General features: G+C 40.8%; 3 protein-coding genes across 3 annotated transcripts in view; 1 reads left to right on the top strand and 2 right to left on the bottom strand.

Moving 5' to 3' along the window:
• Window positions 1-34,003: 34,003 nt before the first annotated feature.
• On the bottom strand, window positions 34,004-70,853 carry LOC126356158 (odorant receptor Or2-like). Its single transcript, XM_050006903.1, has 5 exons — window positions 70,794-70,853; window positions 54,222-54,321; window positions 40,892-40,993; window positions 35,962-36,117; window positions 34,004-34,218 (listed from the first exon to the last, which is right to left on the bottom strand). Exons 2-5 carry the CDS (start codon window positions 54,294-54,296, stop codon window positions 34,162-34,164), a joined length of 390 nt encoding a protein of 129 aa, XP_049862860.1. The 5' UTR covers window positions 54,297-54,321; window positions 70,794-70,853; the 3' UTR covers window positions 34,004-34,161.
• LOC126356157 (uncharacterized) lies at window positions 70,836-102,389 on the bottom strand. Its single transcript, XM_050006902.1, has 3 exons — window positions 102,131-102,389; window positions 71,460-72,319; window positions 70,836-70,902 (listed from the first exon to the last, which is right to left on the bottom strand). Exons 2-3 carry the CDS (start codon window positions 72,122-72,124, stop codon window positions 70,875-70,877), a joined length of 693 nt encoding a protein of 230 aa, XP_049862859.1. The 5' UTR covers window positions 72,125-72,319; window positions 102,131-102,389; the 3' UTR covers window positions 70,836-70,874.
• Window positions 102,390-121,667: 19,278 nt separating this feature from the next.
• Window positions 121,668-138,283, top strand: part of LOC126356156 (vacuolar ATPase assembly integral membrane protein VMA21 homolog) — a 38,219-nt gene continuing 21,603 nt past the window's right edge. The window contains exons 1-4 of the mRNA XM_050006901.1: window positions 121,668-121,909; window positions 122,332-122,437; window positions 126,695-126,839; window positions 132,867-133,186. Of these exons, the coding sequence (XP_049862858.1) occupies window positions 121,889-121,909; window positions 122,332-122,437; window positions 126,695-126,837 (270 nt within the window). The 5' untranslated portion in view covers window positions 121,668-121,888 and the 3' untranslated portion in view covers window positions 126,838-126,839; window positions 132,867-133,186. The remainder of the gene's footprint in view (window positions 121,910-122,331; window positions 122,438-126,694; window positions 126,840-132,866; window positions 133,187-138,283) is intronic.

Below are 138,283 nucleotides of genomic sequence, written 5' to 3'. Positions count from 1 at the left end.
GATTCCCTGCACGAGGGGTTGTTGTGTAGCAATAGTATCAATCAGCCTTGTTGATCTGATTTGCAAAGCAACCTATGTATCAAGAGCAAAAAATTGTTTTGAAGCCCCAGGCATGTAGGCTGCCCTGCATGACAGAAGTGTTGTGAGAATACTATTGGCCTGCTTTATCAACCAATTTTGCTGGGACCACACAACTGGATGTGCTCAGTTGGGGGAAGATTGAGACAGATAGAGCCATGGATGGACAGAGAGAGTGATTAGGAGGGGTTGAATAGGGAGAGAGGGGTCACAAGAGGATGGATAAGGAGAGGGGAAAAGGGGGTGGTGGTAAAGAGAAGGGCATGAGGGGACAGATATGGAGTGGAGGGAGGAGGAGACATATAAGGAGAGGGGGAAGGTGGTGTTGGTAGAGAGAAGGACATGAGTGGACAGATAGGGAGTGGAGGGAGGGGGAGACATGTAAGGAGAGGAGGGAGTGCAGTATGTTGACATTGGAGAATCGAATTTGGAACACCACCAACAACAACAGTAACAATTACAAGAATCAGAGATAAGTTTGAAGGTGAAGGAATGGTGCACGATATGAAGAAGGGACACAGCAGATGAAAGAGAAGTTCAACAGACAAGGAGAGTGTTGATGTAGTAATCCAGGCACACACAATCCCCGAAGAAATGATCTGCAAAAGCAGTGTTCATAGAATTTTGCGCTCTCACAACTTTAAGCCTTACATTCCAAGACTTCTCCATGCTCTTAATGAGGATGATACTGAAAGGCAAAGTGAATTCTGTGAGTGCTTCATTAACAGACGTGGAAAAAAGCAACGTTTCCAAGATCGAATTCATTGGTCAGAAGATGCGACGTTTAAACTTGATGGAACAATTAACCACTATAATTGCGTGTACTGGGCCAGGGAGAATCCATAAATAATTGAGCAAAGGCATGTTAATCTACCAGGAGTAACAGTCTGGTGTGGTCTGTCTTCTAGAGGGTTAATGATGCCTTACTTCTTTGACAACACTGTCATCCGTGACTCATACTTGGAAATGTTGGAAATGATAACTCCTGGTCTTAGTGTTGTGTTTGGAAATGAAGATCATTACTTTCAACAGGATGGGCCACCACGTCACTTTCACCTGGGTGTGAGGGCATTTCTCAATCGTGCATTCCCTGTCAGATGGATAGGATGAAGAGGGAGTGTGGAGTATCCCACTCAGTCTCCAGATTTAACTCCTTTAGACTTCTTTCTGTGGGGTACTCTCAAGAACACAGTTTATACTGTGAGATCACACACACTGGATGATCTTAGAGAGAAAATTGAGCAAGCCTGTGATGCTATTCCATTGGAATCAATAACATTGGCATGCCACTCAGTTGTAAGTTGTTACTGATGGTGTATTGCACTGGACAGACACCGGTTTGAACATTTACCACCTTAAGTTGAACCATGAGGCACCTAACACCACTAAAATTGTATTTCTAACCCCTTTCATTAAAGAGATGTTCACTTTCAAAAAGTTTATACACTAGTTTTGGACACCCTATATGATGTCAATAAAATAGAAAGAAACTTCCACATGGGAAAAATATATTAAAAAGAAAGTTTCCAAGACTTACCAAGCGGGAAAGCGCCGGCAGACAGGTACAATGAACAAAACACACAAACACACACACAGAATTACTAGCTTTCGCAACCGATGATTGCTTCTTCAGGAAGGAGAGGGAAAGACGAAAGGATGTGGGTTTTAAGGGAGAGGGTAAGGAGTCATTCCAATCCCGGGAGCGGAAAGACTTCCATTAGGGGGGAAAAAAGGACAGGTGTACACTCGCACACACACACACACACACACACACACACGCACACATATCCATCCGCAATTGTGAATTTTTAATATATATATATATATATATATATATATATATATATATATATATATATATATATATAAATATATATATAAAATAGAAAGAAACTTCCACGTGGGAAAAATATATTAAAAACAAAGATTCCAAGACTTACCAAGCGCGAAAGTGCCGGCAGACAGGCACAATGTACAAAACACACAAACACACACACAGAATTACTAGCTTTCGCAACCGATGGTTGCTTCTTCAGGAAGGAGAGGGAAAGACGAAAGGATGTGGGTTTTAAGGGAGAGGGTAAGGAGTCAAGGAGTCATTTCAATCCCGGGAGCGGAAAGACTTCCCTTGGGGGGAAAAAAAAGGACAGGTGTACACTCGTACACACACACACATATCCATCCGCACATACACAGACACAAGAAGAAGCATGTCATGCAGCATGCCTAGCTACACATAGCAATGGGCACAGCTGAGCAGGGAGCGGAGAGAGTGATGGATAGTAAGAAAGGAAATGTATGAGGTGGACAGAGAAAGGAGGGACTGAGAGATGGGCACAGAGAGAGAGAAGGCAGAGGAAATAGACAGGGAGATGGGCACAGCAAGGACAGACAGAGAGAGGAGAGGTACAAATAGAGGGGAGAAGAGGAGATTTTCAGACAGAGGAGGAGACTGACAGTGAGTTGGAGAACAGGGACATGCAGGAGTCAGGCAGAAATGTAGAGGGAGAGTGGCAGGTGGAAAAGGAAGAGGGAGAGGAAGATATGAACAGAGAGGGGCAGAAGGGGATATGAGAGGGGAGGAATATACTGTATAGAGGTGTAATGGTAATTGTGAAAACATGGAGTACATGGAGAATTGCCTGAATGTTTGATGCCTGTGAGTAAGGAAGTTCTTGTGATAATTTGCAAAGAGAATAATCTACAGTTTAAAGCTAATATGTTGCAGAGTAATTTTAATGTGAAGATACAAAAAGAAGTTAAAGAACATGTTATATACAACAATTTAGGGCTGGGCAATTTACACACCCTTTTAATAAAAAATCAGGCTTATACTCATTTATTTTTGGATCTAAAATGACAATAGCTATGGATTTTACAGATTGGGTAGTGGAGGAAGTATTGTCTTCAATTCAAAAGCATGGTTAATACAAACTACAAGCAACAATTGAAAAGTTGCAAGAACAAATGGGAGATTTACAAATTGATAAAGAAATGGCTATGTGTGTACTGAAGAAAATAAGAGAAGGAATTCAAAACTTTAAAAGATGAGAAGAATTGCTTGTAGAACAAATTATCGAAATGCAAACACGTGTCATTGTACCTACTGAGAATAGTGTTTTGAGAAATGTGTTTGTTCTTCTACAATTATTTGATAATGACGCTGAGTGTGATTACTACATGATTAGATGCCAAAGATGAAAGCTTCAGACATGGTTATATGTACTTATAGATACACATCCAAATTGTAATGAAATAATAACAATTAACTATTCCCAGTTCAGCCAACTTGTATAATAAAATGAAAGAAAAACTGAATAAGAAGATTAATTTTTACAGAAACTACTATTCATTACGTGATGGATACACTGAGCAGCAACATTTACAAGATGTAAGAAATCTTTTATAGTTAAAAATATAAACCCCATCTTGTAGACAGGGTATAATTTATAATTATAAAAAGAATAATTTTTTACACATCCCGGTAATGGATACACTGTATGACATCTTTTGTAAAACAATTGTTGTACTTGTGTGACTCATCAAGGGAGGAGCGAATTGTTGCCCCCTTTAAATATGCAAAAATATTTTATAGTCATTGAACAAAAGTAACTAAGAACAGGATAAAAAAACTGACAACTACAATATTAACAAATCAGTTTTAGATACATTAGTTTTTGAAGATATAGGTGGTAAAAGACCACCCCCAAAGTTTTGTTGACAAATATGAAAATATATTAGAGATCCAACAATTTGGCACTTCTAACTTGTAATTATAGAAGATCCATAATACAGAAAAAATCGTAAAATATATAGTGATATCTGGGTGAAAAAACTGTTCACCCAACCAATTATAAAACATAACATAATATTTCGCCTTACAAGGTATAAATATATTGATTTTGTTTTTAAATATTGTTGTTATGGTCTTCAGTCCAGAGACTGGTCTAATGCAGCTCTCCACACTACTCTACCCTGTGCAAGCTTCTTCATCTCCAATAACTACTGCAACCTACATCCTTCTGAATCTGCTTAGTGTATTCATCTCTTGGTCTCCCTCTACGATTTTTACCCTCCACACTGCCCTCCAACTCTAAATTGGTGATCCCTTGATGCCTCAGAACATGTCCTACCAACCGATCCCTTCTTCTAGTCAAGTTGTGACACAAATTCCTCTTCTCCCCAATTCTGTTCAGTACCTCCTCATTAATAACGTGCTCTATCCATCTAATACTCAGCATTCCTCTGTAGCACCACATTTTGAAAGCTTCTATTCTCTTCTTGTTTAAACTATTTATCATCCATGTTTCACTCCATACATGGCTACATTCAATACAAATACTTTCAGAAATGACTTCCTGACAGTTAAATCTATACTTGATGTTCAAATTTCTCTTCCTAAGAAATGCTTTCCTTGCTGTGGCCAGTCTATGAAGACCAGATGGAAAGAGGGGGTTAAGTCCATGTTATAGATTTTTCAGAAGAGCAACTTTAAAGTTTAAAACATTACGGTTTCATTGGTTATTGAAATATGCTTTTGTAATTTATACAGTACATTCAATAACCTTTTCTTTAGAATTCCTTAAAAGTGGAAAAATTATTATTAAAATTCGACCCTGGATGTCCTTTTACCTGAATTTCTATTTTTTAATTTCTTTGCATAATGCACTAATTAGATTGTAAAAGTCAGTCTGTAATGTGATATTGGGATGACACTTCTCTACAAAACTTCCCTGCAACTCTCTTGACAAAGATCTATTCATCTTTGAGTCTAGTTGTTATTGCACAGAATGTTCGTGACAAATCAGGTTTTAGGAACAATACTGTTTATCAATATTCTGTTTTTATTTTCATTGAACTCATGTAAATTATAATGATTAACAAGCCCACATCTCAACTTTTGTATCTTTAAATCACCTGGTATACAACTACTAACAATTATTCAATAAATGGTTACAACACATACTTTGAAAATACAGTTAATAGGACATAATTTCAGTTATCAGCATAAATCATTGTCTTTATAATCCACAGTCTTCCATCTCTCACTTTTTACTTATTGCAAACAAATAACACAAACCGTGTTTGTAATTCACTGCCAGAGAGGAATGTTTTTATAGTACTCTAGGACCCCTGTGTCACAGAAAACCTTCATTTCTTGCAGATCATGACACTTTTCCTTTGTGATGGGTCGCAGACATGTGACCACTTATTAGCATGGTATCTCAATACGTCTGTTATAATAAAGTAGGTCCTACTATTCACACACTGATTTGATCTAGTTTCATTTCATTACTGTGACCAAAGTCTTTATCAGCCTACATTCATAACACGATTAAGGGAACAAAAACTCTCCTTCTGCAAGTTCAACGTCTTCTTCCATTCATCCAGCAGGAGCAGTAACAACTGATGTGATTCAAGATCCATTGTGTCACATTGTATGATAAGCCTTGGATGGTGATGTTCTCTCTTAATCTCCTTAATAATTTTCAATGGGAATGGACATTTTGGTCAGAACTTGAGTGCAAGAAATCAGTCTTGTCATGTATCACTGAGCCATTAACTTCAACAACCTGAAAAGCAGTGGGTTTCGCATGCACATCTTTAATTACAACTGCCCAGTCCTTAAGGGATCTCAGCTTTTGTTTTACATCTGATGAGGCCCATGTCTTTGTCACTTTCCAGATATGAATGTCCTCTTACTGGGTGAATATCCTTTTACTGGGAATGTCACTCAAATTGATTCAAATCGCTTTGCCTCATGGAAAAGATAATGGATGAACCTGAAAAGGGTGTAGTTTCTGTTTTGACCACCAGATGAGTCACAGAAGATTTCCAAATTTTTAACTCAGGATCCAGAAACGAAGTAACATAATGATGCAGGAAAGGAACTACTTCATTTGAAACTTTCTTCCGTATAAAACACTGTATTACAGATTGACAGTCAATGTATGTTAAACTGCTATAGAGAAAGCTGTCACTTACAATAGGCAGTGTTGGTGCTTGTGTTCTGATATGGAAGGTTTCATTGGAAATCCATATATATATATATCAATTCTGTGTTTGATAAATTTCTGCTTCTCTGTCAAGATTGTCTTTTACGCTGATAGAATACATCAGATTTATGGCAGTGCAGTTCATATTCAGTCTTCTCTTTCTTAAAATTACTGATCTTTACTTTTCATCTATTGCATGTGGTAGTTGCCCCTCTAGGGCTTTGAAAGTTTCAGAAAACTAATCACAAGTACTGCATCATCTATCACTTAGAGAGAAACAGAATGAGATGTTAAATTTTATATGAAATATTTTACAAGTTTCATGTGATATGTAACGAATAGAATGTGTCTCTTGAAACATTTTCTTGATTGTGAGTTCTTCAGGCAACCACAGATTCTGTGTTTTATTTATGCTCTAATGACTGAACCGTCCTTTAAATGACTTGATGTGAGTGCGGATGTTTTGCTCTGTTTCTGTTCAAAGTGTACAAATTTGGTTTTCCCTCGTTTATCAACTGGCAACTTCATTTTTTAAGGAATTCCTGGTAGTTTCTAATCATTTCTTTGAAATACCATGAAGTGATATAAAGACGTTTTGACAAACAGACAATTCTCTCATAGTATTGTCTCTCATTATTCTGACCTTATAATGAAAGTAGCTACTGTCTCAGCTCGTGAGACCTTCGACATTGTACATTGTCAACAGAAATCAGTGCTGTCAGGTAACAACGTTGCTCATTCCAGTCCTTCAGCATATTGAAATTAGATATTAATCTATACTTCTCCGCATCAGTTAGCAAATCAGTACCATTCTTCTTGCAGTTACGATGCTCTCCTATTTCATGTGACAATGTTTTCAGCTTTTTAGATACTTCAGATTGTCTACCATAGCTGTACCTTTTTCTAGACTTACCACTGCAGCTTGGCTCTGGATATTCCATCACCAGTTGAAACACCAACCTCAGTTGGATTTTAAATGAAATTCAATTCTATCTACCCCACCACAAAGCACTGAAGCAATTGTAAATGCTGCTCTGTGATAGCACAAATCATGGCACGAAATTCAGTTCCACCACAGAACAAACCAAAGAAGTTAATGTCAAATCTGCTCCATGTTAGCTTCAACAATACAGAAGAAAGATCAACAATGACATTGCATTTAACAATGTCAACAATGAGACTTCCATAAAAGCAGACAAATAATCAATACATCTTATATATCCGCACCTGCTGGACTTCACCCTTTCTGTCCATGTATTGGACGGACTTGACCCACTTTCTTCGTATATACCATCTGACTTTAACTTGTAATGTTCCCTGGCAGCACACACACACACACAAACACACACACACACACACACTATTAATAAAATGAAATGACATTTAATTGTACTATGTACGCCGCTATGAAGCAATTCGTATGTACTGTAATTATTTACCAAAAAATGTTATTTAATTTTGTGTAAAGGACATTGGTTATTATTAATATTTTCTGTAAAAATATTCTCGATGTATTTATGATTGTAATATTTCTATACTCATAATGTAATTACGAAATATGTAAATATCTGCGATGAAAAAATGTAAAATATAGCCACAGAGGAAAATAATGTTGTAAGATTACAAAGAGACATTCACAATCAGCAATAATATAAATAGCGCTACATAATGTGTATTCTTTGTCGTCTTCCTCGAAAGCTGAGAGAGAGAGAGAGAGAGAGAGAGAGAGAGAGGAACCTGAGACGTAGCATTATATGAATAAGTAGACTTCGTTTGTCTGTATCTATCTTTAGCCGCTATTAGAGGAGAAATTGTACAGGTGTGTAATTTAAATTATTGTTGTGGTCTAAATACATTATAATTTATCAAAATTGTGTATTAATAATGTAAATTAGGTTGCCCATGTCATCTATAATATTTCTTTAAAGAATTTTCAGCACATTTAGCGATTATCGTTGGTGTTGCTGGGCTGTGCCGCGACCGAAAGAGTTGCAGCTACGGCACATTTAAAAAATTGTTCCGCTGTAAAATTAACCAAACCCGTAAATCGGGAGCAGGTAAAATTAGCAGTGAATTACGAAATATTTTTCTTTTACAGCGATCCTGAGGCTGACTGGATTTATTACTGGTTTTACATTTGTGCATTCATAGGCGGATAATTAACGTTGAAGTTGTTAATCTGTTGGTTCTTTCAGTTTCTAAAGCAAATAACTTAAACGTGTAGTGAAGTGTGTTTTGTCAATGATAATTAAACGTTCAGGTCGGCTTGGTAATATTTAACCATTTTAAGCTAACAGAGACAGTCTTGTGTTCCATAGCTAACGCCAGGAAAGAATTCAGTAAATATTTAAAAACCCACTGCATCTAGAAAATGTGTGCCAAGGCCGAACTACGTAAAAAAATAATTAATTTAAATAAGTTTCAAATAAATGTTATTAATCAGTTAGTTTGAATTTATTAGCATGAGAGGGTTGCTAAGGTTCACGTAATTTTAATTATGCTTAATTCTGTCTAAATAAATTTTTATTACCACACGTAAATAAGTGGTTCTACAACAAAGTTCGTACTGAAAGAGAAAATAACGTAAATATTTAAAGCCATTTCTTCTCCCCATTTTTTCATCCATCCATTCATTGTTACATAATAAATATTTATTTATTTTTTCTCTCGTTAAACTGGCGCCCAACGTGGGGCCCGAATAAGCAGTGGCCACAAAATACCCATGAGATAATTAGGGAATTATTGTAGTCGAACTTTGTTGGAGAACAATAAATAATTTTTTCATGTATTGTATGTATTGCCTAACCAATATTGTGTGGTAATACCTATATATGATTTTTTGCATGAGAACACTATATACCCAGAGTCAAACTGAAGAAGAGAGCTCATTATATCAAAAAATTAATTACCTACCACAATACCAGGGGCAGCTGCACCCAAGATAAATCACCAAAAGGTAAAGCTACAGTGTAGTTGTCCTGTGGGTAGTAAAGTAGCCTCAGTGCGGTGTTCTCAGATCATTAGAGGTGTGCTTGTTATAGTGTTTTTTGAAATAACAGGACATTTGAGTAGTTAGTCATCGTAGTATATAATAAGTGTGTTTCAACAAATGACCATTTCTTGTGTGATTATGTCAGCAAAACCTGAGTGTTAGGATATTTAGTTCAGATTTTGTTTCTTTTGTTGACTATGGTTAGATTGTGCAGTCAGAAAAATATAAACATGGATAATGAACAACAGTTAGCAAGCAGTGATACCGAGTTAGAGAGTGAGGCACAAGTTAATGTTAGTGGCGTAGTTCAGGAAGTACAATGTGAGAATCTGGGGGCAGAAGGGCAAGAAATGTTGCCACTGCCCGCCAGTGATTCAGTCGAAAGTAGAAACACTGTGCCACCCACACGCACTAGACACGGACCAGAGAGTGGTGAGGTGTCAGAAGTGCAATCATTAAAAGTTATGTTCGAGCGCATGCTCAATTTCCAAGCTACGTTTATGCATGAACAAGCAGAGCGTGAGCGACACCAGTATGAGAGAGACTTGCAGTTAATGCAATCTTTGGAAGCTATGCAAAGTGAGATTGTTAGTTTGAGACAAAACTATGGAACAATACTCAAGCGGTGCAAGAACTGAGCGAAAGAGTAGATAATATCCAGGTGGCTAACGCCAGTATCGTAGATGAAATCAGTGTACTGGCTAACAGGATGGAAAAATTAGAAATTGACACAAGTCAAGCAATAGAGCAGAAAATATCCGAACAGGCGAACAAAATTGAAACGGAATTTACGAACTGGTTAGAGGCAAAAGACACCGACCTCAATCAAACAAATAGACGTGAAGATGCATGACGCGATTGAGGCCAAAGACTTGGACTCGAGTGCGGAAGTGCAGGACCTAAAAAGGGCGGTGCACACTGACATTCCGCGGTGGCAGCGGAATGTCAACCGTCGTCTTGCGCAGCTGGAAAACAGCCTGTTGAACGGCGACGCACAGGCGTGTGTGACGCCAGCCAGGTCCAACAATGATAGGCGTATAAATACAGCAGCGAAAAATTGCGACTGCGAGACGGAACAGACAACCAATGTTAGTGAAACAAATAAATGTCACTCCAAAATAGTGATTGAAGAAAGCCTGATTAGAAACCGACAGTTTCAGATCTTTACAACGGAGAACAAATCTGTTCACTTTGTAGTATTTACAGTTCGTTATGTCTTACGTACAATGAGATGCTGCATTATGGGCAACCGAAGCAGCTGACAGTTGGGACATATATGAGCAATTTGAAAAGGCATTCTTGGCCAAATATTGGTCAACATGTATTCAGGAGAGATTACGGAAAGAGGTATATAATCCAGAGCTGTATTCTCCACGATTAGGCAATTTGCGAAAATATTTTGAGAAATACATTAATAAGACCCGTTACTGGGACGAGCAGATTTCATCCTGGGATTTGATCAGACTATTGAAATCACACTTGCCGATACTCGTAAAGGAAAAACTTATACACGTACCAGAGAACGACATGGAACATTTCTTGTCTGTTCAGGACTCGATTGACCTGATTCAGGAGGATGTTAAGGCAGCCACTGAACAGGCTAGAGGCAACGGAAACGATTACAGAAATGGTCGAAATAACACGCCTCCACCAAATAATGGAAACGGCGGAGGTAACAATAGGAGACAAGATTATGTACAAAACGGGAGTAGAGGTAGAGACCGGAACGGCAATGGTCCGCCGGTGAACAATGACCGGTAAAGGAGGTTCGATGACCGATATGAAACGAGCCCACCAAGCAGTAGTAGATGGAAAAATGCCAGGAGGCCGTGGAACACCAATACCTATAACGATGCAAACCGAACTTGGCCACAGAACTTGGCCCAGTCCGGACCGGCAAAACAGTGAAAGATATGACAATAACCGACCGCTACCACAAAAAGCGCTAATCGCGCAACCGTGGCGGCCGACGCTACACAACTTACATATAGTGGAGGTCAGCGACACAGAGCAGCCACACCCATCCACCAGTAATAATCTAACAAACTAGATTCAGCCGAGATACGCTCTCCATCGTCGGCTGAGGTTTGGAGCGAGAGGAGCCCGACACAGAACAAAACATTGGAAATCTGTATCCTCTGGTATAATGACGGGGTACAGATGGGACATGAATTAATAACTGAACCACCTACGTGCATAAAGGAGCACAATGACAAAGTACAAGCGATAATAGAGATCAAAATTAACAATATTGATGTGCAAGCAATAGTAGATACAGGTGCTACTGTCAGTGTCTTGAGTATGGACTTATTCATAGTACTGGGGAAAGAAAAGCGTATGCTGACTTTCCCTGTGAACAATTGCAAAGTCACTGGAGCCATCAGTGCACAGCGATAAATAATTAAACTCCAAGTGCGGGTAGAGATGTATATAGGGGAAGAACCCATAGCGTGCTCGTTCCTGGTAGTAAAGGGTTTAAAGGTAGCCTGCATTTTGGGGGTAGGGACGCAGTACTCGACCTTCCTCGGGGAAAATTAAGTTTGATGAACACGGGTAGGAGGGTAGAATTGTCCATGCTGAGATCTGAAGAGGTACCTGTGCCTAATTGTAATGCTATTAACCTAAAATGTAGGAATCAGTGAATACTACATTTAGACAGTCATTCTCTAGGACAAAATCTCTATTATCCAGACGTACAATGTGATCAATTGAAAGCAAATGTGGACGCACTTGTGAACAAAGTATCACAGTCCGAAAATTTGAACTCAATGCAACAGCAGGATTTGGTACAGTTATTATCTGTCTATGCAGATGTATTTTCAGAACGACCAGGGATATCAATACAATATCGACGTGAAGCCTCACAAACCCTACTGTCGAGCCTCACACTCCACTCCTTGGTCCAAGAAGGAAATAGTAGCCATCTCTTAGCAGATCCCCAATCAGGGAGAGTACGGGGACTGTATCCGTATAAGAATGTGAATGTAAAAAGGTACACCATTCTTTTGGAAATGAATGAACGTTAATGATGTGATCTGTAGAGATAATGTACTAGTGTAGAAGTATTTAGTTATAAGAATGTGATTGACTTTCTCTTTTGTTTATGATTATTTGTGTTATGTCTTCTTTTTAATTAGCCTTACCTTAAACAAGCTCTAAATGTATGCACAGATAACCTGATTAGTGCAATTATTTGTAGTTTTAAATTGTGACGGAGATCAGTCAGGAGGAACATTTTAGTAGTGATTAGTTTGTGTACTGCATAATATTCTATATGTGTGTCAAACTTGAAATATTTCTTGGTACAGTCTTTTCTATTACATGTATATACACATATATATGTGTGTGTAGCTGTCAGATTGACAGGTCCGAACCCGGAATAACATTAATAATATGAGACCCTGAGAACTTTATTTTTAAACCAGTATTATCAAAGAGAGTAATGCACCCAGTAGTGACCCGAGGGCACCATGGGAGGCAAACTTATTGCAAATTAAAGTAACGCAAAGTTATGCACAAAAAAAGCTTCAATTGAAGCATGTGCAGATCGAATCAGTAAAAAAAAGAGCTAGCCTGATACAGTCCAAGTCATTTTTAACCTACAGAGACTACACTGTAGTTACGTAGCACCTTGCAAGTAAAGTGAGACATAATTTCAAAGGAGTTATTGAACAATATGCCTGAATCCGGCTGGAATGCACAAATGAAATCTACTCGAACATAAATATAGATGGTTTTTGGGCAAACTAATACGAAATTTTAATATTTGTTACCATGTACGCAATTATCACACACCTTGGTAAAGAGCGAACGAAGTTACGAATGTGCTGTTACAAAAAATTGCACAACGGACATTGTAACTGAAAAAAACTTAAACAAAAGTGCAGTATTGTGTGTCAGAGACAGACAGTGACTGTTAAACTGCAGCAATACGTCACGAGGTTGTTTTGAACGAACAATAAGAAACTGTGTCATCGCCGTGTGTGCAAGGGCACAAGGAACTAACACGACACGAACAGTGAGCCGATAATAGACGGTGGACCAAGCTAGTGTCAAACTATAGCTTGTACTGTACGTGTGTGCAAAAAAAAATTCTTTGTGTGTCAAGGGACGCCAGGAAAGCGCATTGACTACAAAGATACATTTTTTCTAAGGTGAAAACTTGCGTGTGACTAATGACAAGTCATGACATGGTGAAAAATATTGTGTGCCCATAAAACGCGTTACTGTGACAACGAAACATTGTGCAAACCAGACTAGTGGAGGCCTACTGAATTATAACTGCCAATAACTGTGTGCGTTCTTTCCCACAGCAGGAAAAATGCCCATAAAGATAGTACATTGTTTGTAAACTTGTTCCATGTTTGCTGGAGCACTGCAAGAAGATGTCACACGAGCAAGCTGATATACAACGCGCATCTGGCTACTTCAGCCATGCAGCGGCCGCAGCAACCCGTAGCAGACCAGACAGCCACACGCCTCACCGCGCTGTAGCTGTCAACACCGAGGGCGGTGACCTACACGGAGCAGACGCGCTGCGCCGAGCGCCGCTCAACAATCACTCCGCACCGCTCACCAACTACAGCATTATTGACATATTCCAAAATATTTACACAAACTGCATAACATGTCAATGAACTCGATTTTTCACAAACATTGAACACTTATTATGTATACCCGTAAATTGACGGGAGAAAATGAACACTAACAAGTGTAGGAGATGGATTTGTAACACGTAGGTCGTGAGAACATTATGAAAGTGACGTTGTACTAAATGATTTCAAAAAACTAAGTGATATATGCTAGGACAAGTGATCTTGCTGTATATCGCAAAACGATAATTACGAGTTGTTAAACTCACACAACAAACTTTCGTTGCACTGTATGTGACTGTTATATTATGCCACCGTTGATGACAAACTGCTAAATTATTTCAAAAGAATGACTGTTAAAGAGAAAAGATTAATCATGAACCAACTGGGGTGGCTGGCTCTGGCACAGTCTTGCCCAAGTTTCCTGTCTGCCTTCGCGCAAATGGGGGAGTCATAAACATATATAACCCTGGGACTAATTAAGAGAGCCATTCCATATAAAAAAAACTGAATTTTAAAGAACGTTACTGGCACCATTGTGTCAAAGTATAGAAAACCTTTGCCAAATGCTGCTAGGGGGCAATGTAACGTTCCCTGGCAGCACACACACACACTGTTAATAAAGTGAAATGACATTTAATTGTACTATGTACGCCGCTATGAAGCAATACGTATCTACTGTAATTATTTACCAAAAATGTTATTTAATTTTGTGTAACGGACATTGGTTATTATTGTAATATTTTCTGTAATAATATTCTCGATGTATTTATGATTGTAATATTTCTATACTCATAATGTAATTACGAAATATATTAATATCTGCGATGAAAAAATGTAAAATATAGCCACAGAGGAAAATAATGTTGTAAGATCACAAAGAGACATTCACAATCAGCAATAATATAAATAGCGCTACATAATGTGTATTCTTTGTCGTCTTCCTCGAAAGCTGAGAGAGAGAGAGAGAGAGAGGAACCTGAGACGTAGCATTATATGAATGAGTAGACTTCGTTTGTCAGTATCTATCTTTAGCCGCCAATAGAGGAGAAATTGTACTGGTGTGTAATTTAAATTATTGTTATGGTCTAAATACATTATAATTTATCAAAATTGTGTATTACTAATGTAAATTAGGTTGCCCATGTCATCTATAATATTTCTTAAAGAATTTTCAGCACTTTTAGCTATTATCGTTGGTGTTACTGGGCTGTGCCGCGACCGAAAGATTTGCAGCTGCGGCACATTTAAAAAATTGTTCCGCTATAAAATTAATCAAACCCGTAAATCGGGAGCAGGTAAAATTAGCAGTGAATTACGAAATATTTTTCTTTTACAGCGATCCTGAGGCTGACTGGATTTATTACTGGTTTTACATTTGTGCATTCATAGGCGGATAATTAACGTTGAAGTTGTTAATCTGTTGGTTCTTTCAATTTCTAAAGCATATAACTTAAACGTATAGTGAAGTGTGTTTTGTTAATGATAATTATACGTTCAGGACGGCTTGGCAATATTTAACCATTTTATGCTAACAGAGACAGTCTTTGTGTTCCATAGCCAACGCCAGGAAAGAATTCAGTAAATATTTAAAAACTCACTGCATCTAGAAAATGTATGCCAAGGCCGAATTACGTGAAAAAATTTAATTTAAATAAGTTTCAAATAAATGTTATTAATCAGTTAGTTTGAATTTATCAGCATGAGAGGGTTGCTAAGGTTCACATAATTTTAAATGTTCTTAATTCTGTCTAAATGAATTTTTATTACCACACGTAAATAAGTGGTTCTACAAAAAAGTTCGTGCTGAAGGAGTAAATAACATAAATATTGAAAGCCATTTCTTCTCCCCATTTTTTCATCCATCCATTCATTGTTAAATAATAAATATTTTTTTCTTTTTTCGCTCGTTAAAAGCTCCATCACATTCATTTAAGTTCACCAACTGAAAGTACATCAGAAGAACTTCTTTATGATACCATTAACTCATTTTCATGAGATTTGAGCTTAACCCTTTCATTCCGTGTAGTCTTCATATCCTCTCTACTTTGACCATCATAAGTTATTTTACTGCTCAAATAGCAAAACTCATCTACTATTCATAAATGTCTCATTTTCTGTTCCAATTCCTTCTTCAGCCTCACTTGATTTAATTTGACTACATTCCATTATCCACATTTTGCTTTTGATGATTTTCATCTTATATCCTCCCTTCAAGACACTGTACATTCCGTTCAACTGTTCTTCCAGGTCCTTTGCTGTCTCTGACAGAATTACAATGTCATCAGCAAACCTCAAATTTTTATCTCTTCTCTGTGGATTTTAATTCCTACTCCAAATTTTTCTTTTGTTTGCTTTACTGCTTGCTCAATATAAAGCTTGAACAACATCGGGGCTAGGCTACAACCATGCCTCACTCCCTTCTCAATCACTACTTCCCTTTCATGCCACTTGGCTCTTATAACTGCCATCTGATTTCTATACAAATCGTAAATAGCCTTTTGCTCCAAGTATTTAACCCTGCTCCCTTCAGAATTTCAAAGAGAGTATTCCATTCAACATTGTCAAAAGCTTTCTCTGAGTCTACAAATTCCATAAACATAGGTTTTGCCTTTCCTTAACATATCTTCTAATATAATACACAGGGTCGGTATAGCCTTACGTGTTCCAAAATTTCTAGGGAATGCAAACTGAGCTTCCCTGAGGTCGGCTTCTACCAGTATTTCCATTCCTCTGTAAAGAATTTGTGTTAGTATTTTGCAACAGTGACTTATTAAACTGATAGTTTGGTAATTTTCACACCTGTCAACACCTGAATTCTTTGGGATTGGAATTACTATATTCTTCTTAGTCTGAGGATATGTCATCTGTCTCATACATCTTGCTCACTAGATGGAAGAGTTTTGTCATGGCTGGCTCTCCCAAAGCTGTCAGTGGTTCTTACAGAATGTTGTCTACTCCCAGGGCCTTGTTTCGACTTAGGAGTTTCAGTTATCTATCAAATTCGTCATGCAACATCATATCTCCCATTTCATCTTCATCTATGTCCTTGTCCATTTCCATAACATTGCCCTCAACTACATATCCCTTTTATAGACCCTCTATATGCTCCTTCCACCTTTCTGATTTTCCATCTTTACTTAGGACTGGTTTTCCATCTGAGGTCCTGATATTCATACAGCTGTTCTCTTTACATTAAAGATCTTGCCAATTTTCCTGTAGGCAGTTTCTATCTTACCCCTTGTGATATATGCTTCTACATCCTTTTATTTGTCCTCTAGCCATCCCTGCTTAGCCATTTTGCACTTCCTGTCAATCTAATTTTTGAGACATTTGTATTTCTTTTCACCTGCTTCATTTACTACGTTTTTATATTTTCTCCTTTCATCAGTTAAATTCAATATCTCTTCTGTTACCCAAAGATTTCTATTAGTCCTCATCTTTTTACCCTCTCGATCCTCTGCTGCCTTCACCATTTCATCTCTCAAAGCTAACCATTCTTCTTCTATTGTATTTCTTTCCCCTGTTCTTGGCAGTCGTTCCCTAATGCTTTTTCTGAAACTGTCTGCAATCTCTGGTTCTTTCAGTTATCCAGGACCCTTCTCCTTAAATTCCTAGTCGTGGGAATTTGAAAAATTAAAAAAATAAAATGAGAAATGTGGAAACACTTTTCTTGCTATTCAAAATAATAAATTAATATTAACAATAAAGGAATTTGTATGCCAATTGATAATGAAAATAACCTTTGGTTTAAAGGAAAAGGTGGTGCTGAAATTATAGAATACAAAAATCCACAAAGAGCCATAAGAAACAATGTATAAGAGAAACATAGAAAAGTACATAATAACATAGTGGTGGACAAATTGGTCCCCGTTTAAAATAACAACAACGAACTGTGTTCATTAATGAATCTGGTATATATATTCACTAACTCTCAAATCTAAAAAGTAAAAGCCTAACAGTTTACAAAATATGTAATCTTTACTAGCCCAACAATTATGTAAATTATCAAATCCCAACCATTTAACATATACTTCATCTCCCATCTTTCTTAAAATTTTTTCAGCAAGATATGTATCTGGATATTTTGTCTTCAGTAGTTCACACTCGCAAAAATTTCGTTTTATTTTTTATCCATCCAATGCCTTTAATTTAATTGTGGTTGCTTTAGAATGAATAACATCTTCAGTTTCAAATAATTATGTTGACCAATTAGTGGTACAACCTTTTTCAAAAATTCCTTTAACTTTACTGATTCTAACTTTATTGCCTATTTTATGTTTAGCATACAATGACATCTGACTCATGATTTTTATCATATACTTCTATTGGATTCAGTTTTATTGCTGAATGTTTTGTATTATTATATTCATCAACAAAGTTTTCGATTGATTTATAAATTCCTTGTAAGTCAAACTTTTTCCACATCTTTTCTTTAAGTGAGCTGCTTTTAATTCAGGAAGCGTTGAATAATGAGTAATATTAATTTTTTCATAAATTCTTGAAAATCTTTGTTATGGAATTCTTTAACATATTCTGTTTGTAATTTTCTTGGGGTTCTCTCTCTAAATATCAACTATATTATTCCTACCTTTATCTTCATCTGAACTACTTCAAGAATATTTTGAAAAAAATGTCAGCTATAGTTAAAAAATTATACATCCTTTATTTATTTATGATATTTCTTTTAAATTACCTGAATCCATTTCTAGTTAATCCACTAACCATAAATCATTTAAACTCCAAAGAAATCTAAATTTTTTTCTTGTTTGTTAATGTAATTTATTAATAATTTCTTCATGAAAATTTGAATCACCCACATCTATATCTACAAAAAAAAATTGACAAATTTACTTCTTTTAGTTTTACATTCTGCACAAATTCCTTCCATTTATAGTTGTTACTGTTTGAGCATTATGTGCTTAAGTAAATTTTCTTCACTGAAGTTCCCTATGTGATCACCCATTTAAGCAGATTAAAAATTTATTGAGAATTATATTTATTGAGGCATTCTATTTATCATCATTTGATTCTAATTACAATTCATGCAACCAGAGCAATGCAGCTGTAACAGGTACAGTTATAACAGATTGATTTAGAGATACAAATTTTTATCTTTCATATTAATTTCAAGTGATTGATTGTTGAATTGTATTGGATACAAAATTCACAGTTCATTGAAATTTTATCCTTTTATCTCTATTTTAAAATCTCTAGGTGCCACATCACCATTCACATTTGCTCCAAATAAAATAATTATCTGGATTTTCATATCATACCCAAATGTATATTTTAATGCTTCATCACCAGTAACAAAACCAAATTTCAGTTTATGTTTGTGACACAGTTTAGCTTGAAGCTTATTTAACTGGGTTAAGTATGGTGTTAAATATAACTTTCAGAAATAATCTGGAAAAGCTTCTTCTGCTTCCTGTTTTGTAAACTGTGTGTTATAGTGTGATAGTTATTGCTATGAACTTGAGTAATTTCTTCATATATTGTATGACATACTTATCAAGTTATGTTAGAATACTTGTATATTCAAATTTTCTAAGTATTGCTTCGTAACTGAACCATAACAACTTACTTGCTCTTTCAAATCCACTAACCTTCAACCTTTGAAATTAATATAGTTACTTTAAAGATGAAACATAATTCTTTATGAAACAATTTAATTAAATTTTATATTTTTAGATCTATTTCATAATTAATTTTTTCTAATACTCCAGTTTTTATATTTCCTGTGTGTTGCTTATTTATCTTATCAACCAAAATGACCATTTACTATATTCAAAATTTCATTAAACTTATAATTATCTGTCATCAGCTTTAAAACAAATATACACAAATGTGCACAAAATTACTTCATTAAAATTATGTATTCGTTGTCTGTACAACTCATTCAACCCAAGATATTGAACTACTTCTATAGGAATATTTACTCAAATGAATCAAACACATTTTTTTATCTTTATTCATATAATAACAGATCACTGTGAGCCAGTGTGATCAGCTGTATCTAAATTAACTATCCCAGATTCATATTCTCTACCATGATTAAATAATACATTAATCATAAAAACTCCATGAATGTATTTCATTTCTAATTGTTTAGCAAGTATTTCTGTATCCGAATTACTTAACGCATTAGGGTACATTTGGATTATTTTTTTATTCCAGCTCCAGCTTTCGTCTCCATTACTAAATTATGTCTTTTTTTCTTCTCATTCTTTATCACCTTTTTTACTGTCCATTACTGTTTTTACAATAACCCCCACCTATCACCTATTGAATCAATAGTTGCTAGATACGGTAATACTGCCAACAATAAAGGGGTAAATCCCTAAATTCTTTCTCTCTTTATTAGGTATTTGGTAACTTTTTTCATAACAAGTGTACCTAATGTTAAGAGTAAATTATGACCAGCTTATTATATATTTTTCTTTTTTGTGCATTAGTTAGAAAATTACCAGGTCTATTTAACTTTCATTATTGAGTTTCATTGTAATTGATTTTAGTTCAGTGTTGTCACTAGGTAGCAAAGTATAGTCAATGCTGAAGTTATTCACTTCTATAGACAATATTTTTAAAAAAGTATTTATGTTTTTATAGTCCCCAAACATTATCAGCAAGATGCAAGGCCATACATAACTTTAACTTTCCATACCTTATTCCTCTAACTCCTGTAGCAGCTAATTTTTCTCCAATTAATGCATCAGAAGCACACATTCTTTCTTTTTCAGTTAACTTACATTTATTATTGCTTCATATCTTTTCCCTAAATCTTTATCATCTCTATATATATAACTTTATCTTTTTTGCAAGTTTCATGTAGTGGATTTATTCCTTGATCTGCTCTAGCTAATCTTTCACCGAATTTGGTCCCCAGACCACAAAATATATAACCACATAGATCTATAACAAAAGATAATTTACGAGTATTAATTAATGTATTAACTAATCCTTTTCCTTAATTTTCACTTTCACAGAATATGTGTGGTGAGTTATTCAAAAATCTAATCAAGTATGGAATTCCTTTTGGATTGTTGATAATAAAAGTCACTACATTTATTTGTTAGCATTTGAGTTACTCCTGGTAATCTGTCATTAAATCTCTAACATCATTTGTCCAAATCATTCAGCTGGGTTTCCTATATGTATCTTTATTAATCGTTCATCTTTTATGCATCTGAAAAAAATGAATTTGAAAGTGGTTGTCTAAGTTTGGGAAAATAATCTTCCAAAACTTCATTTGTCAGACATTTACATTTCTCATCTCTACTTTTCTTATTTTATTTGGATTATTATCGTAATATAATGATCCTGCATTGAATAACATATCTGCATGATTTGGTAAATCAACAGTACCGAATTTTTCACCTATATCACTTATATTAATCTGTTTTTTATTTAATAGATTCATTAATCCATCCTTACCTTCATATTTGTTTCCTGCAATACTTAATTTATTTAACTCAAATTTTATTGGTAAACTGTCAACATATTTATACATACCATTATGCTTCAATACAAAAACTTTATCTTTACTCTGATTAATATCTTTTAATATTCTTTCATTTATATTTATTTACATATCCTGGTACATCTCCATATTCCTCTATATGTCTATGATGATATGAAACCATTTGTTTTTCAACCTCTATAGCTTTCAGTACATTATCAACTAAATCTTCGATTCCTTCTCTAACTTTTTCCATTGCATCCATGAAAGGTTGGCCTTTTTAATATTTTTCTTGTTCTGTTCCTCACTGTTTTTTTCCAAACATTGAATCCTTCTTTCAGTTCTTTATTTTTCTTACTATTTCGAAATACTACAAGTGGTATTTCGAAAACATTTACTAAGAATAAAAAGAAGTTAAAGAAATATGTTTTAATACGTGGATTTATACAAATTGCTAAGATAATGCATTCCACTTTTAAACATATTAAAAAGATAGGAACTATAAGTATCTGTCCCACATTTTGCTTCTTCACTAACTCATGAACAATTAGTACAATTTTGACCAATTTTCCTAATTTTTTGTATTGCATTATATACTCAGGTGCTTATTTAAATCATTTAAATATTCATGTAAAACACGATCACCGTGGTACTCTAGTAGATGTGCAATATCATCTTTTAATGTACTCATTTAATAAGGAAATCTTTTGTACTATATCTGTGTTTCGCTTCATGACTCTTTCTATTCATATCTATTGTGAAAATGCTTATTGATGATTCCAACATTTACTACACATTTAACTGAAATCATGAAATTTTTATCACCATCAACAGACTCATGATAAATGGGATTTAAATTTGTATCATCTTGTCCAAAAATATTTTAAAAAATTATATTAACTCTACTAATTATTTTCATATTTTTCAACATGTCTGAGCTGAATAAAAAAATCTATTCCTTTATAGCTTCCTCTAGTAAAATATTCTCTAACTATATCTTGATTCCCAAGAATGGAATCATCGAATCTACAAGTGAATTATCTTGGCATCTAGTGGTATAATTTCATCATTTTTTCAATAAATGTAGCAATCTTCTCATTACTGTTGTCTTTTTTTTCACGTTTTTATTAATTCTTGATATTTCGTTTGAACATTTTGAATAAACATGCACTCATTTATCTTATTCAGATTTAACCACCCTGGAGCAATAATATACTTGTCAATCATTAATGTTGTTTTTCCACATTCACTTGGCTCTATTATAGCACTGAAGGAAAGACTTTCCCTTTCATCCTGTTTGGTAAGTCTCCCCTGTCCCGACTTCTAGTGACTTTTCTGATCTGTAACCCTTTTCCTAAACGTCTCCAGTTCTTTTCCTTCACCCCTCTTCCTTCCTCTTCAACCATTCTGCTAGAAGATGGAGCCACTGTCTCTGAAAGCTTGTAAAAGTTAAACCATTTTATGGTTGTTTTTCCCTCCCAACGCTTGGTGAGTAGAATTTTTATCTATCCATTTACATTATATTATCAATAATTGAATGTTCATGTAGATGGGCCACAGACTAAAGTGGTAAATTTTTCTTTGAACTGTGCTGCTAGGATTCTGACAGAGGTACTTAATGTGCACTGATGTTTCCATTTGTTCTTCTTTAGCTTTAAGTCATTCCATATCTTTCGTAAGTTTTAAGGAACATCGAATCAGATTTGATGTATTGCACTAATGTTCTTTTAATCTATTATAGATGGGTTTAAACCTTGAAGGTCTACAACCGCGCTCTATCTAAAAATGCTAATCCTAAAGTTTGTGCCAGGCAGGTGCAAGCTTATATATGTTATTCTGTAGTTTGAAAGGAGCATTCGAAGTCTGTTGGTAAATGAGCTATTGGTTATTACAAGTGTCTTCTCCTTTAATACTGGCAGCTTTAGTACAGTAATTGGAATTTCTACTTATAATTAAAAGGTGTATGCCTTATTCACTTAAATTAGAGTCAAGTAATTGCTTAGCAACCATTACGCTACTTTAAGAGCTTTATTAAGTCTTGAAAGACCTGAAGACCTTACTGCCAGATCTCTTGACTTTAGCGTCATAATGTGTATGCTGTTTGTTGACAGCCTTTGCTTCTGAGCCATGACATTTTAATTGCTATAGCACTTACCCGCATCTACATACTTGTGTATTTCGACCTGTGCATGTACGCGGGCGGTGTCTCTGGTGACCATTTGTTTCTTCTTTTTCCATCCATACTCCGCAAGCCAACTGACGGTGTGTGGCGGAGGGTACCCTGAGTACCTCTATCGGTTCTCCCTTCTATTCCAGTCTCGTATTGTACGTGGAAATAAGGATTGTCAGTATGCTTCTGTGTGGGTTCTAATCTCTCTGGTTTTATCCTCATGGTCTCTTCGTGAGATATACGTAGGAGGGAGCAATATACTGCTTGACTCTTCGGTGAAGGTGTGTTCTCGGAACTTCAACAAAAGCCCGTTCTGAGCTACTGAGCTGCTGTCCTGCAGAGTCTTCCACTGGAGTTTATCTATCATCTCCGTAACACTTTCGCGATTACTAAATGATCCTGTAACAAAGTGTGCTGCTCTCCGTTGGATCTTCTCTATCTCTTCTATCAACCCTATCTGGTGCGGATCCCACACTGCTGAGCAGTATTCAAGCAGTGGGCGAACAAGCGTACTGTAACTTACTTCCTTTGTTGTCGGATTGCATTTCCTTAGGATTCTTCCAATGAATCTCAGTCTGGCATCTGCTTTACCGACGATCAACTTTATATGAACATTCCATTTTAAATCACTCCTAATGCGTACTTCCAGATAATTTATGGAATTAACTGCTTCCACTTGCTGACCTGCTATTTTGTAGCTAAATGATAAGGGACCTATCTTTCTATGTATTCGCATCACATTACACTTGTCTAAATTGAGATTCAATTGCCATTCCGTGCACCATGCGTCAATTCGCTGCAGATTCTCCTGCATTTCAGTACAATTTTCCATTGTTGCAACCTCTCGATACACCACAGCATCATCTGCAAAAAGCCTCAGTAAACTTCCGATGTCATCCACCAGGTCATTTATGTATATTGTGAATAGCAACGGTCCTATGACACTCTCCTGCGGCACACCTGAAATCACTCTTACTTCGGAAGACTTCTCTCCATTGAGAATGACATGCTGTGTTCTGTTATCTAGGAACTCCTCAATCCAATCTCACAATTGATCTGATAGTCCGTATGCTCTTACGTTGTTCATTAAACGACTGTGGGGAACTGTGTCAAACGCCTTGCGGAAGTCAAGAAACACGGCATCTACCTGTGAACCCGTGTCTAAGGCCCTCTGAGTCTCGTGGACGAATAGCGCGAGCTGGGTTTCACACGACCGTCTTTTTAGAAACCCATGCTGATTCCTACAGAGTAGATTTCTAGTCTCCAGAAAAGACATTATACTCGAACATAATACGTGTTCCAAAATTTTACGACTGATCGACGTTAGAGATATAGGTCTATAGTTCTGCACATCTGTTCTACGTCCCTTCTTGAAAACGGGGATGACCTGTGCCCTTTTCCAATCCTTTGGAACGCTTCGCTCTTCTAGAGACGTACGGTACACCGCTGCAAGAAGGGGGGCAAGTTCCTTCGCGTACTCTGTGTAAAATCGAACTGGTATCCCATCAGGACCAGCGGCCTTTCCTCTTTTGAGCGATTTTAATTGTTCCTCTATCCCTCTGTCGTCTATTTCGATATCTACCATTTTGTCAACTGTCCGACAATCTAGAGAAGGAAGCACAGTGCAGTCTTCCTCTGTAAAACAGCTTTGGAAGAAGACATTTAGTATTTCGGCCTTTAGTCTGTCATCCTCTGTTTCAGTACCATTTTGGTCACACAGTGTCTGGACATTTTGTTTTGATCCACCTACAGCTTTGACATAGGACCAAAATTTCTTAGGATTTTCTGCCAAGTCAGTACATAGAACTTTACTTTCGTATTCATTGAAAGCCTCTCGCATAGCCCTCCTCACACTACATTTCGCTTCACGTAATTTTTGTTTGTCTGCAAGGCTTTGGCTATGTTTATGTTTGCTGTGAAGTTCCCTTTGCTTCCGCAGCAGTTTTCTAACTCGGTTGTTGTACCACGGTGGCTCTTTCCCATCTCTTACGATCTTGCTTGGCACATACTCATCTAACGCATATTGTACGATGGTTTTGAACTTTGTCCACTGATCCTCAACACTATCTGTACTTGAGACAAAACTTTTGTGTTGAGCCGTCAGGTACTCTGTAATCTGCTTTTTGTCACTTTTGCTAAACAGAAAAATCTTCCTACCTTTTTTAATATTTCTATTTACAGCTGAAATCATCGATGCAGTAACCGCTTTATGATCGCTGATTCCCTGTTCTGCATTAACTGATTCAAATAGTTCAGGTCTGTTTGTCACCAGAAGGTCTAATATGTTATCGCCACGAGTCGGTTCTCTGTTTAACTGCTCAAGGTAGTTTTCAGATAAAGCACTTAAAAATATTTCACTGGATTTCTTGCTGGAGTTTTGATTCCAACTGCAACTGCAAAACAAGTTCATTATCTGGATATTCGAATTGATGAGTGGTTTTATGTAACTGCCTTTTCGAACTTGCCCTGTCCTGTGGTCTACCATGACGAACGTAAGAATCTATTTTCCGTACTTGAGTTTATGAACATGTCTGTATGAACATGTCTGTATCAACATCTCACAAAAACGTATGGATAACAGCAGGTATTAAGAAGTCCTTCCAAACATGTAAACACCTCAGTTCCATGAAAAAGATTCGTAATGATACAGAACTCTTAAATTTCTATCATAGATACAAAAAGATCTATAGGAGGATGCTGATTGCTGCAAAAAAGTCAATTAATAACAAAATAATATAGATATATAATGCAGAGAATAAAAGGAAAGCTGCCTGGGATGACATAAAAAAGGAATTGGTGAGAGGCAAACAAATGCACACTAACTGCTAATGGAGGGGGATAAGGTAATAAATGATCCACAACACTTAGCCAATTATGTAAACGAGCATTTTTCGAGTATTGCAGAGAAGGTACAGCAATAATTCCCCAAAACAAATATAACACCTGTAAATAATGTTGTACTAAATACAATAATGTTTGTGACTATTCAAGCTCTCCTGGCGGATGTGTTGTAAATAGTCTTTGCAGCCGGATCACGTGCAAATTCCACAATATTTCCTTGGAGCAGCTGTCCGACGTCTTCAGGTACTTCAACCTTGCTAGTGGCTAGGTACTACTGACGGTAAACGCACGCCGACGCTACGTTTCTAGAACACGCGCGCGAAGTATGCGCAGCTGTGGAAATCGCGCATGTGCGATTTGCCATATTCAAGCTCCCTCTGCCGAAAATCGCAGAGCGGCTCTCCCGCGTGTGCTCTGTGTGTTGCGTCTGTCAACATTGTGGCGAGACGTTACCCACCACCGGTCATACTAGGCCAGTGTTATTTTATTTTATTTTATTTTGCGTATGGCAATACAGCGACAATATATAAGTTCAACAATATGTAAACGAAATGTATAAAACAAAACAATGTGTAAATATTACATGTATAAAAAACAAGCAATAGCACAAAAGGATAACCAAAATAACTACACATTTAAAGCATGGCATGCCTGACTAGAAACTCATTCATATATTTAAAGCTCAATATCTAGACTGCACATCCAATCCAAAGCAGAGGGTCTCACATATATAACCTCAGAGACAGGTCCGGCGTATCTTCTTAAGGGGCATTCCTCAATAATATGGCGAACGTTCTGTTCTGGTGCTCCACAGTCACAGGCTGGTGAAGCGCATAGACTCCACTTGTACTTATATGCATTGCATCTTGCATGACCCATTCTGATACGGTTTAATTTAGTCCAGGTACATCTCTCCAGGTCAAATCCCGGTAATTCCAGAGTAGGACCTTGGATACCTTGTTTATTAATTCCAGAATCATTCCAAACGTGCCGCCATTGCTCCTTGATGCCAGTTTGATGTTCTTCGGTATTAACCCATATAGGCTTTTGTGACTTCAAGCGGGTCGATGGTATTTCGTTCAAAACATCATGGATTGGTAGATTCTGTGGGTAACCTGAGTCATGAATTTCTGATCACTCTCTTTCTGCTGCTTCTTGCCTTCTCAATTGTGGAAGTGGGATATTGCTTAGAGCATGCAGCCAAGGGACTGGGGTAGATTTAATAGTACCCATTAATATCCTCATACACTTGTTAAACTGGACTTCGATTATCTCAGTATGAGTGCTCGAATGCCAGACAGAAGAGAAATATACCAGCGCTATTGGGGCAGTACGTCAGGTGGATGCTTGAGCTCCCCAAGTCAAGCCAGCTAATTTTCTCAGGATGTTGTTGCGACTCTTTAGCTTTTGGCTTACGTTTTCTAGATGTAAGTCAGAGATCGGTCTAGTGCTTTTTCCACTTCCATTGTGAACTATATATTCAGATGGAGTGAATTCAGATGCTGAAGGAAAGTATAGAGAGTGTCAAGTCCATGTGGCCACGCCACAAATGTATCATCCACATATCGCAGAAAATAAGAGTGTTTGAGAGTGGCTGCTGTTGTGCTTTTTCTTCAAAGTCCTCCATAAAATAATTGGTCACCACAGGAGACAGAGGGATTCCCATGGCAAAACCCTCCACTTGTTCAAAATATTGGTCTTGAAACAAGAAGTATGTTGAAGTAAGCACGTGTTTCGTTAATGCTACTATATCCTGCAAGGACAACTTTGTAAATAAAGATATAACATTGAAACTTACTAATTATCCGATGATTGCAAGTAACATAGGAACATATACTTATTATGTTACCAAATACCTAACAGCATTATTGGGACCTCTCCTAGGCAAGTGCGACCATCACATTCGGAACTCTGAATATTTCATAGGTCGCCTGAAAACCTGCGGCAAATCCGTGAAGACTATTTACTACAATTACGTGACTTCTAACCACAGAGAATGAAGTCAATAAAACTGTTCAGTAACTAAAAAATAAAAAGTCAGTAGGCTTAGATGAATTACCAATGTGTGTACTGAAACAGTGCATAGGGATTATCCAAGGGCCCTTAACAAACATAATAAATTAATGCTTCAGGTCAGGGACATTTACAGAGCAGTTAAAACAGGCAGGAGTTGTACATTTGCTTAAGAAAGGTAAGGCAGAAGACACAGAAAATTATAGGCCCAAGGCCCTGCTGTCAGTATTCTCAAAAATAATAGAAGCAATTACGAAAGACAGGTTAAAGAATTACCTGAATAAATAGAATCTTTTAAGCGAATCGCAGTTTGGTTTCCAAAGGGGCAAAAACACTGAGTTAGCCATAGTAGAATTCACAAAAGTTGTACTTGAGGCTCTTGATATAGATGAGTATGTCACAGGTATATTTTTGGATCTTTCTAAGGCTTTTGATACAGTCGACCACAAGTACCTATTAAATAAATTATAAGCAATAGGAATAAGAGGGGTAGCTAATAACTGGTTTCGATCATGCCTAGCAGAGTTGGTACAAAGAGTAGAGATAACACATACATCAAATAGATCTAAACATTTAGTAAAACACTTACCAGAACCAAAATACAATAATATAAGGATTCAACAAGGTAGCATATTAGGACCAATACTATTCCTGATATACATCAATGACTTTCCCAGTAGTGTTACTCATGCTGAAAAAGTTCTCTTCACTGATGACAGCAATATTTTAGTCGCTGAAAAAACAAGAGAACTCCTTGCTGAGAAACTAAATGAAACTCTCAAGGAAGTTTATGATTGGTCAATAAGCAATAAAGTGACATTGAACATAAAGAAAACTAATGTCATGAATTTCAGTTTGAAGAGGAAAAATGACAATGTTAAATTAAATGTAGATGGCACATCTATAGACTGTGTAACAAATACCAAATTTGTAGGAATGAATATTGATTCTCAGTTGAAGTGGTGTGAACACACAAAGGTACTTGCAAACAGAAGGTCATCAGCATGTTATGCCCTTAGAATTCTGTCATCAGTGTGTAACACGCAGTGTCTTTTAGTCACATATTATTCATATGTACACTCAATTCTGAGCTACGGCATTCTTTTTTGGGGAACAAACGCACAAAATATGAACACAATTTTCATTCTCCAGAAAAGAATCATAAAAAAATAAACATAAAACTCAAAACATCATCTCCTTCCAACGAATAAAACTGTACAACAAATCACCAAAAGAGATTAAAGAAATTGCAAAGATACATTCAAAGGCAATAAAAAAGTACCTGTTATGCATTACATTTTAAACATTATTGATTTCTTAGATAAAACAGAGTAGGGATTTGATAAAAAATGTTACACAAATAAATAATAATAGTAATGATTATAGAACACCCAATTTTCATTGTAACACCTACATTTTTTGTTTTCTTCCTTTCTAGAAATACACCCAAGCGATGCGTAGCACAATACTAACACTTGTTCCTCGTTCTGATCTCAAAATCTCACTCATTATGGAGGGATGCTGACTCAGTTTTTCAGGATAGCAAATGTGAATTTGTGCTACAGAAAATGGACCAGAGTTCACCAGTGTGTGTGTGTGTGTGTGTGTGTGTGTGTGTGTGTGTGTGTGTGTGTGTGTGTAGTGTTATGAAACAATGTGCATGTAGTGTGTGTAATGACTGATATGAGTGAACAGTGTGGCATTACATTATTTAATTAGTTATTTGTAAAAAAAAGTATTGTATGCCAGGAGTAAATCTAATGATTGTTTCTACCCAGAAGTCTGTAAATATATGTGTGCATGAATTACCTTATTTTAAATTGTTCTAAACTTGTAAATACTTTGACACATCCTATATCCTTCTGAAAAGAGATCTACGGATGAATAAAGCTACTACTACTACTACTACTACTACTACTACTACTACTACTACAAAAAGGACACCATCTTCCCTCCAGGAATTCCCATTTTAGTCCATGAAGCATTAATATAATGGTCATGTATTGATTAAACCTGTTGGTGACGACTCTAGCATTCCACCTATGAATTGCTTCAGTTGCTTCTTTTAATCTGAATTTGTGGGGATGCCAAACATAGTAGCACTTCTCAAGAATGGATTGCAGTAGTGTTATATATGCCGTTTCCTTTACAAATGAACAACACTTTCCTAAAATTCTCCCAATAAACTGAAGTCTTCTAATCGCCATCCGTACTACTGTCCTTACATGTTTGTTTCATTTATATTGCTTTGGAACATTATGCCTAGATATTTAATTGATGTGATTGCGTCAAGCAGAAAATTACTAATGGTGAATACAAACATTATGGGATTGTTTCTCCTACTCATCTGCATTGACTTAATTTTCTTTTTTTCTACATGTAGTGCAGGCTGCAATTCATTGCACCAACTAGAAATTTTTGTAAGTCAGGTTGTATCCTCTACAGTCAGACAATGATGACTCATTCCCATTCACTACAGCCTACAGATTGCTGCTCGCCAGCTCTGTCACATCATTTATGTCCATCACCTCTTACCCCATATCTCTGTCCCTCCCTCTTCCCCTCTCTTCCACTACTCATCATCTCCTGCTCCCTACCTCTGTCCATACCCTCCTTCGCACCTACTTCTCATAGTTCAGGGGATATGGAATTATAAACAGTGAGATACTTGAAAAACTGCCATATTGTACATGATGATTAAATTTATTGCTTCTTCGCTACTAACTCTATTGGCAACACATTTGCAGACACTATCCCTCCTCCTCCCTCTTTGTCCAATTCCTCATTCCTCTCCCTCTGTCCATCACCTCCTCCCCCTCACTGTGTCCATTTCTTTCTCCCCATTTTTCCCTGTCGACCTCATCCTCCATTTCTACCTCTATATCTCCTTCCCTCCCTGTCCGTCTCTCTCTCTCTCTCTCTCTCTCTCTCTCTCTCTCTCTCTCTCTCTCTCCCTCTCTCTCTCCGACTCCATCTCCCACCTTTCTTTGCCCACCTCCATCGCAACCTCTCCTGACCAGATTGTATAACTCTCCCTGTCTCTGTCCATATCCTGGTCCCCTCTCTCTACGTATCACTTCCTCACCCCTCTCTGTCCATCACCTATGTCCCCCTCTCTCTGTCCATTACCTCCACCCCTCTCTCTGTCTAACCCCTCCTCCTCTTCTTTCTAACCACTACCTTCCTCCACAGTTTTGGCTGTCCAACTCCTCCTGCCCCCTTGCTCTGTCAGTTTCATCCTATCCACTCTCTCACTATCCATCCCCTTCTCCCCCTCTCTTGCAGGGTATGCTGATGCAGCCCATACAACATGCCTCCTCCCTCTTCTCTCTGTCCATCATCTTCTCCTCAGCTTTCTATGTCCAAGCCCTCCTCCCCATCTATATGCCCATACCCTCCTCTCATATCTCTAGCCATCCTCCTACCCCCCACCTATTCATCTCCACTTCCGTATCTCTCTGTCCATCACCTCTTTCCCCATTTTCTCTGTCCATCTCCATATCTCCACTCACCTTCTTCTTCCCTCACCCTGTTTATTTTTTCCTCCCTTCTCTCTGTCCATTGTTCAACTCCTCTTTTTCCCTCTCTCTGTTCACCTCCTCTCTCTCTCTCTCTCTCTCTCTCTCTCTCTGTCCATCTCCCCTCACTCTCTCTTTCCATCTTCTCCTCAGTCTCTTCCTACCCCCTCTCTACCTGTCCTCCTCCCCTTCCTACTCTGTCCCTCTCTGTCCATCACCCCCTACCTCTGCTCTGTCTGTCCATTTCCTCTTACCCCTCTTCTCTCTCAATTCAGCTTGTCTTCCTCCCTCTCCCCTGTCCAGCTCTCTCTCTCTGTCCATCTCCCCTCACTCTCTCTTTCCATCTTCTCCTCAGTCTCTTCCTACCCCCTCTCTACCTGTCCTCCTCCCCTTCCTACTCTGTCCCTCTCTGTCCATCACCCCCTACCTCTGCTCTGTCTGTCCATTTCCTCTTACCCCTCTTCTCTCTCCATTCAGCTTGTCTTCCTCCCTCTCCACCTGTCCAGCTCTCTCTCTCTCTCTCCCTCTCTCTCTCTCTCTCTCTCTCTCTCTCTCTCTCTCTCTCTGCCTGTCTCCTCTCCCTTTCTCTGCCTACCTCATCCTCCTCCCACTCTTACTGTCCACTGAGGTTACTGAAACACTACTTATATTTATTTTGTTTACTTTTAACAATGTGTGACATGATGAATCAGAGTGTATGGAAGAGTGAAGTGCTGCAAGAGAACAGAATGAATGCTTGAAGATAATATATGCCTTTCAAACTGTTTATATTGATGAAAATTTATATCAGCAAAAACATAGCTCATATATACTTTCATATGGTATGAAGCCAATTTTACACTTCTTGTCACAATCACTCTTCACATTCAAGTAAAAGAGCAAAAAGTTAACAAGCATCTTTTTATTTTTGTGCATTAATTTTAGGTAGATTTACATTCTGGGATAGCTCACATCTGCAAAAGAATATTTTCAGTATATAAATGTGAGATCTATGTATCACAAATTGCTTTACCTGTGATCTACAAGCAGGCATTTGTTTAAAGGGGTAGGTATTATATATTCAATCACAGTTTACATATTCTCTAATACAATTGGCTGTGCACAATTCATTTAAGTTCAAATGACATAAATACAGTACTTTGACAGAGTACTAGATGTAAAGTGATCACTCTTGATCTAAAGAGCGAATTTAGCATAGAAAAGGCTGAATCAAGTGGCTACTAAAGTCTTTTATCATTCTTCTATTTATATGAACTATCTGAAAGATGGAAAATTTCAAATTTAAACAGCAAGAAAAAGTGTCTTCTGTGGTATCTGCCTATTCTATGGACGAATTTTTATTTAGAATCTTAGTTTTTCGAAAATATATCTTACTTTTACTATCATACTAAAATTCCTGTTGTTATAATTATATGAAATCAACTGTTAATTGCAACAGTGCAACTTATTTAATAATCTGTAAATTTAATTATTCTAAAACATAACAGTAAACTGCACAGGTGAAGATGCATGTAAAAAAAAAGTAATGAAAAACACTCTTTTAGGAGACTCATAACGGCAACCAAAAAGCACACAAAAGGGAAGGAACAGTACTAATTGATGTATGGAAAGATTAGATCTGCATTAATTTTTAGATGACTATTAAGATCGCAGGTCAAACTGAGACAGACAAAGGTTGTATTTGGCACTCAGTTCGTAGAAATGGTAGATTTTGGTGGAATGCTGCTGTTCAGAATCACCTTTACTGAATGAGTAAATCTCTGACTGAGAAAATCTCTGTGAACTTGCAGAAATTTCTTTTCATTACAGCACTGAAGAATTACAAAACTAATTGACATTCATATGAGATTTTTAAATTCGATTGTATTGATAATTGAAAGAAATGACAGAAATATCCATGAATATTTGTTTATTGTGTTGCTCCTTACGTCACATATTTCTTTATTACACATTCAAAGGTAAATTCTGCCACTGGCAGTTAAACATATTGAGTTTTTTTATTGGGTGAGAAGAATAAAATTCTACAGGTTATCAGTATGGAATAGCAGTAGACTAGGTCAGGGACAATAATCAAAGTCCTTATGAATAACTAATTGTAGTTTTGTGATTCCTTGTGCATGGTACAGTATATGAGAAACTACTTGTAATGGCTAAAACACATTCTACACATGTAAGATGACTGCACACAACACGCCACTGAGTAAACTGTTGCTGTAAGTCTTCACGACATAGAATACATAAATAAAAATACCTAAAAGAATATAAATGGGTGACAATAAATAAACAAAAAAGTTCATGCTGAGGTCCATTAAAATTTATTTTTAATAAGATGGCCTGTCACCTACATGAAAACAATGATGGTAATTATAAAAGCATTGTTTTGGATTTTATATTAATATAATCAGTGTTGAGTTTTCTTTCTGCTTTGTTTGCCATTCCTTACGTGTGAATGATAATTCAGGAAACAACTCTTCAACCTTGTTGACCTTATGATTGAATTCATTTGTCTTCAAACTGTCGCAGCAATGTGTAGTATGAATATGATGCCTTCAGCAGCTGAAACAGGCAGAAATATCTAATAAGGTTCCTCATATTTGATTAAGTATTATGAATTTTATAGAAGCTGCTTATGCATGATTTATCTGGTTTCGTGATACAGTATCTTCAAATCATTCCCCACACAAGATATAAAAATTGACAGCTTTCTTGTGGCCCATATAAACAGAAAATAAAATAAAGTACAGAACACTTTTGTGCTTTAGCATTGTGAGAAATTTAAAGGTTATTGTAATGATCTATCGAAAATAATATTGGAAATAACTGTAAGATCACTTAAACATTAAAGTACAGAGGATCAGATACATCTAACGAAACAGTAATGGATTAATACAGAATGTTGTCCACACAGGCCACAAAAATTATGCCTGCTTTGTAACTGACTTGGTTAACCCTACAGCATGTGAGCAAGGCCACATGCACTGTGGAGCAGGAGAGGTTATGTGCAGCTTCATGTGTAATCATGACATATCGTTAGTTGGGAAGATCTACTGTGTGCATGTAATGCCCACTGAAGAACAAATGGACATGTAAGGCGAACATAAAACTGATTATACCTGATGATGTCTTATTTGAAGATAATGATTAGTGATACACACATGAAATATAGTTATGAATGTGAACAAAAAGTAGTTATAAAAATGCTTACTATGTCATAAATTTAATGTATTTTGTGATAAGACATGCACTGATGTCATGAGTTGGTAAGAGTAATGTGTTTTGTTTCCTTCAATCTGTTATAAGGTATGGACTAAACCTCTGGGGAAAAAGTAACAAAGTTAATAAAATTCTTGTAATTCATAAGAAGGAATAAGAGTAATGGCAAGTGTAGATAGTAGAACACATTGTAAAACTTTGTTCATTAAGTATAAGACTTAAACAATAATTACTTAATATATTCTTTACAGTGTTAATTACATGTGCGCCACCCCCTATTTAAATGTGACAAATCAAAGAATGATGATAACACGAGAATATCCACCCTACCAGAAAATCAATTAGCAAAAAATAATAAGATGGCATTTGAAACACATAGCAAGTTCTCTAGACATGCTCCAGGAACCCCAATCAAATTACTTAAGGAAAAGTTGTACAGATTCTAGTCAGAGAACCCACTTTATTCATTAGAATAAATTTTAGAAATGCCCAATATGATCATAACAATGTAAAAATGTACTTCTGTAAAATAAATAAATTAAGTCTACTGATGATATGTATTGCCTGTAATTATGGTGAACGTCTAATAATCATATTGTGCAACATAATCAGACAAGTATCACATGTTCAACAACAGCATTCTTTCATGAAAATTCAAGTGTACAATAAAAGCAATCTGGTACTGTATAAATTATTTCTAGGAACCTATAAATAAACTAAACACACACACACACACACACACACACACACACACACACACACACACATATATATATATATATATATATATATATATATATATATATATATATCATGACACCTTATCTGCTATTTTCGTCATGTATGACTGTGTACATATTCTATCTCAAAGAAGATATAATCTGTCACAAAAGATACTTTAACTGTTGTGTATGGATGAATGCAGACTCTCACTGGCACAAAGACATATGGTTGTTTTATGGGCCAGTAAAATAAAGTACAGAAGTATAGTTTCTGATTCGCTCCTTCACTACTGGTTGGGATCTGTATCTTGCAGATTTCTACATTTATGTTTAAGCCACCTTTATATCTATTTAAAATGCTCACCGAGACAAATGCATTCTTATTGATTGGATAGATCTGCCCCGCAGTCAGGAGCAACGGTCTCTGCGCTCTGCACATAGTAATTGCCAAGTTCTTCCTAAAATCCTTATTATTATCAGGCCAAGCACATCTATAGGCAGCCCAAGAGACCTCCTCACCCTGTGGGAGATAACAAGTCTATTAGTAGATAACAACGCCATATTCTTTTGTAACATACTGTAAAACTAATGACAGAATTAGGGATTAGTGTATTTTCGGTATGTGACTTCTGTTTTAGTATTGTTCTTCTATTAGCATCATAATAGGAAGATTTCAAAAATTTGCCATCACTGGGATAGTCACAAACTATAGTAGTCATTATTATTTTGGAATCATATAGTTGCTGTTGATGACGAGATCTTCTATTCAGATATACTTATTTATCCTTAGGAGAAACCAGTTAACCATATTACTATTTCATGTCCAACTGGTCAGTATCTAAATGCAGATCCTTTTTCAGGAAAAGCAACTTGGGATGACAACTTACATTGGAGCATAATGTGACGCTTTCTGATGCATGAATAGAATCAGTTTTTGAAATTGCAAAGAAAATGTGAAGATACTGAGAATGCTGGTGTTTGTAATTGTTATTTACATATCTAAAATACATAACAAGTTTGAGAGTACTGGTGTAACCGACAGTATTTCCATTTCTGTATCATTTATCAAATATACATAAGTCCACACAAAATTGTGATGCTAATGTTATTCTTATGTCTAAAAAGTAATTAAAGAATATGTAAAAATAATCACAGTGCCAGTGTAACTTACAGTATTTACACATTTAAAATCTTATCAAAATACATGTGACACTACTGATTTAACTTACAGCTTAAGCTTCAATCGACAATGAGCAACATTAAATCATTGTACAACATTTGGAGTAAAGAACAAAGAAACCATAAATTAAATACAGGGTGTCAATAATTAAAGCTTCACTCCCAAAACGCTGTGGACAGCTCAGAATGGCATCAAATTTTAACAGCATATTATTGACCCAGGGGATACGTCAAAGAACAAAATAACAATTAATGAACATTTGATTTATAGATTGCCCTGTAAGCATGAGGATACACTCACCAACAGACGAGCAGCACGTGACTGTTCCTCAGTTTGTGTCCGAAATATCCAACATGGCTGTCTCCGCCAACCATTGCGCACTACTGGTAAAATTTTACAAGAACAATGATTGTGCACCAGTAGCCCTGCAGAAGTTCCAGACACTCAAGGGTAGGAATAAAGACAATGGTCTGATATCTGCTATGGGTATGGACAAAAGATCACAAAGTTTGAAAAGACAGGTTTTTTGAAGTGCAATGTGGCAGAGAGACGATAGTAGTTGATCCAATATCTGTTGAAGATGTGGCCACAGTATTGCAGGAGGGGTCAAATGGTGATGTGCAAACATGCAGTGCAGGGGGAATTAGAAGAACGCTGGACAGACCTGTGAGCACGGTGCATCAAATTCTATGAAACATCCTGCATTGCTATCTATACAAAAGTACCCATGTTCAGGAGATGATTCCTAATGACCTGCCAGCAAGACAAACATTCACTCTGCGATGTCTTGCTTACATGGAAGTGGACAATGAATGGCCATGGAACATTCTGGGAAAAGATGAAGATTTTCATTCGAAATCACAGATATATAATAAATGCAAATTATGAGGAGCAGCGAGTGTGTGTGTGTGTGTGTGTGTGTGTGTGTGTGTGTGTGTGTGTGTGTGTGTGTGTGTGTGTGTGTGTGTGTGTGTCTGTTTACTCTAAATTGTTACTTATTTTTACAAATAATTTTAATTTTGTGTCGAAGATTGTATTTTTGAGATAGCGACCTTTCATCTCTGTCTTGTTGCACCATTGTCTTTGACCATATTTCATCTGTGACTTGTTCCACGTAATTTTGTCCAGGTTCTATGTGAACATATTATATTATGAAATTCTCTTTGTGAATTACTAATACATCCAGTTTATGTGTTATGCTGCAGTAAAGAGCTCGTCAAGACACATTGTTTCTTCCATTTTGAAACTGATGTTCACAGTTGCTGCTTAGCCAGTAAGTTCATGGCATAAACATTTTGTGTGTGTGTGTGTGTGTGTGTGTGTGTGTGTGTATGTGTGTGTGTGTGTGTGTGTGTGTGTGTGTTTATGACTTATTTAAAATGTGGAAATACTGAAAGTTCCAAACTTTACGAATTTTTTGGATTAATATTTTGAATATGACGTAGAAATTCACATAATACAAATATCTTTGAGCACAGCCAAGGTTGCTGCTCTGGACTACATTGTTACTGGGTGTTTCATTTCAATGGTCACTAAAATATAACGCTTTTTTGGCTGCTTTGTGGAAATCTACTGCACTGTGATTGGAAGAGAGTTGGGCGGCTTGTTGGTATCTTGATTTGTGACTTCATCGAAATAGGGACCAGACTTGAGGGTCCCAGTTGGTAATGTTTACAGTGCAATACTTGTGCCAAAAAGTTGCTAGCCCTACTCCTGTGTACTTTGAGCCACATCAAAGTATGATACGCGTGTCTACTGATGTACTATCATGTGAAATTGGAGCTGTATTGTCTCACAGGTGTTGATATGGCTCTGAAAAGCCCTTCGCCTTTGTTTCCAAGAAATTAATAGTGCACCCTGCAAGTACCAGCCACAGTGAAAAGGAAGAGCGATCCATAATTTATTGGATGAAGAAATTACACCAATACCTGTAGGGATGAAGATTTGAAGTAGTAAAGTAGTAAAAGATCAGAAGCTCTGGTTTCAATATTCCATCTAACAGCTGCCAGCAGTGACAGTATAAAGGCTACAAATATGTGCAACCACATACTTGGGACACAGTTATGAAATTTAATATAGACCCAAAGAATAACATGAAACTGCTGATGCCTTATAAGGCTTCCAGCTGGTCAAATTGCAAAATTCGACATGTCTAAAGAATTTTTGAATGTTGGGCTCCATAAGGTTCCCTTTCTGTGCAGCAACCGTGGTATATAAAATTATAAAGAATGTAGCAAACAGTTGTGGAAACGTTGTTTATCTTGTTGCAAATCGATTTCGAATGATATCAGGACAAGGACTACTTATGGCATGTATCGGTTAGAAAAACGCACCAATTATGACTGATGTCTGTCGAAATCGATTTGCAACAAGATAAATAATGTATCCATGACTGGTTGCTACATTCTTTATAATTTTATATCTGAAAAATATGTGGCCAAAATCCAAGCCCCATAACACATCACAGTGCTATCTTAGGCAGCTGCCGGATGATGTCACGAACAGGCTTCTGCAGACATGTGTAATCAATTTGGCTTGATGATCTTGTTTGGGACTAAGTGCTTATTGAGTCGTTATGGCATCTGATGATTTCTCTGGCACTGGAAGACGAAAAGTTAGGCAGAAAAATATGCCTCAGACTACAGTCTAATGCCCATAAAACAAAATTTTTGCAGTCATATTTTAACAAAAAAAACTGCCATCAACACCAGCCCTTGTTTCTCACTTCTTCAAGTAGGGTTCACAAGCGTTGTTATACCGAAAATGAGTCAAAAGAAAATTTTGAAGACACTCCATTGAGGACACTCAGGCATCGACAGAATGAAGCAAGTGGCTAGAAGATATTGCTAGTGGTCATAAATGCACAAAGGAATCGAAAAATTGGTTTTACAATGTGAGACAGCTCAAATGGCAAAACCAAATCCCAAAAATGATTTCCAAACCAGGTTCCAAGCAACAGAACCATGGGAAAGGACTGACATTGATAATGCTATCATTTTGGAAAGTATCCTGCTTCATAGTCATATTTCCAATATACATTTGACATGACAACAACTACAGAAGCCACAATAAAGACACTCCAAAAAATCTTTGTTGTGGAAGGATTTACCAAGACCATAGTTTCTAACAATAGGACACTATTTGTATCAATGGAATTCGAAGATTTCTGTGGCAGGAATGACATGGAACAACTAACTGCAGCTCCATTTGATACTGCTTCAAATGGTGAAGCAAGAATATTTGTCAGAACATTCAAAGAATCTATGAAAAAGGCTAACTGGGTGGCGACAAACAAGCAACATTCTCTCCAGAAAATAGTGATATCTTATCCCACAACTCCAAATCTCGTACCTGGAAAATCAGATGCTGATCTACTTTATCCAATGTCAGGCAAGGATCACAAATCCATCAGAAGAGGGTGCAAATCCAAAGATTAGTTCAGTTTGAAACTGGTGATAAAGTATCCAAATTAGTGATCAAATGTATACCAAAATTTTTTCAAACAGCTTGTCAATCGGATCACCATGGATCATAGGCAGTGAAATGAAACAACTGGGAATATATACTACACGCTGTGAAAATGCCTTATGGAATTGTCAAAAGACATCAAATCCAATTGAGAAAATACAGCGTCTTGGAGAATAGTGGGCAACACAGAACTGAAGAACAGTATTTAATTGACTGACTCTTGGGACAGCTTTAGCACAGGATGAAAATCAACACCAGGATAATACTTCAGGAACTGAACCAAAAACTACACGTACTGCAGGAGACATAACCGAACTTACGATATCAATGTGGATTTGTTAAAATGTGGTGTGCTACAGCCTATTGTCGAATTAACTCAGGAGCAGATGTTATATTGCACAATTTTCTACACCTCAATAGAATTTCTGTACAGATACAGAAGTGACCTGATTGTTGATTTGTATTCAGTTTTTATTTAATTACATTCACATATGTTATAATATGATTGTACAGACTTACTGTTTGGTGTTCTGTGATAAATAGAGATGTGTATTATTACACTAACTGTATTAAGAATTACCACTAATGTGGCCGCTAAACCAAAAAAGATGTCAAATTACAAAAATTTAAAGTTATTTGGGCTTACCTGTTCCTTTACATTGTGAGCGGCCCAACAGTAGAAAAAGATTTTCATTGTAGGGAACGGTAGATAAAGTATGTATTTTAGTGCTGAAGACAAATCCGGAATCTGTTAAACAAGCAAAATGACTTTCTTAGTAAACAAAAATGAACAATTATAAAATTCGTGGTCTGTCTAATCATTATCACTAAAACTACTGTACTAGAGGCCTCTTGGTTATCACAGAAACCTCAAACTTGTGTGTTTTTAGCTTTCATAAATGTCTCAGAACCTAACATAGTACCTGAAACTACATACAACATGCCACCTTCATTCTTTTGACTTTTTGTTGGTTGACAAAACTAGTTGCTAAAGGTTTCGAGAATCATCTTGAAATATAATCCTCGCTTTATTAATTGATAGACTGGTACTCGACAGCAACGTCTGCACTTTGCCATATCTTTTATTTTACTCTGAATTTAAAAAAATTGAAATATTCATCAGTCTCAGTTTCTACAAATTATCTAAGTATTTCGATTAGACAATTGGTAAGTTCTATTGGTTACAGGGCAAGTAGCATACTCATTGTTAAGGTGCATTACAAATATCCTGTAAACAGGATGTATTTACAAATCTGCTTTCTTTGAAAGATACCAACTTAACCACGTGAATATTAAGCTAAAACAACGGCAGTTTGGTGTAACCGAGAAAGCAGCGACATTTCTGAAAGTAGCAGCTTTCTTTCTACACAGTCCAGTCACATTAATGAGACCACTGCCTGTGTTCCACGTCAGTGTGCAACAACCACTCACAGATGGCATGTGACAGAACTAGCAGTGTTAAAGCTTATTGAGGGGATCAGTAGAGTTCTTGTTGTAATGTGTAAATGGAGTGATTTATCTGACGTCCTAAAGGGCTTTTGAACCAAGGGTGGAAGCATTTCCGAAACAGCTAAGTTCGTAAACTGTTCGCATGCCGCCGTGGCTGAAGTATAGCGTGCATGGCAAAATGGTGGAATGAAATAAGACTGGGTTTAACGTCAACAACAACGTCATTAGAGACGAAGCCCAAGCTCGGATTGTGTTAAGGATGGGGAAGAAAATCGGCCATGTCCTTGTCACAAAGGTGCTACCCAAAAATGGTACCGAGCAACTGTGGTGCACAATGGACCATAAATGACAGGGCTGAACAATGGCTATGGAGAGGTGACAGGCGAATAGTCGTGCAGCTGTTAAGCAACGGACTGTCCAAATGAACCAAAGGACTACCAACTGTATCTCCCGAATGCCCGTATGGGCCTACGCAGCAGGCACCTGGTTCATGCACCCATGCTGACTACCATTTATCAGCGACAAAAACTGAATGTTCACTGAGTGGCGACAGGTGGTCTTTTCAGATGAACCATGTTTTATGCTCCATGAGACAGATGGCCATTGGCGTCTATGGCGTGAAACGTCTGAAAGCAAACACCCTTCAACAATCGAGGGACCATTCTAATGTGGGGAATGTTTTCGTTGCATTTCCTGGGTGATCTCGTCATTCTCGAAGGTATGAAGGATGAACACATCTATGCATCTGTCCTTGGGGACCATATCCGCCGCTACATACAGTTTGTTTTTCCTCAGCATGGTGGCATGCACCAACAGAAGAAGCAATGTGTCACACAGCTTGCAGTGTTAAGTGCATGGTTCGAAGAGCACTGGGATGAGTTTAACGTGTTCCCATGGCTGATTTAGACCCAATCGAGAGTTGTGGGACAACTTTCATCGGGCTTTTGGCGCCATGGATCCTCAACTGAGAAACCTAACACTGCTGTCCATGGTATTAGAGTCATTATGGCTCCAATTTCTTATTGGTACCTTCCCAGAACCTCACTTGACTCTCTTCCTGCACATCTCGCAGCAGTCCGGGCTCCAAAAGGTGATTATCCAGGCTTTTGACTGGTTGTCCCAGTAATGTGAGTGGACAGTGTAATTTACTTGGTTAAATTTAGCTGACGTATGAAACAGCAGAGGATAAAAAAATACAAAAATAAGGCCTAGTAGAAATCCTTGAACATCACAGGAGATATCGAATTTAATCGACAAAAGACGAAAATTTTTAAAAAAAATGAAAATGTAGCAAATGAAGCAAGCGAAAGGGAATACAACCATCTGAAAAAGGAAATTGACAGAAAGTTCAAAATGGCTAGAAGACAAATATGTCTATAGAATAATGTTTAGCTGGCCAGAGTGGCTGAGCAGTTCTAGGCACTTCAGTCTGGAACCGCGGGACCTCTAAGGTCGCAGGTTCGAATCCTGCCTCGGGCATGGATGTGAGTGATGTCCTTAGGTTAGTTAGGTTTAAGTAGTTCTAAGTTCTAGGGGACTGATGACCTCAGATGTTAAGTCCCATAGTGCCTAGAGATATTTGAACCATTTTTGAACAATGTTTAACAAGGGGAGGCCTACAGGAAAATTAAAGATGTCTTTGGAGGAAAGGGAAGCAGATATATGAATATCAAGAGCTCAGGTGGAAAACCAGTACTAAGCAAGGTCCAAAGTTGGAAGGAATACATAGAGTCGCTATACAAGGGACATGAACCTAAAGGCAATATTATAGAAAACGAAAGAAGCAGATGGTAATGGAATGGGGGATATGACACAATGAGATTTTGACAAAGCACTGAAGGACCTAAGCTGAAACAAAGCCCTGGAGATTACATTTTCTCATAAATGCTGATACTCTTAGGAGGGCCAGGCACTACAAAACTATCCTATTTGGTGTGCAAGATACACTGTCCAGTCATGTTAATGTGAGCACCTATCAAAAGCCTCAATATGGTCCCCAGTGATAGGTGTATATTTGTGTTAATCCAATGCGCCTTCCAGAATGACGGGATTACTTAGGGAATGCCAAGAAAACATTTCCCAGGCCATAATACTCCCTCCCCCATTTTGGAGCCTTCTGACAATTGTTGCAGGGTGTTTGCTTTCAGTTGTTTCACGTCAGATATGCCAACAGCCATCTGACAGATGGAGCACAAAACGCGATTCATTTAAAAAGGCCACCTGTCACCACTCAGTGGACATCCAGTAGCCCCACTGACGTGCAAATTCCAGCCTTTCTCGCCACTGAACAACAGTCAGCATGGGTGCATGTAGGAGGTGCCTGCTGCAAAGGACCACACACAGAAACGTTTGCTGAACTGTCTTTGATGAAACACTGTTGGTAACCACCTGGGAGGTCAATTTCTCAACAGCTGCAAGTCTATTTGGCCATACACGTCTCCACAGCCTTCATCCACCCCAGTCATGTGTGGTCTGTAATGTCTTGATAGTGTCATTTTGCCATTAATGGTATACTGTAACCAAAGTGGCCCAGAATCAGTTTAAAAATTTAGCCATTTCGGAAATGCTTCGACCCATGGCTCAAAAGCCAATGATGAAAGCCTTTTGGACGTCAGACAAATCACTCCGTTTTGGCATTATGAGAACGACTGTACTGTCTTTCGCATCCCCTCATATGCTTCATACACCCTCCATTGCTAGTGCTGCACACTGACATCGAACATGGTTGTTGGTCGCATTAATGTGAGTGGACGGTGTATTTGAGAATTGGGAAATACCCTCAGACTTCAACAGGAGCATAATAATTCCAGTTCCAAAGAAAACGAGTACTGACAAGTACGAATATGTCCGAACTATTAGTTTAATAAGTGCCAGTTGCAAAATGATGACACGAATTAGTTACAGAAGAATGGAAAAACTTATAAAAGCCAATCTCAGGGATGATCAGTTTCTTCCATCAACTCCCACTCCCGGATGATGCCCACTCTCCTTCCATTTATCCCTCCTATCATCTCTCATGCTCACCTCCCCTCCCTGCCTCTATCATTTTACCGGGCTCGCCCTCCCCACCCCTTTACATGCTGCTTCCTGCTTTTTTCTCCGCCTACCCTTTCTTTGACTCCATTTTCTCCACTGAGTCCTTTTGCTTTCCCCTCCAACGCCTTCCCCACTCCTGCTCAAGTCTGCCCTGCCCCCCTTATCTGTGTCCTCTTCCACCATCGACCCCCTTTTTGCTTTACTCTCCTCCCCCCTTTTCTCTCCCTCATCTGTCTGGGTCCACCCCCCCCCCCCCCCCCGCCCCCATCTGCCTTCGGGTCAACTCTATAATACAGTGTTTATGTGTTAAGCATCTCCTTTTTACGTGTTGCGAACAGACACCATAGTCTCGTTACATGTGTTTTTTAACTCTAACAAACAGAAAGCAGACTGTCGCCATGTTTTTAAATTGTGCCTATGTAATTACTATGTGTTTTAATCAGCATCACCAACCCTTTGTTTTTATATTTTCACTTCACAACTTTTCGCCATGTTACAGCTTTAAACAGTCATCGTTTTATGACCTGTTTTATTGTTTTGTTATCGCCTCATTATGTTTTTAACTTTTCTGTAGACTGCAGAACGCCATATTACGCTGCTGCCAGCCACCCCCCCCCCCCCCCCCCCCCCCGGCTGAGGAGAATCGAAATTCAATAAAGAAAAAAATGATAAATTTGGGTTCTGGAGAAATGCTGGAACACAGGAGTCAATACTGACCCTACATATTTTCTTGGATGATAGGTTAAAGAGGGCCAAAATAACGTTTTATTTATTTATTTAGTGGAACAGGAAAGGGAATGCCTAATAGTGGTACAGGGTACCTTCTGCCACACACCGTACTACGGCTTCTAAAGTAAGCATATATATGTAAATGTAAATTTAGTCTACCTATTAATAACATATTTATAACCACACATAACTTATGGAAGATTGATGTTTCTTATTTATCAAGAAAACAAAAGACAGAACTCCTGCTGTTGATTTTCTCTCAGTAAAATTCTTCATATTAGCTCCTAATTTTTTCATTGCTGTCACTTAAAGAGATGACTGTAATAGTAGAACAAGGGCGGCATTCTCTCACTCTTCATTGTTGCCAAATAATTGAAGATGGGGGATCCAAGATGGCGGCGATAGATATGACAATGTCACAATGACATCATGGCGGGAAGTTCAAATTTTGGCAGGAAGATAGTCCAATTGGGCTACCTCCACTAACCTAGCCCCCTCCCATCCCCTCCCTTCCCCTCCCCCCAGAAAATGGTGAGAACTTCAAATTCCAGCAAGACAATGCAAGATACCACAGCTACCTCCACTAACCTAAGAAAATGGTGGGAAAATAGGTCACTTGGGCTACTTCCACTGATCTTAGTTATCCAACCGCCACCTCTGCCTAGGAATTAGCTGGAAAAGGACTCAGCCTGTGCTGGGCTGCTGGATAGGATGGACATAAGTCTTTATTTTGCATGCAGCGTTTATTTAAACAATTTCAGGCAGTAGCTCCATCCAGTGTGTTCACCATAAGGTCTGGAGTGCAACTGACGTAGTACACAATACTGCCTCCAGAGGGCACTGTTGTCCCTCCCATAACATAATCCAAGTTGGCGGTCTGGAGTGGGGGGGGGAAGTGGGGGGGGGGGGGTAATGGCGGGTAGATGACTCAACCTGTACTGGGCTGCTGGAGATAGGAACAATTTATTTAGGGACGCATTTCACACTCATACAAAACACTCACCCTAGGGTCCTTGGGGTCTCAGTAAATAGTCTACAGACCTGCACACTACTCGTAAATCACAAAAATAATGAAGTACACTGATGTACAGACATCCAAACAACTCGTAAATTACCGAAATAAAGCATAGCACAGGCTACAGACCTGCAAACTATTCGTAAATCGCCAAAATAATGCATCTAAAACGCTCAGCAGACACGCTTGCTAATTGTAAACTGTCGAAATAATGATTCCCACAGCCTACAGACCGAAATAATGCAGTACACTGATGTACAGACCCGAAAACAACTCGTAAACTGTCGAAATAATGCATTGCACAGTCTGCACACCTGCTCACAAAATAATGAACAGACACGAAAACAACTCATAAATTGTCAAAAAATAATCCATGTTTAATGCTATGCAAACACTGTCACAACACTTAAACAGCCGAAAATAATGCAGTGCACATAGACTAATTGCATGTAAAATCACTTTAGAACTATCGTCAACCACGACCTGCCAGCGAACTGCCCCCCTACAGAACTCCAAGGTGTGCACACCAAGTAGTGTGCTCATGCCAGTCGTATATGTGAGACGCCTCTAGCCCACTCGCACATGTTGACCTTTGCTGGCGTAATACCTCTCTATATGTAGATACTGATGTCACAGGTCGCGTTATAGAAATCAGTTCCAATGCTTCCCAGAATAGCACAGGGTGCATTGTTCCTAGCGATCCTAATGGGACATGCAAGCTGCATCTAGCCTTGCATGCATGCTTACCTGCTCAGTGTGGCTGACACATTGAAACAGAGCATGAAGGCCTAGCGATACCGACTGGCCGCCATGTCATCCTTTGCCCACAGGCATCACTGGATGCATATATGGAGGGACATGTGGTCAGCACACCGCTCTCCCAGCCAAATGTCAGTTTCCGAGACCGCAGCTGCTACTTCTACTTCTCAATCAAGTAGCTCCTCAGTTTTGCCTCACAAGGGCTGAGTGCATCCCGCTTGCCAACAGGATTCAGCAGAAAGGTTGGCCACCTATCCCAGGCCAACAGCGCTTAACTTCGGTGATCTGATGGAAACTGGTGTTACCACTGCAGTAAGTCCGTTGGCTATGTATCAGACTGTTTATGGAAAAAAACACAAAAAGCCTCTCTTGTGAGTGATAGTCTGTGGGATATGGTCCTCCTACAGTACAGGGACAAAACTCCAAAGATCTGTCTAAGCAGCTTTGATCACAGGCCACCTGCTCGAATGGACCAATATGTGTATATTTAATGGGATCACCACATATTCTCGATGTCAACACACAGACGGTATTGTTGTCGATATAGTGGAAGAGAGAGAAGCAATAAAATCTTATCAATTTCTCTATCGCATGACATTAGTTAAGTTTTTATAGTTCATAGTTTTACTCTGTCGGATGTTATATAGATAATGAGGAGAGAGAGAGGAAGAGATACTGTGCAGTCAACGAAGACAATGACACCATTACATTGTCGTATTTCTAGCGTAGTAATCATTGGAATACGATAAAGGAGATTAGGGCACATACAGGGAGCAAATTTATTAGACAGCCATTCGATATCAGTGAACTGTAGTCGTTATACTTCTGAATTTCGTTGTGCAGTCCACATATACTCTTCATGGTTGTAAATTTCCTCCTGTATGATAGTGTATTATTTTTCTCATTGTGTTAGCTCTATACTTAGTCAGTGACAGGAAGACGACTTGACAGCCTTCTAACTAATGGAACACTGTTGGGAGAAACTGATGGAATTTTGAGAGAATTTGCTGGTGTCTGTCACTTGGTGAGGGATATCTCTTACTCATCGAAGTCAGGTGGATTCTAATGCTACATGTCGAAGACTGGAAGATACGTGAGCATAACGCAGGTAAGTAATACTCTGACAAAAGGTGGCTTCTTCTAAGTGTTGCGGCAAACATATTACACCTCCTCACATACGTCTCGCGAAGAGGCTGCAAAAACAAAATTAGGTGCTACTATGAAGATTTTTACTGAGAGACAATCAGCAGCTGAAGTTCCGTCTTTTCTTTCTCGATAATAAGAGACAGCATTATTCAGTGAGTTTTGTGTGCCTATAAATGGATAGAGCGACATACTAGTAAGTAGACTAAATTTACATTTACATCTATATCCTTACTTCACAAGCCATCATACAGTGTATTTCCTATTCCACTCGCTAATATAGCAAGGGAAAAAGAGTGCCTGTATGCCTCCCTATGAGTGCTAATATCTCGTATATCTTACCTCCCTGGTGCTTATGCGAAATGTATGTGGGTGGGGATCGGATCCTTCTGTGGTCAGCATTAAATATCTGTTCTCTTAATTTTATCCATAGTGTTCCTGGAAAAGAACATCGTTTTCCCTCCAAAGATTCGCATTTGGACTACCTGGCGAGTGTAGTCCGAATGCTGGAAAAAAATTACACACCATGCAAAGAGACTCTCATGATAAATCTAATTAATTAGTCTATCAGATTGATATGAATGACCTGCCGCCGAGTGGGTGGAAGTATGGGCTATAGTATCACAGGTACCTATAATTCAGGAGTTGGAGTGGTAACCAGACGTTTTCTTTGCAACAAGCTCTTTTAACGAAGCTTTTGTCTCCCACCTACACAGGGAGAAATGACCATCGTAACAAAATCACCTATATTACCGAATTTATAATGTGACATGTAGTATAAAACCGATATTTACAAATTCTCTGTCTTGTTACTTTCAGAGACTTTATATGTGATGAAGCACTTGGTTACTTTAAGAGATTTCGAAAGTGAGGGAACGTCCTGTGAGAGAGATAGAGCATGCTCTTAGCACTCCGCCATGAGACAAAAATGAGTTAAATATTCTATACCTGTAAAAGGGGGAAATCTACATATCGCGTGGGAAATTCGAGGTATATGGACGACAAAATCCCTACCTCAGAATGGGTAATGTGGGGGGGAGTCTATGTTGGGGTGAGAGTGCAATTAGAATTATATATTCGAGCCGTGTCTGCTGGTCTCGCGTTGCACTACGACCGGTGGCATGAATGGACGTGTGCATTCGGTCAACCGGAAGCCAGTGATAGCCATTTAATTACAAAAAATGCTCAGACCTGTCGACTCTTGCCTGCAGCTGCGGGGACAAGTACAGGCGGCGGTGCCGTTTAGGTAGCTGAATAGCAGACTAGTGAGTATGCTGGGTGAGCGGCGACAGAAGTACACGCGTGTGCTGTATGAGAAGATTCAATATGACGAGTGTTTGCGCTGTATGATTATTCTCCCCATGTAAATTGATTGGTTCACTGGATGCTGGTCGTGGTGATAATCTGAGCGTTCAGTATGGTGGGTGTGTGTATGCCAAGAGACAGGTGTCCAGCAGCTAGCGTGGCCAGCATAGATGCAGGTTTCTCCTGGCCAACGTGGGGGTGGCTACCCAGCTCTTGGCAGATGGCACATACCTCATGATGTTGAGTATGTGCGATCACAAGGATTTTTTCACCAGTGTAAGGTAGAAACATTGTGATGGAGGAGGGTGCTTGTGTTGTCAATTGTCGGTGCATGCACGACCTAGGATATATTTAGCGCTATGTTCTATTTAATTTAATTACTTAATTTGCAAGATGTTTGCATGTGATTCTCAAACGTTGAAAACATGTTTTATTACGAAAAAGAATCATCGTAATGTGGTGGTGAGCATTTTAAGTGAGCTGTTTGACTCCTGTAAGTTCTTAAACAATTAAATTGATAGGGTAGTGCAAATGGACTATTCCCTGCTATTTTTGATATCGAAATTGCGTCAGCACTCCCTTTGTCCCCACATTAGCCAATAAGAACACAGTATTCTGAGGAGAAATAGAAATATTTACCTTTGTGTTGGGAGACGTTGGTTCACACGCAAACAGGAATTAGCCACTTGAGAGACACAGAGACAGGAAACGAGTCTGGAATTACCCGATCAACAGTATGCCGTAACCTGATGCTTTATTCGGTGCTGTGAGCTAAAAGGAGGCCAAAATCCAGTCTGTAGTCTGTGGTATTTAGTATCGTGATCTGTAATTAGGATAGTGGGCTGTTTTTGACCTCTGTGGCCATTAATCTACTGCACTTCATTGCATTCCTCAATGCTTATGGTTATTATATCATGGGAAATTGAGGCAGGCGTGAGCTCTAACAGAGGGGGGGAGCCCTGTCTCCCATAAAATAATTAACTAAAGTGTATTCATGAACGTATTATTATAGTTGAAATTGATTTGAATTTTGTGTCATGAGATCCTTCCTTTCCAGCACAGATTGGCTTTTTCCTGCCAATTTCCATATGGGCGAAGGGAGGGGGAAGTGGTGGAGTAGAGGGGAGGAATGGGGGATTTCCAATAGGGGGAAGGGGTAATAAATTGATCGATTTAATTAACTGCATATCAGTTTGATATCAAAACTGTGCTCGTATCGGCGAGAGGAGGTCGGGAGGATTGGAGAACTCCCAGAGGGGATGAAGGAGGAGGAGGGGCAGGGGATGGGGTAGGGGGTTTTGCAGGAGGATATATTATCCCCAGGGGGTCATAAATCAAGTAGCATGACGATAGGATAAGGGGAGGGGAAGTGGTACATGCAAAATTTCTTAGCAGAACAATAGGTTAAGGTCATAAACCAATCAGCTATCACAATTCAATTAATTTGCATGTCAATTTGACATAAAAAGTGAGCCAGAACAGACATTACCTTACCAGTAATTGTGTGATAGTTCTATTTATTTGTCCTTGCTATCTCCAGGATTGCGTGAATGCTTTTCTTCCAAAATTCCAATGGTATGCCTCCAGACTCACAGAACTAATGCATGGACTTGAACTACTGTTGGGTTGCTATTTCCCCAATTATTATACAAATTTTCCAGGCATCTTACCTATCCTTTATGCGTCGCTTAGTGATAAATCATCTAAATAAAACTTTGTCAAACTCTGACTCTAATACTGGATCCATTATGTCTTCCAGATCGACACCCATTTCTTTCTTTTTTTATGTCAGCAGACAGTTCCTCCCCCTCATAGAGGCCCTCAATGTACTCTACTCTGTCCAACCATCTGTTCTCTGCCCTGCATTTAACAGCGTAATTACTTCTACTCTCTTAATGTTGGCGTTTTTCTTTTAAATTCTTCTAATGTTATTTTGACTGTATGCTAAAAATGTCTCGCCAAGGATCTCCAGCTATTTCGCTTTTTTTTACACAGCCTACTGATTTCATCACCTAGTGACATTTATTGCTCTGTTTATTTTTGTCCTAAATGTTTTTACATTTCCGGCTTTCGATATTCTTGCCTTACCTACAGTTTCACCACAGTTCCCTTTCTTGTGCCTACAGTTTTTTGTCCTACTTATATTTTAACGCTTTTTAAGGATGCCTATTCCCTCTCAGTTGCATTATCTAATGTGATATTCATTTTTCCCAGTATCTACAGTCACAGAGAACTTCGATTACACGCGACAGTTTCTCAATAAGTCAGTACCGGTATGCCTCTTTCTTATACGTTGATTATACCTGGCGATTTCGTTAAAATTGAGCCTACTCATCATAATTACAGTTGGGATGATGCAAAAGTTCGTAGCGCTATTCCGTAATATTAATAAACACAACAAATACACATAGGAGGGAATTTGGCCGTCAACAATATATTCTCCTTCACTATTTACAAGTCTGCCATCGCTAGGGTAACTTTTGGACTCCACGACTGCAGAAATCAATTGGTTTTGAGGCAAAGAACTCGTCAAGTCATATTCGGAGCGCATTTTCATCTGGAAAGAAAGTTCCTTGAAGGTGTTTCAATGGAGCGTGGAAAAGGTGAAAATCTGAGGGAGAAAGATGAGGTGAATAAAGTCGGTGCGGAATGACTTCCCAACCCAACTCCTGTATAGTGTTTTTTGTCAGTTTATCAGAATGTGGCGGTGCGTTATTATGGAGTAGCACCACTATACGCAGTCTTTCTGATCGTTGTTCTTGGATTGCATCTGCAAGACGTCTCAGTTGCTCACAATAAATGTCAGCAGTGAACGTTACACCTTGGGGAAGCAATTCGTAGTACACCACACCGTCGCTGTCCCACCACATCCACAACATTATCTTTTGTGGACGCGCACGGAGCTTTGTACGGGGAGTTGCTCCTTTTTTTTTTTTTGAGCTCAACCATCCCTTTTTTACCTGATATTAGCATAAAAACACCATTTTTAGGCACCAGTAATGATACAGAATAGGAATGATTGGTGTTGTTCATTGGCCAATTTATGATGACGAAACAGAGATGGACATATGGCCATCCGCCGATTTTTGTGATTTTGGCTTACGTTAGAGTTTGCGGCACTCATACACCCGATTATTCATCCTTTCCCACTGCATGCAAATGGACCACGACGGTGGAATAATCACAGTCCATCACATTTGAAAGTTATTGCGTACAGTGACGTGGTTCATTGTGGATTAATGCGTTTCAAAAAATGGCTCTGAGCACTATGGGACTTAACATACGAGGTCATCAGTCCCCCTAGAACTACTTAAATCTAACTAACCTAAGGACATCACACACATTCATACCCGAGGCAGGATTCGGACCTGCGTCCGGAACGGTCGCGCGGTTCCAGGCTGTAGCGCCAAGAACCGCTCGGCCCGCTTAATGCGTTTAAACGATCTTTATCAAACACCAAAAGTCTTGCTGAAAGTGAGCGTCACTAATGTCTAAACGATCCTGCTTAAAACGGAAAACCATTTTATTACCACGCTCTGTTCAATAAGATTATCCTCATACATGGCGCAAATGTTTCTGGCTGCCACCGCTGCTCGGCCCTCTATTGAACTCAAACAGAAGAATATACCGGAAATGTCCCCATGTCTCCACTTGGCACTCCATTTTCTTGTGTCCACAGCTCCACTCGCTGTCTCCAAATGACAAAATGATCATAAGTAAACTCAAATATCAACAGTGAACTACAAATAAGAAAAGACAATCGAGAAAAAAAAGCACAGCAACCGGAATACCAACATGCAAAACAGAAACGCTACGACCTCATGCACCAACCTAACAAAATGTGATCTGAGTCCATGTCTGTTTCTGGGAATGTCGGAATGCTTTTCTCGTGGTGACATGCCCATAGCTGACCTCTCCTGTAGATCTGGATGGTGACTAATCCAGGGTCTTTTACCAATGGAGAGATTATCATAACACTGTCTCAGTTATAGACCACAGCATCTATGGATACACATTAAGTGTCTTAAATGCGGTAGTTTTCTTTACGTCCTACGTGCTCAAGTTCTTGATCGTTGCTGATTCTTCTGCCTTCGGGGACAGTTTACAACCTGAAGAGTAAGAACCTTCACCCGATCCTGCACCCACTTTTGGCAAGCTTATTGAAGGAATGATGATGACACGATATGCCGGAAATCTTCGGTCTCCACTGCTGATGATATTGTTATTCAAAATCGAAACAATATGTGTGGTCGAAAACTGGTGACAGCATCTTTTCGATTAGTAGTTAAAGATTCTAGCCCTCGACCATCGTACCTATACTATTTGAAAAATACTCGAAAATCTGTTAATCTAAATTTGTTTGAATTTTCCCCAGTTCCTCCTGCAGATAGATTTTCTTCCACTTTCAGAAATGTCGCTGGTCTCTAAACTTCAGTAAAGTTTCTTTGATGGCTTCGTAGAAAGTAATTATGCATTATTTTATACCTGTTGTGTTTCCTTTTTAATGTTACAGGGTTATAGCTAAAAGAATTGCGCTTACTTTAGTCTGCTGGTACAATGCCATACAAAGATTGAGCATTGAGAAGGAAAGCTGTATAAGCACCATGATGTTCATAGCCTTCTCCAGTCTTTGTAGAAACCTGAAATCAAAGATCATTGGTTAGTTTTCCAATTCACCAAAGTATGGAGCAATGATATCGGAATTTAAAAAATTGTAAACTTATTAAAATGCCGAGCAGATACTTTTGGAAAAGGAGAACTTTAGGAAAATAGTTAAATGAATGAATGAATGAGTGTTCCATTACAAAATACTGTAATAAATAATACTTAAGATAAGCTTCGCTCACAATAATTAGACTTTGCGCTAACGTACTTGTGGTCTCCAGGGACAGAGACAATGACGTGCGAGAGGGTACCGAACTGTTTTTTTTTTTAACTTATTTATTCACGTTTTAAACACAAACTCCATCAATGTTCTTCAAAGTTCTTTCCATTTGCTCTAACACACTTGTCCAATCTTTTATTCCATTTTTCAAAACATTGTTTGAATTCATCTTTCGTATGCATGGCAGCGTCTCCGACGTTTTTTTCTTCACCTCATCAACGTCAACAAAATGCTTTCCTTTCATGCTCCTTTTCGTTCTATGACACAACAAAAAGTTTCGCGGTGCAAGGTCTGGTAAGTATAGTGGGTGACAAACGGAGGTAGTAGCATTTTTGGTCAAGAAATGTCGTGCAGATAAGACTGTGTGAGCAGGGGCATCGTCATGATGAAAAAATCAATCACCCAATTGCCACAAATCATGTCGCTTCCACCGTACACGGTTGCGTAATCTTTTCAAAACTTCCAAGTAGAAAGCCTGGTTAACTGTCTCACCTGCGCAACAAACTCTGAACGGGCTCCTACTCTCACATCGAAAAAACAAATCAACATTGTTTTAATGTTTGATATCGCCTGATGAGCTTTCTTGGGGTGAGGCGAACTTGAAGTCTTCCACTGGCTTGGTTGCTGAATTGATTCAGCATCGTAAGCATAGCACCAGGTTAGTGCTGACAACTCCAGAGTTGCTTGAAAGGTCCGTCGTCGATCTCCGTTGATAACTGCACTAAAGTTTGCAACATTTGCATTTGTTTGGACCATGGTAGGACAACCAGAAAGAGGTGTGTGAGCAACTAACATTTCACCATTTCTGAAGTGAGTAAGCCACTCAACCACAGCATCGTCCTTGTACGCCGGTTTGAACTTTTATAGGAGTTTCTGTTCCACTTTTTCGGAGCAAAAAGCAGAATTTCACCGTCACACATTTTTCCTGAAAAGCAGTCATTGCAAAAACGACAATCACACAAAACAGTTGTCACTATGAAATGGGCCAAAAACCGTCCTGACATTCACCAGTGGCACTCGGCTTACTGATTCTGGAAGGTTTGTTCTATTCACTCTTAGTGACATCCAAAAGCTCTGTCCTCAAAAAATTAGTTCCGTTACTTTTCGCTACCCCCTCGAATGTATGGTGCTGCTATGTTTCACCAAACCTCATCCAGTGACCATTTTCACTTTCAAAGTAAAATAATTTTGCACTGATGTGTTAGTGTGCATGTTATCATCAAACTCTTCTTTGTACTGTCAATCCACTACCTGGGACAGTCTTAGTATCAGTTACTCCTCTTTTGTTTTACCTAATTATATACTTAATTTATTTTATACAGATACAAACACTTTGTCAAACTGTTAAGCGTACTGCGCTCTTTAAAATATGTGCTTGCCCGTATCTGGTACGGTTGTTGTGGGACTATCTACGCAAACCAAGTTGGCACTCGGCGTGGTGGCTGAAGGGAGAGACCGTAACTGTGTCAGTTTGGTTTGCGCAGATATACATGGTTTTTCAAAAAGGTGCATCCAATTTTGCAATACTATATCTGCCACTACTGTGACAACAGAACCTTGGGGTACATTCTAACTTATGTAGAGGGCTACAAAATTTTTATTCCCAATACAATCATCGGATTTTAGAATAGTATATTGTTTGTGTGCGTCACATACAACCTGGGGGTACTTTTTACAGTTACGTTTAGGATCATAGTTTTCATTTACCTTTGCCAAATGCTGACTCTACCCTCCACAGGATTTACGACAAACATCAAATCGATGGTCAAACTCATGAGCATGACTGAAGTTAACCGCGTTCGTTACTGTTGTTATAGTTCGTTGCATTTCACCATACTTTGGCTACGGAGGCACGTAGGTGGAGCTTTTCAAACACCCTCTCCCTTTCCCCTCCAAGTCTCCTACCTTCATAAAATGTTGAGTCGATAACTATTAACGTTTGAGATAAAATAAGTTTTGTGTTTTTGTGTACATCCTTTCAAATTCTTGAAGCACTATATATTTTTTCAAACTTAACGTATCAGTTACGTAAAAAATGACAGTTTTAGAATCTTCCCTTATCTCTGACAAACTTGTGCGTATTCTCATGGACACTGTACACTTCGAAACACCGCTTGTTCCACAGGACTTCAATAGCTACTAAGAGAAGTGCCTTGCAACTTCAATGTCACAACTGTCTGTGGTGGGTCAGGGATTTTCTCTGCCTCGTGATGACTGTGTGTTGTGTGATGTCCTTAGGTTAGTTAGGTTTAAGTAGTTCTAAGTTCTAGGGGACTGATGACCATAGCTGTTAAGTCCCATAGTTCTAAGAGCCAGCCCAACTGTCTGTGGTAGAGCGATGTTTCTTTGCATGTGACAGAACAGTACAGTCATCTCTCATGCTAGTCACTTGTGGACGCTATACATGCACTTTTTGCAGGCCATATAAGTTACAAGTAAGTGAGGAAAACACATTAACATGCTACACGAAGAAGCATCTCGACTTACACAATAATGTATTATGTCAACATCGCCTAATTACTGCAACACAGTTTATTGCCACCATCAGACCTGCCGAAATCGGTAATCCCATACATGCACTTTTTGTAGGGTATGTAAGTTACAAGTATGTGAGTAAAACACATTAACATGCTACACGAAGAAGCATCTCGTCTTACACAATAATGTATTATGTCAACATCACCTAATTACTGCAAAACAGTTTATTGCCACCTTCAGACCTGCCGAAATCGGTAATCCGGATATTTGAAGTAATGAGGCAATCTTGACATGATAAATTATTATTTACACATTTATAAGGTCGCCTACTTTCGTCTGTCATTATGTTAGTTTTTGACAAAAACGTCTCGGCATTCACGAATACGTATTTACATCGCTTTGAGACATTAAAGCAATTCACTCAGCCCAAAGCTGGTGCACAGACGTCTCCACCCGAACAGACCCAACGGGTACCGACCGACCGCCGAGTCATCCTCAGGGACAGGTGTCACTGGATGCGGATACGAGGGGCATGTGGTCAGCACACCGCTCTCCTGGCCGTTTTCAGCTTTCGTGACCGCAGCTATTCAAGCAGATCCTCAATTGGCCTCACAACAGCTGAATGCACCCGCTTACCCACAGCACTCGGCAGACCCGAATAGTCACCAAACCAAGTGCTAGCCAAGCCCGCCAGGGTTTAACTTCGGTGATCTGACGGGAACCGCTGTTACTACTGCGCCAAGACCATTGCTTGGTGCACAGGCGACAAAGCTTTACTCCGAAATACGCATTACCCCTAAAAAATAAAATAAAATAAAGTAAAATACGAAGTATTAACTTCATCCGGTGCCAAAAAAGAGCCGCTCTAGCTACTGTGAAAACAAGAAAAATTATGTAAACTATAGGTATCATAAGATTTAGTATTATGGCATTTACAGATACCTAAGGTGCATTGCATAATGGAACGAAATAGCTAGTACATGTATTAATGCGTCTTAATTCTTACAAGGACTGAATATTAGTAAACGAAAAAGATATGTAGACGAATTAACAGAAACTCATAAAAAGTAGAACCATAGCAGAGACTATTTCTCATAGTTAATGAACGAAACTATCACGTTCACGTTTGTTAAAGGGAAAGTAAGAACAGCCTCTGAACTAGGCGAAGAGTCGCAGTTCTGAAGAAGATCCATTATTTGGATGCATGGAGGCCAATCCCCGTTCCCATTTTTTTTCCCTCAGGTATTAGTCCCCACTGGTTTGTGAGCGTCCTCTCCCTCTTTCAGGCTAATGTTAATCTTCTCTATGCTATATAGCTACGTATTGTACTTAAAATCTAAGACAATAAGTCTGCCCTTATAATCAACATCCTTAACAATCCTTCTTAGATATAGCACAGGTTGAATATACCGCTTTAGTTGTAAATTATTTAATTTTCACACGACCGATTTCGGACTGTTATAAGCCCATCCTCAAGTGTCGTAGCTGTGCTGTGGTCCTCCAGCGCCGAGTGTACCAGGCACGATGTGCTGCCCATGAGCGCAGATAGGCAGCACACCGCGCTGGGGGACCACAGCACAGCTACGACACCTGAGGATGGGCGGTGTGCTGCCTATCTGCGCTCATGGGCAGCACATCGTGCCTGGTACACTCGGCGCTGGGGGACCACAGCACAGCTACGACACCTGAGGATGGGCTTATAACAGCCCGAAACCGGTCGTGTGAAAATAAAGAAATTTATAACTGAAGCGGTATTTTCAACCTTTGCTGTAATGCTCAGTTGCTGATGTTCAGCCAACAGGATTGCTTCTTAGATCTCGCAAATTTTCTTTGTCTCTAGAACTTTTTTTCGTCTGTTGGTCCTTTCAGTTTTAAGTTGACTGTTGTTGAATTTCTTAAGAGATCCCATTCATCTATTGTAACGTTACAGAGCGAGTGATCAGCACAATGGACTCACGTTAGGGAGGATGACGGGTCCGTCGTGATTTAGGTTTTCCATGATTTCCCTAAGTTGCTTAAGGCGACTGCCAGGTTTGTTCCTTTGAAAAGGGTACGGCCAATTTCCTTCCGAATCCTTTGGTCATCTGAGCTTGTGTTCCGTCTCTAATGACCGCACTGTCGACGGGACGTTAAACTCTAATTATCATTTTTGCTCTGTTTGCTCTGTTGATAAGGGTTTTTCCCTCTCATATTCTTTCTATAATCTCTTTATTTCATACTTTAACTAATCACTAAACTGTCAACATTGCTTGGCCGGACCACATTTCACATACATCTCAATTATTCTCCTCTGTTTTTCACACAGTCCGTGTCTATTTCGCGTACGTCGCTGCGATGCAAATGCTTAGTTCCGGAACTCCTTTTTCATTTGCATTTCAGTAATTGCATTTCAATACTGACAACAGTAGAACATTTTCATCGAAGGAAACTTTCTTCACTTGTGTCAGTATTCTTCTGATGTCTCCCTAGCTTCGATCGATATAATGCCTTTTCTTTATTCCTCCCTCTACTACTAAATGTGCATTCAGAATTGTTTCCGTGGTACTTTAATGGCCTCTGAAACCTACTGATTATCATAAAAAGGCTGTTCACATTGACTGAGGAAAACACCCTCCAATTATGCCACCTTTTCTTTAGATACATTTCAGGCCGCCATTGTTTTTTCTGGAGAATATTTGATTTATTTGTGCAATAAATAATAATTTTGCCGTGTGATGCAATAACAATGTGCTTTTAGAAGGTGCAAATTCAATTTTTTGTCAGGTCTCAACAAAAAGTAAATCTTCTTCTTAAGAATTTTAAAATATTATTGTTCCCTTCTTTCTTTACATGTGCAGAACCAAAAACTGTTGCCAATTTTTAAGGTGCTTTAGTATTGGCAATCTGCTCTCGAAATAAGAAATAAATTATGCTACTTCAATTTATTAGTTTGACTGTCTCCAGATACGAAATACACAGCTGTCTTTTATTTTAATCAGAGACTCATATGTATAATTTTCAACAGGTAACGATTACTGTGAATATTACCGAATTATCAATTGAATGACTCATGATTGCAAAATACTGACACAAATTACTTACAGAAGACGGAAAAATCTGGCAAAAGCCGACCTCAGGAAAGGTCAAGATGTTTTCCAGAGAAATGTAGGACCAGCGAGGCAGTACTAACCCTACGACTTATCTTCGAAGAAAGGTCGAAGAAAGGTAATCTGCGTTTATAACATTTGTAGATTTGGAGAAAGCGTTTGATAATATTGCGAGGAGTACTTTATTGCCGGCCGCGGTGGTCTCTCGGTTCTAGGCGCGCAATCCGAAACTGTGCGATTGCTACGGTCGCAGGTTCGAATCCTGCCTCGGGCATGGATGTGTGTGATGTCCTTAGGTTAGTTAGGTTTAAGTTCTAGGGGACTGATGACCACAGCAGTTAAGTCCCATAGTGCTCAGAGCCATTTGAACCATTTGAGTTCTTTATTTCAAATTCTGAAGGAAGCAACCATAAAATACAGGGAGCCAAATGTAATCTGCAAAACTTGTATAGAAACTGGGCTGCAGATATAAGGGTCGAAGAACATGAAAAGACAACAGTAGCTGCGAAGAGAGTAAGACAGAGTTTTAGACTGTCTCCTGTTATATTCAGTCTTCCACGGTTATATTCATTCCGTACGTTGCGCAACAAGTAAAGGAAAAAAAGGAGAAACTTGGAAAGGAAATTATAGTTTGAGGTTTGCCGACGACATTCTAATTTGTCGGAAATGGAAAAAGGACTTGGTACGGCACTTGAATAGGATGAATAGGGGTTTTAAAAAAGACTATGATTAATAATAATAAAAGTCAAACAACGCTAATAGAATATAATCGAATCATATAAATGGATTCTGGGAGTATCAGATTAGGAAATAAGTAACAAAAAATGGTTGAAATGGCTCTGAGGACTATGGGACTCAACATCTGAGGTCATCAGTCCCTTAGAACTTAGAACTACTTAAACCTAACTAACCTAACGCCATCACACACATCCATGCCCAAGGCAGGATTCGAACCTGCGACCGTAGCGGTCGCCCGGTTCCAGACTGAAGAGCCTAGAACCGCTCGGCCACAGCGGCCGGCACTAAAAGTAACAGACAAGTTTTACTATTTGGGTAGCTAAATAAGATTCTATCAGAAGTAGAGGGGACATAAAATTCAGACTGGCAGCAGCAAGAAAAACGTTTCTGAAAAAGAGGAAATTATTAACATCGAATATAAACTGAAATGTTAGGAAGTATTTTCGGTATATTTTTTTGTCTGTGGCACAGCGGAAGCGAAACGTGATCAATAAAAGTTCAGAAAAAGAGAAAATAGAAGCTTCTGAAGTGTGCTGATTCAGGAGAATGTTGAGGATTACATGGGTAAATCTAATAACTAAGGAGGAGCCTCTGAGACGAACTGGGGAAGGAATAAATTAACAGCGCACCTCGTACAAAAGAAGAGATTGGTTGATTTTCTTAATTTTTATTTTGTGCACTATACGTTATAATATATACACCGTAATTATGATATCTGATTATGATGACGTAATCATCAAAGAGCGTAGTGGATGAAATAGAAAGAAATATACAGGGTGTTTGTTTTCTGGGTGAGATGTTAATATAAAAAAAGGGGACATCTGTCTGTACTACAACCAGCCACCTCCTAATCACCGTTCTTGCGTGGGTGGAGTCATCTTTGTATTTTCAAATGGGAACCCCCGTTGTTATTGCATATTCGGATCCTGTGCCAAAAAGTGCACACCGGTTACTCAAACAATTGTTTCCCATTCGCCGTAGATAGCGCTGTAATCGACAAATATCAAGCATGCCTGTTTTTGCAATTAAAAATAAACGAATTTTATTTTACATTTAATTTACGATGTAAATGTAAACCTTTGTGTCCGGCCCATTACTCCACAAGACCCAGGGAAGGAATGAATAGCGATTTCAATGGTCGCTGGATCGGTAGAGACGGTCCGCTAACGTGGCATTCAGATCACCTGACCCGATGTCGCCTGAAGTAATCTGAATGACATAGTATATGTGGAAGTGCCAGGCAGGCTTGCTTGTGTGCATGCATTCTACACACAAGTTAACTGTATCGAAATGGAAGGTCGTGAGTCTGAACATTTATTGTGAATCACAATTATGGCGAGGGGCAGTGAGATCACCGATGTCAAGCACTCCAGTGGTGAGACGCACCAATGGTGGGAACACGTTGAAGATGAACCTCGCTGAGGGAGACCTTCGACTTCAAAACACGACAAGCGTGTGCATGCTCTTGTGAGATCGGACCGATGTTTAACAACAAGGATAATGGTCGACCTGTTAAACTTAAACGCTTTCACCGTACATCAAATTGTGACAGAAATTCTGCACATGCGAAAGGTTTGTGCCAAATGGTGCCGAAAAACATCACAACTGACCAAGACGCTCCAATAAACGTGTGCGTTGATTTTCTTGAGAGGACTAACAATGACCCACGAATGGTTCAGTCGTGTGATCACAGGTGAAGAATCCTGGGTTATTTAGGACTATCCAGAGACAAAGAGACAAAGTGAGGAGTAGCACACTAGACCGAAAAAAGTTCGAATGAGCAAATCAAATATCAAAACAATAGTTATTTGCTTTTTTGACACTAGGAATATCGCGCATGAGGAACTTGATCCTCCAGGCAACCAAAGTGCTTTACAAAGATGTCCTTGAAAGTCTCAGGAAAAGGATTAATTGAGTGAGACTGGGCTTGACAGACAAGTGGATGCTGCATCATGACAACGCCCCATGTCACACGGCCACACCCATCAAGGATTTTTTTTTTTTACCTCAAAAGGCATTCCTGTCGTTCCACAGCCCCTCTCCCCCTATTCATCTAATATGAGTCCTTGTGACCTTTTTCTTTTCCCAAAACTGAAATATATCTTAAAAGAACGTCATTTTAGGACTCTGAAGTACACTCAAAAGAATGTGGCCGAGTTCAAGCCTTGCAGCGCTGCTACCATACGGGGAACAACTACTCCGCCGGAGTTTAGCTGCCGAAGGGAACTGCTTTGAAGGGGACAATATTGTTATTTGAAGAAAATAAAAACTGTGGTGATTGTTGTCTGCCAGAGTCTCAGTTCTTTTCTCACACACTTCGTAATTTGTTCAACATCCGATACGTGGCAATCGCTGTAGGGTGCAAGGGCAGCTGCATTGGAACGAGCCCAGCGAAATTCATTTGTCTGTTCCACTCTCACGGCTCCCTGAATCCACAAGCGTCAAGAGATACCGTGCTGTCAAACACACAAAAAAATGCCGGAAATACCAGAAAATTTTATACTTAGCATTCATCACCCATTTTGCTTTCTCACAGAATCTGTAAGTTAGCTCTCGTAATTTTGTTTTGTGTCATACGCAAGCCTGCCTTGCATGCTCACTGTGCGAGCTAAATTGTGACACATAAATGACTACGATCCGTATCTCAATCCATATTACGGATTTTGATCAGATTTCAACAACATACTTTATTTGATTCAATCAGAGTAAACTGCACAAATTAGTTTTCAAGCATCAGTATGTGATGATACATTGAACTGTAAACTAAATGAAAAGGTAATTTTGTACGCTAACGGCACAACTCTAGTAGCGTGTAGCGACTCGATATGGGACCGGGAAAGGAGTGCCAGTGACGAAACGCTAATAGCTGAAGGACATTTCATAGAAAATAACCCATAGCCAAACAGGAAAACAACATGCACAAAATTTCGAAAAAACAGCACTAACAACGCAAATAATTTTATTCTCAGTGTTATGGATGCAGATCTAGAAGAAGTGAACTGAAATAAGTTCTCAAGAACAGTTGTTGACAAGAGTAGTGACGATATTGGTTCAAAGATAAATTCAAAGATATTTTTGATGAAGAAAATTTCCTATACAGTGGACGTAGCAACCCTGTTCAAATGTACGTGAGCTTATCCTCCTACATACACTGAGGTGACAAAAGTCATGGGACAGCGATACTAACGTATAAGATGGCGGTAGTATCGCGTACACAAGGTATAAAAGGGTAGTTCATTGCTTGAGCTCTCATCTGTACTCAGGTGATTCATGTGAAAATATTTCCGATGTGGTTGTGGCCACAGACTTTAAAAGCGGAATGGTAATTGGAGCTATACGCATGGGACATTCCATTTCGGAAATCGTTCGGAAATTCATTATTCCGAGATCCACAGTGTCAAGAGTGTGCCGAGAATAACAAATGTCAGACATTACCTCACACCAAGGACAACGCAACGTCCGACGGCCTTTTCTTAATAACCGAGAGCAGCGGAGTTTGCGTAGAGTTGTCAGTGCTAACAGACACTGCGCGAAATAACGTACGACGAACTTATCCCTTAGGACAGTACGGCGAAATTTGGCATTAATGGGCCATGGTAGTTGACGACCGAGGCCAGTACCTTTGGTAACAGTACGACATAGCCGGAAACCCTTTTCATGGGCCGTTGGCCATATCCGTTGGACCCCAGACGACTGGAAAACCGTTGCCTGGTCAGATTAGTTCTCATTTCAGTTGGTGCGAACTGATGGTAGGGTTCGAGTGTGACGCAGACCCTACGAAGTCATGGGGCAAAGTTGTCAACAATCGTGTGATAGCTCTCGTAGCAGCAGCAGATCATCAGAGGACTATGAGTTGACAAAGTTTCTCAGTTTTCTTTAGCTTCAACTCATATATTCTGTGTGTTCCTGTGTATTTATCAGGCCTTCTTTAGTATGGACAGGAACTGTCATCGCTGTGTTCAGAGGCGAGCGAAGTTGGTGAGCCTTCGTTCACAATTCCGGGCAGCTTCGGGTTGGGTCTTGCAGCTTGAGGCTGTTACCAATGGGCGTCACTGTGGGAGAGCCTGACAAGGCGATCTGAGGGATGTCCAGCATGACCCACGTGTCCCCCAATCAGTCCACTATTACGACTGCCGTGGGTACTTCCCACACTGAGGTTGATCTCTCACTCTTGCTCGAGTAGGAGGTTATTCCAAGGTATGGCCAGCAACAAAAGATTTCCCAAGAAGCCGATTGGAGGATCTCCCTGGTTCGTCTGACGAACAGATTTTCGATGCTATCTGAGGCTAACAAAGTCTTTGAGCCAGATGAAGTCGTTCGCCTTGTGCCAGAGGAATCCTCTCAGCCTTCAAGAGTTGAGCATTCACAGAAGGTGAGCTTACTGCAGTAGGAAGCCCCAACATTAGGAGCATTATGGGGCCCCTTAGGGACATGGCTGCAAAGGTGGGGAAGTAATCCAGTGTGCACTCTGTGTGCTTACCAGGAGGAATGAGATACAGCACAGGTGCCCCTGACTACCATGAAGAGCACAAGATATAGCCAGCTGCAGGTGTTGGCTCATGTTGGTACTGTCAATGTGTGTTGCTTTAGAATGAGATTTTCACTCTGAAGTGGAGTGTGCGCTGATATGAAACTTCCTGGCAGATTAAAACTGTGTGCCCGACCGAGACTCGAACTCGGGACCTTTGCCTTTCGCGGGCAAGTGCTCTACCATCTGAGCTACCGAAGCACGACTCACGCCCGGTACTCACAGCTTTACTTCTGGTAGAGCACTTGTGTTGCTTTAGATTGGAAGAGATTCTCGCTGTTTTCGGGTGGCTAAGTGAATTAGTGAAGACTGCCAGTCTTGCTTGATGAAGGCAGAGCTCACAGCCTGTAGCATCGGCGACATAGCCGAGTGGAGGGTCTGAATCGGTCACTCAGACGGTTCTGCAATCGTGTAGGTTGCTGATTCGTCAACTTCCGCCATAGGGTGGATGCTTTCGGAATCCGCTAAATAGGTGAAGAGTCCACTAGACGCAGGAAGCGGTTGCAGGTTAGTGGGGGCTGCGTGGGGAGACTGGGCGGTTTTATTTCAGTTTAGAAGGCCTCTGGAAAGTGCAGAGAGAGCCTCAGTTTCAGAGGGTACAGGACAAACACAGGGAGAGGGTAGATATAGGAATAATCAATGTTGTACAAAGGGCGTTCAAAAAGTTTTGCACAGTCGTCTCTAATTTTTTTTATTTTTTGCAGGAGGAGAATAAAATTGTTTGTGAACATATTTGGAACATTTAGCTGTAAGTTGGTATATAAAAGTATTTTCTTTTACTTACAGGTGAGCCATAATGGACCGTGAAGTAGGTGTCAGGTTGCGACAACGGTCTGTGATGGAGTTCCTCTTCAAGACCGGCGATGACATCGATTCACAGGAAGTTGCTCCCTGTTTATGGGGAGGACACAGTGGATCGCAGCAGTATCCAGCGGTGGTTGCAGAGGTTTAGAGAAGGTGATTTCTCTCTGCTGGACAATCCACGATACGGTACACCACCGACGGCAGTGGGTGATGTGAGTAAGGAGACCATTAATCAAAACATCCAAAATGACAGATGAGTGACGAGACGACAGCTTGCTCAAATGACTCGTTTGTCATTGGGTAGTGTGGTATCACTGGTACAGTTACTAGGGTACAGACTTTCACGAACAGCAGGCCGAAAGGTGATGGCCTCCTTCTTCTTGGATCAGTGTGGTGTCATTTTCATTGATGTTTTGGAACCTGGCTCCATAATCAACAGGGACCGTTACTGCTTGTCATTGGACAAGCTGCTACGTGCTATCAAGACCCACAGACCACAACTTCAGGGTCAGCTCATCAGACTACACCATGACAATTCCAAACCCCATACAGCCCTTACGACGCAGGAGAAAATCTGGAAAATGGGTTGGAAAACTGTTCCTCATCCTCCTTATAGTCTGGACTTGGCTCCGTCTGATTTTTACCTCTTTGGTCGTCTGAAGCCCCACTTGCTCGGTAAAGCATTTGATAATGAGAAAGACGTTATTTCCTGCGTCAAACGATGGTGTAAAAAGCAATCGCCAGAAATTTACCAAACTGCATTTATATCATGGAAAGAGCTTTGGGCCAGATGTGTCACAGCTGATGGAGGCTACAATGAATAGGCTCAATGTATATCTAAAAGTTCCAAGTATGTTCACAAAAAAAATTCATTCCTAAACAAAAAAATAAAAAAAAATAGAGACGACTATGCAAAACTTTTTGAACACACTTTGTAGTTGTCAACTGCCGTAGATGTGTTGAAAAGAGCCAGGGCTCGAAGCACTAGTAGAAAGCACTGCATCTCAAATCGTTATAGGTACAGAAAGCTGGCTAAGACTAGAAATAAGTTGAGACGAAATTCTTGCAGACGATCTAACCATGTTCAGAAAGAGTAGCTTAAATGCAGTTGGTGGTGGAGTTTTTGATGTCAGAAGCAGTTTACCTTGTAGTGAAATTGAAGTAGATTGTTTCTGTGAGGTTGTATGGGCAGATGTTATACTTGACAACCGACATAAATTAATGACTGCTTCCTTTTACCGACGCCGGCCCCTACTCCGATGGTATAGTTGCTGAACAGTTCAAAGAAAACTTGAGTGTCATTTCAGATTGGCACCCTACTCATACAATTATAACTAGCGGTGAGTTCAATCTACTCTTGATACGTTGGCGAGGAGTCAAGTTTAAATTCAGTGGTAAGCATAAAACGTCGTCCAAAATGGTACTGCATGGCTTCTCAAAAAATTATTTTGAACAACTAGTTCAGGAGCCCACTCGAAGTATAAATGATTTCGAAAACATGCTTGATTTCTTAGCAACAAATAATCCTAACCGAATAGGGAGCACTGTGACAACTACAGGGATTAGTGACCTCCACGTTGCTGTAGCTAGACTAAATACCGTAACATCCAAATCCTCCAAAAACGTAAACTACATCTATTCAAAAAATCAGACAAAACTTCGCTTGACACCTTTCTAAGAGACAACCTGCACTCCTTCCAATATGACTACGTAAGCGTTGTCCAGATGTTTAAATTCAAAGAAATGATGGGAAACAGATGGCAGTTGAGAGATATATACCAAATAACAAGGGCATACCCAGGATCTGAACTGGGGGGGGGGGGGGCAGGTCATACTAGTCCCAGGAAACAAGGACTCGAGACAACATACAGCACTTCTTATTAAATAAAACAGTAAACCAGTGAAAAACTGATAACATTTTAAATACAAGAAAGAATTTGTACAATCCGAGAAAACATGCAGCATTTCTTATTAAATAAAACAATAAACTAGTGAAAAACTGCGAATATCTTCTGAGGGGGGGGGGGGGGCAGCTGCCCCTCCCCCCTGCCCCTCGCTGGGTACGCCCATGCCAAATAAATTAATAATAAATGGTACTGACTTCCCGCGGCAGACAAAACAGGTCAGGATACTATTGCAGAAGCAATGAACAAAGCGTGCCAAATTTAAGAGAACGCAGAACCTCCAACAATGGCGAAATTTTACAGAAGCTCGAAATTTACCGCGAACTTCAGTGCGACATGCTTTTAATAGTCTCCACAACGAAACTCTGCCTTGGAATCTGGCAGAAAAATGAGAGTTCTAGTCGTATGTAAAGTACCCCCAATGGCAAGACATAGCCTGTACCTTCACTGCGGGACAACAACAGTGATGTTATTGATGACAGTGTCACTAAAGCAGAGTTACTAAACACGGTTTTCCTAAACTCCTTCACAAAGAAGACAACGTAAAATATAAGGGGAGGTTTTTATGGTCCAACGCCTGGGAACGAGTACCTCGAAATGGCGAAGGAATTGGATGTCCGTGTGCTACTTTCGTGACATCGTCTATGGAAAGTGATTGAAAGGCGGTGCAACCGAGAATAGGAGACAGGGTATTGGACGTCCGTGGCTAATCATATATTGTCGTGCGCGGGGGCTTGCCTGATATGAAAAGCAGGATAGGCGGCGATCTATGACAGATCTGACGATAGAGTACAATGCTGGTGCAGACACAAGCGATTCGGAGCACTCCGTTCAGCACACATTATTGAACATGATGACCCCTACTTACGTTCTCATTTTGACTCAGCGACGTCACCAATTACAGTTTCAGTGGATATGATAGTGAGATAACAGCTTTCATTGAAAAAGTGACATTAATTTTTATTAAATTAATGAAAGGCATTTCACCGTCAAGACCAAATTATAAAAGAATATTACTATAATCAATACAATAATGTAGCTACGTAGGTGATTGTACCGTCTCTCTCCGTAGCTTTATTTATACTGGGCAATATTTATGCATTACCTTTCGATAAGCTATGTATATGTTACATGCTGGGAGCGTATTTAAATAAGAAGCGAACTTTCGCAAAGCATTAATTCAATCTGTTTTTACTTACGTAGAGCATTTCATTGCAAATGGCATATAAAACTAGCCGTTCATAAGAGAGTGCGAAACCCCATACGAAAAATAATCGACACGCTAAATTAAGGAGAGAGGGACGACATAATATCTAATACAATTCTGCATATAATGTACTTCCTGTACATTTGTTATACGTACCATATGATTATTATGTCCAAATAGAGAAATATGTTCTTGTTTTTACGGAATGTTCAAAAAGTCTCTCCGCAGTGCCGTATGATTGTTAGCCGCTCGTGCCGTATGATTGTTGCTTGTCTGGGTTACTTCACTTCAAGAGGACTCTCCCAACATTCCACTGTTTCGTTTATCTCAGCCAGCGTCAGTAGTATCGTTGGTGTGTGTAGTTACGTGTTGCGTGACGTTTATGTTTAGTTCCTTTGTTTTGTTTCGTTTTTGTCACTGTTATAATGTTAACCATTGAAGAACGTGTGTTTTTTGTCGAACAAGTGTTCAAAGCTGGCAGTAAATACACACTTTCAGTTCGTCAAACATTTAATTCTGTTTTTCCGTAGACAACACTCCCACATCGCGATACTGTGCGAGATTTGATTAACAAATTTCGAAGTACGGGTTCAGTGACAGATGCACCGAGAAGTGGTCGTCTTAGCATTTTGTCTGAGGATAAACTACTCGATATTTCCGATAAAATGTCCATGAGTCCGCACAAGTCAGTAAGAAAACTCGCCCAGGAAATCGATGTTAGTGTCGAAACGGCCCACACAGCTGTAAGGAAAAAAAATAGAATTTTTCCCATACAAAGCGACAGTCGTGCAAGAACTAAAAAATACTGATCATGGCAACAGACTGCATTATTGCCAATGGTTCAAAAATTTCGTTCAACAAAACGGAAGGGATATTCTTAATGAAACGTTTTCCAATGATGAGGTGTGGTTTAATTTATCTGGGTACATGAACTCGCAAAATTCTCGTATGTGGAGTACTGCAAATTCATTGTGTATTCATGAGGAGCCACTTCATTCTGTGAAAATAGGAGTTCGGATTGCAATTTCTAGACTTATTTTTCAACGAAACAATAAATGTACAACGATACTGCAGTGATATTCTGTACCCATTCATAGGAGAACTTGTGTTAAGTGAAATACTAAACGGTTATTTTCAACAAGACGGTGCAACAGCGCATACAGCTCGCGTTTCAGTGTCAATGCTTGCTGATGTTTTTGGTGATCGCATAATTTCACAGGGACTTTGGCCTCCATGATCGCCTGACCTAACACCACCAGACTTTTTCTTCTGGGGCGCAGCGGAAGCAACTGTCTATAAAAACCGTCCAAAATCCATCGATAAATTGAAAACTGCAATATACACTTTCATTGCTTCTGTTATAGAAGGAACGTTCAAGTGTTTAAATGTATGTGAAATCTTATGGGACTTAACTGCTAAGGTCATCAGCCCCTAAGCTTACACACTATTAACCTAAATTATCCTGAGGAGAAACACACTCACCCACGCCCGAGGGGGGACTCGAACCTCTGCCGGGATCAGCCGCACAGTCCATGACTGCAGCACCTGAGATCGCTGGGTTAATCACTCGCGGCCGAAGAAATGATACAGCCTGTGTTTGGAAACATAATTAGACGAATTGAATTGTGTACTCAACAACAGAGGGGACACTTTCAAAATTTAATATGAAAATTTGTAAGTAAAAATGAATATTCAATAAATTAATAACTAGTATTTCACTGAGTTTCATTTCAGTATATTCACTGCGGCATACGGCATGCGCGGCTAACAATCATACGGCTCTGTGGAGAGACTTTTAGAACAAATGGCTCAAATGGCTCTGAGCACTATGGGACTTAACATATGAGGTCATCAGTCCCCTAGAACTTAGAACTACTTAAACCTAACTAATATAAGGACATCACACACATTCGGTCGCGCGGTTCCAGACTGAAGCGCCTAGAACCGCTCAGCTACACCGGCCGGCGACTTTTAGAACACCCCGTACCTCTGTACATCATGAAAAATGTAGCTCTTATATATACAATGGAAGACATTCATACAATCTAAATTGTGCACGAATGAATAAATGAAACGAATTAAATAAACAGAAAAATTTGAGGGGAAAACTGAGGGAAGAAAGCAAAATCAAAGAGACTTGGTACTTACTCTATGATTTTTTGATAGCACACAATGCACAAACGCAACTCTCCTGTCCAATCTGAGTTGTTTACAATATCCATTTTGCGTGTTTCCTGCTCCAGACCAGAAAATCGCTGCATCCTGAAGTCTGTATAGGGAAGGTGCCCAAGAGATGCGATGCGCTCCGACACAACTTTGAGGAGAGCTTCGGTGTGTACCATCGAAGACACAAAGAAGCAGTCGAGACCGTCCACGACCATAATCAGTGAAAGCGGAACGAAACTCTGAATGGCGTACACGGTGATGTAGAGCAAGAGAGGCTCCTTGTAATATTTTCCTGGTAGCGGTATCAAGGGCAGTAACCTTTCGGAAGGGCAGAGTATCAAAGGGAATGGCAACCACACGAAAACTAGCCCATAAATGTACCCTGTAAGCACGAGCGTCAAGAAATTGGCTTTCTTGTGTGCTGCTTCCAGCATCATCAACAGATCTTCGTCTTTTCTTTCAGTTAAGTACTGACGTTGGGCGGACATGAGTTCGTCCAAGTTGCGAACGATCTCGTAATATTCGTGCCGTTTCAGGTAGAAGATGGCCGCTTTGAGAACGCCACAGACCACCTCGAAGGTGTGCAGCAAGGTGAGCGTAACGTCGTTGATGTCGCCCTCCGCGGAGAATATGCTGACCATGCACATGGCGATGTAGGCGAAGCTGCACAGCTGGATGAATGCGCTGTAAGCCAGGTAGAGTGGACCCCTGGACTTGGACCAGAGGCCCCCCAGGAACAGGCAGCGCACATTCAGCTTGAGAGCGCTGCTCGTTGTCTCCGGGTCCTTCCACAGCGTCAGCCAACCACCTTCAGGCTCTCGAGCGACGCCTTCATAGCGTTTCTGGAACACCAGATACGTACTGTGCATACCACATATTATCTCAGGGGCGGATTCAAAGGAGGGTGCGGGTGTCATGATCATTCCCAAACTTTTCTAAAAGCGTTATACACTGCCTCACAAAAGAAGTAAAGCACCAATCAAACATGGTCAGATGTCAAATTGATTTCATACATCTATATATAACTGTCAAGTATGTAAATAATTGGAGTCTCAGTGCACTGCAACAGACAGAATTTCCACGAGAGTGGAGTACTTGTTGCTACTGTTGTTATGAGGCCTGGTGGGGTATACAAGTGGTGTGAATAGCGTAAGATGATGAGTGATCACTGTGAAGGACACAGAGATGCCATATATAAAAGAAGGGTTATTAGTACCAGACGGAGTTTGAGAAGGGCTTCATTATGAGTCTCCTTTTGATCAGCTGGTTGATCGTGTAACACCCAGATCTGTGGGGGACTCAAATGCGACAGTGCCCCGATGTTGGACCGCAAAGGAAAGAGAGGATACACATACTCCTCACGGCTCTGGTCGACCGTGTCTGAATACCACAAAGGAGCATCACCATATTAGGCATCAAATACACCATAAACTCTTCACATCTGCATCTGCCATCCAGGAACAAGTAATGGACTACTCGGAACATTCTCTGCCATCATGAATCATAGGTTGGAGGCTACCAGCAAGCAGAATGGGGAATCACCCTGCTTGTGTAGGCTGCCGTTAACGCCGCAAACACAAACGGCTGCAATTGGAGTTGTGTCGTGACTCGGAAACATGGACTGCTGATGAATGGCATTTCATTGTTTTCAACGACGAATTGCTTTTCAGCTCTAACCCAGATAACCGAGTATGGTGGCAACATGGGGAGAGGTCCTACTCTTCCAATGTTTTGGCACAGCAAAGCAGTTTACTCCAGACCCCATGATACACAGAGCCATCAGATATGATTTCAAGTCACGGTTTGTAATGACTGATGGTTCAAATGGCTCTAAGCACTATCGGACTTAACATCTGAGGTCATCGTCCCCTAGACTTAGAACTACTTAAACCTAAGTAACCTAAGGACATCACACACATCCATGCCCGAGGCAGGCTTCGAACCTGCGACCGTAGCAGCAGCGCGCTTCCGGACTGAAAAGCCTAGAATCGCTCGGCCACAGCAGCCGGCTTGTAGTGACTGAGGGAACGCTAAGGGCGCAATTGTACATCACGGACATCCTACAACCTAATGTGTTATTTCTCATGCAAGGGTATCGTAATGCCATTTTTCAACAGGACAATGCTTGTCCACACACGAAACGTGTTTCTGTGAACTGTCTGTGTGATGTTGAGGTACTCCTGTGTGCAGCAAGATCATCATCAGATCTGTCACTGATAGAACATGTCGGACCAGCTGGGACGTCATCTCCAGTGTTAGTATCCCGGATATCTAGGACCAGTTACAACAGTTGTGGGCCAGCTTGCCTCAGCAGAGGATACAAAGGCTTGATGACACCATTCCAACCGAATCAGGGCGTGCACCCATGCCGAGTAGGTGCAAAGTCATGCTAACAATTAGGCTCATACTGCCAAGTACTTGGTAAATTTGACTCGATTGTGTAATTACCGAAATAACATAACATACCCTCTCACCCCGTTGAAGTTTCATTTATTTTCCTCCTCTCCTCCTGGCTGCTTAACATCTTTTGTCAGGTAGAATATTTGTAGATATATTAATTTTCAAATTTTCCTAGCTTTATGAGAATAAAGTACCATGAAGAGTTTCGAAATCGGCAAGAAATTCTATAAAAAATTACAGTTTTCTGTCGCATTCGCTACTTTTTAGTTGCGTGAACTGGTCTGCGGCCTGACTGGCTGCGGAAAACATTCCAGCTAAGGAAATGGGCACCTTCACAAAAAAAAGTGTGTGAAATCTTATGGGACTTAACTGCTAAGGTCGTAAGTCCCTAAGCGTACACACCACTTAACCTAAATTATCCTAAGGACAAACACACACACCCATGCCCGAAAGTGGACTCGAACCTCCGCCGGGATCAGTCGCACAGTCCATGACTGCAGCGTCCAAGACCGCTCGGCTAATCCCGCGCGGTTCGCACCCTCACAGGCTGGCCATAGGTGCTGTTAACAATAAATCTGACACGGTTCACGAGTCCATAGGTTTTACCAGCAATCCAAAGGAACTTGAAGGAAGGCAAGACAGGAGGACAGGGATGTTCCACAGAGAAAACAAATCAAAGGAAGCACGCCTTTTCTGAACGAGGGTGCAGACGGCAGAAAGATATGGCATTCACCCCGTTTATATGTTCGCATAGCGGCAGTCTGTAGAGCTGGTTCACAATAAGTGAAGAACTGATAATGGTGAGTGTACATTTCGATTTTATACCGTATACGTTATAAAATTGTAAAAGTGGGACATTTTGTTCTTATTATCGTTCTTAAAAAAATTCTATGACACAGGTTTTTCTCAAATGTTTGGATGATTCGTTTCATCTGATGTATTTATCGGAATCGAAATTTCTTGTAAGTTACATTGAAGCAATGTACTTAGCACTGATGTAAACAAATTACACTGACAGCATATAAAAGATTGCAACACCAAGAATGGGTTCTACCAGATAAACGAAAGTTGGTAGGCTTGTCTCTACATCTGAAAGATGACGACCATTTAGGTTTCGCTCCACTGGTATAAGGGTGGTGTTAATAGCGCCACGATGAGGATCCAAATCAGGTATGCTTTGAATAAGTGCTGTAAAGGTCGTGAGCGTTAATTACCTTTGAGACTGGACGTAGTGAGAACATGTTGGTCAGGAATGCCTTTAAGACGACGGATACATCCCATCCAACAGCTCACTTAGTTCGAACTAGGTCATGTAATAAGACTACGAGAAGTTGAATGTTCCTTCCGCGATACCGCAGAAAGACTTGGCTGGAATGTAGGCACTATACAGAATTGCCGACAGCTGCGGTCACAGAAAGGTACAGTCGCAAGAATACGCGGCTCCAGAACGGACACCATCTTGTTCGACGTATGTCTGTGGCGCGTCGTCCTGCGTCTGTAGCAGCAATTCGAGCGGCAGTTGGCACCTCAGTGACACAACGAACTGTTAGAAATCAGTTTCTTCGAGAATAAATCCGAGCAAGATGCCCCGTTAGGTGCGTTCCACCGACTCCAAACCACCTCCGTTTGTGACTTATTGGAGAGCAGAGTGGAGGTCTGCTGTGTTTTCTGATAAAGCCGGTTCGGCGTTGGTATCAATGATGGCCGTGTGTCGGTTATAAGGAGGCCAGGTGAGCGCCTGCAAACAACCTGTCTGGCGCTTAGACGCACTGGACAAACACCTGCAGTTACGGTCTAGGGTGCGATTTTGTATAATTCCTGGAGCACTTTCGTGGTTATACCACGCACCTTGACTGCGGATCTGTACATTATTCTGGTGATTCGACGTGTGTGCTTCCATTCAAGAACAGCACTGCAGGGGATGTACACTCCTGGAAATGGAAAAAAGAACACATTGACACCGTTGTGTCAGACCCACCATACTTGCTCCGGACACTGCGAGACGGCTGTACAAGCAATGATCACACGCACGGCACAGCGGACACGCCAGGAACCGCGGTGTTGGCCGTCGAATGGCGCTAGCTGCGCAGCATTTGTGCACCGCCGCCGTCAGTGTCAGCCAGTTTGCCGTGGCATACGGAGCTCCATCGCAGTCTTTAACACTGGTAGCATGCCGCGACAGCGTGGACGTGGACCGTATGTGCAGTTGACGGACTTTGAGCGAGGGCGTACAGTGGGCATGCGGGAGGCCGGGTGGACGTATCGCCGAATTGCTCAACACGTGGGGCGTGAGGTCTCCACAGTACATCGATGTTGTCGCCGGTGGTCGGCGGAAGGTGCACGTACCCGTCGACCTGGGACCGGACCGCAGCGACGCACGGATGCACGCCAAGACCGTAGGATCCTACGCAGTGCCGTAGGGGACCGCACCGCCACTTCCCAGCAAATTAGGGACACTGTTGCTCCTGGGGTATCGGCGAGGACCATTCGCAACCGTCTCCATGAAGCTGGGCTACGGTCCCTCACACCGTTGGGCCGTCTTCCGCTCACGCCCCAACATCGTGCAGCCCGCCTCCAGTGGTGTCGCGACAGGCGTGAATGGAGGGACGAATGGAGACGTGTCGTCTTCAGCGATGAGAGTCGCTTCTGCCTTGGTGCCAATGATGGTCGTATGCGTGTTTGGCGCCGTGCAGGTGAGCGCCACAATCAGGACTGCATACGACCAAGGCACACAGGGCCAACACCCGGCATCATGGTGTGGGGAGCGATCTCCTACACTGGCCGTACACCTCTGGTGTTCGTCGAGGGGACACTGAATAGTGCACGGTACATCCAAACCGTCATCGAACCCATCGTTCTACCATTCCTAGACCGGCAAGGGAACTTGCTGTTCCAACAGGACAATGCACGTCCACATGTATCCCATGCCAACCAACGTGCTCTAGAAGGTGTAAGTCAACTACCCTGGCCAGCAAGATTTCCGGATCTGTCCCCCATTGAGCATGTTTGGGACTGGATGAAGCGTCGTCTCACGCGGTCTGCACGTCCAGCACGAACGCTGGTCCAACTCAGGCGCCAGGTGGAAATGGCATGGCAACCGTTCTACAGGACTACATCCAGCATCTCTACGATCGTCTCCATGGGAGAATAGCAGCCTGCATTGCTGTGAAAGGTGGATATACACTGTAGTAGTGCCGACATTGTGCATGCTCTGTTGCCTGTGTCTATGTGCCTGTGGTTCTGTCAGTGTGATCATGTGATGTATCTGACCCCAGGAATGTGTCAATAAAGTTTCCCCTTCCTGGGACAATGAATTCACGGTGTTCTTATTTCAATTTCCAGGAGTGTATTACAACAGGATAACGCTTACGCAAATACCGTTGCCGTTGTCATGACTGGACTTCAGTCCATGTATTCTGCAGGGCCGGTGGACTTCGCCTAATGCCTTCTGTCTGACTTTTGGGTTTGTTAACACGATGGGTTTGTTTGTGCATGTATAGTTGTAAGTGTGTTGTGTGAGGGGATCATGATTTATACCCTAAAGTGTCGGGATATTGTGTTTTTAGGATGTTTGTAGTTGATGTGGAATGGGTCTGAGCCCAGTGATGATATCAGTTGGTACAGTGATATTTCGGAATTTTCGTAAAATGTTTGAGTTCTCAACTGTATTATGGACGATACAGTGGGCATGTTAGACAAATACCCTGTTGTAATCCAACGTGCTCTACAGGGTGACGGCACGTTTACTTGGCCTGTTCGGTCACAAGCTCTGTCCCCAAACTAGAACACGTGGGACATCGTCGGACGGCGACTCCAGCGTCATCCACAACCAACATTAACCGTCCCTGTATTGACCGACCAAGTGCAACAGGCATGGAACTCCATCACACAGACCGATATCCGACACCAATACGATGTGATCATGCAAGTTTGCATGCTTGCATTCAACATTCTGGCAGTTACCCCAGATGTTAATGTACCAGCATTTGACGTTTGCAATGGATTTTCTCGCGTTGACATTTACTTGTGAACTTGCAACGTTAACCACTAGTATATGTTACCTAGACAGATGTATTCCTGAAATTTCATTACTCTACATTAATTATTTCTTGGTGTTGGGATCTTTTCCATCAGGGCATATAAGAACTTTTAATTCAATAATTGTAATATGCTGTTGTTATATATAAAATCACAGGTTCATGGAGCTCATTTAATGTGAGGATAACGGTAAGTAACAGTGGAGGGTGGAGATGTAACGAACTGTAATCTCTCTGCATACCCACACACACACACACACACGCACGCACGCACGCACACACACACACACACACACACACACACACACACACACACACACACACTTGAGTCGGACCCTAGTTCTACGCCTTACTTCTGCTTCCTTATTTGGACAACATTGGCAAAACACATCAAACTCAAAATTTAGAGTGAAGTTCTCAAAGTTCTACTGAATACACTGCCTGACAAACGGAGTGCGAAGCACCCACAAGACATAGTCGGATGTTAATGTAATTTCGTACACGTCCACATCAGCGGTTATCTAGTTGCAATACTCGGTGACAGATGAGACTGCTACCAGAGTGCTTTAGTGTTGTTCGTGTTTAGTGCTGTTACCTGGCCTGTTAAGCTATATAAGTGGCGTAATCAGCGTCAGATGTTGAGTGATCACTGTGAAAATACAGAGATGCTGCGTACTCGTAGGAGACTGTGTTATCACCACCTGATAGAGTCTGAAAGAGGCCTTATTGTGGAACTTTATTTCGCCAGTTGATCGAATCGGGCAGTATTCAGATTTGTGAGGCTTTCGAACGTGACGGCGGCCCGATGAGAGAGTATGTAAGAACGTGAGGGGAGGCATATTCGTCGTCACGGTACCAGTGGATCGCTTCTGAACACCACAAGGGAGGATCACCATACTGTGCATCAAGCACACCGTAACGTCTTCACATCTGTTTAATGAATTTCCTGCAACATTCTTTCATCCCACACCAATTGCTGGAGACTAGCAACAGCTGGAGTAGAGAATTACCGTCCCATACCTAGGCTTCTGTTTACACCACAACACAAATGGCAGCGTTTGGAGTTGTTTCGCGTCCGAGAAGCATGACGTTGCATTGTGTCCAGCAATGAATCGCAGTGCAGCACTAACCCGGAAAACAGCCTCGGTAGCTGTGCGGTCAGCGCGGGGGATTGCTAAGTGAAGGTGCCTGGATTAAATTCGCTGCTGGGTCCGCTCCGGGACTGGGTGAAGTGTTGTACTTACGTTTGTATCGTTATAATTGACATTACACTATTGAGATGGCTGGATGTGCACTGCCCGAGAGCCAAAAAATTGAAAAACAAAAACTACACTACTCCGGGTTGTCGTTGGCGAGTATCTCTGCGACATGGAGAGAGGTCTCATTCTTCCCATGTTTTGAAGACGAGACACAGAAATCTTACTCTTGGCATCACGGAGTGGGGAGCCATCGAGTATAATTTCAGGTTACAGCTGGTAGTGATTGAGGAACAGGATGGTAGGCCACGGACTTCCTGATGCCTCGTGGGTCACTTCTCATGTGAACAATATCGTAATGCCATTTTTCAACAGGATAATGTTCGTCCACACATGAAACGAATCTCTAAGATCTATCTGTATGATATGGAGATATTCCTGTATCCACAGAACGTATGTGGGGACAGCACAGACGTCAACTCCGTGCCAGTATCAACATCCATGATATCAAGGACCAGTTACAATATTTGTGGGCCTGTTCGCCTCAGGAGAGGTTACAACCACTTCATAATGCCTTTCCTACCCGAATATCCCTGTATTTAGGCCAAAGGGGTATAAATGGCTCTGAGCACTATGGAACTTAACATCTATGGTCATCAGTCCGCTAGAACTTAGAACTACATAAACCTAACTAACCTAAGGACATCACACAACACCCAGCCATCATGAGGCAGAGAAAATCCCTGACCCCGCCGGGAATCGAACCCAGGAACCCGGGCGTGGGAAGCGAGAACGTTACCGCACGACCACGAGATGCGGGCTAGGCCAAAGGGGGTGCAACGCCATACTAATAAGCGGATTCACACAGCCAAGTTCTCTGTACATTTGACTCGATTTTGTAATCACTGAAATAATAACCCACACATTCTCGACCCATCATATTTCATTTCAGTTCCTCCTCTCCTTGTGGTTGCCTTTTTTTTTCAGGCAGTGTGCATTATGATAGTGTACCTTGAACCAAGGTAAATTTATTTCTAACTAGGCGTTAGCTGTTGTTATACACACTGATACACCACTACCTATCTACAAATTTGTCGTTTAATAGTGTCACTCAAATGGCTCCAAGATGACCATACTCATCGTCTTGCAGGATCACAATGGCTCCACGCGACTACCGCACAAGAATACAGACATACTGATCACTCGGCCAAGTAGGATAATACAACCGCACCACATACCTTGTGACAGAAAACAGGCTTGCTCTTAACAAGTATCGAGACGGACAGTGGGATGACGTCAGGAGCATCACGAACTGTCAGTATGGCAACCATTGTTGCGGCGTCCCTTCAGCAGGATGAGGCGGCGCGCCAGTGGTGCGTAAGATAGTACGAAACTACACATAACTGCTCCATATATTTACATTATGCGAACTGACATAGGGGCTACCAGTACAGAAAAGGCTGTTAAATTCTGGCTGGTTATACTTAAAGTGCAGCTACTCACAAAGTTCCACCGAGAGAGGTGGCGCAGTGGTTAGCACACTGGGCTCGTATTCGGCAGCATTATGTTACAAACTCGTGTTGTCCCTAAATCGCTTTGGCAAATGCCGGGATGGTTCCTTTGAATGGGCACGGCCGACTTCCTTCCCCGTTCTTCCCTAGCCCAATGGGACCGATTACCTCGCTATTTGGTCCCCTTCCACAAATCAACCAACCAACCACAGAGGTCCAGTGTGGGTTGTAATTATGGCATGTCAAAGAAGCTTGGTAGGTATGCTAATGCGTTAATAAGGAGCGGATTTAAGCTGAAAAAGAAAGTGGTTACAATGTTGGCCACCAGGTGGAAATTTGGCGCTGTACACTGTTTGTATAACGGTATGACACCCATGCTGCCATTTGGCAAGCCATAACGTGAGTGAAGAGCATGGCTGTCGAGAAGAGAGAGACAGCGCGCTGTTAGAGAAACTGTTTTATGTGGACGGCAGCAGTTACAGCGATGTATCGAGAGATAATCGCCTACCGAAAGGTCTGACGAGATGCCCGATCTCATTAAATGGTTTAAAGAAGGTGATAATGAAATTCGAATACATTTGTAAGCCTGATGTTGGAACAGGGTGGAAGCTATTAACGAGGTAACTGATCATGCAGCACTTGCCCAGGTCCTCATTCAGTGTCGCGAGAATTGTCCATCCCATGATCAACACAACGGAAAGTTTAGCGGTCTATATTACACTGTTACCCGTACAAGACCCGGAAGTGTAGCAACCGAAAACTCATGCTGTGCAGCAGCGTTCTGTGTTTGCTCTTCGGTTTCTGGCACGGATCGAAGTTGATGACATGTGGCCAGGCAATATTAGAAATGCCGAATCGGGGGTAATGTTAAACCACTTGTTGTACACAAAGAGCCAGGGTGACTTGTTTGACTTTTTCTGCTCATGTCCCGTTCCTAATCCGTTACATATGGAAACATTTCTATACACCTTTTTTGCATTCACAGCGCCAGATTTGTGATTGGTGACCAAAACTGACACTAATTTTTTCCCGCATAAATTGATTCCGCATTAATGGATTAGCATATCTACTAAGTCTGACTGCCATAGGATAATTACAGCCCACACAAACACCCGGCACGTTGTCAACAATAAGAAACGGTACACGAATTACCGTCCTTGTTAAGCATAAGGTAAGTGTCTCGGAAGAGAGACTAGGGTTTGACGTCCCATCAATAACGACGTGATTAAGAGTCGAAGCATAAGCTTTCAGCAGACAACGACAGGAAGGGAAAACGGTTGTGTCGTTTACAAAGGAATCATTGGTTTTGAGAAAACCGTGGAGAACCTAAATCTGGATGACTGGACTGGACGGGTATTTGAAACCCGGCGCTCCTAATTAAATGAAGCATCTTTGAAGTCTTAGCTTTTTTTACAAGAATGCTAAATTTATAGGGTGGCAGCAATTAAACCTCTGTTACTTGACCCAGTTTAGAAGGAAAACTATTTGCTGTTTAGTTACCCAGCTTTATAGGAATCATGTCCAGGCTATGCACTATAGGATTTGTGTCTTTAGTAGTGTTACTGCCCTGCCTTCCCGTTAGGCGCCGGTACTGGTGCGGCGGCGTAGGATCGAAACACAAGCATCAGCGTGCATTTTCCTACTTGTAAAGACGTTTTATAATAACAGCAGCAACAGTGTTGCTCTTCGCTAGTATCGACGCATTAGAGGCGTACAGATATGCCTTCTTCCTGTGCCGGAGTAGAAGAACATAATTTGGAAGTTCGAATTAACTGGTTATTTCGGAATTGTTCTTGGGAGAGGCCAACAGTCACAAATTGGTGAAAAAGTTACTGTTGCCACCAGTCGCTCCTTCCGGCTCCTTGATTTCTGCCTTACCATCTGCGCCCGTCCTGTCCTCCTCTCCATCACCCTTACCTACCGTGGCCTCACCATTGACCATCACCTCACTTGGATCCCTCATCTCCACTCTATCCAATCCAAAGCCCACAATCGCCTCCGACTCCTCAAACTCCTCTCTTGCCGGACATGAGGGTTGAATTCCACTACCATCCACCACACCTACAAATCCTTAATCCATCCTATCCTCTGTTATGCTAGTCTCGCCTGGATATCCCCCCTCCCCCCAAGTTCTATAAGTCCCTCCAGATCTTCCAGCTCCATGAACTCCACCTTGCCTTCCATATATGCCTTCCATCCCCCAGGCGTATCCTCTATGACCTGATTCATTTCTCCCATCTGCTCCTTTTCCTCAAACATATCCGCGTTCTCTACACCTCCCGCCGCCTTGATCCCCCTCATCCCCTGGTTGCTCCTCTTCTCTCCAACTCCCACCCTCTGCCGCGCCTTCACCATTGTGTCCCCCCTACCCTCCACCTCTACACCCTTCATCTCCTTTCCCAAGGTGGCTTCCATTGATTCCCTCTCCCGGATGATGCCCTCTCTCCCTCCATTTATTCCTTCTATCAACTCTGATCCCCACCCCCCTCTCCCTTCCTCTGTCCTTTTCCCAGACTCCCTGTCCGCCCCTTCCACCCTGTTTTTCCCTGCCTACCCTCTCTATGCCTCCCTTCTCCCCCCCCCCCCGAGTCCTTTTTGCTCTCCCCTCCACTGCCTTTCCCACTCCTTCTCGCGTCCGCCCAGCCCCCATTTTCTATGTTCCCTCCCTTCATCGGCTCCCCTCTTTTATCCTTTTCTTTTCTCCCCCCCCTTTTTCCCCTTATCGTTTAAGGTCCTCACCCTGCCCCCATCTGCCACTGTATAGTGCTGTTTTAAGTGAGTGTTCAGTGTATTGCATCCCCTGTCAATGTTGCAAACATCTACCATATTGTCGCTAGTTGTGTTTTTTTTTTTTTTAATCTCATGCACACTGGGCTCGCCGTGTTTTTTAATTGTGCCTATCTATTTACTATGTGTTTTAATCTGCATCGCCGACCTTTTTTTATATTTTTCATCGTATCTTTTTCTGCATGTTTCAGTTTTTGACAGTCACCGTTTTATCACTTGCTTTTGTTTTGTTTTTCGTGTCTCCTGTTTCTGCTTTTTAACTTTTCTGTAGGTTGCAGAGCGGCGTATTGTGCTGCTACCAGCCCCTCTCTGGGGCGGGGGGTAAATCGAAATCCAATAAAGAAAAAAAAACTGTTGCCATGCCTGAGAATGCTGGACGCAATGTGCGATCTTCAAGTAGCGGACGAGCTGTATTACGATAGCCGAACATTCCGTGGTGCACCAATGTATCGGGCAACAGCGAAGCAAGCTGTAGCGAGGTTCCAGGCTGTCGTGGAGACAGATATTCGCCACACTGAGCAATGTTTGTAACCTGGAACTTAAACGTGGTGCGCAGTTAACAAACTTTACCCTCTTGTGTGGAAATTAAAATGTGTTTCTTTCAACTCTTTATTCGGTACTTCTCTTCCACATCCCTCAAATGTTTTCACAAAGCTTCGTTGTTCGACGATAACTCGTTTTTCACGGGGACCCTCTCAAGAATCGAAAGCTTAGTCTGTACGGCTGTCGGTCGGTCAGAAGGGCTTAATTTCCCCACTGACGTGCCCGTCGACGAAAGTACTCAGAAAAATCACAAATAGGTTGTCTTGACAATGCTTAATATACATCGTCTGTCACAACTTCAAGCGAAAAACAATTATTTAAACATCAAAACACTTCTGTTTGCAGTTGATTTGTGCAATAGCCATGTGATCCAACGTCGTATGTCCGAAGTACGGTTGTTTTACTGTTGATTTCGAGTTTTTATCAATTTTGGTCGTTTGTTACACAATAATCAGTTACTGTTTGTCGACTGTAAACTATCACAGAACAAATACGGAGCTACGGCAACCTTAGAACGTAACGTTTCATGGGCATGGCTGTTATTAGAGCCGGAACACTAGGCCGGTGTGGCCGAGTGGTTCTAGGCGCTTCAGTCTGGAAGGTTCTAAGCGCTTCAGTCTCGAACCGCGCTACCGCTACTGTCGCAGGTTCGAATCCTGCCTCGGGCATGGATGTGTGTGATGTCCTTATGTTAGTTAGGTTTAAGTAGTTCTAAGTTCTAGGGGACTGATGACCTCGTCCCATAGTGTTCAGAGCCATTTGAACTATTCCTTTTTAACGGAACACTGGCTCTGTTGGATAAAGATGAAGAAGCAACACCCCCGTGACCTTCTGAAAAGAATTGTCATTTACCTAAAGATCTGAAGTGTTTTCGGAAAACAGAATCTAGATCTGGATCTCCTGTCGTGTAAGTGCTCGTTATCCTAGCCGCAGTCCCACTTCGCCAGGTTTCAATGAACAACGAATAATCATAGCATATATCGACAATAGAGGTTACCTGCACACATGTCATCGTTTAAGAGAAAGTGATCTCAAGATTAAAAAATTGCATCCTTTGTGGGCTGTTCGTCTCAGTGCTCTCATCTGCCTGTTATTCTCAATTTTGTGAGTAGCAGAAATACTGTTGTTAACAGATGACACTAAGCTTTTTTTTTTATTAAAGGACGCAATGAAGCTAGATTACATTTAAACATCTTTAAAAGCAGAAGAAGCAGACAGATGACTTAGAAACATCTGGTAAACGAGGAAAAAAATGTTAATGACTCATAGGGTTATAACAACAAGATACAGAGGCAATATAATATACGAAATGTATTCGCAGTTGCGAATTTGGACAAATATCATGTGCACAATGGAGTGACGGCAATGAAATTTCTGGCGGACCGGGACTCGAACCTGGATTTCCCGGTTTTCGAGAGCGGTCGCCTTACCATATATATATTTTTTAATCTCATCTTGTTCGTTTTTGGTCATTACATTTGCTCGGAGCGGGCGTCCCATGACGCTTGTTAACTTTCATAGTTTTTATTACAGAGTGCAATTTTCCTTCTCACCGACCACGCTGAGCTACCGTGCCGGCAGCCATTAGTCTATCCAACAACTACTCGGACCCGAGCCAAACTTCCATATGCCATCAATCATGTGTCTACGACCTGTACCCGTACATCCATTGTGTATACTCCTGTACAGGGGGACCGAGCGAGGTGGCGCAGTGGTAGCACACTGGACTCGCAATCGGGAGGACGACGGTTCAATCCGGCGTCCAGCCATCCTGATTTAGGTTTTCCGTGATTTCCCTAAATCACTCCAGGCAAATGCTGGGATGGTTCCTTTGAAAGGGCACGGCCGACTTCCTTCCCCATCCTTCCCTAATCCGCTGAGACCGATGACCTCGCTGTCTGTTCTCTTCCCACAAACAACCAACCAACAACCTGTACTTTAAAGTCGCTTGCCCGAAATTGCCGAATAAATACGATGCAGTGCCTGTGTCATTTCTAATTACGATGCAATGTTCCTTTGGACATGCTTTCATGACTAAAGCAACATTGCATCGTTATTCGGAACAATGCAGGCACTGCGATATCGAAGGAATATAATGTTAGAAAGAGGAAGCATCAGCAGTGAAATAAACACCTCATATACGAGTAAAATTTCAAGAACTATGGTGAGGCGATAATAAGATGGAAAATATATGTTCAACTATTGAAAGTTGAAGCGATCTGTCGTAATTAAGTAGTGCGCTGGACCGAGCCTTCAACGCAGAACTTTGCCTTTTATGTGGGTTTTTTTTTATCTTTCTTACCTTTCACACGTTAATCGTGTAGCTAAATGGACTTTGGGTGTATGAAAGTTTCTAAATGTATTCCATGCCATGGAAATGCTTGTGTGTACATGCTCCGACACTGAAGGCATGTTGTTTCCAAACGCTTAAAATTAGTGCTTTTGAATTGTGCATGGCTGAGAGTACATGGCAGCTTTCTCGTTGGGTACAGGTACGACCTCTCTTCTATCCATGAATAAATTCAAAGATTAGTTGCCTTGCCTCTCAACTGAATTTAGTATTACGTTTTCTCTCAACAATTAAGACCATCAACATATTCGATCTGCATGAACCCCTAGCACTTTCTGAACTGCATATAGCGAGTTATTTCGAATTATAGTGACGATCAGTTAGCTGGAAACCATTTATTAACATGAAAACATTCTCCATAACTCTACAAAAGACTGACATCAGCGATATAGGTCTTTATTTCATTGCTAGAAACTGGAACGTTGCGTGCCTTATTCCGCTCTCCCACTGCCTTTTTAGTAACGACAGTGACTGCAACATGCAGTGTGGGAACACATAGTGTAAATTACACAGAAATCATTCTCGCACAGATCTCGTTCTCCTCCGTACCAATAGTTCATCAAACAGTATGACGAAATATCTGGTAATACTCAAAATATCGAATGAGAGTAAAGTAAATGCTATACATACGTAGCCCTCTAGCAATGGGCTGTGTTACTAAACTAATTATGACGAGACAAAGAAAAGTTTTTGTAGCATTTTTGGCTGGTTAGAAATTCTGTCAACAATCATTAATTGGCTAACAACTAAGGTGGTAAAAGACATTACTCTTCACGAACAAAATAACTTCATAAGATGAAAGTTAGACTAGAATTCCTTCGATTCCGAGGAATAAAGACTGTACCCGGGTGCTAAACAGCAAATGTAGGCAAATGCACTACACACCGTCGGGCTTTCCATTCTTCCTGATGTCTCCTCGTTCTACGGTCGAGCTGTTAGATACTAGAGTCGTGGAAGGTACGTTATCGGCTCTTCTCTCCCCACGAATCAGCAGTTGTAATCTCTGCGTGTCATTAACGTCGCTGTGTAAGTCCTCAGATGCCAGAAATCACGCGCAGCTAAAATGAATTATTAATCCCACGCAGCTGAATGCGACAAATAGAACTCTAATAACAACTAAGAATCGACGCGAGGCAATTAGCGGACGGTAGTACAAAAAATTCACAGAAGAAGCTTATCATTTTTCATTTAACATTAAATGAGGACGACGTACATGGGTAGGACACAACTGTAAACACGACCTAGATTTCCAAGACGTCACCTCTTTGCATGGAGGTAATAGTGAATAATTGATGTTTAATCAATAACAGTTACGGCAATGTCTACGAAATATGCGGACAACTATCATCAAAAGGCAAGTGACTTCAAAGACTGTATGTGCTTCTTCGGAAAGTATTACGAAATGAAGCATGAACTGTCACCTGAAAATTCACTCTACACCAACATGAAAAGCGGTGCTCCTTTCTTCATAACTTAAAAGGAACGAAACATTTAACAGAATATCGGGTGAGCTCTTTGGGGTAGAGTTTTATCTACTTTAACATTTTTCAAGTTGTAGGGTCACTACGTGTGAATTTCATTCTCCTGCACTGCATTTGACGTCCATCTTTTCTGCAGTCCTGAAACTCATATGGTGGTCATGCAGAAGTAAGGCATCTCTAAGACGATTCATAAAAGTAAGTTATTTCATATTGAAACGCCATATTAATTGATGTGCGCAATGATTTTCTCAAAAGTCAGCTCTGAAGCTGACGCAAGGGATGGAAATGATGTTAATTTTTTTAAAAACATACCAGGAATCATTAAACACGGAATTACCAGTCGTAGTAGTGATTTTAGTGTCGTATTTATTGTTCCTTCTCACCATACTCGAAGCCTCTGCCACATTTACAACTGAACTACTACTACTCTCGTGCAATGTACATCATAAAAAGGTAACATTTTTCATCCAACAAGATACGCGAAGCTCACGACACGTGTCTGCCCTAATCGATGTCCAACTGCGAATGGTCGTTGTACCCCCTGACAACACCCAGCAATTAGCTGTTTACATTGTTTAACACAGCCACAGTATATTAACTGTAGGTTCAACTGCATCACTTGTAATTTGCAACAGCCACTGGAGATGACAACGGTATCACAAAGACTTAAGCAAACTACCACGCTGCACTCGTGGCATTCCTCATTCAAAACTGGAGTTCACATTTATGTAGTTTCAGCTAGGGATGGCGGTTTCAGCTACATGTGCATCATACTCCGCAAGCCACCTAATGGTGTGTGGCGAAGTGTACTTTTGTACAACTAACTGAGCCTTACAAGCCTATTCCACTCGTGAATAAAGCCTGGGAAGAATGATTGTCGGTAAGCCTCTATACTGGCTCTAATTTCTCGAATTTTCTCGTCTAGAGACTTATGTATGTGTGTGTGTTGGGGGTGGGGAGGTGAGGGGGGGGGGGGTAATGTGTTGTCCGACTCCTTCATGAAAATGCTCAGTCGAAATTTCAGTTGTAAATCTCTCCGTGATGCACAACACCATCCCTGTAATGTCTGCCAATGGAGTTTGTTGGGCATCTCCGTAACGCTTTCGCGTCGGGTAAACGATTCCGTGACGAAACGCCTCGCTCTCCGTTGGACCTTCTCTATCTCTTCTATCAGTCCTACCTGGTAAGAATCCCAGAGAGAGGAACAGTACTCAAGAATCGGTCGAACGAGCACCTTATAAGCCACTTACTTCGTGGATGAATTACATTTCTTTAAGATTGTTCCTATGAATCTGAGTCAGGCATCTGCTTTTTCCACTATTTGTTTTATGTGGTCATTCCACTTAAGGTCACTCTACATATTTACTGCTAGATATTTTACGGTAGATTCCGTTTCCAGCGGTTTGTCATCAATAGTGTAGCCGTACAGTAGTGGATTTCTTTTCCTATGTATGAGCAATATACACTCCTGGAAATTGAAATAAGAACACCGTGAATTCATTGACCCAGGAAGGGGAAACTTTATTGACACATTCCTGGGGTCAGATACATCACATGATCACACTGACGGAACCACAGGCACATAGACACAGGCAACAGAGCATGCACAATGTCGGCACTAGTACAGTGTATATCCACCTTACGCAACAATGCAGGCTGCAATTCTCCCATGGAGACGATCGTAGAGATGCTGGATGTAGTCCTGTGGAACGGCCTGCCGTGCCATTTCCACCTGGCACCTCAGTTGGACCAGTGTTCGTGCTGGACGTGCAGACCGCGTGAGACGACGCTTCATCCAGTCCCAAACATGCTCAATGGGGGACAGATCCGGAGATCTTGCTGGCCAGGTTAGTTGACTTACACCTTCTAGAGCACGTTGGGTGGCACAGGATACATGCGGACGTGCATTGTCCTGTTGGAACAGCAAGTTCCCTTGCCGGTCTAGGAATGGTAGAACGATGGGTTCGATGACGCTTTGGATGTACCGTGCACTATTCAGTGTCCCCTCGACGAACACCAGAGGTGTACGGCCAGTGTAGGAGATCGCTCCCCACACCATGATGCCGGGTGTTGGCCCTGTGTGCCTTGGTCGTATGCAGTCCTGATTGTGGCGCTCACCTGCACGGCGCCAAACACGCATACGACCATCATTGGCACCAAGGCAGAAGCGACTCTCATCGCTGAAGACGACACGTCTCCATTCGTCCCTCCATTCACGCCTGTCGCGACACCACTGGAGGCGGGCTGCACGATGTTGGGGCGTGAGTGGAAGACGGCCTAACGGTGTGCGGGACCGTAGCCCAGCTTCATGGAGACGGTTGCGAATGGTCCTCGCCGATACCCCAGGAGCAACAGTGTCCCTAAATTGCTGGGAAGTGGCGGTGCGGTCCCCTACGGCACTGCGTAGGATCCTACGGTCTTGGCGTGCATCCGTGCGTCGCTACGGTCCGGTCCCAGGTAGACGGGCACGTGCACCTTCCGCCGACCACTGGCGACAACATCGATGTACTGTGGAGACCTCACGCCCCACGTGTTGAGCAATTCGGCGGTACGTCCACCCGGCCTCCCGCATGCCCACTATACGCCCTCGCTCAAAGTCCGTCAACTGCACATACGGTTCACGTCCACGCTGTCGCGGCATGCTACCAGTGTTAAAGACTGCGATGGAGCTCCGTATGCCATGGAAAACTGGCTGACACTGACGGCGGCGGTGCACAAATGCTGCGCAGCTAGCGCCATTCGACGGCCAACACCGCGGTTCCTGGTGTGTCCGCTGTGCCGTGCGTGTGATCACTGCTTGTACAGCCCTCTCGCAGTGTCCGGAGCAAGTATGGTGGGTCTGACACACCGGTGTCAATGTGTTCTTTTTTCCATTTCCAGGAGTGTATTACATTTATTTACATTCCGGATCGACTACGAGGACCTGCACCATACATTAATTCTCTGAAGGTCATTCTGCAAATCGCACTATCTTCTGGCTTTGCTACTTTGTTATATGCAGCCGCATCATTTGTGACCAGCCTTAAAGAGAGTCGACACTTTTAGTAGGTCATTTATACATATTGCAAACAGTAACGGCGCTATCTCACTTCCTTGGAGTACTCCGGAAATTAGCCGGTCGCTGTGGTCGAGCAGTTCTAGGCGCTTTACCCCGGAACCACGCGGGTGCTACGGTCGCGGGTTCGAATCCTGCCTTGGGCATGGATGTGTGTGATGTTCTTAGGTTAGCTAGGTTTAAGTAGTTCTAAGTCAAGGGGACTGATGACCTCAAATGTTAAGTCCCATAGTGCTTAGAGCCATTTGAATCATTTTCGAATCTCGGGTATTACCTTTACATCTGCCGATTTTGTTCCGTTAAGATGGCCGAGCGGTTCTAGTCACTTCAGTCTGGAACCGCGCCTCCGCTACGGTCGCAGTTTCGAATCCTGCCTCGGGCATGCATGTGTGTGATGTCCTTAGGTTAGTTAGCTTTAAGTAGTTCTAAGTTCTAGGGGACTGATGGACCTCAGATGTTAAGTACCATAGTGCTCAGAGCCATTTGAACCATTTGTTCCGTTAAGAGCGACGCGTTGAGTTATGTCTGCAAGGAAGTCTTGAATCCAGTCCCAAATCTGTTCTGATTCTATATAAGCTCGTATTTTTTTAAACTAAACGGCAGTGCGGGACGGTGTAATGCCTACCTGAAGTCAAGAAACACGGCAACCACCTGAGCGTCGTTGTCTACGGCGCTGTGGATCTCATGGAGGAACAGAGCGAGCTGAGTTTCACAGGCTCTCTGTTTGCGGAATCCATGTTCATTTTTATAGAGGAGGTTTTCATCCTCCAGAAACATCAGAATTCTTGAGCATAAAACATGTTCCATAATTCTACAACTGATAGACGTCAACGATATAGGTCTATATTTGTGTTCATCTGCTCTATGGCCCTTCTTAAAAAATGGAATGACCTGCGCTTTCTTGCAGTCACTAGGCACCCTTCGTCGCTCAAACGATCAACGATAAGTTAATGTTAGAAGGTGAGAAAGTTCTACTGCATAATGTTTGTAGAATGTTAACAGGTACCTCATCTGGTCCTGACGCCTTTCCTCGATTAAGCGATTGTAGTTTTTCTATTCCGCAATCGGTTATCTCAATATCTGACATACAGTAGTGGGAAGTAATTCCTAGTGCCTTCCAAGCTTTCATGCCCATATCTAATGTCCCTTACATGAGCCATTCGGTATGATGGATGCTGCTGGTTTTGTTGCAGGCTTGGAAAGTGGAGGAGAGTTGTAGGGCGCATGTACTACAGTTTTTCCTAAAGGTGGAAGTGTGGAATTTATAAGGAAATCGATTACATCGTCCTTTCATAAGTCCTTAAAACTGTGCACTACCTGCTCCACCTCGTCGTTTAATTGAGTATGAAATGAAACTATTAACAGAAAGTATTTACAGTATTTGCTGTGTTGAGTGCAAAAGTGCACAAAGGGGTGACCTTTACTCGTGAACAACTGCGCTTGCGCTTTAATCGTCACTCGTGTCAATATGGAATGAATGAATCTTGGTGACATATGAAATCGTTGAGAAAGAGGCCACGGCGATTACCAGCATAGAGCTGAGGAAAGTACCCACAAAATCTATAAGAACTTGGTCCCGCCGCGCGGGATTAGCCGAGCGGTCTTGGAAGCTGCAGTCTTGGACTGTGCGGCTGGTCCCGGCGGAGATTCGAGTACTGCCTCGGGCATGGGTGTGTGTGTGTTTGCCCTTAGGATAATTTAGGTTAAGTAGTGTGTAAGCTTAGGGACTGATGACCTTAGCAGTTAAATCCCATAAGATTTCACACACATTTGAACATTTTAGAACTTGGTCCCAAGTGAGACGTGGCGCTCGATTCTATATATCGCTAGTGGTCCAGTTTGTGACTCTTGCATACAGAACTGGCTGCCTGGTTGTATGTGGAAAATCGAAGAGAGGGCGCGAGTGGTACGTCGGCATTGAGTGAGGCCACCGGATATACAGGGGTAGTGTAATGTGCACATAGAAAGAAAGATCCCTTATCATCTAGCTACAATATAGCAGGTCAGCAACTGGAAGCAGTTAATTCCATAAATTATCTGGGAGTACGCATTAGGAGTGATTTAAAATGGAATGATCATATAAAGTTGATCGTCGGTAAAGCAGATGCCAGACTGAGATTCATTGGAAGAATCCTAAGGAAATGCAATCCGAAAACAAAGGAAGTAGGTTACAGTACGCTTGTTCGCCCACTGCTTGAATATTGCTCAGCAAGGTGGGGTCCGTACCAGATAGAAGAGATAGAGAAGATCCAACGGAGAGCAGCGCGCGTCGTTACAGGGTCATTTAGTAATCGCGAAAGCGTTACAGAGATGATAGATAAACTCCAATGGAAGACTCTGCAGGAGAGACGCTCAGTAGCTCGGTTCGGGCTTTTGTTGAAGTTTCGAGAACATAACTTCACCGAGGAGTCAAGCAGCACATTGCAGTATATTGCTCCCTCCTACGCATATATCGCGAAGAGACCATGAGGGTAAAATCAGAGAGATTAGAGCCCATACAGAGACATACCGACAATCCTTCTTTCCACGAACAATACGAGACTGGAATAGAAGGGAGAGCCGATAGAGGTACTCAAGGTACCCTCCGCCACACACCGTCAGGTGGCTTGTGGAGTATGGATGTAGATGTAGATGCCGCCCTGTGAGAAGGAGAGGCAATTAGGAACTTGGAGTGGATACGGCGAGTGGCGTGAGTGGAGCCGAGGAAAAGGACCGGGCCACGGTCGGTGGAGTTGCTACTTTCGTGTTGGCGTGTGTGGAGTTTGGAACCGATATCACCGCAGGGAGGAGCGACAACCTGCAGGTGCTGATTTCCCTCCAGAACTTCTAGGCAACCCAAGTGGCCAACTCCACGCGCGTGTTTAAATGTAAAGGACAACGTCCTGTACTGCTAGTGGAACTTATGGACAAGAATTCTACCATTTGTTGATGCATAATAAGCCGTCCCTTAAGACAGCCAATGTTCCGAAACAGTGTCATATGTGATTGTCAAAATGTTATATAGTCGTGACTGTTAGACAGATTGCTGTGGCCTAATAAGCCTAATATTCTACCTTGAATTTGGTGGCCGTTATTGATGTCCCAGGAACAACAGTAAAAGCCTGAGTTGTGGCTGAGTTCTCAGTTTCTTGTAGCTTAATTTCAAAGCCATTGCTAATGTGTATAGACAATGGTTGTGCGGATCAATGTAGGAATATCACTCTCAGTTCCCGTAAGTGGAACTGGTTTGTTCCCCATTTGTAGTCGTTCATTCTTGTGTTTAAGAATTTTAGTCTGTTGCCATTCAGTCAAACAGTGGACCTGTGTCAACTCCCCAGTTAAAGGGCGAGAACTTAGGGCAGGTTTCTGGTGCCCTGGTCGGCCAGACGGCGCCGCTCTCTTAGCGATCGACCGACAGTCCGACGTGCCGGTGTTAGAAAAGGTCGAGCTTTTCCATGTTGATCTGCTGACGGTTCTAAGCCGGTGCTGTCAGACAATAACAACTTTATTGTATGTATCTCAATTTCTTAAACGCATCTCGCTTTCTTCTGATGGCTGTTAACATTCAAGTTCGGAGCTTAATTCGTACTGACCTGTTATTTAATTACTCATTAGTTGAGCGCCGTGGTGCGTTTTGATCTTAAATATCTTGTAACCTGAAGTGCTATCAATTAAAGACTCAGTGAGCGCGATGACGCATACTTCTAAACTACTATTGTTAACTGAGAAGTTATTAACAAAAATGCAAGGAGTGAGCGTGGAATTGCCGCTCAGAGAAACTCATTCTCCTTAGTGAGTAGGAAGAGACCATTCTGAGCTGAAAACCAAGGTTTCAATGGAAAGTAACATCGTAATGTTAGATCCGATCTTGTAGGGAAATTGTCTGGTCAACCTGACTTCACCCACTTAAAATTTTAGTGCATCATGTTGTCCTTTCGCGATTCTCTTACAATATAAAAAGCCATGATTGGAAAATCATTTAAAGGGTAATGATCCTCTGAGAGGATGAGGAAGCACACGACCTCTTGCATCAAGGTCAACTGGAAGATGGGAAATAGTGCAGAGGTTCGTATGCTGATCTGTTGGTTTGCATGCACTGGAAGGCCACCACTGCGACTGTTCTTCCGTTTTGTCAGGAAACCATGAGTGAGGGCCGAATAAACAGCGCAAAGACTTATGATCGGTTAGTAAGTGAAATTACATACCACAGAAGTGCGTGTGAAATTTGCACACTGTATAGATGATTGCGAGGACCTCTTTCTCTATCTGGATACATTTTTTGGGGCATTATTTAACCTATCAGTGATGAAAGCTATTTTCCCCTTCCCATTGCGAAAGGCTGGCGCCGGTACAACACTAGGAAGCGTCTGTGGCAAGAGTCAAGGGTTACCCATATGAATGTGGCATTAAACAAGGTGCTACTTGCAGAATCTTTGAAATAAGGGTCCGTTCGGTAATTCGTCGACATTTTAGTTTTTCTTTGAACTACATATAAAGGATCAAGACATGTAATTACCTAAAACCCAGGCTCTGCTGATTAAATATATGTGTATATCATATTCATGTGCTAATATTTCGTTCTTACAGACGTCCATTAATGAATCAGAAATATATTTCTATTTTGTATATAGTTAATCACAGATTAATTTCTTCCAGACTGATATAGAATCTAAAATGTTTTTTATGGAGTTATTATTCAGTAAATATAATTGTTTCTGCATAGTAGAAATGCATTTCAAAGCTTTTGAGCATACTAGTTCAGACTGCCCTGATAAGTCACATTTTGAGATTTATTTAATTCACTCCAGTGTTTCATTTTGGGATAGGTGTTTAGAGTCTTGTGTGGCACACACTTGCTATAAGCTAAGCTACCTGGTACTAGAGCACGAGAGACAGTTCAAGTTCTTATATGATACCTTGTACTCCAGTTACCAAACTTTCCTTGTTTCTATTGAAAAATTGAATTTCTTGGTGAACTTGTGCTGCACTGAATTCACTGATTCATCTGCAGTAATCCTTTCACCTACATAATATGTTAACTCGAATATTCTACATGAAAGAAATGTAATTGAGATGGATTAATATAGTGGAAGTGGTGGTTACTGTGTAAGACAATGAACTTCACATGGAAACGTTGTTGATTTGTGAAAGAGACAGCTGAGTAAGTCAATAAAACAATAGATGCCTGGGAACTGTTGTGAAAATAATATCTGTTTTGACAGGAATGACAAACCAATCTCCAGTGTATTGTGCAGGAATCCAGCTTGACAGTGAACTGCGTAGACAATATGGTTGCACACCATTGACCATTTGTGCACCTAACATACTACTTACAAGGATGAATCTGTGTATGTATGGGGACTATATATGATTGTGAAGTGTACATCAGGCAGTTCATCATCTGGGACGACTTGAAAGTGCAGTACCATAAAATTCCCTAGAAGCAATATCAGCTTTCAAATTCAGTTTACTATATCGTAAATTGCCCAGTTCAAATCAGTCGAACTCATTACGGTTGTGCCATGATTTATTTAGATAATTGGTTTGTACTAACCACTTTTGTTTCAGTATTAATTTTTTTGTCCCAGAGAGTTTATATGAAAATGTTTTATATTTTCACCATCCCCACAGGCATGGCATTGTACCAAGTTCTTTGTACCATTAATCCCAATGACCATCCTTGTGCCAGTATCCCACTCCTTGGCTAGGATCCTTTGGATAGCAATGGCCGACGCCCCAAGATTCATGACCTCAATCCTCTGGCATCTAGCACTCATCATGCCAATGTCAGCAGCATTTACATCCACAAGTTTTCTTATTGTAAACTGTTTTAAACAGAGTCCAGCTCTACTATGAACAATATCCAATATATTTATCAATGACTCTTAGCAGTCAGCATAATCATATGTACAGAGTGGGAAACCTTAATTACATTTGCAGCCAGTACTCAAAAAACATTTAGTTCCAATTAACACTTTTTATCAGTTATCAATCTCGTGCAATGGCTACAATTTCGATTTTTAACACAAAGAACATTAATCTCTGAACATTTGAGTAGTGTTTACTATGTGCAAATCCCATTTGTTGAGCTGAACATATATTATTATGTATTGAGTTCCACAAACTAGACTAAATCGATGCAAACTTACTAATCAATCTAATAAAACAAGCATTACTGCTGTCTACATAAACTTGATACATCATTCACTAACAAATTTCTTTCAAAATCCAAACCAAACGATAATAACTGTAACAAATATGTGATAATGTCATTTCAATTGATGGTTTATCAACATTTGAACTTCTTTCCTGAAACTATGTGTCTGGAAATCTTGGTTGTTACAATTTTGTCACATGCTTCCATGGTTTCTGAATGGAACTTCACCCAGATGGGAAAACTCAACAATAATGTACTAGGGGTCTGATGGAAAGGATAGTACATTAATCAAAGTCAGCCTTGATACTGAGTAAGTAGCCATCAATAATTATAACCAAAAGCCAGTATCCTGATAAAGCACCTGCAAGCTTCTACTTGAGCAACAAAATAGAGTCTTCAAATTATTTTGTAAGAACTAAACTTTGAGCTTGAGTTGCTTGTCATATAATTCTACAAGATTTTCATGAATTTTCGGAGGTTGTAGAAATAAACATTAATCTCTGAGTACCAATTGTGATAAAACTTTTTATTTGTGATTAATCTCAAGTTGATATGCAGATGTACTTCCGATCTTTCTGAGAAAAAAACTTTAGCTGAGTTATGTACATATGTTTAAGAATTAATAGTGTTCTTACGAAAACTTATCACTACAGGTGCTGAAATTAATTAATTTAACTGCATCAAGATTTTGCCTCCAGGAGGGAGGGCATTGTGCTGCCCCATTCCCCGCCATCAGCGGATTTCAAACTGTCAAATGTCGATTGTCTACTGTGTCAAAGATTAACAGTGTAGTGCAGTAAATCATGCAGGGAGTTCTCCTTGGAATAGCAACATAATAATTCTTAGGAAATGTGTATACATGCAGAAACCAATGACTGTATCTACTTTGTAACTAGCTTTACAACTGATCGTTGTAGAAGCGCCATATTGTAAACGTGACTTACATTATGCAAAAACAGAACGAGGTGGCGCAGTGGTTAGCACACTGGACTCGCATTCAAGAGGGCGACAGTATAAATGAATTAGGTCCTGTGACTCTGCGATGCCTATTACAGAAATGGTGCCAAACCAGAATACGTTAAACTAAACGATAGAACCTTTTTTTTTTACGTACGGCGCTAAAATACGATTCTAGTAATGTGCAACAGTCTAGTCAGTGTCAGTGAGATCCTCGTTGCTAGCGTTACTGAACACATATCAAAGGAACAGACACACTAGAGAAAGAGAGATAAAAAACATAGAATAATTAACATACAAAAGGTAACAAAAACAAGGAATAAATGATCCCCACTTCGCGCGCATAAACCCAGCGCCTCTGGCGGCGCGCACAGAACTACTGGTGCAATTGCGCACACGGAACTACTGATGCAATCGCACACGCACGCACACACATACACACACACACACACACACACGCACACACATGGTAGGTGGCTGCGGGTCGCTACATCAGCCCCTCGGTGGGAGTGGAGCGCTATCCAGAAAATGCGCCGGGACGTACATCCCGTGGTGCGTTGTTTAGCCACGTACTACAGAAAGACTCACGAAGTAGTTAGGCTATAGTATTTTATTTTCTTTATTGCAACGAAAAGCTCATATTAATATTGAATCAATAACAACAGAACTATTATCCATAATCAAAGAATAAACAATCTGTCTCTCGTGCGCGCCGCTACAGAATAATGCTATCATTCACTGTGCGTCTACGGATGTTCTGCTGGCGACTCCCACACAGCTCCCCTCCGATAGAGCGGAGCTCCGGGAATGTAGGGGGTATTTATATTTCACCCGACGCCCAGCTCTTGTGTGTACTAAAGGCATTGGTTGAACTTCTTCAGCTTCTGTTGCTTGTAGTGACGGTACTGCTTCGTCTTGTGGTGTTGAGGTGGTGTCATCCTGGTCCAGTGGTGTGGAAGGTGGCGCTTGGTGCCTGACGTCTGAGTCCTCTTCAGTCGGTAACATATGTGCAGGTTTGAGCCGTTCCAATGATACCACTTGACTCTCTCCATTTAGATCTATCTGCATGGTATGTTCATCCTGTGAGAGCACTCTTTAAGGTCCAGAATATGGAGGCTGCAGCGGTGACTTGACAGCGTCCGTCCGTAGCATCACAAGTGTACATAAGCGTAGATCTTTGTGCACGAACGTATTTATCCATGTCTCGACACAGGAGATGGGCGAAGTCTGGCCATATGCTCGCGTTCCATTTGCAATGTAAACGGCAATTCGGTCAGTCGTACTCCTTCTTTATCGGTGAAGAATTCTGCAGGTATCATAAGCGTTCCCCACAAACCAATTCTGAGGTGGATGCCTCTAAATCCGTTTTCAATGCCGTGCGTAGGCCCAACAAAACTAGTGGCAACGCTGACGACCTAGATGGTGCGTGGCACATTAATGCAGCTTTTAATGTTCTATACCAGCGTTCCACCATCCTATTGCTTGCTGGGTGGTATTCTGTGGTGCGATGATGTTCGAACCCGCAGAGGTTGGCCAATTCTGAGAACAACGTCGATTCAAACTGACGCGCCTGGTCTGTGGTGACACGTAAAGGGCAGCCGAAACGTGCGATCCAAGATGAAAGAAATACGCGTGTCACCATTTCTGCTGAAATATCCGATAACGGAATCGCCTCTGCCCATCTGGTGAAGCGGTCAACCGTAGTGAGGAGATAACGGTATCCTTCCGATGGCAAAAGCGGTCCCACGATGTCCAGGTGCACATGTGTGAAACGTTGTTTGGTAAGTGGGAATGTTCCTACCGCTCTGTGCACGTGTCGTCCCACTTTGGCTCTCTGACAGTCCAAGCACGTTTTTGCCCAATTACGGCAGTCTCTATTTATACCGGGCCACACGAATCTGTCTGTCATTAGTTTGACGCTGTCTGTGCCAGTCCATGGATGCTATCAAATAATTGTCATCGCAATCTCTCAGGTACGAACGGTCTCGGTTTCCTTGCGATACGTCACACCATACTCGAAAGTGTTCACCTGTAGGTTGTATTTGATGCAAGCGTAACCCGGACGTACTATCACGAGAGAATTTAGCAAGTTGCTGGTCTGTTTCCTGTGCTGCAGTAGTCAGAGAGATTGTTTCCAACATAGACAGGAAATCTGCCACGACGTTCTCAGTTCCTTTCATGTGCTGCAGGTCTGTCGTAAACTGGGCGATAAACTCGAGTTGTCTAAATTGTCGTGGTGAGCAACCATCCTTGTTCTTACTGAAGGCGAAGGTAATTGGCTTGTAGTCTGTGAAAACAGTGAATGGTTTGCCTTCTACTTGCGGTCGGAAATGTCTGATGGCTTCATAAATTGCCAGTAGCTCCCTATCATAGGCACTCCATTTTACTTGTGATGATGTAAGCTTGCGGGAGAAGAAACCTAGGGACTGCCAATTGTTTCCCACCTTCTGGTGTAGAGCTGCTGCACCTATTGCCTGCTGGCTCGCATCCACAACAATTGCCAGTCGAGCTTGAGGAAATGGATGTGCCAACATTATTGCCTGACGTAGACAGGTTTTGATCTTATCGAATGCCATCTGCATCTCTGATGTCCCCTGTAAAGGTCGTTTGCCTACTGCATCCTTGCCGACTAGTGCTGACGTCAAAGGTGCTTGAATGGCCCCCGCGTTAGGCAGGATGTTGTCTGTAGAAGTTAACTGCTCCAAGAAATCGGCGTAGTTAGCGATAGTCGATGGGCCGGTCGGCGTAGTCGTGCGGTTCTAGACGCTTCAGTCTGGAACCGCGTGACCGCTACGGTCGCAGGTTCGAATCCTGTCTCGGACATGGATGTGTGTGATGTCCTCAGGTTAGTTAGGTTTAAGTAGTTCTAATTTCTGGGGGACAGATGACCTCAGATGTTGAGTCCCATAGTCCTCAGAGCCATTTCAACCATTTTTTGTTACTTTTACTGTCTGATTTCCTAATCTGATACTCCCAGTCTCATAGTGCTCAGAGCCATTTGAACCATTTTTGATAGTCGATGGGGCGACTCATCTCTTCGATAAGGTCGAGTTTGTCTTGCAGGGGGCTGATACCGGCTGCTGTCACTCAGTAGCCCAAGAATGGCACCTGACATCGTCGAAGTAAACACTTTGATTCATTGCCCGAAATGCCATATGCCTCAATACGTTGGTAAGCAGTCCTTAGATGTAGTTCGTGCAATTCCTCAGACAACGAAAAAATCAAGATGTCGTCGAGGTACGCGAAGCAATATGGTAAACCTTTGAGGACTTCGTCAATGAAACGCTGCCAAGCTCGTGCCGCATTTTTTAACCTGAACGGCATACGGAGGTATTCGAATAAACCGAATGGTGTCGTGACAGCCGTCTTCGGTATATCAGCAGGTGCGACTCGTATCTGGTGATACGCTTTTTTTGCAAGCAATGACACTAAAAATGGTCGCGCCTGCAAGTGCGTGCGTAAAATCCCTGATATGTGGTATCGGATAGCGATCGGGGATGGTACGAGTATTTAGTGCCCTGTAATCTCCGCATGGTCTCCAAGTCCCATCTTTCTTATTTACGAGGTGAAGTGGCGATGACCACGGACTGTTGGATCTACGGACGATTCCCGAGCGTAATAATTCTTCGAACTCTGCCTTCGCTGAAGCAAAACGATCCGGAGCTAACCGGCGTGGGCTTTGAGACACTGGTTGACAGGGTGTAGTCCTGATGTGATGTACCGTATTGTGCTTTATTGTCTGCCCACCAGACATGGATTCGCAGTTTGCTACTTGTCTGCAATCAGTCGTGGATATATGGCTTCGTCCTAGGGTGCCTCTAATGCACTGAGTCCCCTGTCGAATGCTCACTGAGCTAGTAGATACCTCAAGTGCACAATGAAACAAGAAATCTGCACCCAATAATGCGTCTGACACATCGGCAATTACGAAAGTCCATGGTAAACTTTCATGGAACCCGAGGTCTACCTCTATCTGACTTTTTCCGTAAGTCGCTATCGACGTCTGGTTTGCTGCTGTGAGTTTCGACTGAGATGGAGGGAGCTTCACATCACAGTTTCTAACAGGCAATGCACTAACGTCCGAACCTGAGTCGACTAGATAAGCACGGCCGGACTTAACGTCTGTAACAAACAGCCGATGGGACAGTGAAGGTAAAGAAGAGAGGTTACTCACCCGTAGCTGCCCCCCGTCGATCTCACCTCGTAAGAGTAGGCGCTGGTGCTCGAACTCGCGACAGGCGGCGCCTAACGCCGGCCGCTGTCGCCATTTGGGTGATTGCAACGTGATGTGCAGCGCGTTGCCTCGATTCCGAATCGTCGATGGTACCAGCAGATACGCTCCTTAGACACAATGTCATCTTCCTTGCTCTTCTTGTTTGTGCCTGTCTTGCCTCCGAGCAACGTCGATATCTGCTGCTTCAATCCGTCAACTTGTTTTCGTAGGTCATCCAGATGTTGAGAAACGTCCGGCTGTTGGCGTCATTGTATCGCCGCCGTTTCCTGTGAGTCAGTACTGTTGTGTCCGAACATCACCGTCGACGTATGCGCTGCGCCTAAGTGTATACCTTGTCAGCTAATGAGATCAACGACGAGATATCTTGTGTGTCTGAGAGCGCCACAGCCGTTCTAACTGCCTCTGGCAACTGCACACGCCATACATGTTGCAGTGTCGTATGTGGCAACTCGGTGTCGTTGACTAAACTTCGCAGGTGCCGCCAAAATTCCGAAGGTGACTTATGTCCTCTCTTTTCGCCGTGCAATACTGGCTGGATACGTTGCTCCACTGGCCGACGTAGTCGCTCAATGAGTAACTGCTTCAAACGCGTATACTTCAGCGTGGCGGGCGGCTGAAGTATTATATTTGCGCTGATCGTTGCTGGTTTATTGACAAGCGCACTAACGGCGATCATAAATTTTGTGTCTAAGTATACAATGCCATGATGCTGGAAAGTCAGATCAAGCATTGCAAGCTACAGTTCAGGTTTATCAGGTACAGTATGAACTGCGTTGGGCGTAATTTCATCTTGCTACTGTTCTCTGTCGAAAGGCCGTTACATGATGGCGCAGAAAAGTTCAACACAGCGTTTTCTTGTTCTTCAATGTCGCGTCGTAATTCCTCAATGTTTTTTAGCAAAACATCGCGCCGATTCGTTAACACTCTGTGTGCCGCGCGGACTCACCGATCTCCTGGTAGACGAAATTGAACTGGACTGCATTTGTCTGTCTACAACGAAATTCTTTTACGGGGTCGCCACTTTAGAAACGTACTACTTATTACAATCTTCAGAAAGACTCACGAAGTAGTTAGGCTATAATATTTTATTTTTTTATTGCAACGGAAAGCTCATATTAACAATGGGTAATTTCCGAGGATGATTACCTATCGAAGTCGTTGGGTCCAAACGATACATATCGAACGTGCGAACGGAAATCGATAATGCGACTCCGGTGGCGGGCGTTCTAAGTATGTTTACGTTGTCACTACAGCAACGACAAAAGAAGAACGTTACAAAAATACTTGCAATTGCAAAGGAGACTACTTACCTTATTCATTGTCGGTGTTGTCACGAGAAAGTCCATTACGGTGTGCTGGATGGATAATTTGGAAGAATCGAACCGTGTATTCTTCCTGATACTCGTTCGTTTTCCGCATTGTCCGCAATGACATTGTAACGGTATTTCAGGATCGAAACTGTTCTTACGAAGTTTAACACACTTCGCACCACCACAGTCTACACAGTCCCTTCTTTCCTCGTTCGGTAGTACTCCATATTTGCGACAAAAAGTCTAACAATTTTCTACGCCGGTTAAACATGGAATTAGATTCTTCCACATGAGAGAATCCGCCGAATAAACGCCAAGAACACCAGACATCATACTCACTAATGATATAAATCGTCTGGGTTTCCCTAGCAACTCACAAATAATTCGCGAAGGTATGTAATTTAGAGCAAGTAAGGGAACGAGGGAAAGCAGATAAAAATGACGATTACAAATAATTGAGCACAACGCTCGCCACCGGAGTCGCATGATCGATTTCCGCTCGCACGTTCAATATGTATCGTTTGGACCCAAAGACTTCGATAGGCAATCATTCTTGGAAATTACCTAACATTGAATCAATGACAACAGAACTATTATATATAATCAAAGAATAAACAATTTGTCCCTTGTACGCGCCGCCACAGAATAATGCTATCCTTCTCTGTGCGTCTACGGATGTTCTGCTGGCGACTCCCACAGTTGTATTGCAGGAGCTGCTAGCGCAGTCGGTGCGAGAGACCAGGTCATTTCTGTTGCTTGGGTCGGCGCTGTAACAGGCAGTGGTTGAGACATTAGTTGTCTTTTCGGTGGGGCGGCTTGTGACAACATAGGCCGGCTTGACGCTGTCGATAGTGACTGTAGTATGGTTCTCGTTCAGGAGAATGTGCAGTGTGGTGCAGTCTCCTGTACTGACAACCTGGTGTGGACCCATGTAGAGCGGTTGGAGAGCCGGTTTGATGCCATCACTATGTAGCATAACGTGAGAACACAAGCTGAGGTCCAAACGGTGGGCTGGTGCCAGGCCTGGATGGCTGTGGAGGGGTGTATCTTCTGGATGTACTCTCTGAGACGCCCAACTAGCATAGAAGGGTCCACTTCTTGTCTTGGAGATGCTTCTATGGAATCACAGGGTAGTCTCAGCGTCTTCCCATATACTAGCTCAGTCGAGGAACCACCCAGGTCGGGTCTGCATGTGTTTTGGAGTCTGATTAGGACGAATGGTGAAGCCTCATTCCACCCATTTGCATGGCACATCAGAGCTACTTTTAGGGTGGAATACCATCGTTCCATCATTCCATTGCTTTCCAGATGGTAACTGGTTGTCCGAAGATAGTTCATGCTCCAAAGTTCTGACAGTTTTGCGAACAATTAGGATTGGACTGTCTGCCTCTATCAGTGGTGAAGTGGAGCAGGCAGACAAACTGCGATGTCCAATGTGACACAAAGGCATGCGCCAATGTTTCTGCTGTGATACTATTTATTGGTACTGCTTCCGGGCAACGAATAAATCTGTCGACAATCGTGAGCAGGTAGCTTTGTTTGCTTGAAGGAGGGAGCAGACCAACAGTGTCAACATGAACATGTGTGAATCGCACTGTGATGTCAGGGAAATTACCTACTGGTGCATGTAGGTGTCTGCCGACTTTACTGCGTTGGCATTGGAGGAAACACTTTGTCCACTATCTACAATCCTTCTTTGCTCCCAGCCACACAAAGCGATTAAGAACAAGACGGAGCATATGGGTGGCTCAGCCTGTCTAGGGATTTGAATGCTTGCCATCGGAAATTCGGAGCCAGATATGGACGTGGCTTGGCCGTGGACACATCACAATAGAGTTGCACGCTGGCGCCAGGAATGTCTACAGTTTGTATTTGCAATGAAGTCCGTACATCTTATGACAGGCCTTGCAGCTCTTGATCTGACCTCTGTGCTTCTGCAAGTGCTGTGTAGTCCAGTGCAGAGACGCTGCCAACGACAGTCCGCCATGATGTTGTCGATCCAGGAAGTGTGTTGAATGTCTGTGGTGAATTGGGCAATGTATAGCAGTTGATTGTGCAGCCTCGGCGAACAGTTCAGGTTATTTTGCTGGAAGGCGAATGTCAGCGGCTTTTGGTCTGTAAATATTTTGAAGACATGAGCCTCGACAGCCTTGTACAGCCCTGCGCGGTGATAGTGGCACACAAAACAACAAGGGGTGCAACCCCCTCCATGAAAAACACTATCCCACCGTAACACCACCACCTCCAAATTTTACTGTTGGCTCTAAACATGTGGCAGATGACGTTCACCAGGCATTCGCCATACTCACACCCCGCCATCGGATCGCCACATTGTGTACCCTGATTCGTCACTCCACACAATCTTTTTTCCACTGTGCAGTCGCCCAATGTTTGCACCTCTTACACCAAGCGAGGAGTCGTTTGACATTTACCAGCGTGATGTGTGGCTTACGAGCAGCTGCTCAATCATAAAATCCACGTTTTCTCACCTCCCACCTAACTGCAACAGTACTTGCAGTGGATCCTGATGCAGTTTGGAATTCCTGTGTGATAGTCTGAACAGATATCTGCCTGTTACACATTATGACCCCTTCAACTGTCGGCAGTCTCTGTCAGTCAACAGACGAGGTCTGCCTGTACGCTTTTGTGCTGTACGTGTCCCTTCACGTTTCCACTTCACTATCACATCGGAAACAGTGGACCTAGGGATGTTTAGGAGTGTGGAAATCTCGCATACAGACGTATGACACAATTGACACCCAATCACCTGACCACATTTGAAGTCTGTGAATTCTGCTGAGAACCCCATCCTGCTCTCTCACGATCTCTAATGACTACTGAGGTAGCTGATATGGAGTACGTGGTAGTAGGTGGCAGCATAACGCATCTTATATGAAAAACATGTGTTTTTGTGGGGTTCGGATACTTTTGATCACATTGTGTACATCCAGACACCCCTCTCGTCTTGCACGGTGCTGTTGGCTTCACTATTCAAGTCCTTCCACACTTCAGCTTTGAGCTGGCTGAGGTGGTGGCTGCTGGATCCCACTATAGTAGTCTTAACAAGTACAGTGTGGTGGTGGGCAGTATAAAAAGGCGGCAGTCGGTGCTGTAGCCTGACAACACTCGGTCACAATGGAAATCATTGGCTGCAGCTGTCCAATACAGAGCATTCCAGACAGCATGATTTAGCACGGGGGGGGGGGGGGCATCACTCCACAATGCAATGTTTGTTTAAATAATAAAGACATAATTGTTCCAGTCCTATCCCAGCAGTGGTGGTAACAGCACATGTGATCTGACAGCTGGTTGGCAGAAGTATAACATAAGTATAACATGTTATTTATGCACCTCCACAGTGTGATTTAGTTATGTCTTCTGTGGGACACTGTGTTTTTTTAATGTAATACTGACATTTATATATCTGGAGAAATATTACTAATTAGACCTTTTAATTTCTAGCCATTTTTACATGTCTAGTTGTAATGTTATGCTTTAGGACTCATCTTGGGCAGGTATGTATTGAGAATGATATCAATTTTAGTCATAAATTATACAGCAGGTGGCACATTGGAAATCACCTTGTGGCCATATTGCATCATAAATTATATCCATTAACATAAGGAAACATAAATATAGAGGCAGCCATGTTTTCGTAGTGGCATACAAACTGGATCATAAATTGTACTAATTAAGATAAGGTGAAATACACAGACCACCATCTGCTGGCCAAATTTGGAACATATACATAGTAATAAAGAGAAGGATGATATAATTAAATAGGCAGCTGTTTTTTTAATAGCAGATAATAAAATAAATCCATGAAGATGATTGGAAAATACATACATCAAAAAAAGTGTTGCCTCACTTCGGTTCAGAGAGTTCCAGAACCTGTACAGAAAATTTCAATAGAGATGAACTTTAACAATATTTCCGCCCTTTTTATTGCTCATGAAAACCACGCATTGCATGTTGTACCACTATACAGCGAGACCTTCAGAGGTAGTGGTCCAGATTGCTCTACACACCAGTACCTCTAATACCCAATAGCATATCTTTTTGCATTGACACAAGCCTGTATTTGTCGTGGCATACTATCCACAGGTTCGTCAAGGCACTGTTGATCCAGATTGTTCCACTCCTCAAAGGCGATTCGGCGTACAGCCCTCAGAGTGGTCGATGGCTCACATTGTCCGTAAACAGCCCTTTTCAATCTATCCAAGACAAGTTCGATGGGCTTCATGTCTGGAGAACATGCTGGCCACTCTAGTCGAACGATGTCGTCATCCTGAAGGAAGTCACTAACAAGATGTGCACGATGGGGGCGCGAATTGTCGTCCATGAAGACGAATGCCTCGCCAATATGCTGGCGATATGGTTGCACTATCGGTCAGAGGATGGCATTCACATATCGTAAAGCCGTTACAGCGCGTTCCATGACCACCAGCGGTGTATGTTGGCCCCAAATAACGCCACCCCTAAACAGCAGGGAATCTCCGACTTGCTGCACTCGCTGGACAGTGTATCTAAGGCGTTCATCCTGACTGTGTTGCTTACAAACATGTCTCAGTCGATTGTCAGCCTGAAGGCATATGCGACACTCATCGGTGAAGAGTACATGATGCCATTCAGCATGTTGTTGGGCCCATCTGTACTGCACTGCATGGAGCCGTGGTTTCGAAGATATACCTCGACATGGACGTCGGGAGTAAGTTGTGCATCATGCAGCCTACTTCACTCAGTCTGAATCGTAACACGACATTCTGTGGCTGCACGAAAAGCATTATTCAACACGGTGGCGTTGCTGTCAGGGTTCCTCCGAGCCATAATCCATAGGTAGCGGTCATCCACTGCAGTAGTAGCCCTTGTGCGGTCTGAGCGAAGCATCTCATCGACGGTTCCTGTCTCTCTGTATCTCCTCCATGTCCGAACAACATCAGTTCAGTTCACTCCAAGATGCCTAGACACTTCCCTTGTTGAGAGCCCTTCCTGGCACAAAGTAACAATGGAAACGCGATCGAACCGCGGTATTGACCATCTAGTAGGCCGTGTTGAAATACAGATAATATGAGCCGTGGAATTCCTGGTTGGATGACTGGAAGTGATCGTTGTCGGTCCCCCTCTGTCTTATTAGTACTGCTCATGCATTGTTGTGTGCATCTTTGGGCGTGTTTAGTGACGTCCTTGAACAGTCAAAGGGACTGTGTCTGTGATCAGTATCCACAGTCAACGTCTATCTTCAAGAGTTCTGGGAAACGGGGTGATGCAAAACTTTTTTGATTTGTTTAAATCAAATCTAAATAAACATAGAAAATCTGATAACAATACTGTTACGGCACAGCCAATAGAATAACATCACACCCCTCATTTTTTTATTTCCTGCCATTTATGCTCCTCCAAATTGGAGGGTGAGTAGGGGGAGGAGAGGGCTTGAATCTGCTCTAACTAGGCATCTCAATAACTTACTAAAATTCATCTCGTAATTGGCGGGATAACAGTGTCTTCATCGACAAACAGCAGCCAAAAGCAAGCTTTATTATGTGTGCTTGTTCGAATATTTTTGTCGGTCTGGAGCTCTGGTCTTTCACAGTCTATGATTGATTGCGATAACTAGAAGAAGTCCCATCCAAGAATAACATCATGACTGCTTTCTGTAAACGAAACAAAAACGATGTATTTGTGACATTCATCACAGTTGCTTTCGTATTAGAGAACATAGTCACCTTTAGCAGGAGGTTATAAGCGTTTCACTCCACAGAAAAGAAGCTCAGACTGACTGTCCATCAATAATGCCATCGATACGATTTCTTGCCATCTCAGTAAGTATTGTCCATAGAGGATTTTCATCTGTGGCAGCATCAACTCCATAGATGGTTTTCTTGCTCCATTTTCCCAAATTCGGAAGATAGGCAAGTGGCTGGTAACTCCAAATGCCGATGGGAGATGGCTACAGAGTGTTCGCGAGTGACCTCATGCAGGGTATGGAGATGAGCTTTTGCCCATAGATCGACTATAATCGTCTGCAGTTGAAGGGACGTATTACCTTGGACACCAAATCCTCCAATGGGTCTGTCATCAAGTTTGTCTTAGTTAATTTAATCTTGCCTTAGTCAGTAGAAATTCTCATATTTTTACTCCTGACAATTTTTCGTGTACAGAATCCTCAAATCTGTGATACAAGAAATAAGGTAATAGGCTTGGGAAACAGATTTTTTATAGTAACAAGACGTAGTGTAAGTTTCCAGGACACTTTAAGTCGAATTACTTATGGAATGGATACACAGTATCTAGTCAAATTTGAACATGCTAATAGGACTGTTATGACTGATGACGTCTTGTAGCGTTAACAGTAGTCGAATACCCATCTACTTTCTCTGTAATGGCACTCGTTGTGTCCAGTTTGTTCAAAAGGTAAACAGATTAGCACATTGTCCTCCATCTCTTCGTGATGGATTCGACTGGTGGTGTACATTGGTGCCAAAGATCGATACACCTCTTCCTCAACATTTTTTATTATCTCCTTGCACTCCATCTGGCTGTCAGTTATCATGATTGATGTACTCAAGATGTGGCTGCCACAGTACTTCCTGGTATGTTTCTCTTTGCAGATTGGCAGTTGGCATTTTGGTTGCTTGTAAAAACAATTTTGCATTTATGTTGGCTTCATTACGTCGATGCCACATCCTGGCCGTTTGCAGTAGGTCAACAGGTTGTATAATTTTTTGTCTATGTGCACATAATTGTTTATGGATTTAGTCCTGTTTTCGGTCAGGCCCTGTGGTACCCCAACGGGTACAGTCTGAAAATCCGACCTATAATCAATCCTTTCGGTTTTAGTGTTTGCAGAGGCAATGTCTGCACAAACTTATTTGACATTCTGTGTGATGGCTGATGGTAGCAATTGTAGTGGGAAATGCCTTTACAACCACTCCCATCAGCCAGTATGCTAAGTGTTACTTTCCATAGACGATAATTTCTACTACCTGTTTGCTGTTATGGAGATATCAAGAAATCCACTTTTTTCACCATGCCTCCTTTACCAGAAGCTTCAAATTTGTCTATCAAGATATCATGTTGGACAGTATCGAAGATTGATAAGTCCAAGTTTATTTTTATTGTACTGTTGTTTCCGGTAATCCCATTATGATACTTTCAATGGACTGGGAAACAGCTGATTCTGTACTCCCTCCTTTGTGGAAACCAAGTCAGTTTACAGACAAGAGATTGGATTTTTCAAGTTTTTTTATGATTCAATGTTTCATGACTGTCACTGTTACTTTTGAAAAATACAGATACCAAAGCTATTGCTCTAAAGTTTACCACTTCATACATACTGTCCCTATTATACGTTGGTTTTTACTTGCTAAGTTTTTAATCTTTGTGGAAACTCTCCCTCTGATACCGATGTATTTATCATATATGAGAGAAGTTCTCATGACACTACACATTTGGTTATCATTGTTATTATTATCCTTAAAATTTCTAATGTATTTGTGGGACATAGCAATCTTGAATTAACATCTTGTTCTTGTGGAACTGAGGTTCTACTGCTCATAAAGCAGTTTTTACTCAGGTTGGCTGTAATATTTATGAAGAAGTCATTTAAGTAATTTGGTAGAGTAAGCTTTCTGAGTAAGAGATCGAGATCATATTTTAAAAAAATTTGTCGCAGAAAGAAAGGTGATAAATAAAGAAAGAAAGATTAAGATGAAATAAAATCACAAAATCCACTACAATAAGATAAGTTAGCTTGGCGAAGATAGGTCTCCCAAAAAAGCTTTCCAGTGGCGTTACGTGACAGACCATTGACAGGCAGTATAAATGCCCACATAAGAAGTGCAATGTGGAATATTTTGACATGACGTGTCGTCACAACACATGTGAATTGGCCTTAATATTCTTAAGGCCTCTATACACAAAACATTCTTTCTGCAGAGATATCTGCACAAATACCTGTACACACCATAAATTGCTGCAAATCTGGTGCATTCACAGAGAAAAGGTTCCAGCCTACTGCCTACCTACCGTATGTCGAACTAGGGCCCAGTTGTACAGTCTCTGGATAAATCCAGGGGTAGCTAACTGAGGAATAGGCTAACCACAGGTTAACTTGGAGCGCACATTGTATGACGCCACTTTATTCTCCAGTTAGTTATTCGCAGAATAGCGTTCCTGTCCAGTTAAGTTAGTGACAACTAAAAAGCATACTGGGTATTTTCGCATACATCATTTCATATTTACTTAGTCATCTTCTGCAGAAATAGTGTGTCTGATATGAGCGATAAGCGTTCCAAATACCAAAACTATTCCCTTGAGGCTATTTTGAGAGCGGCAGATACTATAAGTTTGTTCAAGAGCGTAGTAGACAACACGAAAACTGCTGCGCCTTCATGCAATGAAAATCTTAGTACAAAACATTTAACTGATTTTCTAGGCTTCATCTACACTCCTGGAAATGGAAAAAAGAACACATTGACACCGGTGTGTCAGACCCACCATACTTGCTCCGGACACTGCGAGACGGCTGTACAAGCAATGATCACACGCACGGCACAGCGGACACGCCAGGAACCGCGGTGTTGGCCGTCGAATGGCGCTAGCTGCGCAGCATTTGTACACCGCCGCCGTCAGTGTCAGCCAGTTTGCCGTGGCATACGGAGCTCCATCGCAGTCTTTAACACTGGTAGCATGCCGCGACAGCGTGGACGTGAACCGTATGTGCAGTTGACGGACTTTGAGCGAGGGCATATAGTGGGCATGCGGGAGGCCGGGTGGACGTACCGTCGAATTGCTCAACACGTGGGGCGTGAGGTCTCCACAGTACATCGATGTTGTCGCCAGTGGTCGGCGGAAGGTGCACGTGCCCGTCGACCTGGGACCGGACCGCAGCGACGCACGGATGCACGCCAAGACCGTAGGATCCTACGCAGTGCCGTAGGGGACCGCACCGCCACTTCCCAGCAAATTAGGGACACTGTTGCTCCTGGGGTATCGGCGAGGACCATTCGCAACCGTCTCCATGAAGCTGGGCTACGGTCCCGCACACCGTTAGGCCGTCTTCCGCTCACGCCCCAACATCGTGCAGCCCACCTCCAGTGGTGTCGCGACAGGCGTGAATGGAGGGACGAATGGAACTTGCTGTTCCAACAGGACAATGCACGTCCGCATGTATCCCATGCCAACCAACGTGCTCTAGAAGGTGTAAGTCAACTACCCTGGCCAGCAAGATTTCCGGATCTGTCCCCCATTGAGCATGTTTGGGACTGGATGAAGCGTCGTCTCACGCGGTCTGCACGTCCAGCACGAACGCTGGTCCAACTCAGGCGCCAGGTGGAAATGGCATGGCAACCGTTCTACAGGACTACATCCAGCATCTCTACGATCGTCTCCATGGGAGAATAGCAGCCTGCATTGCTGTGAAAGGTGGATATACACTGTACTAGTGCCGACATTGTGCATGCTCTGTTGCCTGTGTCTATGTGCCTGTGGTTCTGTCAGTGTGATCATGTGATGTATCTGACCCCAGGAATGTGTCAATAAAGTTTCCCCTTCCTGGGACAATGAATTCACGGTGTTCTTATTTCAATTTCCAGGAGTGTACATGTTACAACATAATGATCTATCTTGAAATTAGATAAAGGATCAGATATTTGTGGTTTGAGCATTAAGAGATCTTTCTAAATTTCCATGTAAGCATGGAAAAATATGTAAGCGTTTCCATTTATGGACAACTTTACACACGTCAACAGAGAGCTAAAACAGTCATACATTTTTTTCAAAAAAGAAACACGTAAATATTATGCCCATATGAGGTAGCAGAGACTACAGACTGGTGGTGCCCCATACATGGAATTTAAGTTCTAACTTGTCTACAATGAAACACTAGATTTGATTAAGTTGTCTACAGAAGGACGCCACAGTCAGCTCAATTCTAGACATTATAGTATTCCATCAAATTTAACTGAATGGTAAATGATGAATTATAACTAGGCACATAATACAGAACCAATTGTGAAGTGTAGTCCGCTTTGGGAAATAGTTGGGCTTTTTACTCTGCAACAAACTGTGACAACTGAAACATCATGGCGATTGATTCGGCTGACAATTCTGAGAGGTATTACTGGCTCGTTTGCTGTCGTTTCTACATTTTAGAATCATTAATTCATTACTGCTGCAGTAGGTGTTCTGTAGAAACTACCTGTGCTAACTAACTGACCACTACTTGTGCATCCAGTTCTATTTTTGTGGGGTATATATAAATCGTCTTTCGATGATGATGTGATTATTAATAATTATACTGAGGGTATATATGTAGAATACAATGCCAAAATTTACAACAAACAACCATTATCTTTTTCATAATCCTAGTGTAAAAATGTAACTATGGTACATATGAAACTGGAAGCTGTTGTTACTGTAACTCAACCCAAATGTTTGAAGAACAGTAACTATTTCATATATAATTTTGGCTTGTGCAATCATCTCTAGCAGCTATATGTAATCTGGGAGGCTAGGGGAAGTAACTGAAGGTGTGACACCTTTACTACGTTCCCCCTTCTTTTCTACAGTCATCTCAGCTTAGAAATGCGAATTTTGTCTTCAAAATAAAAATACCTGCTCTCAAATTTGGAATAATTATCACAGCTGCTGATGCTGATGCTTCAAACGTAGTATGACAACTAGGAAGGGATGAATAATTGTGTCGGGTAAGAAAAGACCATAAGCTAAAAATGAAGATCAGAAAATAAAAACTGAAACAAATTATTTCAGAACAAAAACATATTAATCTATATACATTTGTTGATTTTATTTTCATTTAATTATGTCAGAAAACTGAAATAATTAACAAAACTGTCTCTTGTACATGTTGTACAGTGTCATACACATCCTTTTAATAATTCTGTTGTCTCTCCCCTTGCCGATCAAAATCAAGTCCTCAGTGAAAAGGAGTAAATCACCAGAGGCAAAATATTTGAGTATCAGAAGTAGCTGGTTCATTGGTGGACCAGAGCCATTTCTGAAAAAAAGAAAAGAACGACAGGAGATCATTTGAGTGACAATTCAAGAGAAATTTTAAAACATAACTTGGCATCTACTCTTTCCACTGGCATGGCTCTGTATGTTCAATAGCTAAATATTTCTGTTACCTAAATGACAGGTACCTACATTCTTATAACATACAAATAACAATTACTTTATTATAAATATGGATGTGGACATTACTAATAACTGAGAAACAACAGCTATGTCCTACATCTTTCTTTAAAAAACAGCCGTTCCTCTTAACTTTACTGTGTTAAATTTAGCTTGAATAAGCACAAACGATTTACATATTTAAGGGAATAATACTAGGTGCTGGACAATTTTGTTGCTCTGAAGCATTCACTAAAAGAAGGAAAGTTGTTGTTCCAGTGGGGGATAAGAGTGAACAATATTTTCTGTTATAGGTGTGAACTCAGGACATTAGTGTACTATCAAACTTTTTGTTACATTACACATTCATAACGTGCCATCAATTTCAGAAAAAATGGCACTTCACACAAGTACAATATGAGATATTTCAATTTAAGTTACCTTCAACTAGCTACAATTTGACATAAATGGAGGCATTGAAAATAACTTGATATACAAGGCAAGTTAAAAACATAGCATTCCAAGCACACCTTCCACATGCAACAGCTACACAAATTCAATAACTAGATTCCTGTTCTGCCCTCATAACATGTATATACAGCTTTTTTTGTGACAATATGGGAGGACCTATGTGGATAATAATTACAACTGAGAAACACATCAGCTGTAGCTGGGGAAGCATAACATTAAAAAAATGCTACTTTCCTGTTAATCTTTCTGTGTTAAACTTATCTTGAGTAAGCACAAATAGTTCACAGACTTCAGTGAATAATGGTAGATGGGAGACAATGTTGTTGCTCTGGAGCAACAATTTTCTGCTTTTCACTAAAAAGAGGAAAGTTGTTCTCACACCACTGCGGTGTTTACATAAAGGGTAATTACCAACAGAAAACACAGTGGAACAATATTTTCTACTACTGACATACTGTGACTAAATGAAATTGGGATATTACTGTTGTATCAAATCGTTTTGCAACATGAAAAATCTTAATGTTTTTGCTTAAAACAGAAGAAGCTGTTAATATACCCATAATTGAGGTCGTTTCTCAATTTAGTTAAATATATTATGGCACTGGCTACTAAATAGAACGAATCAGTCCTTTCCACTACTGCAGCAATTGTAACACACACCAGGTAAACCAATTTGGCACAAATCGTCATTTTACTGTGCCTGCTTTACACAAATAACATCACAAAGAACTGAAATCGAATGCTCGTTACTATAGCACTATTTTATAAACAGAGTAATATTCTTACCTGTCTGTCATACGCTCCAGTGCAAGATAGAAAAGACGAAATATGGCTTCCTTTGATAAACAAACCTTGAATCAGCATTCTTACTGTCCTCTTCTTCATTCTCATGAAGAGTTCATCCAAAATCTCATCACTGCTGTCTGCTTCCGTCACTATTCCTGCCATCATGGAAACTTACTCCCCGATTTAGCTCGTTAACTGGCCAGAAATCGCTGGTTAAGTTATATCCAGTTTATTCTCCAGTTAGGCGTTATTCAGGATATTCGTACAACGCGTTTCTCACGTTTTTTTTTTTCGAGAATAGAGCTTAACTGACTGCTGATCGGGGATTGTACAACCGGCTCAAGGAAAGCAATTTCAACGGCACACCTCTATGTTCTCACACTGTCACAGTTTGAAGCCAAGTTACCACAGGCATCAATTTCTTACACTTGCCTGCCCCCACGATCACTCGCAACTTACTTGTGGAAACACCCTAGCTGCACACTAAGTAAATGAATACTTTCTAAAGTGGCAAAATGTTCTTAAACTGTGCGACAGGAATATCATTCTAGAGTTCAGTAACTCCTTATAATCACTTAATTGTAACAGAGGAACACACCATTGTTTGGAGTGGAGAAATAGATTGAAAAGTACTGAAACTGATAGTGTGAGCTAGCTGAGGTTCATATTACTGCAGAACAGTCAATACTATTAAGGCATTTTTATTTCAGTATAATGATAATATTTTGCTTTAATCTGACTGTAAATATTACCAGGAAATGGAAATTTATTTGTGGCTTTAGGGATTTAGAACTCTTCTTCGCCCTCATTTAAATTCTGTGTAAATATAACATTGATTGTATTGGCGCTATAATTGAGTAATGACTGTTCTGGATGGTACTATAGTGTTCGGTTGCAAATTTAAGTACAGTACTGGTAAAACAAAAGTATATTTACAGCACCTGTGACCCATCAGAATCGTGACTAAATCTGAAAAAAAAGCTGAACTGTTGGGAGAGAAACCTTTACTTCCCGATGTACATTCAGCGTCCTGAAGATAACTTAAAAATTTAGAAATAATTCCCTTCAGAATACATATGTATATTGCAGTGACTCCATTTTCCAGATATTTCAATCTTACTTGTAATTTAATGCTGGCTGGAACAGCATCCAGCACTTGTATTAGACTTTTGTACAGAGCAAGAAATATATGTCAAAATGATTTCAGAATTGATTTTAATCATTTGAAAATCATTTTCGAACGAAACGGCGTTCTCGTCAGGTAACACCCCTATTAGTGTATTTTATGTTTCTAAGTGATTCCTGCGAGATTCCTATTTCCAAAGGCTCAAATGGTTCAAATGGCTCTGAGCACTATGGGACTTAACATCTGTGGTCATCTGTCCCCTTGAACTTGGAACTACTTAAACCTAACTAACCTAAGAACATCACACACATTCATGCCCGAGGCAGGATTCGAACCTGCGACCGTAGCATTCGCTCGGTTCCGGACTGAGCGCCTAGAACCGCTAGACCACCGCGGCCGGCTTCTATTTCCACACCCAACATGTGTGGGTCGGTTTTTTTCGTAAACATCACTATAAGCTCTTCATCTGAAAGCTGCACAGCTCCCGTATATATAATTTCACTTATTACCATCTTCACAGTCGCAGAATTGGCGTTTCCAAATCATGTGTCTGGAAAGATTAATGTACATGTCAGGGTAGTGGTGTGGGGATGCACTTGTAAGAAATTCATGCCTATTGTTCAGAAATTCGTAAGGGAGGAAATTCCTTTATGATCTTTGTTTACAATTTGTTTTGAAAAAAAACGATGCAAACAAAATGTAAGAAACACAAGGAACAGTCAGACTGGTCTAGATAGTGTCTGCTTAAGCAAAGGCAGTTTTTATACATAAATTTACTTCGCATCTTGCAGAGCAAACCTGACGACTGTCGCAATTATTTGTGGATGCATTTGGAAGCAAATAATTACTTTTCGAAGTTCATAACTCTTTACATAATATCGACAGTTACTTGTATGAGGAGAGCAACTTTTCCACATGAGTGACTGGCAGTGATATTAAGATACCTGGCAACAGCAAGAAACAAAAAGGATCTAGAAATTCTCCCTTTCCCTTCCACATGTAACGATCTGTTTGCACAAATGTCTATGCCCATTACATCTGTACAGATGATAGTTGCATGTAGACAGAAGATTTGTGTAGGTGTGAGATGTGAGAAAAACTGGAAGTTGGAGGTTTGAGCAAAACTGCTCAAACCTGTGGGCACCAACGAGTTTAAATTTAGGCATGTTCACACAATGCCTCACTCCTCATGCACAATCGCACATACACTGGAATAAAAGGACACATCCAAAATTTGTGGAAAAAAGGTATGTACACATGTGCACTCTTGTGTCCACACGTTGCCTCATTGCACAGTCTGTTATGGATTCCCTTTTTTGCTTGACAACTCATACCACATTTATTGTGATGAAAAGGTGACAGTAAAAGAAAAAGTAAAAGCGACTGTAGGTAAAGAAGTGTCTAAATAATATAGATACGAGAAATACCAAGTGGCGACAATGTTTCTTTTGAAAATTTCAGGATGAGGTCACAGTAAGGTTTTAGATTTTCTACTTGGAAAACTACAATGATGACGGTGGCAATAACATTTCGATGGCTAGCAACCAGCGACTTATACATGAGTTCTAACTATTTACTTCACATTTGAAAACAAAGCATTTCAGTGATTACTCCAGAAACTGAGACATATGTAAGGGAAGTTCTTAGTCATTATGTGAGGTTAATAAATTTTAATGCATCATTTTTATTTTATTAACAAATTGTTTATACAACATTAATTTATGAAAGATTCTATGTAAGTTAACGTCCTCGAATCACACTGGATAAATCTGGGAATTTCATAGATGCCAAAATCCACTATAACGGAGGCTGTGTTTTCCATTTTTTTTTTTCATCTTCAGTGTCCTTCATTTCTATTACTAGTAGTTCGTTGACAAGCTACTACATACCCCTCATCTCTTTTCTTCAGATGTTAGGCTCCTCTGCAGTTGTGCTATTAAGTCGCTATAGTTAAGTCATCCACAGTTTTCATATACACTTTTCATAAATTCTGCCTTATTCTTATCTGTTTTCCTAGTTCATAACTTACGATATCTTTTTCTTACCAGTAATACGATTGGGGGCCTTTTACCTAATACTTGATGTGCAAGGCATCACATCCCAAATTTTTGTTTAAGTAATTGTTAGAAACGGCATTCCAAGATACTTTTCTCAGTCTGTAATCATCCATAAATTTATGTGTGATTCCTTGGGAGTCAACAGACATTAATGCTCATAACTCGCTTCAGAGCATAACCTCAACACGCTTCACAATGAAACACACACGGACCCCAGCTTTCTGGCATCTGCTAAAAATCGCAGAAGGTGCATCAACACGTATCCTTTTTTTGTGTTCAACTTTGCGCATGCGTGATTCCTTGGGAGTCAACAGACATTAATGCTCATAACTCCCTTCAGAGCATAACCTCAACACGCTTCACAATGAAACACACACGGACCCCAGCTTCCTGGCATCTGCTAAAAATCGCAGAAGGTGCATCAACACGTTGCCTTTTTTGTGTTCAACTTTGCGCATGCGCTTAAATTTCCAACAGCACATGCTCATTTGTGCATGTGAAATTTCCTGCAAGTGGTGGTCGTGTGTAAAGCGCATTGCTACCCGCCTTCACAGATGACAGCTGAGGACGGTGTGTGTTTGAATGTGTAGTGTGTTGAGGGTATGCTGTGAAGCGAATTATGAGCAATAAAGTCTGTTGGCTCAAAAGGAAGCATTTATAGATGATAACTGACGAAGGAGAAGGTTGCCTGCATTGCCCCTTCTGATGATTATTTGAATGAAAATTCGAGATCTGTTGCACTGAGCATCAAGTAATTTATGAAATGTATTCGATCATATTTTTGTAAAGAATAAGCTACTGTAAATTTAGAGGTAGAAAAACTGAGAAGAATAAGCCAGAAATGTATGAAAGGTGTATTCCTATACGAAAACTGTGGACTAATATTCATACTGTGGCGACTTAAAAGCAGAACAACTGGGCAGCCTAACATTTGAACAAAAGAAGTGATACGGTATATTTAGCTCCTCAAAAAACTAAGAAAAATTGGAATGAAGTACACATGTAATTCAAACAATACAAAATTGGAAAATAGAAACTCCATTCTATTTGATTCCGCTGTCTACGAAATTTCCAAATTTGTCTAGAGCGAGGATTCTAATCGCTTATCATCTTTCATTATTAAAGCTGTGTAAACAAATACAATACAAATGACGCACTCAAAGTTAATTAACCTTCACGTATCGACTAAGACCTTGATTTCAATATTTATAAGTTACGAAAATAATCACTGAAATGCTTTGTTTTGAAATGAGGAATAAATAGTTCAAACTGGTACATAAGTCGCCATTTACTAGCTAACGAACTTATGTTAACAGCCTTATCGCTGCAATTTACCAAGCAGAAAATCTAAAATGTCGCTGTAACCTCCTTTGAAATTTGGAGACAAAATCTTTTTATGCCTATATTTTTCTCGTACCTCTGTTATTTAGATACTTCTCTACCTACAGTAGTTTTTGTGTTTTCTTTTCCTGTCGCGTTTTCATCACAATAAACGCAGCAGAAGCTCTCAAGCAAAGAAAAGAAGTTGTAGTAGATTGCTTGCACAATGAAGCAACGTGTGGACACGATAAAGCTCATGCGTTCTTCCCACAAATCTTTTGTATGACGTTTGGTTCCCGTGCGTCTTTGATTGCGCACGACGAAAGAGGTATCGTGTGGACATACCTAAGGATGACGACCGAAGGCGGGAAGGAATGCGCTTGTTCGGCCTCCTTTCCCAGGAAATTACGCTTCCACAAATATGCTTGGATAGTTGCGCTGTTGAAAATTTATGTGTATGCACACAAAGTGAATAGAAAAATGGCATCGTGTGTATGCACCTAAACAACTTTTTGGGGCACCAGCTACATTTGCAAATCGTAGCGTATGAACAGGAGACCACTGCAGATCTCACGTGTGAACGCATCTGAGGCAATTGTTGTTTCAGTCTTGTGTTTCTCCTCTGTGTGAACAGTGAGTTACAGGTGCTGAATTTGTGAAATCCTCCATCAGGTCAGCGCACATAGCTTTGTGTATGTTGGGCATGATTTCACTCAATGTTTGTTCCAAAACTGCTGTATAAATTATTAGATCAATGGCGAAAAGTCTTCATCCTGTTGCCAGGAGTCTCCAGCCACTCATGTGGAAGAATTACTCTCCTTAAATAAGTATAGTTCCAGGCTATGTGTGGAATTGTGAGCTTCAAAAGATAAGTGTGCCCCCAAATACATAAGCAAATAGCTATGCCAGTTATCGGTTTCGCGTTGCAAATCGCAAAGAAAATTTCTGTGCGAAAATTGCCTTCGCTTAAGCAGCCAACATCTAAATAACTATGATCGGTCTTTCTGTTTACTGCATCTTTTATTTCAGTATAGGTTGCGAACACAGACCATAACAGAATTTCCTCCATTACGATTCTGTATAAATGAATTAAACATTGATGTTGCGTGAACATAGCCGCTTGCCGCTGAAATATCTTTCGTAGACCGACGGATGGCAGGTAAGCAGTAGATACTACATTGGACCTTGTGAGTGTGGACCGTCGAGGTGTATTTTATGGTATGAACACACTGTATTTGCAACGATTATTTGCGTGCACAGACATTTGCGCATATATCTGCGCAGATAGGTCGTGGCCTGTGGACGGGCTATTTTTGAGAAGGTAGTTGGGTCTCTGCCGGTGCGCAAACAAAAGTGACAATAGCATCATTGCAGTCGATCATCGCTTGTGTATGTGTATTCAAAGCAGCAGATAAACACTGGTTAGTAAAGACATGTGACTGGCAAAGGTGCAGCTGATAAAGCGTCTGAAGTCGTCGGGTATTATTTTCATATAATCGTGTGTGCACTAATTGTGGTGACATGATTAACAGGATACCAAAAGTAAGTGCGTGTGGAAGTGATTTTATTGCGGTTATTTGTGATGGTAGTAATTTATCTTTCTGCTTGTTCCCTAGACCATATCTACTGACAACTCTTTATGAATCGTTGTGTGTTAGTAAGCTCACAATTCTAATATATAAACTCAGAGAGTACTCCTCTACAAGCGGTCTGTTTCATTATTGGCTTTTGCGGTAATGTTATTAAACATGTAGATTTAGTAACCGAAAATGTACGGAAATTCTTTTGTGGAGTGGTGGTGGTTCTCAAGCAGAAAAAAATTTAATTTCCTCTTAGCAAGTTTCATTATTTTCCGGTTCACTTCATTTATAAATGAAGTGGTCGGTGTTTTTTGTTTTTCTTCTAATGTTATCTGTATGGCTTAGTCAACATCCCAGGATATTGAGTGTCATGCTTATTTGTAGGGTTCGTCGGACATCGACATAATTAGAACAGTATTTATGTACTGTTTCGGCGTGATGATATTACCCGTGGCGACATTTTTTGGTGTTAAGTATGTGATTTTTAACGGTAAGTGGAAGAGGTTAATCATATATTTCATTGATAATTTTGCTGTTTTTCTCATGCTATTTTATAATCGTTGCAATCGAGCCGAGTATCATGACGTAGCCATATAATACCAATTTAATTAATATTATACATTAGCCTGTGTCGGCAACAACATGCCACTACTGCGTCGTCCTGAACAATAGAGTTGGTCGTCCTGCGAGGAAAAAGAAGTTGTGATGACTTATCATTTCAAGACCTGGATTCAGAAGGACTGTAATGAAAGTACATGTAGTGTAAGCAATGTAAACCCATTGGACTGGCAGGAATTTGTTTTCTTTGATTTGATTCATGAAGTTTGTAAGCCCGTGGATAACAATAGACATATAATGTGTGGCCTAGTATTTATGAAGGGGGCATACATTTAGAGAAGAGAGTTGTTTGCACTGTCATTTGTCACAAAGGATGCTCCTTCTCTGTGTCATAGGGGTGATACCAAAGTGATACTTACTGAAGTACACAATTGGGAATCAGATTTATTGTAGAACACTTTATTCAGCCACTAACCAAAACTAGCACAAAACTTGATCTATGGAATGATCCACAAGATATCCATACCTCTGTCCTGTTAACCCCTTATGAAATGGTTTCAGTGGAAGCCTAGCATACACTTCACTTAGGTAAAATATTTGCTTCCCTGAAAACAGTGTTATTACCAGTCATAATCATTTAAACCCTTGTTAACATTATGCACTTGGGAGTGTCACTGTGTTGGTAACAGTCTGAACTGCAGAATTTGTCAGTGTTCAGAGAGAAAAAAAATGAAGGGTGTTAGTTTCTCATTCTTATCAACAAAACTTATTTAAAAATATGACTTCCATAGAATATGAATGTTAATACACTGATTGGGTGTAGCTGCAACTATTAGTTAATTTGAAAAAGGAGGCATTTGTGCCCAGTCTGATGCTTTGTACATTTACTTTCATTTCCACTCGTGGATAGTACTCTTTCATTTTTTTCTCCTCTTTTGATAAAATTTGGAAAGATGATACAAAATTGTGATTCTTCAGCTTTTCTTGGCTTACTGCATGATGAAATAGTTCATGGGTGAACAACCAAATGTAAGTGTTGAGTGGGCACAATATTTCAGCAGCCAACAGCATTGACATCATCAAGTGCACTGATAAACTGATAGCTTAGGAACTGCTGTAGCACTTTCTCCCCCCCCCCCCCCCCCCCCTTCTTCTCTTCCTGTACATCTACAAAGAAACTCAGCAAGCAACTGTATGGTGTGTGGTGGAGGGCACCCTGTACCACTAGTTGTCATTTCCTTTGCTGTTGGTACTCGCAAATAGAGTGGGGAAAAAACAACTGTCTGGATGCCTCTATATGAGCCCTAATTTCTCGTATCTTATCTTCATGGACCTTATGCACAATGTATGTTGGAAACAGTAGAATCATTTAGCAGTCAACTTCTATTGCTGGTTCCCTAAATTTTCTCAATTGTGTTTCTCAGAAAGAACATTGCCTTCCTTCCAGGGATTCCCAAAGCATCTTTCTACCACTTACGTGTTGTTCGAACACACCGGTAACAAATCTAGCCATTCCCCTCTAAATTACTTTGATGTCTTCCTTCAATCCCAAACACTCAAGCAATACTCAAGAATAGGTTGCACCAGCGACCTTTAGTCTCCTTTACATGTGAACCACTGTTCCTTAAAATTCTCCCAGTAAACCGAAGTCAACCATTCACCTTCCCTACCACAGTTCTCACATAGTCTTTTCACTTCACTGCTTTGCAACGTTATGCCCAGATATTTAAATGACAAGATTGTGTCAAACGGGACACTAGTAATACTGTCTCCAAACGTTACTCAGTAGGTTACATTTACCTCCAACCAGTATTGCATGATCAGTTTATTTACATTATTGACCATAGACTTTGTTTGAATGGCTCTTTAACTGTCACAGCAGAATTGGGTGGTCGGTAAAACATCAAACAGTTAACTTGATTTCATCTACACGTGTTACATGCAGTCAGATGACTTCACTGTCACACTCAACTTTGATCTCCACAGAGACAATATTTTTGTGAACTGCATGAACACTCCTCCTCATGTGACCTCTCATCTGTCTTTCCAATATATGTTCCACGACTGGCTAAATATCTCGGAGCTTTCCTCTTCATATTTGAACCTGCTCTTGGTTTAAAGAATAATTTGAATGTGAGAACTTTCCTCCTCCTCCTCCCCCCCCCCATTCCTCCCCCCCCCCCTCCCCCCTCCAGTTTGATGTGCTGTAGTATTGGAGATCTCCATCAGACATCTATCCTCCCACTCTTCCTCCTATCAAGTTGAACCATCCTAGGTTCACGCCCAGGTAAGCATGATGGCTGCACATCTGCTGTTCCTGTGCCTGCCATGAAGTCAGTTCACTGTGCGATATCTCTATCTTCTTCATAGTGTGGCAGGTTGAAGGAAAGGATGGAAGAAACAGCAGAAGTTCTGCAACAGCCACTAAGCGGTCAGTTCATCAGTGCACCTGATGATGGAAACATGGTCACTTGCTGAAATATTGTGCTGTTAGACACTGACATCCGTCCATTCAACGATGAGCTATTTGATTTGGTAAAAAATAGTGAAGTGAATTTCGTTTCCCATTCGGAAATAAAACTTCAATTTCTTGGTAGCTGATAGCTTGAATTAATTTTTGCCAGATATATTCTATACCAAACAGAAGAGGATCGTACAAAAAGCCTAGAAGACATGAAAAACATAAAAAAAACTTTTGTATACAAACATTATGAATTATTGTTTTGGGCTGTATATTAAACTGATAAATGAAATCATTTTTGTTGGTGATCATTTGTTTATTTAAGTTTTACATAAAACAGTGCTTGAAATCTTGTGTTTTCAGTACAAAGTAAGTGTTATTTATATGCCTGGTCTGTAAATGTCACAAGGCACACAATCCTTAGGATGCTTAAAAATCACAGTTTAAGACAACTGTTATCGATTATAGTAGTATCTATGTGTAAAAAACTTTTTGAATTATTCCTGTATTACTTCGTGACCAGTTTCAAGAGCATGTTTCTCATATTTGAATGCACATTGTTGGAAATGGGACAAGTAGGCTTGAGACCAATAACACAGTATTAAAGTAAATGAGGTAACTATGGAGGAATATATGTAACATTTGTCATCTATGTGAGTGTGTATCCAATATGGTATTCATGAAACTACAATTAAATTTTTTAAAGTTAGGGAATTAGGGAGGCGTATGGTGGAAACGCCAACTTCCAGTGTATACAAATAGCGATGATGTTGTCAATACATATACATGCCAACAAATGTGAACAGAAATAAAAATTGCACAAGAACATCTCCCCAACAATAAAATTAGACTAACAGAACAACCATGAGAAATAGTGGGCGTAGGGTGGGGACAAGCTACATATATAACAATACAAAACACTGCACCATCCCAAAACAAATATTATACAAGCCATAAAGCTACAGCCACAAAACCAACAGGAATTGTACACTTGACTTGACTTTTATAGCTCAAATGAGGTCCACAATACCAAAATCTGCAGTTCCAAGAAGTGGAATCGGACATTTCACTTGACATATATAGTTAAGATACCCACAAACTTCTACATAACTCACAAAACACATGTAAAACCAACACACAAACAGCCAAAAAAAAAAAAAAAAAAAAAAAAAAATGTTGATTCAATCAATTAAAACACAACCGAAATACCATGAATATAAAACAGACAAAACTTCACAATTTGCCAAAACATAAACAAAGAAAAAAAATTGTATAACAACTCGCTGAAAACAAAGCAAACCCTTCCAAATCCACGTTACAGCACTAACTGTACAAACCTAAGTAAACTCACGTTATCACAGTGATAACCAAGACTTAAATGAACCCAGTACCACACTTTAAACTCAACAATCAGTGTCCACAGCCAGAGAGCACCATCAAATACAACAACATGACATCAACAAAGATGTACCAACTCAAAAACACCACACAACAGTGACGTCACACAGCGCACCGTTCCGTCATGGGTCAAAGAAGACAGGTGGAATCACACTTCCAATGACTCCAAAGTAGTCCTTCAAATTAAAAATTTAATTCTTTGCAATAGAAACAACATTGCTGAATGTGTGTTTTCCCCGCTATGTATGTAACAATACAATGTATAACACTGATATGATAATTGTGATAATAGACATAAATTATGCATCCAGTGATATTATCTCCTTTCAGGTATCCTGTCTGATGACTCTATCAAGGCTAATGTGTATTCAGCGATAACTGCAGTAATAGTACTGCACATTTCATTGGTGTTTTTCATAATTAAAGCATATTCAGAGACTGAACCTCCTAAGCCTGTTACCAAACGGGATTAAAGGTGATTCCCATTTTTTGTCAATCTGCTGATTCATGTAGAAATGTAAATTATTCATCAAAATTTAATAGTTTAAAGCTTTATCGGTATTTATTTGGTGTCAGTTGTGTGATTTTCTTACTTGCTGTGTGAGTAATTTTTGTAATGATGCTTTATTGTCTCTCTAGTTGTGAAGTTAATGTAAGATGAGAAAGAAAGTGGTAAAGTTTTTTTTATAGTGCAATATAAATGCAATTTGTTATACTTTCATCTTATTTCTTGAATAATCATTTCTGTGCTGTAATAATTTTTGTTATGAATCAACATTCTTTCAGGTATTGTCTTTTTCTTACAAGCAATTTATCAGTTCACAGTTTTTTAGTGGAAGAAAGAAAAGTTTTCAAAAATTGTAAATGGGATGAGATGTACTGGTGGGTGAAGACAAAATCGTACATTACTTGCTTTTTTTCCTCTTGGGAGTCTTATACTTTTAAACTTGTTAGGTTTTTAATTCTGTGGAGTGATTCTGAAAAATTAATTCTGTGCTGAGATTTGTTGCTGATAATAGGATAACACACTTGTTGAGGTGTCTTTTGCAGTCAAAAATATGGCAATTTGATAAAATTCTCATTGAGGCTGCTGTTTCTAGAAACATTCATTCAAATGTGATTAGTTTATGCTTAATGTGTTAATTATTCTGCAATGTGAATGCCAGGCTGGTTACTACAAGCCATTTAAAATATGCTATAGTGTGCATACAGTCCTGAAATAATGAATGACAGGAAACTGCTATGGTAATTTAAGGTAACAGGGAGTGAAACATCATCGACAAGCATGGACATGTATTGGATGATTGGAATACATAAAAAAGATTGAAAAAACTTTTATAGTGAGTAATTTATATTTTATGCGCTGTAAGACGCACTTTCTTCTCCGGAAAATTGCCTCCGAAATTCAGGTGTGTCTTATACTTGAAATTAATATAAACATGTCCAGAGTTTCATTTACAGTTCCCACCAATCTTAAAAATGGCTGCATATTCGAAGCCGCAGGAAAACACACTCTATCTGGGAGCATTGGATTCAACTGGCAGCAGCAGTGAACTGATGAGATGAACATGAGTTGCAGGGATTCACAAGCTTGCTAACACTGTCTCTCTCCCACCCCGCCATGACACACCCAGAACACTGTCAAGCCTAGGTGTCATTGCAGTCTAAGGTGCCAGTGAACTTGAATTGAAAGTGATATGTGTTAGTGGTAACAGTAGAATATTTTTGTTAGTAGCTAATTTCATAATGGATAACAATAAAAGGTATTCATGTAATGCAAGCTATAATTTAGAAGTAAGAGTATGTAGAACTACATGGAAACAGAGCAGCTGAGCAGTATTCTGCCTCCCCCCCCCCCCCCTCCCAACAGAAAAAGCCATTTGCAATTGGCAAAGGCCAAAGAAGAAGGAGAAAAAAAAATTAAGACCAAATTTGTAAACAGGACTGAATGCAAAATGGCCAAAACTAACAGATGACATGTGGAAATGGATTCAAGGACACTGTCAAAATGGCATTAGAATTAGTACAAAAATGAGTCAAGTACATGGTCGTAAGGTAGCACTACAGTGCAGCTTCGAAAGAAAACGAGTGTGGAACTAAGCCAAATAGTGCATATGGATGAAACTCCTCTGAAATTTGATGTGCCGAGTAAAAGAACTCTATATGAAAGGTGCTAAAACTATAACTATAAAAACAAGTGGACATGAAAAAAGACGCTACAATTTTTTCCTTTCATGTTGTGCTGACGGTACTAAACATAATTCAGTTATCATTTTCAAGTGCAAAACAGTGCCAAAACCTCAAATACTACCAGTTGTTGTTGATATACAAGACAAGGGCTAGATGGATGAGGCTGGTATGAAACAGTGGATCAACAGTGTGTGAGGAGAAGTAATTGTGGTTTATTGAAGAAGAGTTGTCATCTTGTGCTAGATCAGTTTAGTGGTCATCTGAAAAATTCTGTGACAGGTAAATACAGAGCTTGCTGTTATTCCAGGAGGGCTTACTTCACAATTGCAACCTCTCGATAAATAAACCATTTAAAGTGTATATGACAGAGGAATGGAACAAATGGGTGGTGGGTGAAACCCAACATTAATTCACACTGAAGGGAGCTGTAAAATAACCTACAAACACAGAAGTGTGTCACTGGATAAAACAGTCATGGTCTATAGTGATAGAAATTATTGCCTAGTTACAAACCCTGTGTTCTCCTGTCTGGCACATATAGTCCTGTTCTTGTTACCCCCCTCACTCCATGAAGGACATGGTCATGCAGACATGTGACTTACAATTAAACTCTCAGGTTGTGAGATAGCCCAGTGTCAAGGTAGCAGGCATCCCCCTATCCATCTCTGCAACAAGTCATCAAACTCTCTAGCCACCAGCAACACAACCTGTAGGCCGGAAAGAACAGAAAGAGTATTTCTGTGAAGGCTTCCTCTGTGCCTCCAGCCAAACACCACCTGAGTTTGCCTCTAACTGAAAAGCCTCGAAGAAATCCACCAAATGCAAATGGTCTTGTCCTTTGCCGACTCGAAGATCGTCTTTGATGGTGTCACCACGTGATACCTTTGCCCAGCTGACCTCCGTGTCGCTGATGCACACCACCAACTGTTTTTCAGCATTGGACTCTGCACAAGCAAGCCAATACTTCTATGGACCCCCATGGAGCAGGATCCTCCTGCTTCTGTGCCCTGTAATAGCGCCTCTTCACAGGCTCAGGATTATTAAGCCTCTCCCAGTGGCGTGGACTACCTCCTCTCAGCCCTTCCACCGGGAGGAGGTCATTTTAACTAGGATGCTTATTGGGCACTGCCTTTTTAGCCATCGTCATTTGATATGTGGCACTAACCCACCACTTTGTACACCTTGTGCCCAAGTATTAACTTATTGATGGAATGCCCATTTTTTAACAGTTTACGTTACCGCTTGGGTTTGCCAGCCGAGTTATCGGCCGTTTTAGCAAATGACGCGTGGGCTGTCGACCACGTTTTACTTTTTATCTGCCAAAGCAATGGGGTGAAGGCCATTTATTATTTAGTTTTGGACCTCTGTTCGGTATGGTGTTTCTTTTAGCTCTTTCTCCATGTGCCTGTTTTTAGCTGTCTTCTCTTATGTCAATTGGGACTGACATATAGTCGTTTTTTAACTTCTCTCTGTCTTCATGTTCTACGGTTTTGACTTGGATGCATATGACCCCAGTTGTTTTTTGCGCCCTGAATCAAAACAAACCAAACCTCAATGTCTGTGTAAAGAAACATATTAAAGGGCATATGAAAGACAAATGGAACAAATGGATGGTGGATGAAACCCAACATGAATTTGTGCCGAAAGGAGCTTCAAAACAACCTACAACCAGTGTGTCAGTGGATAAAACAGATGTGGCCAAGAGTGAGAAAAGACATTATCGTTAAATCTTGCAAGAAGCACGGCATAAGTAATCCTCTTAATGACAGTGAAAACCAACTTATATATGAAGAGGACAGCAATGACAATGAGGAAGAAGAGTAAAGTTCAGATGGTAGTTTGCAGGGGTTTTAAAGGTCAGTTTGGTTTTATAAACTATACATTTTTTTAGTTCTTTTTGCATTGCAATAATAAAAATGGTAAACAAGCATTTTTTTCAAAGAAGTATTGCTTAAAAATTAAGGTGTGTCTTATAGTCTGTAAAATATGGTGGTGTGCATGCCTCCATGGTGTTTTGACCAAACACTGTGCAGAAAAGTTGCATCTTGGGACAGTAAAGTGAGGAGCAGCTTCAGCCTCCCTCAGGTACTCTTGGGAGCGTTCGGCTGAATGGCAGTTAGTGGCGTATGCTGATCTTGTGGCAGTGAAGTAAGGAGCAGTAGAAAAGGAAGCAGTGCATGCATGCTGCTAACACCTTGCCAGCTTCAGTTGTCAAGTAGTAGATGCAGTGCCTCTGTATTTGTCAATATTAGTACTTCAAGCTTATTGTTTGAGTGTATAATGACTGTACAAATTACAAAATTTGGGTTGGATTGTTTGGGGGAGGAGACCAGACAGCGAAGTCATCGGTCTCATCGGATTAGGGAAGGACATGGAAGGAAGTTAGCCGTGCCCTTTTGATGGAACCATCCCAGCATTTGCCTGGAGCGATTTAGGGAAATCATGAAAACCTAAATCAGGATGGCCGGACATGGGATTGAACCATCGTCCTCCTGAATGCGAGTCCAGTGTGCTAGCCACTACGCCACCTCACTCGGTCCACAAAATTTGGCATGCTGCTTTACATACTCAGCAAATAAAATCATTAAGCCAACACACCCATTTTGGAGAGTTGGACTTACTACAAGCTATTCACAGAATTCTGAAGATCAAGGGCTATAGTTTTAGTGGAGATGAAGAAGCAGTGTCAGACAGAACTGATGTTTCAGCACATCTAAAGTTTGTGTGGGTGTCCTAAGAAACTCGAATCTTCATGAAGATTGATGTGAAATCATCCAAAACCAGTAACTGGTAGTGTTTATTAAAGTTTTTCAAAGCATGAGACAGTGTATGCTTACTGCATGCATCATTTCTTAACTGTTATTACCACAGCTTGCAGTTCAACTGACTCAGATTGTGTTAATTTATGAGAATGCTGATTTTTGGGCAGTGTGATACAATCACTACAGGACAGATGTATTTTGCTAGCATTGCCAGCCAGTGTTAACAGGCAAATTCTATTTTACTCCTCAAAAGAGGTGCTTGTAAAACTGGTATTGCACCAACATTTATTAACAAAAATACAATGAAATGGGATCAGACATACTTTTGATAATGGGATTAGGATTTCTTGGTGGGGAGGATGCATCATTTTATCTTGGCAGGAGAGTTGCTGCAGAAGTACAAGTAACTTAAGTGCACCAGGGAACAGTGTTCTGGAACTAGAGATGGGCAAAACCCTTCTTTTCAGGGATCAGATTGGAACTGCTCGTTCACTGCAATGAACTAGCTCTTTTTCATGACTAATCACTCGTCATTCACTCACAAAAATACGTAGAAGAAAGTCACCTTGCCTCTTTAATTCGGGCCATTATACCTAATAGAAAAGAGAAATAATAAGTTTATGTCCCTAGTAGTTATGAAATTTAAATCATCTGCATTTCATCTGCTGTAAAAATTAAAAATATTACAACAAAATCCTAACTACTTTTATCAACTGCAAAGATTTTAAAAATAAGACTATTTCTTGTTATGTTTTCATATTGTAACTGCAGATAAAATATAAGACATGTAGCATAATTGTAAGTAATTTACTTGGCTAAGATAAATATTCATCTAGTTTGAGAATCCCTGTACATGACTTCCTGGAGTTGAGAACACATTCCAGACAGTTGTTAATATCTTACCCACGACCGCAAAGGGATCTAACCTGTTTATACCTCCAGAGAAAACAGAAGTTATGACTTTCAGGGGGTCAGAAGCCAATTCCCAGCAAAATAATAATAAATGATCAGAAAATGGAAAGTATAAACTCATTCAGTCTCTTGGGGAATATTATCTCATTTGAGACAGAAATGTGTAGAACCTTCACAATTAAAGTAAGAAAGGAAAATCTAACAAAGTTCTACAAAATGGTGTCAAAACCAACTATGACAAAAAGCTTAGATAAGTAGATGAAGGCATACAGGAACAACTGAATGGACTATGCCAAAACACTGGAAAGCTGATAGAAGACCTGCATTATTGATAAATTATAACACAGTTGGCATAATATCTTTAGGAAGATGGAGAAAAGAGTGGAAATATCAATAATTTCAACCAAGATGGTGTAACAGGCAAGTGCCTAATACTTGCAGGTAAAAGACGATGAAATCTCGTGTAAAAAAAATATTAAGATTTTTTTTAAGTAACTACCTGATATAAGAATTGATCTGAAAGCATTTATCTGATAAGGTTGAATAAGTGAAAACAATGTACAGTGCACTATCATATGTGTAAAAATAATTAAGTGAATACGTATGGTTATTATGATAAAGAATAACATCTGGTATAGCCAAACATAGCTGGAGAGTCACTGAGTCAAGGAAGCAAAGTACAAGCTAAATCAGCGGGTTGGCCAGCAGCACAGAGAGCAGAATGACTCCAGAGTTGCTTTTTAATACATTCCGTGCAATCAGCTGGTGAATGGAATTGCCCAACATATGGTTTCACCTGGTGATCGGGATTACCCAGCACGCAACATCGACTGGTGATCTGGATCTGGGACCGACCAGGAGGGAGCGGTTGCTAAACGATCCACTCTATGCAAGTGGTGGCTGATGACAGCTGTGCTCATGTGATTTACATGATCGACAACATGTTCTGAGCATGATGGTAAGTCAAAAGATAAGACATAACAACTCATTGTATAAGGGGCGTTCAAAACGAAACTAGCTGGAGACATAATTATAGAAACCAGTACCTGTGTGTTATACGTATTGACCCTGGCTGTTGAGACACTTGTCCCACTGTGACACAAGGTGGTGAATGGCTGTCTCAAAAAATTCCTGGGGCTTCAATGTTAACCAGTTCCGCATATACAGCTGGATGTCATCGTCCGAGGTGAATAGTTTGCCTCTCAGAGCCTTTTTAGGGGAACCAAAAATGGCGTAATCACAGGGAGACAGGTCCAGACTGTATGGAGGGTGGCTGGGAACCTCCCATTTTAATTTCTGCAGGAGTTCCGCGACTGTGTTGTCGTATGAGGCTTTACGTTGTCATGGAGCAGAATGATTTCACAGTTGAGATAAGCCTTGTCATTTTGATTTGATCGCTTGGCGAAGGGTGGTCAAAGTACGCGAGTAGTGCTGGGCATTCTCTGTTGTCTCATGCTGCAGGAAGTGAATCAGAAGTGGGCCATCTTGGTCAAAAAAGAATGTCACCATAACCTTTTCTGCACTTGTGTGGATGGCCTTGGCTTTTTTTGGTGGTTGTGACCCTGGAGGCCTCAGCTTTTTTTGGTGGTTGTGACCCTGGATGCTTCCACTAGAGACTTTTGTCGTTTTGATTCCGGTTTGAAGTGATGGCACCACGACACATTTCCAGCCACCACTTGTGCCAGGAACACATTCCCTTCCCGAGCACAGTGCTGCAGATGAGCAAGACAGTGTGGTTGAAGACTTTGGCACACCCGTTGGACAAACACTTTGTGCATGTGCAATTATTCCTTCATGATGGTGTGAACACTTCCGACACTCAATCCAACCATGGCGGCTATGGCTTACACTGTCACTCAGTGGTCCTGGGTAATGAGTGTATCCACCAGCTGGACAATGTCATTGGTAATGTAGTATGGTGCTCCAGACTATGCATGATTGGCTAACGTCACCCATCCTTCCCTGAAGTGCTTGTGCCCTGTCTTGACCCTTGTGAAGGACATGTAGTGTTTGCCGTAAACTTGGGGCATTTGTTTATGAATGTCTGTTCCTCCTACCCCTTCCGCTTTCAGAAAATGACAACACCTCCTTACTCGTCTTCTGACTCCTCTGTCACTGTTGGCAATGCAACTGGCAGCATTGGACGATTGATGCATGCTGCTGCTAGCTCTGTATAGTCGTGTGACGTGTATGCGTGCCCTCTAGTGACAGACGGTGAACTTCCACGCTCTGGTCGGAACCACACCTCATTACACATGCCGTGGTGTTACCCTCCTGTCATCGGTTTGTGGATTCCAGACTCCGGCTCGTTTCTTTTTCAGTGCCTCTTATATAGTATGTAAACACTTATTTGGCTTCTGAAATTTGAGATTTTCTTTTCAGATCAAAAGCTGAAATACAGAGTGTAAATGATAACTGTTTACTATGTATCACTGTAGTATAGAGGAAGTCAAAAGGACATTTGTGGTCTGAAATTTTGCTATGGGTTGCATGTGCATCACACAATATTTTCAGTATTCTCTTGCTTCCTTCACACAAACTATTAGTCCTCAAGAAAAAATGAATTTTAGGAAATTTAATGTTGTTTAATTTTGTACTTGGATACATTTTTGCTAGAGGCTACATTCCCTGAGTTATTTAGTATTAAATGTATGAAAGTGACAATCAGTGCCCCCACCTGCCCCCAACACTCATTTCTCATGAGTCAGAATTTCTACTATGTCGTTCATGGCCTTCCAACCTACCACTGTACAAAAACGTGCAACTACATGAATTATTTTCCATATTAAACACTTAGTGGTCTTCATTGATGGTGAAAGTTTCTCATTTATTTTTAAAACTCGCTTTTGTAAGTATCAAGTTGGTATTTGAGAAGTGTGTAAAACTTATTTTGGTATCGAAATATGTAAATCTCGGTCCAGGGTAACAAGACTATGGGTCAGTTTGTTTTTTAATGGAAATATGTGAAGCTCACACTAGTTGATGCAAAACCCAGACTAGTTTGTACATCAAATAATTTGTCGGGAAGAGAGCGAACCATTTTTAGTGAATTTTATGTATGCTGCCTGACTGCAAAACAAAATGACTCAGATTAAAATGTGGGCTCTTGAATATTGCTTAACTTTATCTTTAGTCTTGCAATCAATCACTGTACCAGAACTGTTGTTGTAATTACACAGCAAATGAACATAAATTTTACACATCTGATTTCCTGATAAAACTGCTCAAAAATTCACGAAATAGCACTTTACTGAAATCTTTTTACTGGTATTAAACCTCTGAATTGATATATTATTTTCACAAATACACTCTGACAGTCACTGTGCCTTACAGTGAACATGAACGTTGATGGCATTTAAATTTGTTGGTGTATCTATGTACGCGGAATTCTCTTCTGCTCTGCAACTTATTGATGTTAGAAATAATGATGTGACTGTCAAAAATCCAATTTAATTTGCTGTACTTGCAGTGTGCAGTGCAATATCAAGTCTTACCACTTTCATAAAAAGCTTCTCCATACACAACTCGTGATGCAAGTGTGCAGACATTCTTGAAAGTGAATGAAAATGGGGAACTAATCTTAATGACTGGTAAACTAGAAGAAAGACCCCAAGTTTAACAATGCTTCATTAAGTCATGACAACAATACACCTGTTCATAAAGTTCTCACACCTAGGAAAGTTATCAAAAATATTTCTTAATAGCTCTCCTGTGTACAATTGGCTTCATTGACACTTGTTCACACTATAAGACAAAACTGTATGCCACAACTTCAAACATATGCAGTGTTTTAATAGTAACAGTCACAAAGCTCGACAGTTAAAAATAAATGGATAACCTTTTATCATTCTTCCATTAATATAATCTCATTTGCTCAGTATCTTTCTTCAAAACATATTGTTACAAAAACCTTTTTAAATAATGCTGCCTGCACTACATGGCAGACCACCTTCCATCCTTTTCCAACCAAGTACATTGCCAGACTACCCAACACACGCTGGCTCTGCTACTTCCTGACGCACTCTGACCAACATATCTGGTCTCAAACACAGTGTTACAAAGGATATGATTACATAGATATTACAGAGGTTGAGTACATCTATCTCATTTATGGTCAAACCCTCCTAAAAATTGCCATAGCAAATGGGGCAGCCCCCTTTCAACTCGGCTATTACACCACCCAATTAGTTGCGTATTTTATTAACATTTAAACTTTCCTGTGAGAGTAATGAAAGAGAAAAAGACTTTTGTAAATATTATACACAAACTGATTAAGTTTACAGTTCAGTCTTAACTTACGTCCTTACTAGCACACAAGTTTCGCAATAAGAAGATGCCACACAAACAAAACGATTAAATTGTTAATTTTATTATGCCAAAAGTTCACAAAACTAAGAGGTAAAATTTATATAAATCTCCATTTTACAATTTGAAAGTGCACAACTAAGCTGGTGGTGTAGTAGCACAGTCAGTGAAGACAAAGGTCAGATAGGGGAAATAACATGTCAAGTTGCATGGTTTTGTACAGTGGCAGGAGGAAATGCCCTCAACAACATACTAGAAACACTGACTGCTGAGGGATGGTGGTACATTTGAAAGTAACTATTGTACATTTTTCTTGAATGACATGACAAATGCACCCTCTAGCAAAAAAGTATCCCAATACATAATTAAACTATATTAAATTTCCATAAAAAGGTGCTGTTCATTTTTTCTCTAGGCCTAATAGTTTGCGAAAACAGGGTGGGAGAATATTGAAAATCCTGCATGATGTGCATGTGCTGTGCCTTAGGTAAAATTATATGTCAATTTGAGGTCGTTTCCCAGCTTGATAGACCACAGGGTGTCCTATATGAAATTGTTGCTTCTCAACTTCCTCTACACCACTGTGATACATGTAAACAGTTATCGTTTACACCCATTATAAGATGCAAAGTGTTTCATGTGTTAATGCAGTCTTCTGAAAACCATATGTGCACATGCTCTGTTATGCATTTTTCTTTTCTCTCTTTCTCTCTCTCTTTCTCTCTCTCTTTCTCTCTCTTTCTTGTTTTCCCCTTACTTTGAAAATGTTTCCTTCATCATCAGACATGGGGCACTGTTGTAGTGGCCTCTCACGGAAACTTTGTTCTGCTTACAAATGTCTCCAGAGACACTTCAGAGGAGCTAATGCTCCTTTTTTCCAAGTCATTGATCACTTGCTCTTTAGAAGGATTAGCTCTTTGAAGCAGTTCAGGAGTGGATCGCCCACATCTAGTAGGGATCCTTGCTTTCCATGTTGCATATTTGTGACCTGACAGGTGATATCAATTTTAACCACAGAGTTTTTGGTAATGATGCTTTTGTTTATAATGAAGTACTACCTGAAAAAACCTGCACAAATACTCAGCTAGATTATGATAAGATTTCAAAGTAATTCAAAGATAGGCAACTTGTTTTAAATGGAAAATTGTACATTTCACAGTATATGATTAAAATAGCCATGAGTCATTCAAATACCTGGGTGAAATGAAACTCCATGTGGTGAGAGCCTCCTGGTGGGTAGACCTGATTGCCTAGTGCAAGTATTTTGAGGGGACACCACTTCGGTGACCTGTGCATCAATGATGATGATGACGACGACGACACAAACACCTAGTCCCTGAGTGGAGAAAATCTCCAACCCACTCAGGAATTGAACCCTGGCCCCCCAGCATCACAAGCCAGTGCTCTGTCCACTCAGCTACGGTAGCGGACAATACCTGGGTGTAACAGATTGACAGGACATGAAATGGAATGGGCAAGTAGGCTCAATAGTAGGTAAAGCAGGTGACAGAATAAGGTACCTCGGCAGGATACTGAGAAATTGTTGCTAGTCTACAAAGAAGACTGCTGCTTTCAATTCACTTGTGTCCCATTTTAGCATACTGCTCAACTGTGTGGAATCTACAGCAGGCAGGATTAACTACAAAGAGGGGTGGCTCAAATGATAACAGGTTTCTTTGACTCACAGAAGTGTTAAAGTCAACTGATTAGGAATAAAGTATACTGCAAAGACAAACACGCGATCTAGTGT

This window comes from Schistocerca gregaria, chromosome 3, assembly GCF_023897955.1.
Source record: "Schistocerca gregaria isolate iqSchGreg1 chromosome 3, iqSchGreg1.2, whole genome shotgun sequence".
Taxonomy (NCBI): Eukaryota; Metazoa; Arthropoda; class Insecta; order Orthoptera; family Acrididae; genus Schistocerca; species Schistocerca gregaria.
This window is presented reverse-complemented; position numbering and strand designations above follow the sequence as displayed.

What these genes read in the sequence shown, in the direction of transcription:
- LOC126356158 (XM_050006903.1), bottom strand. Translation starts at nt 54,296, where the DNA reads ATGAACATCATGGTGCTTATACAGCTTTCCTTCTCAATGCTCAATCTT. An exon ending in CATTGTACCAGCAGACTAAA is followed by an intron (nt 40,994 to 54,221) that starts GTAAGCGCAATT and finishes CTTGTTTAACAG; the next exon opens with ATTCCGGATTTGTCTTCAGC. An exon ending in CTCACAATGTAAAGGAACAG is followed by an intron (nt 36,118 to 40,891) that starts GTAAGCCCAAAT and finishes TATCTCCCACAG; the next exon opens with GGTGAGGAGGTCTCTTGGGC.
- LOC126356157 (XM_050006902.1), bottom strand. Translation starts at nt 72,124, where the DNA reads ATGTGCATGGTCAGCATATTCTCCGCGGAGGGCGACATCAACGACGTT. An exon ending in TGCTATCAAAAAATCATAGA is followed by an intron (nt 70,903 to 71,459) that starts GTAAGTACCAAG and finishes TTCCAAACACAG; the next exon opens with GCTGTATCATTTCTTCGGCC.